The following is a 144,179-nucleotide window of genomic DNA, read 5'->3' as shown; positions in this document are numbered from 1 at the left end:
AATACCAAATTATAAGTTTTGTCAATGAGCATTTCAGACACAAAATGCAAGTTCTAAGTTTATAAAGTGTCTGCTGTACTTTATATATAAAATATATATGTAATATAAATAATTTATATATTTTATATGTTATAGTGTCCTAGTTCAGCACGTGGGACCAGTTAACACTGTGTGGGGGTGATCAAAGCTGTGTATTTTACCCCCTCTATTCATTCCCCAAGGACAACGGACCATTAGCAGCAGCTGCCCAGGAAGTCATTATCACCTTCACACCCAGCCTGGGAGGGCGTGGCTGCTAATGGGCCATCAACAGTTCAGGGATACCCATGACTCCCAGGGTTAATCACCCACTGTGTGAGTCCCCGCCCTGGGGGAGGGACTGGGTGCTCCCTAAGGGTACATAAGTGATGGGTAAGAAGACCTTGGGAACCTCTCCTTGGATCCAGAGGAGCAGTAGGACCTTAATAGGAGGAGACCACCACTCTTGACCAGACTATGACTGCTATTCTCAACCAGACTACAGCCATCATCTGCACCAACAGGTTTTTCACTTCCTTTTGCTTTGGATTTGGGGGAACCACGTGAGTCTTAGCACAAGGGCCAACAAACCCCTTTGGGTTTGTGCCCCAGGACACTGAGTTATACTGCTGGGTTTTGAGTTGAAAACAATTTCTCTTTGTGTCAGTGTACTTATTGAAATATTATTATTAAATTGTAGCTCTGACTGATAATCTCTCTGGTGTTGAGTTCATTTCTTCTACTGGTTTACCTTTAAACCAGCACATCTTTATATTCCTTCATAGTTGTGTAATTTTCAAAGTTCAGCATGTTTTTATTTTCATAATGGAATTGCCAACTGGGATCAGGAAGAAATGTTATCCATATGTCATATAGATATGTACCACTACTGCAAGTGCATTACAGTGTGGATTTGTTTTAGAGGGGTTATTGGGGTTTTTTTGTGGGTTCTGTGGCTTCATAAATAGGTCACTGCTGAAGAAACACAAGACTATTGGCAAATTCTGGTGTCACAGCTTATGCATTCCTGTACAATCTGGGGATCTGATGGGACTGGGGGATTCCCCACTGCAGGGGAGTTGGACCAGGTTACCTTTAGAGGCCCCTTCCAACCCAAACTATTCTATGACTCTATCCTGATCTCTGTCAGTGACATTTGGTCCTTTTTCCCAAATCTGGTATATTTTTCTGAGGGTTAGGATAACAGGCTGGAAAATTTTGCAGAAGTAGGTACATTTGAAGTTATTTCTTGGGTTCACTGCAAAAGAAAAGTCAGCTCTGGTACAGGTTTCGACTGATGGTAATGAAGTATGATGCCACCTAAGAAACAGGGAAAGTGAAGGAAGCCATTCACACGTGAGGTGTTGGCCCCACGTCAGTAAGGCCAGGGCTTTCCTGGAGTGGGGAAGAAGGTGTGCGTCTCCTTGAAGAGAGGGAGAAGGAGAGGGTACTGCAGAGACCAGCACTATGTGTCATATAGGACCAAGATGGGGATTGGAAAAGGACCACCTTCTTGTTGGAGTTATTAATAAATCAGACCTCAGGCAGGGAGATGCATTGCCTGCAATTGCTTGCAGGCCCCTGTGTGTGTGAATTTGTGAAAAGGGAGGAATGATGATCGGGATGACAGGATGCAACAGAGGCTCTTCCAGCCATGCTGGATGTCCTTAGCTTAGGGTCAGCATCCCAGGGCACAGACATGTGGCTGCAAATCCTTGTGTCAAATGCTGGAGGAAAACCTGGTTGCCCAAGCTGGCATGCAGCCCTGGCCATGTGGGCAGCAGGCCATTCTGTGGGAAGAGTGGTGCAGTCAGGGGTCAGTGGGGGATGCACCTCTGGGACATAGGTGAGAGGGTGCTCTGAGGGATCAATACAGGGAAATGTAAGGGCAAAGTGTGAAGAAGGTCCTTTCCCCACCTGAGTGTATCCCTCCCAGCAGCTTACTGCACTTGGTGTGCAGTGTTGCACTCACCGAAGGCTCCTTGTTGCCTTTCAGCTTAAAATGAGCATTACTTAAATACTTTGAAGGTGCCTTGTCATAATTCCCCCAACTCAAAAAGACAGATTCTGAAGAGCACTTTGTAATGAATAAATGATGTGACAAAAAGGAACAAGAGTGAGTACGCAGGCACTTTGCCCCCTCTCACCCATGGGCAAAGCTCTTCCCTGCTACCTCCTCACAACCTCTTTACCCTTTCAATTTTTTATTATACAAATAAACACCCTATACTCTAAATAAAACCTATAGTCTAGCTTTGTGATCATCTTAGCTATTACTTCATCTTCCAGCGCTTGACCAGAGCACACTGCACAGCCTGACCCACCTTTGAGATAACTCCTTTACACTCTCTCTTTGCAGGGCTGAGTCAGCACCTCACAGCTGGCCAGTTGCTCAGTGCCTTTGTGTACCTCTGCACTGCAAAGAAAGCAGGGCACAACATCCAGTGGGCTCTCACCTGCCCCCAAATGCATGACTCCTTGGATGCTTTCATGTAAATGAAAACTACACAATCAGAGCCCTAAGGTCTAGAACAATTCTAGCATTAGTATTTATTCATTCTCCTTTGACAACTCAGCCTGTGCTTCGTTAAGTAACAGCTGAGAAGGAGGCAGCAGACAGGAGTGCTTGGGGAGGGTGAGTGACAGGCCAGAAGTGGGAAGGAAGGGATGGATGGGACTCGCAGTAGGAGCTCATAACTCCAAACCTCGAGCAGCTCAAGCAATACATGCTGCATGTCAGAGGTAAGGAACAGGCAAGGAGACAGGGGTGAGTTTCATTTAATAGGGAAACATAATTTTTGGAAAATGCTGCCTGTAAGGTTTTGCCTCTCTGCATTACCAGTGGTATTTGTGGGAGAGCCCAAGCAAGTCACTGAGCAGGAATAAAACATGTCTCCTGTTTCTCTGAAGTGCCTGACTGCTTGGGGAGCAGCCATACCCTGGACACACTGAGCCAAAGTCAATGTGAATCCAGTGTCATGGGTCTGCTTCTCCAAGGATACCCTGTTTTTCAGGCAGCGTACTCCATTCCTAGCAGCTGGGCATGAGCTGCATGGCTCCCAGAGCAGTGTGGTGGCACCAGGGAAGTGTCAGGACACCCAGCTTGTTAGTTCCGGCTAAGAGCCCTGCTCACCCTGTCAACATCAGAGTCAGTGAACAGGCAGAGCAAGGAAAAGGAGGTGTAGACATCTCCCCACTCTCTATCTGATTTTCCTACTTGGATTGCAAATTTTTTGGGGTAGGGTTCATTACTGGAACTCAACCCAAATACGATTGGGGTTGGAAATAACCCAGTAATAACAGGCCATATTAATTCTCGAAAAAGTTTGCTGCTGGACACTCATCTTGGATGATTCATTAATGATCTCCATGTGACTTTTTCTCAGCAATACCTTTTAAGTTTAGTTACATGTTTTTTCTTTTGTAGAGAAAGAGGACCTGAATGAACTTGTCACCAGCTTGTCACTTTTTCATTCCTCTTTCTGCTGCTGCCCTTCCTTTAATAGTCTGAACCAATTTTAGAAAAGTCTCTGATGCCACTGATGATCTATGGACTCTGAGAAGTGGAGAGCCAGCTAAGCAGTCAGTTTGGGCTTGCTGTCACTACCAAGGAAAGAACAATACTAACATAGGCAGTGTTGGTGCAAAGCTGCTGATGTTCTGTATGATCTTCTGCAGCTGCTTCAAAAATTCCATTTTTAGTCCTTTTATTGATTAAACTGACAGATCCTACAGTTGTTTAAGAGACGTTTTAGGCTGAACTGAATGCAGCTATTAGATATAGAGGTACCAAATATTCTGCAAGAGAAAAGCAATGAATTTTTAAAGTCCTGGTGCCCTGCAAAGACAGAACTTGTGATCTGCCTCAGTGCTCTTCACTTGCACAGTTCTGCACTGTGCTCAGCCCAAGTCTTCAGTCCAGGCATTGGCATACTTCATCCCTAAATGAGGGGTGTGAGCCCAGGCATGCCTCACAGCAGAGCAATGGGTCCTCATTCTAGCCAAACATGTCACTTCATGAATAAATAGGCAAGTCTAGTTCAGCTCTGTCTCAACCTCACTGCTGCAGCCATGAGCCTCAGTGCCACGGGCCCTGCAGATGGATCCTGGAAGAAGCAGCTCCTGGCTAGGCAGCAGAAGCTCCAGATGGTAGACTGGCTCTGTGCCCAGTTTGCCACAGTCAGTGCCAGAACTAATGAAGAAATGCCACCCAAAGCTTTTCTGATTTTTCCTTGAAGTCATCGCTGAATTTCCATAGTTGGGCATGAGCAGTAGGAGCAGGGAAGGACAAACCTAATACCTTTTCCTTCTCCATCAGTGAGAGACAGGAAAAAAGACTAGGGTGGGATCACAAGGGTGAAATCAGCATTCTGCAAAAACACAGTCAGGAGTCCTCTATGGATTTCAGAATCTAACAGAGGGAGAGGAAAAAACAGCACATTAAATCTAACCACACTTGAAAACTATAGCACAAAATCATTCCTCCTCAGATGCTAAACCAAACTGTTGTGAGAGAGAGACTTTGCTTGGCTGAAGGTTGGGCCAGCCACATGCTTGATACCACCTGCTGTGCAAACTGTGGATGTGACTTCTTTCCAAGATACATATTGAAAGATGTTGCTCAAGCCTTGTAACTACAAACTCTTGTTAATTCTGGGCAGAAAAATCACCCAACAAAAGTGTTTCAGCACCATTGCATATTCCATCAGTTAGCAACAGCCTGAAGTAAAATCTCATCTTACTACGAAGACCCTGTTTACAGCCTGACATACAGGAAGGCTGTTGGCAAAGTTGTAGCTCACAAATCCAGCAAAATTCCATGGTGACTACACGTGTCCCTGGGGAAGACCTCATCTTGCAGGAGCAACAGAGGCCTGATGTAAATTACTCTGCACAGTCAACCCTGGAAGCACTGGAGGAGAATTAGCTATAAAACTTTGATGTATGGAGGCCCTGGGCTACTCTCGTGCATGTAGGAGCAAGATGGGCAAAGCCACACTGGCTGCTCTCGCTGGCTGTAGCTGATACAGCAGCCAAGCACCTCAATGCCACAGAGCTGACTCAGCAAAAATGTCTGCGTTTGTCACACTGGTGCCTCCAGGGCCATAGAGCAATGTCTGACCAGCTCAGAAACATGAGGTTGTCAAATCCTAATCTGAATGCTTAGGACACTCTCCCTTGGATGGCCAGAGGTCACTTCAGCACAAACACTGGTGGCACGTCAAAGCCAGGCTGGGGACCAACCTTTGTGGGCTGTCCTGTGTCAGTGATGTGGATCTTCCACAACAAAGGTGGCTTTGACAAAGCAGTGATTGATGTCACTAGGTATCACTGTCTGGGTAGCTGTTACCCCATGCCTGGTGAACAGCAGAGGCCAAATCACATACTAGGCAAATTCTCTAGAAATAGAGTCCTATACTTACACTAAATGGGGTCTTTCCATGTCTATGTTGGGACATTTTTTAAAAACTATCCATATACTCATATTTGCAAGCACCATAAAGCTCTGCTTGAGACACATCCATCATAAATTAGAGCTCTTTATTTTATGGCCAATTCTTGTCATTTTATGACCATGAATGGTAATTTATGCCTTGAAAGATTAATTGCTTTGTTGTCACTTTCCTGCCGTGGTGCCACCCAGTACCCAATGCTGGCACCCAGAGGTGTGTCTTGGCATGCAACGGCATCAGGCAAAACAGGCTGGGCTTGTTTTATTCCTGTGCTCATTAACACTTCAGATTTGTAGGTGGCTTTCATGCTGAAGTTAGAGCAGGGTTCAAGCAACATAAATTTAAACCCCAGCCATGCCAAATGTTTTCTGTGTTCTCTACAGGGAGAAGCAAACTGCCTAAGCTGCAAAATGGAGACTAACCCTCCTAAAATTTTGCTGTCCCTAACGCATTGTCTGGCTGGTCTGCTTAGACTACTTCCTTTGGCTCCTTAGCTGGTTCTGCAGAGATTTTTGCACATCTGGCCCTGAATTTGGCTGAGACTTGCTCTCCACATGTGACAAATCAATGAATAAAGAGTTTACTCCTGGCCTTTAGTAAGGTGAGAGGCTGCATCAAAAGCCTCTGCAGGGCTCAGGATGCAGCAGCCCCTCTGTCAAACAGAACAGAACAGCCAGACACAACAGGCAACAGCACAGTAAAACAGATAAGCCAATGAGTGTATTTCTAGTAAAAATGTGCTTTGGTGTAACTGGAGAAAAAATGGATTGATGCTGGTCTTAGATAGCTGTGAGGAGATGAGATGATCCTGTTGGGAACTTGCCCCTGCTTTGGTCCGTGTTCCTGTCCAATGCTGTTCGAAAACTTCGCTGAGGGGAATTTCCAGCTTGTGCCTATCAACCATCAGCAGCTCATCAGCAGTGACTGTTGCTGAGGAGGCCTGAGTAGATTGTGCCAGCTAAAACTTTGTCCTCCTGTCAAAAGCCACATTAGGCAATTGTGACATCCTACTCCAAGCACAGTGGAAATGGCAAGGCTGTGCTCTTGGAACTAAGAGCAGATGACAGTTCAGGCTTATTTTATTTATTTTAATTTGTGGTATGCAAATGCATGCAGATGCTGCAGCAGATGTTCTGTAGTCTTTAGTCAGAGTCTGTTTTCTGAATGTCACATTTTATGATCTATCCTGCTTTTATTGTCAGGTTGCTGATCCTTTGTATTTTCTCTTTATCACTTCCTTGTTATTTTATTACAAATGCTGCAAAACAAGCATTTATTCTTCTAGAGGTTACTGTATCTGAACATCATCTGGCCCGTTTTATGTATTTGGTGAGAATATCCATAACCTTCTGCAAAGCTGATGTGAAGAGACTTCTGACAGTCACTAAGCTATGCAAAAAATCTTAAATTATTCCATTTGGGGAATTTCAGCTGGAAAGATGACACAGAGTGATGCACTTCACTCAAGTGTCCTTGAAAACATTTTTTATCGCATCACTTTTATGTCAAGAAAGTGCTGAAAGCGCTGCTAGAAAAAAAATCAGTATTCAATGTGCTTTCTGAGAGCTTTCCAGAAAATATACAGGAGTGCAGCAAAAGTCTCTGGTTTTATTTTAATATTTGCATACAACTCCCTATCAGAAATCAGTTCCATGTGTGCTCAGAGGCACTGGTGAGCTCCAGAAAGGCAACGGCCAGCAAGCAAATAGGAAAACATTCCTTGGTGCAGAAAAACACGACTAAATAAATACAGTTTTCCATCTTCCAAAAACACAGTAGGCCCTTTAGCAGCTGGTCAAAAAGCAGGAAGAAGGGAAGAGGGGCTGGGGCACTGTGAGCAACATCTGCATGGGCTGTGGGTTTATGGTGTTGTGGGGAAAATTTTCAGCCAAAGATGAGATTTTCCCCTGTAGCTCTGCAAGAATGCTCCAAAGTTCCTCTGCGAGTGTCTGTTTGAAGATTTTGTTGCTTCAGTCTCTGCTCACCATTGTCTCCCTAAGGCTGCCTCTCTCAACAGGCTGTTTTCCCTCCTTCTGTGCTTCATGTTTCATTTTGTGTAATAATGCTTTAAAACCTGCCTCTGTGTGAATAACTGATAAATGAAGTAACTAGAAACTTTGTTCTAAAACAAAATTTCTGTTTCTCATAGAAGGAGTCAAACATGAGTTGATTTTGTTATATGGTTTTTATTGATGTACAGCCAGAAGAAACCCTTTTAAAATGTATTTATATATCTATGTATATATATATCTATATATGATCTACAGTTATACTTCTGTAGACATATCTTTGTTGTGAGTGGTTGATAGGTATTTTCTCTTAGCAGAGAGACACCACATTCAGTGGTTATTCTTGTCAGCAGTGCCCTGATAGCCAGGAGGGCCAATCATGTCCTGGGGGCATCACACAAAGCATTGCCAGCCAGTCAAGGAAGGGATTGTCCTGCTCTGCTCTGCACTGAGGTGGCCCCACCTTGAATATTGTGTGCAGTTTTGGGCACCACAATTTAAAAAAAGACATTAAGCTTTTAGAGAATGTCCAAAGAAGGATCACAAGGATGGTGAAGGGCCTTGATGAGAAGCTGTATGAGGAGTGGCTGAGGTCTGGAGAAGACTGAATGGAGACCTTATTGTGGTGTTCAACATGCCCAGGAGGTGAAAAAGAGTGGCAGACACTGATCTTTTCTCTGGGATGACCAGTGACAGGATGCATGGGACTGGCCTGAAATTTTGTCAGGTAAGGTTTAGGTTGAATATGAGGAGAAAGTTCCACTCAGAGGGTGGTTGAGCACCAAATAGGCTCCCCAGGGAAGTGGTCACAGCACCAAGCCTGCCAGAATTCAGGACGCATTTGGACAATGGTGTGATTCTTGGAGTTTCCTGCACAGGGCCAGGAGTTGGACTTGATGATCCTGATGGGTCCCTTCCAACTCAGCATGTTCCATGATTCTATGATTCTGAGATTTCTGAGTCTCACCTGAGCAAGAAAAATGTAAAAAATCTTCCTTATCTAGAAAATAATTTTAATTAGCAGTAATTTACTTAATAGTTCTCATGTGAACAATGAGGAAGATTAATGTCACATTGAAAATTCATTCAAGTGACAAACGTTTCTTTTACAAGACATTTGACTCACTTCAATTTCAGCGGGCACTGGGAGATTAGTCTCTAGCAAATACGGTCCCGATTCAAAGCTATCTTACTGAAGGGGGGGAAATGTCTATTCATTCAAGTGAAGTATCAATTACTCTTACAAATGCTTAGCTAACTCAAAATCTCAATCATCTGAACTGATTTCTCCAGCAAAGCTGGGGTGACAAAGGTGTGATGTGTCCAGTCCAAGAGGCCTTCCATACTACATGTTTCTGAAGCCAAGCAACCACACAGAGGCTCTGCATAAGCTACAGTATGGGCATTTTCATCCTGTTTCCTGTGGCAGTGATCAGGAAAATGTGCTTGGAGAAATATCTGGGAGTACCACCTGTAGGAGGGGAAGCACAGAGGCAAAAAATGGGTGTTGATGATTTTGATCAGCATGTAGATCAAAGCAGGTACTCAGGTGGTGTGTACTACAATGTGCATTTGCTATTGTGTGCCCTCAGATATAAAACCTATGGAGGAGTTTGTTTACTTGTAGGAACCATTAGCTGGAGACAGGCTTCAGGAGGCGTTGGGTGGGACAGCAACAAACTGCAGATCAGGGCCACTGACTGCAGTTCGTGCCTACTCACCAGAGCAGCCAGATTTTCCGGGAGAGGTAGCTCACACACCCTGAGAGGAGTGAAGCAGTGACCACAGCAAACTGCTTTGAGTTACAGAGGCTCCTTAAGCATGGCCACCATTGCTCCACAGGGCTGATGATACCCTAAAAAATAAAGGAGGCATGGTAACCCCCACTGATCCCCAGCTCCAGCACCACTCGCCCCTTGCATTCCCACAGGAAGGAGGACAAGCTGGCTTTCGCTATCCTAATGAAACAGGGGCTGTGTTTTCAAAGTGGTTCCTTCCCTATGCAGTTCCCCAGTTCAAGTCGACACCCAGCCCTTGAAACACTGACCTTAAATTCCAATGTCTCACTCTGTCCCTGCCCAGGCTTTGCTGTCCAGTGAGGCCCAGTCACAGGCAGGGGGCCTGAAAAGCCACTAAGAAAAGGAAAGTGGGGATGGAAAGAGAAGGGAAGCTGAAAATGGCGCACATCAGGCTTCATATCTGGAAAGGAACCAACTGTGCCCAGCAAAAGGGGAAAGGTTGCAGTTCCCAGTCTGTGCAAAGAATAAGGTGAAGCAAAAATGCTCCCAATAGCACTCAATATGCCCAACCCACAACCCAATACTTCTGTTTATAGAAGTTTCTGACTTAAAAATACATCTTATTGTCTGATGGTAGCTAGCAAACATTACCTACATGACTTCAAACAACAATATCTGCTTCACAGTTATAGAAGTCAACAAGAACAAAATGCTGTAGTCTTGAATGAGGACATCCCAGTTGTTCAGGCTTAACACTGTATAGTTCAGAACAGGACTGGAATCATCATTATGGACAAAAATAAACCCCAGTTGTTGTTGGAAGCTTTCAGAACAAAAGCAGGCTCAGAGCACAGCCAGTATCCTTCTCTTCAGCTGCCTTTCCTGCAAGAAAGAGTAGGGAAGGCACAAACAAGAGGGATTTTATTATTTTTAATTAGCTGCAATGGTGTTTTCCCTCCATCTCACTTGACCTCTCCAGGGCACTCAGTGGGTGTGTTTGCCCATCATTTTCTTGTTCACTACTGTATTTCTGCGAAGAAGCACACTATGCCAAATAGGTTATTGCCACTGCCATGGTCTAAGGTCAGAGGAGAGGTAAGATTTGCAGGGAGGAGTCATGTCTTTTAGACCAACAATACAGCCAGAAAAAAACAAGAGATGTGCCCCAAAACTTGACAGTTCTTTTCTCCTGTCTATGTCTGATGGTCTAATAAAGATATGAGATCTCCTGACAGCCTGTCTCCTGATGCCAAGGGATGTTCACTTTGCACTGACATTTTTGGTGAGCAGAGACCACAGGGTGTTTTATCCCTGCATTCAGCAGTCCCATGAGAACTTTCCTGCGTTCTCTGGTGGGTGCAGATCCAGAACTCCAAAGTAGGAGAGACCTCCCTGTTGTGCAAAGCAGTTCTTTGCATAGTCAGACACATTATCAGGCTGCACTGAGCTGCCTGGTCTCGTAGTTGCCTCCAAATGCCTTCCAACATGGACAGACAAACTCCAGAGCAAGATAGCACTGTATGTGTTTAGTGATGAGCTGTGAGAAATACACAACCAGCCAGTCGCCTTTGTCCTGACCAGCCAGCCACACTGTCTGAGGGAGCAAAACCAGACAAGTCCTAGGCATGAGACTTGCACTGGAAGAGTGTTCAGTACATGAGCTGGTTTCAGCGCACAGGACAAGCTCTGCAGGGCATTGTGTTTTTAATATCCCAGGGCTATCTTGCAGGCCAAACTGGCCCCTGGTGAACACAGGCTGGGGTGTCCTTGGCCAGTGTCCCTCATCCAGGCAGGGGCTCTGCAAAGCCAGAGAACCCTGGGATGCAGGTGCATGCTTGCTGCCCCAGGGAGCGGGACTGCAGCAGGAGCAGCTGGATGCAGGGGTCATGAGGGATGGGACAGTATCTTACCTTCCTCTTTCAGGGCCCCAGGAGCCAGCTGGGGCCCTGGGAGCCTGGGCTGGTTTCTGAGTACTAAAGTGAGAGTAATTTATCCTTCTGCCCTAAAGGCAAGTGGTTACGGCTTAGCAGGAGGGAAAAGCACATGTTGACACACTGTGGGGCAGACACCGCTGAAAATGCTGGTTTCCTTGAGCAAGGATTAAACAGCACACCAGAATAAGACTGTTGTGTTTTCTGACTGACTTCAGTTTTGCAGAAATATCAAAAGAGGGTAAAAACAGAGAAAGGGTTTGCTTGCTCTTGTATTCAGATTGCTCTTTGGAAACAGTGGCTGCACTGACCTCTCATCCCTCAACTCCCTTTCTTTACTCTGTCTGTGTCCCTTGCATGGGCAGCAAAACAGCTCCTTTTTTGTGTTCAATTTTCACACCCACACGTGAGCAGTGTCCTTTCACCCGTGGTCAGCTATAGCATTATTCAGTTCTAGGACTCTGATCTGGTATTTCATCAAAATTATGCAAATAGATGTCCCTCCTTCCCCAAGTAACCTGAGCTCGGGAAACTCATTTGGTTATTTCTTTTAATGCATGATAACTGTTTCAGTTCTGAATCCCAATAAAGATGAGAAAACTGCAGAGGTCTGCTAAGCAGAAAGAAGTGGATTTATCTTTTTTTCAACCTGAGAGGAAAAAGCCAGAGTAAGCAATCCTGGAGGAGACATGCTCCAAGGACAAGGACAAGAGCTGGCAGAGACAGTGGGTAGCCTTGGTAAACCACCCTGCAGTGAAACCCAATTGAAACCACTGCTCTGCTTTCACCTCAGGACTGTTCACCCTCATGTATTCCCTGGGGAGGAGCCCAGAAAAATCCCACATCCCATCAGCCTCATTCCCATAAGGTTTGATTTTTTCTTTTTCATGTGCTAAAGCAAAACAGGCAGCCAAAAACTCCTGGAGCCTGTCCTATCATGACCAGGGGATATTTTTGGAGGTGGATTAGGTGGACTTGTTTGGTTGGCTTCTGCCTGTCTTGCAGTGGATCAGATACCAGTGGATCATGTTCCTGGTAGCAGAGGGTCTGGCAGAAATCACTGTTGGTAGATGTGGCTTAGGCTGCTTTCCTCTCCAGGGCAAATTGCCTCTTTGCATAATGAAGGCCGTATCTGTGGGGCTGGCTTGTGCCAGGTAATCTGAACTGCAGGATGACTCTGCTCCAGAAGTCCTGAGAATGGCACTGAAACCATCAGTACTTGGGTGGTTAGTCAGGAGATGCAGCTGCCTCAGTAACCTCTGATCCCAGCCAGGAGATGTCCTGTAGAACCCTGCCCTCCAGATACCTTTCCTTTTAGTCTGGACTGAGCTTCAGAAGAGTAAAATGAGAATGACTGTGGGTGACTCACCCTCTCCAAAAGTATGACAACCAGTACCTATGGCCACTGCCCTTTGCTGTGGGTGGTGCTACATGGTGTCCAGAGTGGAACTGAAGCTCCCCTAACCCTGGGCAGGTGGCTGTAAGCCATGCCACCTGCAACACCATGAGTCTCTGGAGCCACTGCTCCAGGTCAGAAGGCTGCATGCTGCAGGAGGTAAGTGCTCACCCTGTTGGTGAGGACTCAGATCATCCAAGGGCTCATACATAGGGTACAACAGCAGAGCTGAGAATTGGGGTTACACACCCCACAACAGGGAAGACACCTCAGTAGGGTCTGATGCTGCATCAACACCATCAGAACACATCACCTAACAACAGGCTGTGATGCCAAAGAATAAGACAGCTGAAGCAGAAGATCCATATTCCTCCTGAAAGCCCAAAAGACGTGACAAGAGCAATGTGACATTCCCCTTTTCAAGCATCTAGACAGTGGAGCTCTTGAGAAGCACTAACAGCCTGGGTGGTTGATTTTGGCTGATAGAGCTGGCACTGAAGGGAAATTGATGTTCTGTAGCCTCTTATTTGAAGCAAATTATGAGGATATTCAAGGTGATTGTGAAGCAGTTGGGCAATAGCAATGGCACAAGGAAAATCTGGCAGTGGCAAACACCACTGGGAGAGCATCTTGTCAAAGCCAAGTACGAGTCAGCTGGGGCTCAGGGCAAATGAGGCAGCTGCTGTCTGTCCTCAGCTGTGACTTTTGTTTTTATGCAGTCTCTGAAGCCAGCCTAGAACACTGGTCTCAGTTGTCAAGGGCCATGAGCCCCACTCTCAGTTTGAACCAGCCATAGAAAACAGAGGCTGAATGTAAAAGGTTCAGAGGAGGCTCTCTCAGGCCAGCACAGGCACTTCCACAACACAAGAGGCAGAGAAGTTTGTGCCCAGAGGCAGAAGACTTTATGCACACAAGCTTCTGGTGTGGATCCTGTCAGACCCAGATGAATGCCAAGGCTTTTCTATGCAAGCAGTGCAGTGCTCCAGTAGTGCAGAGGCAGGGAGAGCTGCACGACCAAGGCACAAGGCAACTGTACCCTGACAAGGTCCCTCTCCATTACTTTGGTAAAACAGGACTGAGTCTGGATGCAGCATCCCTGGGAAGACCAGGTGACATGCCTCTTGTGCCCCATGGCCAAAATATATGAGTTCTCTGCCTAATTTAGCAGTGCTCAGTCAAATTGTGACTGTTCACCCTCATCTGGGCTGCCTTGGGCCTGCTGAGGTGTCCCAGGATGACTGCACTGCCCATGAGTAAGCCTGAGCTGGCCAGCTGCCTGCCAGAGCACAGCGTGTCCTGCCCCTCTGCCAGGCCTGCAGCTCACTCTCGCAGCCAATTCTTCAGCAAAGCTGAGGTGACACAGCAGAAACAGCAGTGTTCACTCAAATGGCTTGAGTTGGAAGGGACCTTAAAGATCATCTTGCTCCAACCTCTCTGTCATGGGAAGAGACACATTCTGCCAGACTAGGTTGCTCAAAGCCCCATTCAGTCCAGCTCAGAGAACTTCCAGGGATGAACCTACTTCCTCTTGTGGAAGGCAGAAGGAAGGACGAGGCTGGATATTCAGCTTTGTGACCAGACACTCCAGATCCCTGCTGAGGGCACTGTGCAGGCAGGACTGGTGAGCAGAAGTTCCCTAGAGTTTGCCTGATACATTCCAGCCAACAGGGCTGTGGCAGAATGCTCTGCCCTGATAAGGCCAAGAATCTGGTCAGAGAATCCAGATATGCAAGCTATCTGTGTGTCTTAGTTTGAGGGAAACCGAAATGTTTACCAAGACAGAGGAGGGGATTCCTCCTCAATAACCATATCACCCCTTATTAAATTTAGGGGAAAAAACCCTTTAATTAGAAAATGTATATAAGAAGGATAACTGTTCTTAACTACTATATATAGATATAACTATAAACAGACCAGAGACAACTACTCCCTCAGCACCACACCATTACCCCCTCCCCAAAAATACCAAACCAAAACACCTGTAGGTTCCTCCTGATGCAATTGTATTTATGGGCAGTGTCTGTGGCTAAGTTTGGATTGAGCTGCACCTCAGTTCCTCTCTGAAAAGGAGTTTAGAAAGCAAAGGAGTCCTTTCTGCACCTCATAGCTCAGCAAGAGGGCTATTCTGATAAACTTTGTCTAAGCCTTCCACTCCCCTGTGACAAGGTCAGTGCTAGGGGAGGAGATCCAGGAGCACACATGGATCAGGCACCTACAGGCTGTGCAGCAATTTCTGGCTTGAGCATCTGCTTGTGCCATCACTTTGGCCTGATTTAGCAAAGGGGAAAGTAACTCTGCTTAGTACATTAAAGCAACTCCCCAAGTCCACATTTCAATGACTTCACACACATTCTTCAGAAATTGTCTCGGGGAACGGATACTTCTATTATGTGCAGACGGGTACAGTTGTTTAAAGTGATATAAGTACAGGGTAGGACAAGTCTGTAGCCATACACAAAGAACAGGGAAATTTGTTGCAAAAGACTACAGCAGGAGATGTTCTTTGCAGTTGTCCTTCCCAGGTGCAAAGAACTAGATTTATTCAAATCCAGCTGAAGCAGATTTCTCAGCAGGTGCAGCAGCCCTTCTCTGGAGATCTGGTGCAAGATGTGCAGGTGGGTTGGGGGAGGCCACCACCAGAGTCCCGAAGCACTCCTTTGAAAGCAAAGCTGTTGCTTTGGACCATGCTGAGCGTGGAAGCATCTTAGGAGGAGATACAAGTGAGCAGGCAGCCTGATCAGACTGCTGGGCAGGTGACCCTGACCAGGCTGTGCTGTCCACTCCAGGCACAACAGCCTCTTGCAAATTTGAAGGTAAGAACTGCCTGGGTAATGTACAGTTGCATTGTTTTTATTACAACCAAAATGTGACAGCAGGCAAGCTGTGACCAAATGGGTTTCCCCATCTAAGCACTGCAAGGTAGAGTCAGAAGCTATTCAGAAGATTTTGGGAAATTGGGTCCTGCTTGAGTTTCTCTCCCTTGGGGCTATCCCTGCGTGGACTCCTCATCTGTGCTCCTTCCTTCCAGATTCTGTTTCATGGGAGCAAAGAATTGTTGCAACAGATGAGCTGACAGTGCAAAACCTATGCTTAATGCATGACATCACCAGAGATGGAGTCAGGGAAGGAGAAAAGAGAGGAAAAGAGTTGCAGGTGCACAAAGCAGAACAAAAAGAAAGAAAAAAAGCAAAAGTAGCCAAGTCGAAAAAACCCCAAACAACTAGACCCTGCAGAATTAAGCCAGTCAATCAATCTGCCATTTCTCTCTCTCACAGCTGAGTTCTTATTTGCCTGCTGCCAATTGCTCATGCAGGAATTAGGTAAGTTACAGGATGTGATTTCCTGGAGTTTGCCTTACTGCTCAGCTTTACATGATTCCCTGACAGCATCTCTGCCAGCAGCTACCTCCATGGCAAAGAAAATGGCTGTGTATTTCCTGCTCTTGTCTGATTTAAGATATTATAAGTCTGCAGTCTTTGGTAAGTCTACTGCTTCTCCGCAGGTGAGACATGTGAAGCTTGCTCCCACTTTTCAGGAAAAGTTTTGGTTGCAGGCCACACATGACCAATAGCTTGTGACTCCTGCCTCTGTCTTACAGTCAGCTGAAAATGGATAGTGAGATTCACTTATTTCACTTCATTTTCTTCATTATTTTCTATTCATTCAACATGGGCAACCTTGTTCATCCTGTAACATTTATTAAAGGCAAGGAAGAAAAAGCATAACAGTGATACATTCATGCAGAGCACATTTTACTTGGAAGGCTTCATTTATTTGTTGAGAAAAGAATTAAATTAAAACATAAAGGGAAAAAAACAAAATGAAGAAAAAAAACTTCACCAGAGACTTTCTCCTCTGGCAGAATGAGTGGCTGTCCTTTCCATTTGCTAATGCAGTCTAATGACTCCAGCAGTTTTGGGCTAGTGTAAGGGAGCTATTAAGTAGCCTCAAAGATTTGTTTTTCTGTGGAATAATCCACTGCTTGGCCTTGTGCAAAAACAGATGGGATGCTTCTCTCTCTGGCACTCAGGAAGAGCCCAAATTCCCCCCCAGGCATCAAACATGCAGCTAGGAAGGATTCATAACTTCACTGGGTTGGTAAAAAAGTGGGACACCTCAAGGAGTAGTTCAGCTCTGAGGGACAAAGCCACCCTTCAGAGGTGTCTCGCTCATCCTGGGAGCTGTTGGAGGGTATCAAGGGCAGCTCAGAACTTCACAGCACAGCCTTTTGGAAATGCTTCAAGTGGCAGCATTTACCAGGAGTCAAGGTGTTCCAAAAATATTCATAGAGGGCTGGGTTGAAGGGTCAGGCTGGGGATAGAGTCTTTTTAAATAAGAATTTTGTACAAGGTGTAATTATCACAGTGAAACAATTGGTCCAGGGGTGCAGAGGCTGGGCAGGCAGGCACCACGCTGGCTGAGCTCCTGTATTACTGGCTCCACACACAAACCTTGGATATTCCTGTGAAACAATCTGCATTGCAAAAGGTTGCCTGACATGTTAATGTTATAGTGATGAGAAATCCTTGTCATGAGCTGATCCTTTTTTTTTCCTGTTAGCTGGTGTATTTGTGCCCCATGGACTTCATGGATCAGGTGGGAAGAAGCCAGGTTGTAAGCACAGCCACAGGTACAGGGGCAGCAGCTGCTGCTTGGGGCTGGGGAACAGTGTTACAGCAGCACAACCCTCCCTGCCAAGCTTGACTGCCCAGTCATGCACCACTCATCAGCAGGTTTTCCTCAACATTGAAATTGTTTCAAGATGTGATTGAAGGGCTGGGCCCAGCAGTACTAGTTGGCTCCAGCCCAGATCATATGTCTCCATTTCCCAGTGAACCAGAGGGACTTCACTATCACGTGACAAGCTCATCTGGGCTGTACTCCTCCCATACAGCACAAGGACAAGGGACCACATACTGTATTTTCATTTCTTCCTCTCTGGACGGTGATAAAACACCTGAGTGCCAGGACTGCCACCCAGTACAGCTGGATAATCTCACATGCTGCTTTCTCAGAGTTCTCCTACCACCCACAGGTGTCTGACCTTGGCAGCCAGATCCCAGCTCGAAGGGCACCACACAGACTAGGTCCTGACAAGGCACTTGCTTAGGGAGAGCAAGGACCACCCACCCTGACACTGCTGCCCGTGGAAAGCTGCAGATCACAGTCCCGTGGTGTCAAGCTGGGGAGTGAAGGAAAGATGAAGTTCAGCCATGCTTGCACCACCACCCCCCACATATGAGCATAGGTCATGGCACTGGCACTGGACCAGCTGTGGGCACTCAGGACAGAGCTCAAGGGCACTGGCAATTACAAAATGCCAGCTCAGATGTTAGTTACAGCCACAAGGGAAGCAATGTTAGGGGCAAGGAGAAGTGGAAATACCATTCTGTGACTTTAACAATCCCAGGCATGTGCACACCTTACGTATCATGCACTGTTCCTGTCAGTTCTTTTAAAAGTATACATATAGCAGGGATAGAAAACATAAAGAAAAGGGTTGAACATAGACATGTAGAAAAGCTTTGTATGAGAAAGACTAGACTATTCTGCTTGGAAATAAGAAATGAAGGAGAGGAAAGACTATATAACATCTATAAAATCCCTTGTGACTCTAGAAGGGACATGCAGAAAGTGACCTACCACCCAGGTTAATGTAAACCAGAGGAACTGAGTTCTCACTCAACCCACCACTGCACTATAAATGCATTGCCTTAGGTGGCAAAGCCCAAAGATTTTGATCTTGGTTCAAAATTCAAGAAGACAGATTAACATAGCATAAGGCAAGGCCAGTGGTGGCAATCAAAAATAACGTAAAAAGGACAAACCCTTCTTTAGACATGGTGAGGAAGTCTTTCATTAGAAGATGGGGAGGAAAATAAGTGCCTGAAATGTCAGGAGACAGAGAACTGGGTGGGAAGGTGAGGCACAGGGAGGCATCTGCCATCAAAAATACAGTTGGAATCCGCTCTCCACTGATTACATCATTCACACATACCTGAGGAGGCTCCTGCTGCTTTATTGGAAACGCTGGGGATTTCAGCAGCAAACCTATCCTTGTACTTTTCTTAATGCCAGGGGTTGCTGTGGCACAGCAACAAGCCAAATGCCTGTAATACCAGCTGCTTTCTCACCAACCCAGACAGTGAAGCACAGGCAAAAGCAGGGTCAGCATTCAATCAGCTGTGCCAGCAGGGCCCAGTGACTGGGTTAGCAGCCAAACTCCTCCTTCAGGACCATCCTCCTGGTGGCAGCTGAGCCCAGGTGAGGTTTTAATCCTGTGCTACTTCGCTCAGTGGGGCTTACATACACAGGGGTTATTAGCAGATTCCTGCACAAGTACTGTAAAGATTTCTTCTTAATAAATAAAAAACAAACAAAAAAACAAAAAAACCCAAAAAAACCTCAAAATGAAAAGATGGCTTTAGGATTCTCCAAAGATAAAGCTGCTGCACTGGGTCCACCAACCCCAAAACTTTTCATGGGAAAAGATGCTTTTTTCATTCTTACTAGCATCACAGGAGCTGGCAGATTAAAAAGCTACAATAAATAAGCAAATAAATTTTAATATGTTTGTGGCTTGGATCTCTAACAGACATTAGGAACATACCTTTTTGCAGTGAAGAAAAGGCCAGAGAGAGAAATATTTACAGTAATAACTTGTTTTATGTGCTTGGATTGAGTAAAGAAAAGCCTAGCTTGTATACCCTGCTGTTCAGTAACAGCCAATTTCTAGGTATGACTCACTCGGAGCACAACAGCCATGGACGTTGCTTACTGAACAGCAGCAGAATTGTGTGCAGTGCTTACAGATAATGTTTGATGCTTTGTAGTGCAGCAGGCATCAAATGCCCACTGTGGTTGATTTATACCTGAAATACAACAAAGGTGCACAACAAAACTCAAAGTTGCAAGAAGGACCTCAATTATTTCCGTAAGGGGAGAGAAAGCAGCAAACATGCATAACCTTCTCCTATCTATCTGGAGTTACAGCTGAACCAACTTCATCTTTTCCAGAAGCATGACATTAGAAAATTACTAGATTGAAGTCATGCATGGAGACAGGCTTAAATAGCAGGTTGTGCTCCAAGAAGCCAGCTGGGGAGACTGGAGCGGAGCAGTGATAAGGGCCAGTTCTGAGGATACAACATGCAATACTTTAAGACCATGAGTAGGAGTGTTTTTTGGATAATTCATGTTACCTCCACTGAGAAGAACAGCAACTTCTGTTCAATCTACTGCATTACCTTGTGACAACATAGCAAAAACCATGCCTGCACATGCCTGTGTCTCAAAAACTGGAAATATGCCAATCATTTAAAGGTTATTTGATCCCATAGCTTACCCAATAATTTCAGGACATTTGAGGCTTGCCGCTCCTTTGTTGGTGCTGCAGAAGTACTATACAAACAACAAGGTGTTTGCAGCACTTGAGTGCTACGTGCCGTGGTGGCATTTGCCTGGTGTCACATCCCTTCACAGGGACTTCGAGTGTGCTCTGCCATCCCGGCTCAGAGCCACTGCCATCACCTCAATGGCCTGGAACCCTCCAGCAGCTTCTTCTACCACTAACACGTGGGATGCAGTCAGCTTGCTTGGGAGTGTTGCTCGGCTCTGCTTTCCACACCTGCCCAGGGCATCAAGCATAAAATATTCCCTTCCTAAATGGGTCATGAGGAACTGAGGCCCCTATGACCCAGTCCTGAGATCTATTTTAACAGAAAACTATGTGAGAATTATTAACTGCTAATAAACACCATAGTCTTGAAGGGTTGCTTGTAGTCACAGAGTAGCACCTCTCAGAATGGGCTGGCAGGGATTTAAAACACTGACAGTCATTCCATGGGTTTCAGTAGGATTCTTGAAAAGTTTTCTTTGAGCAAAGCCTTGTGACAGAACACAGCTTCATTTTCAACTACAACTTTTAATACTTTCAGGATTTTATTAATTTTTCCCTGCCCTTAAAAATTCGTTTTTCACCTTATTTTTTTGCTATTATTCAATGTTTTCATTAGTATTAACTAAATCCAGGGAGCATTTGCAGGTTTAGTCTGAATTAAGCCTTTATTCCTCATTGTTTTAAATGCATGGAAGTCAACAGAGTTGTTTTGTTTGATGTTCTCCATGCCACGTGAATTCTGTGCTGGTAGGACTGTAAATGGGCCATGTTGCTCATGAATTACTAATCCCTGTCACTCACATTTTCTGGGGAAGACATGCTATATTTAGTCTTTATGTGTGGAAAAACAAAGCTGGAGAACTTTGAGGCTATTTTTCTCATTAGGAGTCTTTAGAATATTCCCTAAAAATGATAATTCAAGTCAGATAATTCAGTCACCAAGTAAGTGCTATTCATTAACTATGGTGGAAATTAGACCCTTGAATTGAGAGGCTAATTAGAATAATTATATCTAAAGCCTGAAAGGAAACCATAGACATTTCTTAAAATCTCATTTGTACTTATGTAAATCTGGACCAACTCCACTGTCATGTTCTGGATTTATATCCAAGTAATTGAAATCACTATTGAGCCCTTCTAAGCTCTCAATATCAGCAAAAGGCATTGAAGTAAAACAATTAACAGTCAGGCTGTGTTTTTCTCTGTAGCTTCTAAATGAACTTCATATCATAGTGCTCTTCTTTTCTTACTTTGCCATTCTGATGGATTACTTATTTAAAAACAAAACAAAACAAAACAAAAACCATGATGGATTTAGAGGGCTGTCATCAATTTAAGGAGCTGCCAACTTTTGCCACATTAGCAAATGAAGAGAGTTGAAACGTTCCAGTGTCAATTACTGCCCCTTCCAGAGGTGACATTATTTTTAATCTGTGTCTTTCCTATGAAAAGAACTTTCTCTTCTGCTGTTTCTTGTGACTGCCAACTGCACTGAAACCACCATTAAGTAAAGACATAAATAAATGCTGTAGATGAACCAAGTAGAAAAATGGACAAAGTCAGTGAGGAACATCATTCAACCATACACAGATAGGAATTTTAACAGCGTGCATTCATGTGCAATCACCTGCAATGTAGTCATCAGGAAGGTGAGCCTTTCTTGGCTTGTGTTTAGTAGGGAGGGTTGGGCAGATTTCTGACACGTTCCTCTCCCTCCCACCCCATCCCAGCAGTGATACAGCTGTAGCCAGAGCTGCCAGTCTGTCCTACAGGGAGCTAATGTGAACTGAAAGGCAGATTGCCTGGACTGCTATGAAATACTGAGCCCTGCAGTCTGCTTATCTCTTACATCTCTCATGAGAAATGAGGAGAGCTCATGGCTCCTTCTGACCCAGATCGACTAAGGCAATTCCAGGGGTCACAGACTATCACACCTAAAATCTGCAGACAGGCAGGCATTAAAAATCTGATGATACAAACCCTGTCCATCACCAAAAATACCATGTTATTCTATACTTTGGAGCTGGTTTTCCTCTCAACCTCAAAGAACTGAAGGAACCAAGAACAAGAAGAAGCTTGGATGAAACCTGATGCTTCAGTGAGAGCTGCAGGCAAACAGTTTACAAAAATATATTAATAGTAAATTTAAAAAAGGGATGGAAAGAAGGGCACCATAAAATAACAGCAGGACCACTAGCTCAGCCAAAGGGTCTCTCCAGTCTTCTAACCTGTAGGTTGACACTTTCCAAACAAATACATGCAAAGGTTCTTGGGAGTCCTGGTTCCTCCATCATCACTTGGTGACATTTCAAGCAGACTAACGATGGTGGGAGCGCACACAACTTTTACAGGGTTTCACATGCAGTGTCTGGGATAGGAAGAATGGCCTCCAATGAAAGAGAAAAGGAGGCTTCCAAAAAGGAAGCAGATGTAGAGGGAAGCCAGGTTCATTTGGTATATAAGTGTCTAAGCTGCTTTTGCATAAGGCTCTGAAGAGCATCCAGGATTCCTGAAGCAGATGTGGCATCCAAGGCCATCATCTGTTCTCATTATTGATATGAAGCATTGTTTCTTTTTTAAAAATTCTCTTCTTTGGAAGGTTTACTAGCGCTGCACACAGCAGTCAGAGAGAGATCACCGGCCTTGAAATGGGAGGCTGCTCTGTCATGGGGAATGTTACATCGTCTCTGGAAGATGGCCAGTTCTGTCTCCTGCAGCTCTGCAGACAGCAGATATAGTTGGTTTGATAAACAAGCACGGTGCACTCAATGAAACCAGAGATAAATGCAAATAGGCCCTTTTAGTCCAATCCCTGACTCCCATCCCTGCTTCACAGCACTTACAGTCTGAATTCAAATTTGTGGAGTCAATGCAAGAATTTCATCAGCTCTCCTGAGTTCAGGATCAGCCCTTCCCAAATGTCATTTGCCTCGCAAACCTAAAACTTCTAAGTTGCCATGCTGTAGGAACCCACATTCTGCAGAGTATCTTGAATTTAGGAAATAAATGAGGTCTTCATTTCACTAAATGTAAAGGGAAGTTCAAGTTCCAGGACTGCACACTCAGTATCTTTTCCATTTGTACTCTGGAATTTGATTTTTATTTACTGGGACAAATCACTGCAAGTGATTTCTTTTAGCAGGCAGTAAGGCAAGGCAGTTTTCCAGCTATGCACAGCCCAGGGCATGAGACAAATCTGCCTCTCCTGGACATGGCAAAGCCAAAAAAAGAGCTTCCCCTGCTTCCCAGTTCCATCAGTTCTCTGACATTTAATGTCACCTGTGCACTGGTGTGGTTGGGGTTCTCCAGTCAACCACCAGCAGCAGATTTTAATCAAAATTGTTGCTTCTTTTATGAGCAACAATAGGCATCAATCCTTTTTTTAAGATAAAATTGGAGTTTCAGTTCCTAACAGTGTATGATTCGTTTCTCTCTGACTTTCCTATGTAACCTTTTGTTGCTACAGTAAAATCACAAGTGAGCAATTCAGATCTATAGAAGACCCTGTGAGACTGGAGGCAGCTAAGAATAAACAAGTCACAGCTGCTTGGAGGAGTTAGCTGTTCCCTAGAGGTTTCTCATCGGAGAGGTTCTTGAAAACATCTAGGATAAGTTCTCCAAAACACTGGACTTGTGAGATATGGGTTCTAACCAAGTGAAGTTTCCACCGTGGTGGTGTGTAACTCTTTTAGCCAATAAGCTGTAGTTCTAACCTTATACAAACCGTGTGCTATGTGTAATAAAATGTCTTCACTATGAATCTCATAGGTTTGTTGTGTGTAGTCCTTTCTCTCCACAGTATATTATTTACTTTAACCTTCAAAGTAATTAGTCAGCTTTTTTAATGTAGTCATGCCTCTCTGTCCTTTTCCTTGATGCTACGATGCTCTGTCAAGATACCTGTGGAAGCTGAAGTTCAAAGTCAGGGCATAATAACAACCAGACCACAACTAACACATGTGACTCTATGAATACACACCTAATACTCTACACATTCAGAATACAAGAATTGCTATAGAAATGGCATCCTGTGAATTAGGTATTAAATAAACAATTGACTCCCAAGCAACCAATACCATCTCTTATAGCCCCACAAAAATGTTGCTTTTGGCCCATTGGGACAAAATCTGAGCAAGATTACTTCTTTCTCCTTAGTAGATTAAGGCTGAAGCATTGAAATGTTGATTAGGATCCCAGATAAGTATTTTATTTTGACCTAGAGGTTCGTGTTGGACCTGTTTTAGTGTAAACACAAAATTTCTAATATTTGTTTAAAAAAAAAGTAATCTCCAATAGCTATGGAGAAAGAAGCAAAATTCCACAGATAAATATAAACATGTAGGCATTGGACTCATTATTTTAATGGCCATAGTAAATCTTCAAAAATGTGGACTATTTCATAAAGATTGTTAAAGTTTAGCAGTCAAAGGAGAATTGCAAGACATTTTTACTTGTGCTGGCGATTCACAGAAGCAAATATTGGAATTCTGTGACAAGTACAACCTACTAAATAGTCTCTGTCTCTACATGTTTCATTCTAATGTAATCATCCAATGTTACATGATAGTCTGATGCACAATTAACTCAAACTCCTGGCAAACCAAACGACACACTAGGTAACAATTTGGCATGTGTTGTTCCCTGGAAAATTAGACCTGGACTTGGATTAAGGAGCTAATAAATCAAAACTCGAGCTGCATAGGAAGAAGAGAGAGCTTCCTAGGCAGTGCTTTTCCACACACTTTGCCTTTGTTGCTTTTAGGAGACAAAGCCAGTGCCAGGCATTATGGCAATACTCCCAGTTGGCTGACTATGTGAGAAGGTCACATAATTGACCTAGACACCACTACACCACACACAGGCCATGCCAGCTCCAGGAGTGAGGCAGCTTGCCTTTGAAGGCTGGCTCAGCCAGGGATACAACAGCTTCTCTTCACACTTTTTGGAAGTCACTGATACGTGTCCTATCTGGTCTATGCCATATATCCTGATTATCACTTGTTCCAAGCTGCGTGGAGTTCAAGTCATGTGCTATGGGTCAGGAAAACACAGAACAAATACAGGGCTCCAGCAAGGGAAAGGGACAGGCTCATTAAAACCATTACATTGTAAACACTTCACTTTAATGCATGCAGAAATCCTTAGTATGTGAGGGAGTTAGTTCTGTATTAGAAGGGAAAAGAACATAGGAATGGTGCCCTGCTTCCTCATTAACAACTCAGTTTTCCTAGAGTAGTAGAATAAAGGAATAAAATACACAGTATCTGCTATCCTGATAGAAATATTTTCCCACACTTTATAAAAAGATAATTGAGAGATTGAGGGAACGTCCAATATGTTACATTATTTTTTTTTTTTTACAGACAATGTTCGCACCAGCATCTGTCCTTGAATTCCCAAAGACTTAAAGCATGGCCTGAAACCTTCATGAATACAAAGTCCACTAATATATCATGATGAAAAATTAATCACATGGGCATTAACTGACTTACTCCGGGCTTTGCAGTAAATCAGTGACAGCAATGATAAAACCCTGGGATCTTAAACTCTGCCTCCTCCTTCAGCTGACGTCTTCACTCCATGGTATTTAACAGTTATTCCTACAGAAGACCAACAGTTGGTTAGTTATTTCTACAAAAATGCCTGTTACTGTGAAAAGTTTGAAAACTTCTCAGCATTTGTTTTCTTTAAACTGAATATTCATATCTACTGTTCTCTACTGAATCATTCAATGACTCTTAAACATCATTTTTGAATAGGGCGATTAAAAAATATGTAAATAGATAAGTAGTAAGCCAAGAGAATTTCTTGCATCTAAGATTTTAACAGAACATGACCACCTTCTACCTTGAGGCAAAAATATGGATAAGTAATGGCCAGAGTCACAAGGCCCTTCAAAATGGTGCAAAGGAGGAAAACTAGTGTGGAAAAACATGTCACATTGCAGAAACTAAGGAAAGGTACACACACACACACACACACACACACATTTTTTCCTACAGATCTGTGTGGTTTTACGAGTGGAACAAATTTATTCCAAGTTCAAAACTGGAGCATTTAGAAACTTATGATGACAATAGCAACAGCATGAGGAGCTGTAGAGTCAGCATTTTAAGGCACTAGCATTTATCCTACCTTCTGATGTGAACACCCACTCATTCTGACAACAGGAATCCAGAGGGAACAATGATGAGAAATTTATTTCTCTGCATTTCACCATAGATTCAGACTTTGTTATAAAGCTGATCAGTGTCAAAATGTGAAGGTACAATTGTTAAAAAGCTGCACAGTTTAGGAAATACTAAACACAGTTTGCAGGTGCTGCTGGTTCAGGACCCAATCCTAATCTCAGACACACATTGTTATAGACTCTGGAAGAGAAAATTCCCTGGTTTTCTCCAGTGGCTCATGGTATCAAATTTCCAAGATATTCAGAAATGTTTGCCACGTTTTTAGTATAATTTGATCTTTGCAGTTAAAATGTTACAGCCAAAGTCAGGCAGTTACTGAATCAATAAAGAGCTTTTAAAAACAGATATTAATCATTTTTACAAAGCCCTGGAGGTAGCACAGAAAAAATGGTTAAAACTCAAATATGTTAAATACAATAGCAAGAAAATGATTTATGATCTTGTTAATGCATTTTATTTCAACCATTTTTTTCAGCAGGAAAAACAAAGAGAATTATTATTATTAACAAAAAATCTAGTATCAATCATTTTCTGCTCCAAAGTACTAGGGAATTAATTTTACTGGTCTGGTGCCCTGTCAATTCAGTATCTTCTGTTTATAATCCCTTGAGTACATATGGGTTAGAGGTTTGGCATCTGAATATGCAGAGGCAGAACTGTGCTGTTTTCAGTGGGGATAGAACTTTTTCATGGTCATAAATGCTAGCTACTAAACAAACAAGATAATGTCAATAACAGAGTGGTATTGGAGATGCTGGAAACCTATGATTTTTAGAATAATTATTTATCTTGAAACTGTTCAGTCTTACAAGAAAACAGAACTACACAAGAAAATTATTTTTTCCCCTACAATTCAATAAGAAGGATAAAAGCATTGAACTCCTGTTATATTTCACCATGACAAATAAGCTTCAAGGTCCTAGACAGGCTTTCTAAGCTCTAACACAAGTAAATTTAGATTAATTATCTAAGGCCTAGCAGATGGCAAATTTATCAGCTGATGATTTATAACTTCAATAACAGTTCATACAATTATTTTCAAAACAGTAAATCCAGCAGCTTCCCATTACAATCCTGTGGTGTTCACCGTGTGACCTGTAGGGTGAACCTGCACAGTGCTCCGCAGGCAGAAGAAACCACCCAAGCTCAAGCCCAGAACCTCTCATCACCAAACACTGCAGTACTGATGACTTCTGCCCGTATTTTGGAAATACCTAAGGATCAAAGCACATTCCAGAGGCTCAGGACAGTGAGGACAAGATGAGCTATCTAAACAAATGTAATCCACACCCAGTGATTCCTCACCCGCTCCTGGACTCTGAGCTTCAGGGACAGAGATGTGAACTGTCATCTCAGGCTTTCAAAAGTTTACAGCCTAGGACTCCTTGAGATATGCAGACAGGCTGTCTCCACAGTTCCTAATGCTTTTCAAGGTAGCTATTCTCCTGCACCAGCACAGAAGAAAATTAGTTTCATGGATTTTATTTTTTTCTGTTTGGCAAACATCTTCTGCCAGTCTTCCAAGGGGAGAGCACAACTTGGTGTCATTCCTTTGCTACTGCATCTCCAGGGAGGGAGGTGTGAAAGCTGGGGCTGCTTCTTCCCATTCATGTATCTGAGACGCTGTATTCTTCCTTCCACATGACAGCCCCTTTCTATGCTCTATTAGTCATTCAACCTTCATGTTTCTTCCACTCTTCCTTTTGAACTGGGTCTTCTTATCTCGTCTCCTCTTATTCTTGTCCCTCCTTCTATCCACCCACACGCTGCTGGAGTTATTACTGTATTACACTGTCTCATGAGCTCTACAGTCAAGCAGAGAGCAGAAGTAATGAAACAGGAGAAAATTTCCTGCTTTCTGCATGATTACAAATTGGCTCCTCTTCACAGATTCAAGCCATGTAATTTCTGCAACAATTAGGATTATAGCCAAGGTGGCAAACTTTTGAAATAGAGGGGAGTCCTAGAACAAAATGATGGTGATAATAACCACCAAGGCTTAAAAAGTGTCGCCCTGAAAAATTCTGCAAGGGGACAAAAAGCTTACGGATTATAGGGAACGTAATTTCCAATACTTGCTGTATTCTAAGCGCCGGCAGCTTGGAAATCCAAAACCCCCTCCACTTAACTACACCGCAGCTTGCAAGATTTACTGAGCTGCTGAAATTCATTAATAAACACTCTGGTAATGTGAACTGTACAGCATCTAAGCTTGGCACAGTAGGACCCCTCTTATGTGTGACTGCTGCAGCGAAAGGACAGAACTATCCCCAGTCCTATAAAAAGGAATGGCAGCAGCAGCCCTGTTGTGGGGCAGTGGGCCTCAGGATTATACACCTAACACCAAAAACACTCATGACAACAAGCATCTCCAGTACAGTCAACACTGACAACAGATTTTTTTTCAGCACTGTATTTTGTACTTTTTTCAGTATTACATCAGTAACCAAAAGCCTCAGAGTATTTCTGATTTTAGGAAACAGCTCCCAAGCAGTTTATTTGCTCTATGAATATAGTCCAGCAGTTTTTACGATGACTTTCATTGCTTCGAAAGCAATGGCATATATATATATAATTCTTATAAATAACAGACACGTATCAAGGCTAATGTTAAAATCTCGGCAGACATTACTCTCATCTGGAGCTGTCTGTTCCCTCACACACAGAGAGAAATCCCTGCCATGTGTTCCCTCTCTGCATTCCCATTTTAAGGTAATATTTAATCAGATGCTTAGCCAGTAAAATGAAGAAGCCCACTAAAAGTAGGTCATGATTATTATCAAAAGCAAGATCACCATTCTGGATTATTTTACTGGGAATCTCAAAATAAGAACAGATTAGAGATTCTGTTTAGTAAAACAGTATCTTTTTTGAAATACCTTAAATGGAAATTTTATCTTTTATAGTGATTTTTGCTGTAGGGGGTTTAGGACACAGCCATGCAGGAAGCAGTATTACTGATGTGCCCTTAATCCCACACTAAACCAAAGCCTCAGTGTAACAGTTCTTTTATCTGCTGGTGACTTTGTGAGAAATAAACTGTCTGCTGAACTAGCACAAATGGTGTTCTGATGGAAAACTATATTGTGTTCTTTTTGCCAGGACTATTTTCAGAGAGTGGACTGCTTGATCTGTCACAGCAATAAACACTGCTCACCAAGTCTAGTCTTTTACTGAATCATATAATAAAGGAGCTACTATATATTGCATCTATTGCATTTTTGCTATCGTTATTTTTAGTTTTGAAATGCAAAAATTAAAATTTCTATTCCTGGATGTAATTATTATCTTAATATTCTCAGAGGGATATAATTTGCATAATCCTAGATCCAAACATCTATATCTAGTCTCATTAACGGAGTATGTGACATCTTGCATGAAGTGATGCTGTGAAATTATAATTGTGTTAATTACAGCCAATGGATTTCCAGAACAACTGGTAATAAATTCAGACATTACTCCCTTGATTTGTTCAGTCTTAGGAGCAATAATGTGATAAACACTATAGTAAATATTTGGGTTTACTGGAGACAAAACCACACAGTTTCTTATATTTCAAGATCAAAATTGAACTAAACAGAATTTTGCAACTGAACATTGAAATAGTTTCTCTTTTAGCACGAGGTTTAAAAGAACATCACTAAAAAAATATGCAAGGGGACAGATTAACCTAAACAAGCATAAAAATAATTTAGCAATCAAAACAGAAGTCTGTACCACTAATAGCAGATTTCCCATGTAACAGAAAGCAAATTTAGAACAGATGAATGAAACTCTAGTAAAGTCTAGGAGATATATGCAACTGAAGAATTTAATCTTCCTAAATCTTCTTGCATGGTGTGATTAATCTCCTACCTTTGGACTCTGGAAGGTGATTTATAAAGATAACAACAGAAAAAATACACATTTTTCTGCATATAAAATACTCAGAAAAATATAAAATATGCCACTATGCAGTTATGCTCCTAAACAAAATGTTGCTGTTCCCTATTCCCTTTTACAAATGTGATTCAGCAGCGTGAGATTTGAGACATAACAGAATAATATTCTTTGTTGTGCCTCGTTCCTATTAACGATGCTCTCTGTATAGCTGCCAAAAATGCTAAAGGTCAGCAATCAGCTAAGCATGGATGAAAATGTAAGACCATACTTAGGCTGCATAACCCCCACTGCTGAAGTTAGGCAATACCTGTTTGGTAGACAGGGAGCTGGTGCCCTGGAGATCAACAAGAAGGACCAGGGAAGGCGCTGAGCAGGAGCCAGCAAGGTCATCAACAGGGACTCGGCTGTGGGAGAGCTGGGGAATGAAGGCTGTCTCCATGTGGCCCCTGCACCTGCAAAAGTCTGTTCAGGCTTGACCTCCACACAAATCAACAAATAAAACCAGTGTATCCTTACCGTGTAAACTGAATATTCCCATTCTCGAGTGCTGCATGTAGGATGCAGTTTCAATCTAGTCTCCCTGTAGGTTACTATATGCGCATCTTAAAAACCGTTGGATATTGTTGGCTTTTCTTTTTAATTTATAAAAAAGAAACTCCCTGCCTGTATATGTGAATCTGCTACCTGACAAATACGATTATCTTGCTTAAAATGCACTTATACTCCTTGCGTCTGGTGTGAGTACCTTCAAAATATTGTGGTGAATTTCATGTGGGGCAGATTGTAAGTTTGCTAAGGGCTACAGAAAGGAGAGTTAAACATCAAGATTTTTTAAAAAAATAATCTTTTAATCATCTGTTAACACCTGTATCCCTGCACTTTACATTGTATTTTGAGCTTGGATCTGAGTTGAAAACACATGTCCATGTGTACCCGACTTTCACTTTGCATGGAGAACAATCCATATTTAGAAATATAATAGAATAATAGAACAAAATAGAAATAATCTCTGGGAAACGGTGCATGAAGAAAGACCTGTAGGCTGTTACAACCTCAATGCGTGCCCAAACACACCACTCCCTGTGGTTTTGAGTGAGTAAACACATTTTCCCAAGCTGTCCCAGATAACCCCTTTGTCCCTGCCAGTGTGTCAGGGGATCACTTGTCCCCATGTCACCGGCTACAGTTAAAAAGAGCTTTAAAATCTGGGATAGTTGCAAGATGTCATGAATAATTTCATACCTAAGGTTTAGGTGCCTCGACCAGTAACAGCCCAAGTAGCTTCTGCAATGGGGGACGCTGCTGAAGCAGGTCAGAAATGCCAGCACTGACAGAACCTGAGCCACAGCCCAGAACAGACCACGCCACTTCTCAGGGTTACAAGCAGCCTTTCTCTTAAAAGGGTAGATGGGAAAGCAGTGAACCCAAAATATTTTCTAAGATTAGGTCATGTTTACACTTCCAGTCTAATTACTGGAGAAGACTCTTAAGGATAAGAGTGAGCTGAATCCTGCAGTAAATCTGATCTTCTCTCCAAAGACTAAGTTAATGCCCTTTTTCTTCTTCCTTTTTTTTTTTCCCTTGAGCTGGTGCACATCTTGTAATGAGCTTAGACTCCAGCACTGGAAACCAAGCAGTCACATCCTGAAAAAGTACCCTGCCCCGCAGTCCAGGACAAAGAAGGGACATTCCTCTCCAAGGGAAAGGACTGCCATGTTTCCAACTCCGTAGACAAAACAGTAGTTCAAAACAGAAAACTGATCGTTCACAAAACATAGAGGACAGAGAAGTCAAAGAAATACAATCCCTGAATCAATGAATCTTCAGACTCAAGAGGTTTCATGAGAAATAGGACCAAAAAAAAGAGAAGTTTTATATTACTGCATTTTTAAAATCTCCCTTGTATCTCTGGCATACAAAAATAAGAGTTTTATATATGATAAAATATTTGTACTTTCTTCTTCTCAGTAAGAATGACATAATTTAAATCAGAGGACCAGCAGGCCCTTCACAGAACAAAATATTTCTGTTTTAACCTTTTAAAGAAACTGCAGTAGACCTGAAAGCGACCAGATGTGCAAATGGTATAAAGAAACATGAAACTATGCAGTATTTTCTTTATTTATACAGCATTTTGATTAGGAATACAAAAGAAGTATCTGCAGACAACCCTTGTTGCTGCCAGGCTTCACATATTCTGTGCCACAGTTGTTAGACTACCACAAAGCAAATCATTAATCTTTGGCTAGCAGGTTGGTCAGTGGTTAGCAGAAGGTATGCAGAAACTCGTACAAGAGCAAAACTGCCTCATCAGCTCATTACAACATTAAAATGCAGAGTCCAAGTGCCTGCTGAAGCACCAGGGCTGTGAAAGCTCCCAAAGCTGCCTGGGACCCTTCCCATTAAGTAGCTTCCACGAGCACATTGTAATAGCAAGAATATGATTCTCTTTCCTCTCCTCTGTATTTAATTCTCTCCCACCTTTGCACCTACTGAAAGGTTCTTACAAAAGGAATTACTAGTCCTCAGTTAAAGAAGTCACTCTAGCGAGCCCTGAGTTTCACTGTTATTCATACTCAGATGTCTTTAAGTGTGCACTAGTCAGGGGAAAAAATTATTACGATATTTTATAATACCAAGAATATATGCAAAATTTCAACATAAAGTTGTAGTCAAACAAAGCACTGCTGCCAAAACACCTGAAAGAACTTTGGTAGTTTGAGTCTTCTGAAGAAAATGAAAAACAAAAGCAACAGCATAAATTAATGGGTTGGAGAAGAAATATGTTTTCTAGTTGTAATCATTTCAGGTATAGCAGATAAATATGCCTTATGCCTACAGTTTTAAATAGTCCCACTAAATTTTATTTAATGGCAGCTTAAAGAAAAAAGCTATTACTCTCAGTATTACACAATACTGGCAATGGCACAGAGAAGCAAAGTGATACCATTTTCAGCTGCAGCTGTTCAAGTTACTCAAAAACTTCCCACATCAAACCTGTAAGACCCAACAGAAAGGAAGGTATATTGACATACTACTGACATACATAAGCAGATGATACTGGGCTTAAAGCAAATATTATTAGGGTGAAAACTGTGGGGAAAAGAACTGGGAAAATCAGAAAAAGTAAAAAACCAAACCCAGAATAAATTCCTGAATGATCAAATTCTGAACTGAGAAATTGTCTCAGGTTTTTCACATGAAACTGCATTAGTGTCTGGGTAAACTTTTCCCATGAGTATGCAGCCTTTTATAGCAGGACCACAACTCAAACCAGAATAGTTAAAATTAATAGTTGTACTAAGTAATAGCACATAAATTAATTTGACAGCACAACTGCCAGACAATCATGGCACAAAACTATTCTTAACTCTTCTAGTTCAACTGAGGTGAACTCAATGGAAGACAAAAATGCTGCATCTCCTATCAGAAGAGGAATTTCCTCATCAGGATATACCACAGTGGCTTACTGCTGCCTGCCCCAACCCTGAACAGGCTAACAACAGTTGTATTTTCCCCTTTATATTCAAACCCTATATATATATATAAAATATTTTTATTTAAAGTATCACTTAATCCAGCTAATTATGAAGGCTGAAACATCCACCCCTTGTCTGTAACCTGCAAATTCAGTGGCTCATGTCATACCAACAGCTTTTAACCTGCTAAGAAAACTAATCTCATCTAGGGTGTAAAGACACAATCAAAAGTGGCAAAGCTGCCCCTTGCCTTGAATGTACACAGGACTCTCTGCACGTGCATAGAGACTGCACTGTGCATCTTCTGCAGTGGAAGTCAGCTACACTGCCTCTTGTCTGACTAGTCTGTGCTGTTCATAACCCAGGTTTCCACAATCTCAGTTGGTTTGCCTTTTTCTTCCTTTTCTCCTAAGAGAAGCAGCACTTTAGGTCTCTAGGCATACGGTTTTAGTCTCTAGTACTGAATTTTGAGACGCATCCATTTGACAAGAAGACACAAGGAAACAACACATAATCAAAAACATATTTTATTAATGATTTCAAAAGTCATCTTCTGAGTCATGGTCCTCAATTTTTTGCAGTGGCCGCTTAATACCAATTATTAAGTCTATAGAGAGAAGCTCTGTAACACAATGAAGAACTGAAATGACTAACTTGTATTTGCAATACACGGACTCTAAGCCTTCCTCATTCCCTGGCAGGGGCTCATTTTTTCCAAGTGAATTAATGGTTTTGAGATACAATTTGGTAAAGCTGTCTTGTTCTGTTGTCCTGTACAAGGCCTTGGGGATACTTAGCAAAGCATCAGCAACCACATTAGACACAACAGCTACCTCTGACTGCTGACACTGTTTTGCATAGTACTGAATATAATAATGTAACAGGATTTCAAAGTAACCTCCTACTGGCAAAACTGATCCTGCTTCTATGAGGGAGTTGGAATGATCCGGTGCAAAACCTACACAACTCTCTTCAAGTGGAACTGTATTGCAACATGTTTTCTCTAGACGTTTGCCAGCATCCAGGAGCTCACATGCAGTGACTGTATCAGCATTATATGCTGCTAACACAGCAGTGCTGTAGCTCTTTTGCTTGTCCACCAGTGAATCCCTTTTATCACGGTCTAAAATTTTTGTCTCTGTTTCATCACCAAGTGCTTTCAGCTGACATTCAGAAACCTGGTTACCACTACATGAAATATTTTCTACTACAAGTTGTTTCTGAGTAGACGAAGAATGCCAACAGCAAATATCTGAGGCTGGGTTCTGGCTTTCACCTTCCATCTTGCATTTCTCCCTCTGATCAACTGTTTCAAACAGCTGCTGCAGCATTGTGAACGCCTCTTGTAAAGCAGCAGCGTGCTGCTCACTGACCCCATGGACGGGCCCACAGAGGATCAGGCAGTGGGGCTGGAAGGCACACACACTGCTAAAGCCAATGTGGGCGCATCTCCTGGAGCCAAGCAGCAAGGGCTGGCAAAACGTTGCCACTGCAGTTTCAGTTATTTCTCTGTACATGTTATCACCAAAAGGTGCATAAGGCAAGACACCGGTGATTTCACTGATAAGGGCCATTTCTTCCGACAATAAGCACTCTACAACAGAGACACCATACAGTTTGGCATAGTAGATGACTGCGTCGTCTTGCTTCACGCTGGACAGCAACAGCTTAACGTTGTTACTCTGCAAGTGTTTCACTAAGTCTTCAGTCCTCCTTGTGATCCAGCGCAGGGAAGCCTGATACTGACCCTCGGAGTCGACAACGAACTCGACGCCGGGGGCGGTCAGGGCGGGCCGGAGGGGCTCTGTGACGAGCACAGCCCGCAGTGGCCCCTGCGCAGGGCAGTAGGCAGCGAAGTCCCTGTGGAGGACGATGCCGGGCACGACCGAGGAGCTGGCGAGGGGCAGGCCGGCCACGGCGGCGTGCAGGGCAGCGAAGCGCCGCGCCAGGACCCGCAGTGCCTGCGGGCGGGCGGCCGGCGCGCAGCGGCGGCACAGCTCCGCACACAGCCGCGCCAGGCGCCGGCGCTCGCCGGGGCCCACCCGGCCGGCCAGGTACGGCTCCAGCAGCGCCTCCAGCAGCGGCCCCGGCAGCCCGGGCGGCACTGGCCGCGAGTGCCGCCGCAGCCCCCGCGCCGCCGCCCTTGGCAGCACCTGCGCCTCGAAGGCCCGCAGCGCCCGCCGCAGCCCGGCGGCGCCGCCCGCCGCCCGCAGCCCGCCCAGCACGGCCGCCAGCAGCACCACGAAGCTCTTGGCGCCGTCCCCCGTCGCGGCGCGGTGGCTGCAGGCGCGGGCCGCCATTACCCTGCGGGCACACGGCAGCGTTACGTTAGAGAGCCGCTCCCGCCGCGGTGCTTGGTCCCGGTGCCCTGGCCGCGCTACCTGGCCGCGGGCGGCTCCGGCCGCAGCGCTTCCAGCAGCTGCCGCCCGTCCCGCGTCGACACCGCCTCTCCCGTGGGCCGCAGCAGCAGCGCCCGCCCGCCCCGTGGCCCCAGCGCGCCCCGCACGGCCCCCGCCAGCGCCGCCGCCTCCTGCCACAGCCGCGGCACCTCCGGCCCCGCCGCCGCCATCACCGCCCCCGCGCACCGCCCCTTCCGCCCTCGCGTCACGGCCGCGCCCGAGGGCGGTACGGGGAGAGCGGAGCAGGCCCGGGGACAGGGAGAGCCGGAACCAGTTCGGGGATAGGGAGAATCGGAACCGGTTCGGGGGCAGGGAGAGGGGGGACGGGAGCTGGTTCGGGGAACGGTGCACAGAACTGAGAGGCCGAGCAGAGGTGCGACACATCTTTATTGGGGGCGGCGGCCCCGGTCCATTCGGATCCCTCTCACAGCGGCGATCCCGGTGACACAGCGCGGGACGGGACAAGCGGGCGCTGTGTCCTGAGGGCTGATTTTCCCGCTTGGCAGAGAGAAAGGCCGGGGCAGGGCAGAAAGAAAAATCCCAAATAATCTCTCCGTGAAGTTCTTAGTATGGCTATTTCTGTATTGCTACGGAGGAGTGCAGCTTCACTGTAAACCCCAAATCCTCCACTCTCGGCTCACTAGCCAGAGAAACGGAATAATGTTATGCTTTAATAGTTCTCCCTCCTCTCCCCGAGTCAGACTAAGCAGGAAAATCAGTTCACAAACACAAAAGCCCTCACGAAAGATCAGATGTCACATATGGCACAAATTCGATAAAACTTTACATGTCTCAGGACAGCAAGAAACCCATGAAGAAGGCACTGCTTACAATACTTGAACTGCTCAATTTTCTGTGATTTGAAGGTACTCTTGGAAATAAAAATAATTAAAACACAGATGTACAGAATTCTTGTTATATATTATTACACAAACCGTGGTAATAACCAAAGTAATAACCTTTAAGAAACTATAGGAAACAAATCCCAAGTCTGTTTCATAAACATCAGTCTAGCAATAAAAAAAAATTGCCAAAGGCACAGGAGGGCAGCAAACAACAACCAAACCAACCAAAAAAATCCCAACAGAAAACCCTACCAACATTACATCTTATGGGACAACATTTCAAATAATTTTACATTTAAGGTGGTGTGAAGGGGGACATGACAACCAGGCTATATACCCGCATTGTGTAATGTCAACTATTTAAAAGGAATCAACATGTGAAATGGAAAAAACAAAAACATCACCTACTGCTGAAAATGACAGTTGTTGCACTTCACATGGCATATTTACTTTTTCTTAGCTTAGGTCATCTGTAAGCCAACTAGGCAATCCGTACCCAAATGGCAAATTAAAGGCATAGAGTGCATTTGAAAAGAAACAAACCAACCCAAGAAAACCACATGGCAAGAAATTCTGAAAATACTTGTATAAGAAAAAACCCCAAACAAAACAAGATTTGTAAATCAAATGTGAAAACAAGTCCTGTTTTAAACTTTAAAAACTAGTAGGACATCTCCAACATCTGCAAACTACAATCTGTAACTACGAAGAGCTCAGTCTTAAGCAGGTGGAAGTCAAGATCTGCTATACATCAGGGGTAAACAGGACAATGGTGATGCACCGAAAGAAAAGGCTCCATAGATGCCTGTGACCAGCTCTACTGTAAAAATTTGGGAAGAAGTTTCTTTGTTATATTCAAATGAGGGAACATCATACAAAACCCTACAGAATAGGAATTACAGGTTTTCACTGTACAGAATTTATCTGTTCATGTAGTCAAGGAGAAGTGTGCAATTTTACTTTACAAAAAGTTTCATCACATATCCTTCACCTTTCCAGATCATCACTAAAACCAATTTTACAACAGAATTCAACTCTCAAAAATAAGCTGAAAAGGAAAGTAAGCATAGGGATTTTGTCTCACTGCGTTTAAGTCCTTTACTTATCTTGAGCTGAGCATGAATTGCAGATATGGAGTACCTGTTCAGTCTGACACTGTCCAACACCAAGCTGCCAGTCACCTTGCTGGGTCAGATCCAGGCACTACCATGCAGTCCATGTACACATACATGCAGACTGTGTTATTTACTGTTCTTGAATAGAAGTGATTGAAAAAAACAACAGGAAAAGGCAGAAGGACGTTTCTATTTACAAGAGAGATAAAAGCTTGTAACTATCAGTCAAGAGTTTCAGCACCATTAATTTAGCAGAGTATTATTTTAGGGGATTGAAGTCATTGCCCAAATCTCACTTACTGGATTATTCTCATGTACAGAGTATGTTTAAAGGCTCGTAGTGGATCTTAAGACAGGTGAAGCTTTGACATCTGAATGTGATAATAAATGGCCAAATTCCAGGCTGAGAACATTAAGTGAATGCCATAATATTCTGCTTTCTTAATGCTATTTTTTACATGACTAACAACTTCAATTTCCATTTGAAGACTTACGAATTTGCAATTTTTTTTGTTTGTTTGTTTACAAAGGGACTTTCTACATTCACAAATTTTACCTCGTCCACTGGAGATATAATAGAAGTCCAGCGAGGTTTGATCTTGCCCACAGATGCAAGATCTGGTAAGGTATCACATTCCAGAAAAACTATTCAGGACCAAACCATGCTAATGTGAAGCTGTAAGATATATGCTGAAATTGACTGCTTACACAACAAACTTCTACACAGCTAAGGCCCAAAGAAGGGGAAAGGTAAAAGAGAAGGGGAGGTGTGTGAAGGCATCAGCCACAGAAATACATAAGCTAGAAAGGTAAACAACGAGTAAACAGTATTTTCACTAAATACTAGTGAGACTGATGCAGAAGAGAAAGGCAGATCATCTGGAGAGTCAAGGAGGCTGCCCAAGGCAGAGGGTAACTTGGCCATGGCAAAATGCCAAATGTACCCTTTGAACTGTTCCACTGCCCAGGACGGATCTGATTCCTGAGAGGATCCTCTGAAAACAAACTTGTCTGCCCTTCACATTGTGCCACTCACCCTCCTGTTTTTTCATTTGGGTTACTGGCAGTATCTTTACAATACTACAGCCCCTTCTTGACTTGGTGCGCTTGAGTGGCACAAGGGATTCACCAGATAAACACCAGCACTAATTTTTTTGCTGAAATTTTACAAATTCTATACATGCATATATTTGTTCAAATAAAAAACATTAGAAACCCTGTATTTGAATTGAAACTTAACCTTCACATTATGGCTACAGCATACTAAGTAGATGCATCTGTGTATTCTGGTAGGTAGTATATACTTGCAGTAAAGAGGGATTTCACAAACACTCAGGGTCTCCCTCTCATTTGTTTTGATACACATGGCATTAGCTGTCACACAATTTCTGAACTTTCCCCTTGTAAACACACTCTTTCATTTGGAAGTGAACTCATGACAGTGCCCAGATCCTGTTGTAGATTGTCTGCCTTTTGTGAGGTTCAGCTCAAGCTACACACTAAATACACCTCTTCATCTTCACATTTTGTTTCAAAAATAAGCAAGAGTCCTGGCATCAGCAGTCTGTCTGCTCACCCTGACATGGCCACACATAAATGTAAATTCAAAGCTGTAGATTTATCAAGACTTACAAACATATCAGAGATTCTTGACATTTGCAATTCAAGAGAGAGTATACCAAGACAGTACCTTCCTGGCTGCTGTACTGTTAAAAATGTGCTCTGTACATGCAGGTGCAGGAATGTTTCTGTGAAGAATCTGAAGTTTTAAAACTATAAAAATAAAACAGCTGGCTACCAACCCTATAGTAATTCAGGATAAAAACCTCATACTTCCAAAGCAAATCAAGAACATTATGTTGCGAATTTCCCAAAGACTTTGGCTTTTTACTTGCCAGTTCCTAACACTCATGATTTTTTGTGTAATAATGCATTTGTTTGACCTTAAGCAAAAGCTTACTTCCAAATGCCCAACAACATTTATAAAAGCTGTTGGCTACTTTGAAAGTTCCTTTGTTACAAAAATGATAACTTTATATATAATGAAGTATGCTTGTTTATCATTCTGTAATAACAGGAATCACATCCTATCTACAGGGTCTGACCTCTGAGTTTGTAACTTTATCTACTCTGTGGTGAAAATTCATCAGTACAGCATATGACATAATATAAACACAAGGCTGATGCCATATGACTATGAGACAGAGGCACATACCAGGAGCAAGAGTGTACTGGCACTTACACAATTCTTACTTCAACTGGGTAGACAGGAGTATGATTCTGAATCATGAACGCTGAGGCAAAGTTCTGTGAGTTGTTGCTACACGGTTCTTTTAGATAATATTGCATCATTTAAAGTCCAGCTTAAAATTTGGTCCCCAGTAACAGTTCAATCATTCCAGTTCGAAAAGGCCCTTGTTCACACTTTCTATTTGAACAAGAAATTAATGATAAGCTGTAGTAGAACCACGAGTAAAATGAAGACATAGTGCTTAAACTGCAGGAAAGGGTAGTCCATGGGTGGTGAATTAGAAGTGACTCTATTTCGTAGAGCCATAATGTCCCTGTAAGAGAGAAAACAGTATCATGTGAAATACAAACTAAACAATTGGGCCTTTCCTACTATGTTAAGACAGCTTTTGAGGAAAATTATGAAACATCAATGAGCAATCAGTATTTTGGAAGAAGAGTAAAGACATCAAGACTGAAGGAGAAAGATACATACCAGCTTCTAAGGAAAGAAGAAGCTATTAAATGACTGTTCTCTACACCATTTTAAAGCATTTTGATTAGTACTACCTCTTAATGTCTTCTTGTGTTTCCTTTATAGATTCAATGGCACTCTGCAGTTCACCAAGGTCTGCCCCTTTTTTCCTTGTTCTTGTATTATGCTGCAGAAGTTGCGCTAGAAGGACACAAAAGGCAGACGTAATTTAAGTGACTGTTTCGTAAATGGAATAAAGTACAAACGACAAACTAAACCAGCTGCAATAATGAGCAGAGTTTTCTAACTGGCTTCTGTTGAAAACTTTATTTTGGAGTCACCTATAGCACAGAAGGACAGCAGCTTAAGCACTTGAAATATCTTAAAACACTCACCATGCTGTTTAATTTCTGCAAGCATTATCAACAACAAAAATCTGCCCTCTAGCCACATACTAATCTACAAATTAAAACAACTCATCTTGTTTTAAGAAAGAAAAGAGTTTACAAACACCATTCCTTTTCCCTAGGTATTAAATATGTGTAGCACTTAAGCCTGCCTATGCTGCATTTAAAAGGACAGAAAAGTTTGCAATTAAAACCATGAGCTGTTCTGCTCCTTTTGTTTTCTAGAACTTGCTTCATGTTGTATCCAATGTGATCTAAAGCATAATACAATTACTGAGATAAGAGTATTTGTGACTCTGAACTCTTTAGGTGTCAAATAAATTTATTATTTCTGTATGCAAATATAACTTTTCATACCTTCACTTCCAGAAGAATCCTGGTTATCAGGCTCTGGGGATGAGAAACCACACTCTCCTTTCTTCTGACTGGCTGTGGCTGACTGTCGTTTGATTTTTGGAACACTAACCTAAAAATTAGACACTTACGTGTTATTTACAGAGAACCAGAACTTCACCAAAGCAGGACATTCTAATAGTAACAGTTAAAAGGACAATATCCAACAGAAGTCCAAGTTATAATTTATGAGGTGTAAGCAGTCTGAAGTTGGTGCATCTTCCCATTTAAGGGATAATAGGATAATACACATTAAACTGCTGAGTTTAAGTTTGCATATTTTATATTGCCACCCATTCAAGTCGTCTTTACGCCTTAGGATGCAACACAGAAGTGAAAGACTATGGACTGGGTAAACAACATTTTTGTAGGATAACAGCATTTCCAAATCCCAATGCTTTGATGACCTTTATACACACAATGCATAATAAATACAAGTCCCTGGAGATTGCTGCAAATGCTATCAAAACTCAAACATACCATTGGTGTCCGATGTCGAACTTTTGTTTGGATTGTGCCATCCTTTTCAAACTGGATCATATCATTCAAAGGGTCCCAAGGTCTGGTACTAGACAGGGAGAATATTATTAACACTACAGCAATTTAAGTAAGAAATATTTCCCTGCTCAGAAACTACTCAGTATAAAGAGGCTGAAAGTCTCTCTATACAGAACTCAGACATAGAATATGTGATCTTATCTTCCACTTATAGCCCAGTCCTAACCTAAATGGCCAAGAGAGACAATAAATAAACTTCATGTCCAGATCAAACGCTCAGCCAGCTGGTAAGAGTACAAGCTATTGTATTAACCAACAATATCATTATGAATTTATTTGGCCAGTGATATATTTGTCAAACATTAAGAAATTTCCTGCTTAAGATACAGCTATTATTTTAGAACTACAGGGAAATTAGGGGAATTTTAAAATTATTTTAGTTTTGGACTTCTTTTTGTTGGGGTTTCTCTTTTTTCTTCTGAAAGATGCCTAGGAAGGAGAGGTTAAGAATCAGTTAGTTGAAACCTGCTTTCCTCCTAAAGTGGGTAATGGTTTCATCAGGCAATAATGAGCTATGCAGTTCTCTTGTTCTGATTTTTTAAGAGTGCTTTTCCAAGTACAGCCTTATATAGAACTAAAAATAAAAAGGCGTAAGACACACAGCTCAGTGGAGAGTAACAAGCAGCCAAAAGCAAAGACCAACGTCCCCACTGATTACAGCTGTTTGAGGATAGAAACTGCAAGTGAGCTGCACCAGGGTCATTCTGACACACAGCTTTAGGGAGAGTGGATTAACCTGGATTTCCTTTCATGTATTCCTGTAGGCCTTTTAAATAGTCTGTAGCTGTTTCATATGTGGTGAATATAGCCCTGCACTTACATCTTAACCTGACTTGAATTAAATGTCATCTGAGGTAACTGGGTTAAGAACTAGGCATTGCTCTCTTCTGTATTTGTAATCCAGATGCCTAAATCCATAATCCAGATACCTTAACAAATGCCACGGCTCACTGAACACATCCTTCACAGTAACCATAAAAGGCTGCTCTCTACATGGACCAGGTGGTGAGCCAGCATTATATGCTTAAAAGGAGATAGAAGCTTCTTCTAGGGAACGCTGACAGTGCAGTCTGCTTTCTAGCACGTAGCAAAATTTCTGTGGCACATCCATGAACCACAAGGCCTCAAGGACACAAGAAATAATGCAGATTAGCAAGACAGGTATTAAAGCTGTAGGGGATAGTTAACAGATTTGAAGTACAGTACTTTTGCTAATGGTTTTACACGGGATTCAAGAGTATGGACAGTCAATTCAGCAGGATTGTTCCAACAGGAAGAGGCAAAAACAGCACTAGCAGGTTCAAAACAAGAGAGAGTGTGTCACAGAGCATTTAGTCTAATTGGGGAATTTCCCTGGATTGGATGTTTTTGGTGGTGAAGAGTCTGTACCAACTTCCTAGGAAACCAAGGAAATTAATGGAAAATAAATTTACTAAGAGTTGCTAAATACACAGATTCCCTGTTTGGTTCCAAGAAACCTCTAAGTTGCAAATTTGCTAGAGACATGAAGAGTACTCAGGATTTTTGTAGTCTACTCTATACATACAGTTAGTGCACTGCCCCAGTATTGCCATTCTTCTACAAAAATGTGAAGGCCTCCCAGTTTAGCCACAGGAATATACTTCCAGCATCCACAGCTTCAGAGCTACTTAATGTGGCATGTATCATCATTGGGTATTTTACTTGCACAGTCCCTACAATATAGAAGGATGCTGGATACTGAAAAACAATCAGTAGAACGTGGATAGTCTGTGAAAACCATCACTTAGTGAAGGCCTCAGCTTCAAGCTGACTTTTGCAACATTGGTGAGACCACAGACTACATCCCAGCAGTCAGGGAGACAGCTACATCATCTTCTGATCCAGTTCATTACACAAATTGATTCACACACACTCACATGCACAGGGCATATCTGACAGCCAGGCAGAGCCACCTGGTCCCAGCATTAACCATTGTAAACCTGTTATTCTCAGAGTTATTCTAATATATAACAAATTAAATAGCTCAATTTAACTAACCAGAGGCTTCTCTGACTTTCAGACACTGGATTTTCTGATTTCCAGTTTGTATGGGAAAACGTTACCAAGCACTTGTTACAAGCACTCCAAGACTCACTCAGCATATTTGTAGTGCCATTCTCCTGTGACTGAATCCTGATCAAACAGCTTGCATGTCCACTCTTCACCCTTAAGTTTCCTCTCTTTGGCACTCTTTCTTTGAGCTTCTTCCAGAACATATTTCTCATGAGTAGCTTCTGTTTGGTCTTTATTATTTATTGCTTTTGTCACTTGTTGCCAAAGCCTGATAAATGAACAATATACAGAGATACAATCTGGTTGAGAAAAATAATTGCAAACTATTTCCTTAATTACAGGCTAAGTAAATGGACCACCCTCCAAACAGAGTATTACTATTTGTAATACATTTCTATCAAGACTTTACATGATTGTAAGGTTTATAAATAATGATCTCATATTTAACAGTGTTATTTTTTTTTTGTTTTACAGGCCAGTATCATTAAACGGAAAGAAATGATAACTTGCTTATAATTGGTAGAAGATGATGAGTTTTATTTTGTCAAAATAAATAAATGGTTCTAAACAGAACTTACTTCTCTGACTCAAAGTCACCTTGCTCTTCAAACTTCACTGTGTATCTAGGTAATCTGCGCTGTTTGATATCAGATGTTGGGTTCCAGAATGTCTCTGAAACATCTGTCTTCTTGTCACTGATAGTAACTTCACTGTCCTGTAACAGATATAATTATTACCTTAACTGTAATTATCTCAAAGAGTGCCAAAGTAACAAAAACGGGAGGAATAAGCCTTTTTTTTGTAATGAGAAAGAATTAGTGTAAATTAATGTAGAAGAATTCCCTTTAAATGCAGACAGTTAGGAAAATTTAGAAAGGCTAACTTTAAAATTCTATTTCTGCCTTCTGGGCTAGGTTCTAACTTGGAGCAGAGATGCAATGAAATGATTACCACGTTCAAAAACCAGTGATGCCATGTCATCTCATCAGAAATGCAATAAGCTTAAATATTTCATGCTGTGCCATAACAATTCTGCATAGTACTAACGCGTATACCAAAACATTTCACAACCTTCACTGTGAAGAAATGTTTTACTTTCTTCATGGACTACTCAAACATTCACAACTTCTCCATCTTTTAACAGCTGCAAATAGCACTATATTGATTCTATACTTTGTTGAATACTTTCTATAAAAGTGGTACTCTTCTTTTTTTTGAAGTTGACTCTTTTTTGTAATTAAGTGCTATTTTCACCTGTCTCAACTGTCAGCCAGAATTTAAAAAAGACCATCACTCACTACTTACCCAGTGACCCTCTAAAATAGCCAGAACTTCTTTGCCAAGCTTAATTTTCCCTGATATTTGGTTAACACTGTCATTGTTACCCAAAAAAGGCTGCAAAACAAAAAGAAATTGTTTCATGTTTATTTTGATAACATTTTTGTTTCTATGTTTAATTTTAAGGAAAAAAGTGAATTTATGAAATGTGCTGTAAACAGCCGTGATGGCTTTTAGTATTAGATCTTCTGCCTATTTAAGCCCCAAAAGAAGTCTAAAATGATAGCAAGTGGTTTCTTAACGCTGTATTTTCTCAAGAGATTTGATGAACAAAAATATTGTCTAAGAAATGTGTAAAGAAAATAGTAAATAATGCAGAAAACAGTGACATGATCTCCTAAAGGACACAGTAATTTGCTACACTAATTTCACCAATTTGCCAAGTCCACTTGTTACTAGAGAGTCACTCTTGCAGAAGCAAAGGGCCAGGGATTTTCTTTGGACTTTGACAGACTGCCCATGTATCCTATGGATTGACAAGGCAAAATCAGTTAACACAGCCTGCCAACTTTTACGTTTCCCCGGTAATTTCAACAGGAGACAGTTTCCCTTTCCATGTGCACACTTCTTGATAACTTTTTGTTCAGCTGGAAATCAGTTTCTGCCTCAAAGGTGGAAAATATACTTTTCATAAGTGCAAGCCATCTAGAAGTAGTTTAGAAACCTTTGCTTAGCCTGCATAAGTGAAGAGATGCTCCTACTGCAAGCACAGCTGCCAAAAATAGTCCATGTTAACTGTTGCTTAGCACTGGGCACTAGGCTGACAAATGCAGGCCAACTGTTAGCCTTTCATTCATTTTTATTCAAGGTGTCATGAGCAACTTAGATTCATCCAGGATTAAAGAGGAGAATGTGGGTAGGAGTTTTCCTCCACAGGTTCTCCAGGAGTTTAAAAAGACTCTGAACATTTTTAGAGCAATAAAAATCACCAAGGTGTATTAGCAACATGCAAAATGCCTGAAACACTGATCAGATGACTAAACTCTTCCCCTGTTTCTGCACTTTCCTAGACACACACTGTTGTCACTGCTGAGGATGAGACAGACCACTGCTTTTTTCCTCATTAGAGCTATTCTTAAGAGTCATACAACTAATGACATATTTGCATCCTTATCACCAGACATGAAGACGGCACTGTAAATTGCAGTCAAAACCTTTGGACCCAGAAGAATACGCTAAGAATTACAATATAACTCCTTTGGTTAAAAAAAAAATCATAGTTTGATAGGTTTACATAGCTGGAAACACAGCAGTTAAAACAAAAATTCCTCCATTTCCCAAAAGATAATTCCATATTAAATCAGACCATATCTAAGGAGTGACCTAATGATTTTTTTTTTCATTACGTTCATTCTCCTTGTGCCCACTCTCACACCTTTTACTAACCTTGAGTTTGAATTCGATTGTTGCACTGTAGCCAGTTTTCTCACAAGTGATGTTGACTGTTCCTCCAAGCTCTAAGGTCATTGTGCCATAAAGAATTCCTGCAAGAGGAAAAAAACCCCAAGAGCTAAAATGAATGTTTTGAACTGAACCAAACAAAAAACGTAAGCTACTTGGGTACAGTTCCTAGCAATGTGCTTGTGCCAGAGGAAAAGTTGTATTTTCAGATGACCTTTCCTACTGATAATCATGATCTTTCTGCCAAGTAAGATAACCCAAACAGAAACAAAGAAATCTAAGTGAATTACAGACAAGCAGGAAAACAGCTTATGAAGACATATCTTTGGCAGTGTATGCTGCTGGTCCTAGCAAGGGTGATGTTTAGTCTTACTGAAGATGACCGGAGGAGGGAAGCTTCTGAGGTTAAGGTAATAAAATAATCTAAAACAAAGAGAGCAAACTAAAACTTTGCTCAACAGAAGCAGTGTGTACAATGAGATCACAGATGAAGACAATCATCAACAACCGATACAAGACAGCACTGATCACCTCCTTGAAGACTTTTGGAAGTACAAGGCTGGCAATGCTGAGTACACTTTCCTTCCCATGATCACTGTCATTCCCTTGCAATCCAGTGCTTGAAACACTGAATATATTTTACATACAGTGGGTGCATGTGCAAATATGCTTTTTTCACCATGCACATTTTCCTTCTCTGCATATTCTTCTACCTTTCTCTCTATATATCAGCTTTACTAGTCACACTAGTCCTCCTTATTCCACTATGTTATGTGCTTTAATTGTTTAATATTATTTTTGTTACCAAAGCCATAAAAAATTTCAACACAGTATTAAAAACATTCAAAAACAATGGAAAAAGAAAAGCCTAATAAGCTCACATCAAATTTTGTAATTCTGCTAACTGATCTTCATATAACTCAAATGAAGAAAATATTGTATTTGCTGTATTTATAGTCAGGCTTCTGAAAGAGAATTCTACCTATTCTAATTGGGAATTTTGGAATACATGGGTAGACAATGCTGAATAAGTTACAGCTTAAAAATGAGCAATTCTGCAATTTATTTTGTACTACTACTGACCTTTCAGGAAGCTTTACAAACTACTGACAGGTTTCCATAATGACAAATGTTTAGGATTTACACTTGAATTACACAGTGTGATGCAGATACTACACTGCATTTTATGTTTAGAGAAGGAAAATATTGGAAAAGCTCAAAATTACTCTAAAGAAAAAGCAACTCAAACAGTAAATTAGTGTCATGTAGTGACAGCTATATATATGCTCTTACTATTTCTTAGTAGTTATGAAAAAAAAATTCTATGCACCCCCCCCCCCCCCCCCATGGCTTAGATGTATTTTTCTTCTGATAAAGTATGTGGAAGCCTAGATCCACCAATGTTGCCAATGTGCAAAAGATTCTTCTCAGATGACATACTTGAATCCAGCAGAGTATGTTATTTAGAATAATGAACTATTTAAAATAACAAACTTCTATTCTCATAACTTTATCATCTAGAGAATGAAAAAAACCCCACGCTACCTTTACAATGAGCATATGGCATTGTCATTACGTAATCTTCGCCCCTATTTAGAAATGTTAGCCGTCCTTCTCCATCTAGTATGGCAGATAATGAATTCCCTGAAATTCAAAGACAGAATATCACATTTCTCACCCTGAAAGATAACAGCCAACATTTCCTAATAAATGAGCATTAACATTAAGAACATCAGTATATGTAGCAGTGCAATCTATCCTGTCTAGCAAAGCCACTACGATACAGTGTTTCCAATTAAAAAATAAATACTCCAAAACTAAAAATTAGAAAGGATAATACAACAATCAAACATTGACTCTTCTAACAGCCTTCTTTCATCCACAAAACACAGGTCACATGCACCAATTTTACATTCCTCAGTAAAAGTACAACCAAAAAACCCCCGTTATTTACCATAGAATTTTGATTTGGCCAAAATGCTACCACTAAGGCAAAAACCATCCTTGCGGTTGCTAACATAGAAGGCAGATATTGGAGGATGATGTGACACCTGTTGAAAAAACCATACATTTGAAAAAAAAAAAAGAGAAAGAGAGGGGAAAAAAAGAAAAACAAGAACATGCAATATAGTATAAACCCTGAATATATATAATGACAGAATGCAAACTTCAGGCTGCACACACTAGAATACAGTTAATAAATGTAAAATGTGACTATAATCTTTAAAGATCAAGCAAACACCTACTGAATTTCAAGAGTTAAGAACATTAGCACCTGAGTCTCCTGAAGGAAGAGGGAACAGAAATTATGGAAACACCTTTCTCTTTGTCTCTCTAGGAAGGGACACTTAAAGGAGGTATCTGTAGAGAAAACTACACTCACCAGGAGATCTTTTAGGATACTATTGATATATTTCAATACATTTCCTCAAGCTACCATGTCATTTAGCTAGCACAAATATACGAGACATTTATTTTACTTCAAAACATTTGTTCCAGTTATTGCAGCTACCTGTTCAGCAATATAAAAGGTCTTGCTATTTGTCCTTGGATGAATCCACATGCAGCGGAAAGTCTCTCCAAGTATAGGATTATACGGCTTTTTTAGTCCCTAAACAGAATAGAGAGTAACCATACTATGCAAGTACACAAGTCAAAAAATATGTCAGTCTATCACAGAAGATAAGACACACACAAAAAATAATCACAATATATATGCTAAAAGTACATAGTACTTGATTTCATCATTTGAATATTGTGCTCAGTTACTCTGTTCTTCATTCTAAGGAAACTGTCATACTATTCCAGGCTACATGTAAGGACAAACAGAATATAAGATTTTTGTGGTAGAATTATTGCAGAGCTTTTATCTGAACTTATGTAGTAAGTACTTTCTTTCAATACAATTTCCCACCAACATGACTTTAAAGAGTATTTAGTGAAAAGCCAAACGAAGCAGTGGAAACATTAGTCCTCCAATTGCAGAATGTTATCACTGAAGAATGGTAAATATAAAACTGTTTCAACTTTATAAAAAATATTTAGTTCAGCTTCTACTCCAAGGGCCAAAAAAAATTTAATGGAGTCTACTTTAAGCATGGCGAAGGACCAGAATGTTCCATGATGTATTTGTGTAAGAAACAAAAACAAAAACTTAGATCTTGCTTTTTAAAAAAATGCATAACAATGTAATTTAAAAGAAAAAATTTACTCCATCCCTAAGCCCTCAAACTAGACACAATGACTAAAGACAAAATAATACATGAAAGTACACCTTTGGCTTTTTGTAGAATCCTGACAAATACCACTTCACTACTTTTTTCATGCGGTTGTAAGCATTCTCTTCAAGAGCAGCTCTGTGAAACAGACAGAACACACAGATCAAATATCAGTACTGTCTCAGCTATAACAATCATTATGACATATCTTGAATCTATGAACTAAAACAACAGGTTTGTGATTTGTAGTACTGTCAACTTTCAGCCTAATCTCACCAAAGTCAAGTAATTGTCAGAAAATGGAAATCAAACAAAAAAAATCAGAAATGGTATTTCCATATGTGAGTCCGTTCTTTGTAAAATTAAATTCTGTTCCACCTGCACTCAAGTTCTTCCACTTATAAGATACTACTCCAGAGAACGAGTCTACTCACATGCAGAGCTGAGTAATATTTCAATTTACAGTCTTGGCTACATTTGAACAGGCAACTATAAATCTGGACAGAACTTAACACTGTATTGAAAAGTTTAACTGGTACTGGATTACCATTCTATATATGCTTCTTTGACAAAAAAACCCCCCAAACTAATTTTGAGACGTCTTCTAACCAGTTTTCAGAAGCTAAACCAGAAATGCCTGCAATATGATTGCTATTAAATTACAAAGAGAGGCCAGAGTTCAAGATGTACCATATGAACTCTCAGGCAGATAGTTTTCAGAAAACAAGGGTATCTGACACTGTTGCCCTATTTCAATTTTAAAAAAATGAAAAAGAATGAAAAGCAGAGATAGAACTGACTTACTCAGACAGAAAGTCTGCATGGTAGTAGTAATCAGACAGCTTGTCCAGGAAAGAGCGAGGTTCCAAGATAAATGTAGGCAGTACAACCTTGGACAAATCCATTCCTGGCCGGACTTGCTTTAACAGTGTCCAGATCAAACTTTTGTTTTCTTCTGACACTACTTCTGTCTGAGCAGCCTCCCCTGCCTAGGATGAACAAAAAAACTGCTTTTATAGAAAGGAGAAAGAAAATAATCCTCCAGGAGACAGGTCAACATTTTCTAAGGTTGCAGTGAGAATGGAAAATGGATATTTAAAATGAACCACTCACAGATGATGAAGCAACTATGGATGAAAGATCAGGTCTCTATAAATACACTTATGATATGTTTTTAAAAAAAGGCATGATATACTATTCAGCATTAAAAATTACATTTGTTTTTATCAGCCTTAGACGAGAAAAATTTGAGGTAGAATATTGCTCAGAAATCCTTCCTTAGTCCTTTCCGAAGCATCAAGTACATTACTCTGTTCTCATGCAGGACTTATACACTAAAAAGGCTGTTCATTCTACCAGCTTTTCCCAGCCATGAAAGCTGATACATTTATGCTTTTCACTGCCTTGACCAATCAGCACTATCAGTGGTTTTCCTTAAAAAAACCTATGACTTAAGGGTAAGTGAGCAAAACCAGCAGCCACACTCCAGTATGCTCCCTTCAGTCCGAGGGGAGATATTCTTCCTTACAGTTTCTGAAATCAAAAGCAAGGGTTGTAGTAAAAGCACGGAAAAGCATCCCTCTTTCCAGAGCAGTTCTAAAATGCATCTTCAAGAATTTATGGTTGACTTAAACTCCTCAGCTTTCCTAAAATATTGCTTTGTCCAAACACAATAATAGAAAACATTAAAGCATAAAGTATTCATGTCCCATAGGTATGAAAAAAACCAAATAGTTAGCACTTGAGGAGAAAGGAGAGATTTGAGAAAAACCTTATTTCAAATTCTGTTACCAAGTTTTTTGTTTTACAAATCCCTGTTGCATTTGTCTGTGTAGATAAATAAAACAACCTGTAGAAGTGGAATGGCAGCTCTGAAGCGTGAATGTAAGGTGCTGTCAGAAATACAGCAAGCTTTCCACTAAATTCTGCAGACCCCACAGCTGCTTAACTTCTTTCTTACAATATTAAAAAATAAGTGTCAACTTGCACTCAAACCTTCAACTTGAAGATCTTTACTTGAAGAAAAAAACCTAAGTTAATAAAAAGCAAATAGAAGTAACAAGAAAAGAACAAGTAGTCATGGTCAGCTTCTGCTGCAGGTGGCCCTTTCAAATAGTGTCTTTTGTCTAAGCAATATTCCAGATAATTTCATTATCTCTGTTAAAATCTCACACATTAGCAAAAGAGTGGCAAAGCAGAGCACAATATGGGTGAACAGAAACTTTTCCACCCGTTATTGCAGAAAAATATGAAAAGCCAATCCTGCAAGTCAGCTTTTAAGTGTATTCTGACCCCTGTAATACCAGTTTTCTATTTGGAGACGCTGCTTGCTCACTATATGAACAGCACTTTTACCTCCCCAAGTTCTTCAGGACTCTGTTCTAAGTAAGTAGTTTCCGTGATATCAATTGGTTCTGGATCAACAAAAGAATCATCCTGTCGTTCTGATGTGTCGCTGTCACTTTCTTCGCTTTTCCCCAATCCATCATTATCAGATTCCTCATGGTCATGGTCATGGTCATTTTCCTTATCAGATTTGTCAGAGTACGTATCTTGATCTTTAAAATGATGCCTTTCAATTTCACTGTCATTTAACCTATTAAAAAAAAAGGCTAAATGAATCTTTAACTTCACACAATAATTTCATTGTCTCCAAACCAGGATCTTAATAAAATATACACTAAATTTGCCAGTATTAAGCCTGATCTGGCAGCTGTGTCAAACCAGCTTTGCTGAAAACATACAGGATGTACTCTTCTCAAACTGTCAAACACACCAAATTTACAACAGTTACACTGGAAGGGACCTGCATATCTTACTCTGGCATGAACCACATCAGGCCCAAGGACTTACAAACATTCAGCTGATACAACTGGTCTCTTACAATTTTGGTGTCCACAAATTCACTGGTCCTGCCCTCATGGGCTTCAACTTAAAAGGATCAGGCAGCCCAAGGTCTATTAGTATTATTAATGACTGAGGCCAAAAGAAAAGCATTGAATGTGCCCGCTTTTTCTTCATCCCTGTTTCTCAGGCAACCATCTTCAACAAGTACTGGTCCACTGTTTTCCTTGGACCTCCTCCTGGTATTAATATACTTAAAAAGGTCACTCTCAGTCGATGTTAAAATTGCTGTCACCTTTCTTCTCCCTCTTCTGCCAACCCCATTAAAGCTAGACCTGCCAGTTTTTTTGCTTAGGTAGTTAAACACATTGAGTACTCTTAGAATATGCTATATCAAAAGACCTACTTAATCAAAGCATTAGTCTTAATTAGACTTAACAGCTGTAACTAATTGCTGTGACTGTAATCTGGGCCAGCAGCTGATATTAAACTACTATTCAAGAGTACAGATCTGCAGCTGAATTGTACACAGCAGTTATATTGCTTCTATGAGACAACAGAAAGAGCAAAACTGTAGCTGAGCCAAGCTTGGTCATCTGTATAGGGTCTTGAATTGTTGTTGGAGACAACAGTTTGCCTTTTCTGAGCTTTTCTCAGATCATCTATGCCAAAAAAAAGTACATTTTCCCCAGTTCAGGTCTCTGTCTCAAATACAGGAGCATGCTCTCAAAAGCAATACAAAATTCCTGCCCTCACAGAGAAGACAGATGGACAGCTAAGTCTTCATAGGAGGGAGGGATTATTTGAAATAAATTTATGTCCACCTGAAAGTGCATTGAATTGGTGGAAGATTACTATTCATAGCACAAGATTCAGACCCAATGATTTCAAATAAAGGACTAAATCTTTTACATTTTCAAATGTACTTTGGTACCACAATTGAAGGTGTTTGAAAACACCATTCGTTCACTACACTTGTTTATAATGTATTTCCACACAAACTTATGTTCACAAAAACCTGGCTGAAAACATTTATTGAAATAAGTAGCGAGTCAGCAAAGGGCACTCAGACTTCAGATAACAGGTGGTACTAGACAATTTTAACTTTTATACATTTAATCATAAGGTGACTGAATTATTTTTCATCTGATGATTCAAAGATAAAACATGCTGAAATAATTTAAGAGGATCATTAATTTCTTTAACCAAAGAACAGCAACTTAAACTCACATGTACCAATGTCTGCCACATGTACTAAGCTTCTGATTTTCTGGTGAAGCTAACAAGAGACACCAACAGAAAATTCCAGTTTTTTCTATCTGGAACAGCTTAACTGAATAGTTAAACTTACTGGTGTGATACTCAGCTTTGAGTTCCTTGAGCCAAACTTTCCTCTGGATCAATTTTGCTTGAAATAAGATTTGTTTTATGTGCAGGGTATAAAACATTGTGCAAGTAAGGCATATAAAGAGAACTCAAGAGCAAAATTAACTGCAGCCTTAATCTCCCTTGGAGAAATTATCACTACTAGGTTCTGCCAAAAAGACAATTAGGTTTAGTAATTAATTCACTTACGGTAGGTTTTCTCCACTGTGCATGTTGTTAGCACGAAGCAGACCATAGAAAGAGACATGACTACTGTCTGCTGAAGAGTTCAAATCGTGTTCTTTACCTTCCCTAATCATTGTACGTTTAAGCAGACTTGAACATTTCAGTGCCAGCTCCAACGCATCCATCCAACACCTGCCTAAAGACAAATTTAGTATTAGACTAAAAATCAAGAATTTAACAGAACTAAACTACTTCCATTGCCTAAGTGGAAAAATTAATCCTTCGGGACTGCTTACATTGCCTTTGAGAACACACTTCAGAGTTGTTCCATGTTATATACATTGTATTTTATAATCTGGTGGGGATATAAAAACTCACAACTACACACCTCTAGTACAAGGGATGCTTCAGGGCAGGACAAGCAAGGTAAAATGTGATTCCATTAGAGCATATGCCAGCATTTTTCCCTTAATACAAGCCTGATTCCACCCAGGCCCTGACTGTTAAATGCCTTCAAAGTTGCCTGCAGCCCTGCTCTAGTTTTGAAGCCTAAGTAACTGCATCAACCAGAAAAATTTGCCTGACATGATAATAATGTGGAAAAAGATAGCATATAATTTTGAAATATAAAAAGCAGATATTATAATTTTCTTTGGGGAAAAGTAGCTAAACAAATTCATGCATTCTTTCTACTTCTTACTTCTTCATTTCCATGTATGTTTCCGTTTCTTAAAACATAAGGCAAACAGAGTCCTGTTTTTAAATTTGCAGGGGTTTGCTTAATTAACCCTGCTAGAAGGGCTACTCAACAGTCTTAAATTTTGCTTTCACGTTGCAACCGTGCAAGACATTTGCACTGACCACCACCTTCCCAATGAAGGGTGATACAAAACTGCATTTTGAGGGAATTTTTACTACTAGAACTCTATGCAACTGCTGCACTTAACATGCAAATACTTTCATGAGAATACGTCCACATTAGCATTTTAGAAAGGCACTAGCTTGATATTTAGACGTATGTTAATATAGGTAAAGCATAAAATCCCTTCCCTCTCCTCTACCCAATCAACACAAGGCAACTGCAAGGAGTTCAATGACACTTTCTTCAGGTCAATATTCTCCTTTAATAATGACGAAAAACTGCTAGTACCAAAACAACCAAATGTATTAAATTAAGGGAGAAGTTCAACAATTAAACTGCAATCAAAGTGCTGTAACAGACACAATGAGACAACTCAAACCATCTCTAATAACTAACTGTTGTCACTGCTAAAAACAATGAAATATCTATTCACCATCTGATTCTGAAGCGGCTCGGATGATCAAATAACTGCTGGGCAATGGCTGAGTTATAGAACCAACTGCTTCACCTTTGGGACCCTTGAAATAGACAAAACAAGGAAAACCATCAGATATTTTATTTCGGTTTTGCAGTTTATCATTCAATGTAATAACAGACTGACACACTGCAGGGCTATTTACCATCACTCAGCATTCATCTAACAAAGACATGAAGGGAAAGATGAACAGCCCTCTTTTAATGTATTTCTTCTTCAAAGACTTAATTCTAAATATAGGACCCAATTCAAGCCCACTTTAAAAAGAATGGTCTTTGGGATTCAAAAAAATTTTTGGTGGGTTTTTTTTGTTTGTTTGTTTGGTTGTTTTTTTTTGTGTGTGTGTGTGTGTGTGTGTGTGTGTAAATCAGACTTGGCATAGTAGTTGGAAAGGCTCTGCTGATGCTACTTATAGCAAGACGACAAAAGCATCAAAAGGAACGCCATGGGGGAGTCACCCTCACTGTACAGGGATTCCTGCAGATGGGTGTAGAGAGATGACAGGGACAGGCTATTCCTCTTCCACTCAGTATTTCAGCTGAAGAGGTAAGACTGAAAACAAGCAAACCAAAAGATGTGTCTATGGGCTGGTGTAAGTGAGTTGATTTACAACAAATGCTGCCTAGTAGAAGATCCCACATCTGTACAGCAACTGCCTTTTCTCCTCCCCAGTCTTATTTGCTCTGGATGAGAGCAAAGATTCCTCTCAATCTGTAGAAGGATGGTACGGTTCATAGAATGGGAGGTCTTATTCAGTGATCTACTTCATGCTTATTTTATATGCCAATGTGTTTGGTGTCTCAACAGCACCCTATGCTTCAGAACTACACAATTTTTGTCTGTCTTCAGAAGACAGATGAGCCAACTGTTTAAAGAGAAATAACCACTATGTATTGCTATTGAAACCCACTAATCCTTTCTCCCTCCCTCCTTCCCCTTAAACTTCTCTACCTACGCAGTAGTCAGTTGCACAAAATACTTAGGTACCTAACGGTAGGCTTATCATTTTCTCAATAAAAAACCCCAAGATGCTGCCTGGGTCCACAAAAGACATTTAGATGCTTAAGTCTCTCTCTATAAAGAGCATCAGCAACCATGACATTAAGTTCAACAGAAAAATACACAGTGGATATCAAATGCCAAAGTTTTATAAGTTCTTCACTTTTCACATTAAAAAAAAACCACCAAAAGACCTTTACATTACTGTCAAGTTTCATTTTCGAATAAAATGTTAAATAACCATTTTAAAGTTTCTTCTCAGAAACATTTACCTATGGTAATTGTACAACAATTGATAGGCAAAGAGGGCTGTATTAAACATACTTGAAGCTATCGTTGAAAGCTGGGTTAAGCCTGCCTAACTGATGAGTTAACACACTTTGGTCTTCACTGATTTTCCCTGGAGAAGCCTAATGAAAAGTCAGTACAAGGCTTAAAAGAGGGAACTGGAAAGCCAGCAGAAGTTTTGAGCAAAAGCAGATAAAGGCAGATTCTTTTAGAAGCAAGCAAATGAAACAGCCAGAACATTTCTGAAGGCAAGAAGTGGATAACCAAGTAGTCTTGGTGGCCCTTAATACCAGTACACACAAGCTAGTGCGGGTGTAAATGATGTTCAGAAACTCTCAAATAGTCAGCATAGACTAACAGCAATTGGGTGTTAGAAACAAGATTCTAAACCTCAGTCTCCCTCTGAGTGAGTAGAAAGGTGTGCCTAACAAAAAAAGGTCTTTGGTAAAGCAGCAAAACTGGGCCTAGGAGTTAGTTGGCACCAAGAACCAGAAGGGACAATCCCATGCATGACTACTGCTCACCCCAAGGGCGTGGTGGCAGGGAAGAAGCCAACCCTCCTCACCTGAGGAGGAGAGAGCACCATGGTGCCAGACAGGGGTGGGAGAAGTGCTGGGGTGCTGCATGGAGGGGACCACGGCACCAGCACAGTGCACAGGCCTCAGCCATCACAAGTCCTTGAAACTCCTGGGTCACAGGACATGGACTAAGGGCAGACTTCTCATGAGATCTGCCCATTAGGTTTATACTGCAGTCACTTTAGGGTGCGCTATTTACTTTGTACTAAGCAACTATAATTTAGAGATGAAGTGTGGTTTTGGTGTCTGGTCTTGTTTTTTTAATGCAAAAAAATTATACTCCCTTAGGTGTTTTAACAATACATTGATTAAAACCAAATGAGTAATTTTCAGTGAACATTTACGTACGTTGACTTAATTTAAGTAACAGCTCATGGATCTTGATTTCCTCTAATGGATTACTGATCCAAAGGCAATGGATACTTCTCTTTGATATCACCCATTATGGCTTCAAAATCAGTTTTCAGTATGTTAGTGTTCTGTACAAGAGGTACATTAGTTTCCATTTTGCTAGGTGACTTTATTTGAATTGACTCTGCTCCTGATGGATGATGCTACAACTACTACAAGGCAATAGTCAAGCCAACAGTTCCATTGGATTAAAAAAAATTCAATGTTTACTTCCTACAGAATATTCATGACAATAAAACTCAAATGCCATGAACATTCATTCAAAAACAGCAATGAAAACTGATAAGCAGCTACCCCTGACTACATTTACTCAGAAAAAATTATTTGCATTAATTTTCCTAGTTTTTCATTTTAGCAAACTGAAATGGCATCAGGACCAGGCGCATGAGGAAGACAAAACAAGGTACAATGCATCAGCTACCTCAGAGTGCAGGAGGAACATCAAAGATCACAGCAACAGGCTTAAGGGAGCATGTGAAGTGACTGGTCACAAACTACTGCAGAAGAGAATTTGCAGTCTGACAGAAGGACACACCAGGTGTGTTCAGGTGAGAAAACCTCCTGCACTACATAACCTCTGTACATATTTCTTGCAATGCCGTCTTCCTCCACTGACTGCTAACAAGGCTTATTTGCCTTAGACTTGAGGCTCGTTCTGTAAAATCTACTCTAGATCAGTCAATTGCTATTACACTTATGCAAGTTTGCCTCATGATAATAAATCTGCAACTAGGACATTATGGTGGACTAGGTAAACAAGGCAGAAAAAGGTTTCAAACTTCAAGGCCTTTTGTCTAATTAAATCCAGTAATTCTCAACTGCAAATAGCCATACCAAAATGAACAAATGCCACTCCAGCTCTCAGCACATTTAGAATGGACAATATCAACTGGTTCAGGTTTAAAATTTGACCTACCTTAAAAAAGTAAAAATCTGGTGGGGTATGTCCTCTAAATTCTAAATATCTAGTTAAAAAAACAAACAAATCCATTTCTCATTGCCAAGCAATAAAGAAATACAAGACTGATTTCTGATCTTCTGCAGACAGGCCACCACTTTGCAATGTATGTATACATGTCATAAATAAAGACATTAACACCAAACATTATAGCTTTGGAAAAGGATATGAAGTTTGTGATCTGCAAATGTGAGATCACTACTGAAAAGTCCTCCTAAGCAATAATAAAATATGATTACTCAAAAGCAACTACAAATGATTTGATCTAAGTTTGGTAAATTTAGATAGCATTGATAACAAATCAGAACGATCACAAGCTGACTGACCTTCCTGTCTAAGGAAAGGATGACAAAATCAATTCAGCATATTCTACAAATGTGACAGTACGTCCCTAACAATTTAAGATTTAGAAGATATGACAGCTACTAATTGTGAGATTGTAAGATGTTGCAGAGTGCATAATTAATTAATTTTGACACAGTTCCTACTATTGTTCTGTAATTTCATCTAAGGCAAGATGTCATTACAGGAGGAAAACATCTTCACTTGTGCTGTGCTTCCACACCCCCTCTCCACATGTAAACACAAAACAAGGACTACAATAGTTTATCAGATTATAAGCAATGAGTAACAGCAAGCATTAAAGATTCTTACAAGAAATTAAAATAAACCCATGCTGTGTAGAACACATTGTGCTTTTCAATACAGATAAGAGTTGCCCACAATATTATGCCATGTATGAGAGGGCAAACAGACATCAGAACTGGATGAAAACATTTATCTTCCTAACATTGTAGCCAAAACCAAGCAGATTTATCAAACAAGTTACAATATAAGCTATTACTGAATAAGGAACTAATTTGAATTTCTACTCTTTCAAAAAAATTGAACTAGGGTGACATTTTATTACAAGAATATAGTTTTGGACACCAAGAAACGTTTATAACACAAGTCTTTCATTTTGGCAAATCCCACCTTATTTTCTCAGATTTGGCTGATGTAAAATACAATGTTAAATATTCACTCCTTCATGTGATTGCCAGTGATGGCATTAACCTCTTCAATGCCATCCCTTTGCACGTCAGATTTATGAATCGCTTTGAGTATACAGAGCAGCATAAATCAAATAGTTTTTCTGATTAACAGGACTAGATGTTGAAGGCTCACATTCAGAATAAATAAACCAATAAAGTTGTAACAAAAAATGCATTTCAGCTTTTCATTCAGGTCTCTTTACTCATGGCTGGCTAATGCCAGTCATCCCTTAAGAATTATGCATGCTACCACTAACCTTTATAGCCCAAATGGACTGCTCCAAAGGATGAAAAAGTTTGAAACAAAAGCCATCTTTTTTAGAAGGCCTCTCGATGAGTTCACAAGCGTTCAGGAGCACTGTTCCTACCCACTGTCCATTTTTGGGTGTTTTGTAAATAAGCAACACTCCCGGTTTCAGTACACACCACAGTTTGGTCCAGCTTTTCAAGGTACCACGAATCTAGAAGAGAAATAGTTGTATCTCAGTGAAGGCAGTATCAAAACCATCCCCCTTAACAAAAGTAAAATTGGAATTATTTAATTAGGTTTTATTTCAAAGCAGAGTTTATAAGGTATATCAAAAGTTTATCCAGGTTTATCGAGGAATACAAAGGTACAATTTCAATGCTCACTCTTCTATTCTCTCGTGATGAATACTGAATTCTACAAATGGGTATACACACATCCAGATATGGGAAGTATGACAATTCATCTGAAACCTTAATGAATTTTCGTATCTGAACATATTTTATCAATAGCGTGAAGACAGGATGATCTTTGGAGACAGAGCTCCTCTGAATGCAGAGCAGACATCTGATAAGAAAAACAAGATATTCAAAACTACATCATATATATTTGAATTTCTTAGATACAACCTTTCAGAACAGCTGTTAACATCAACACATATGCAAAATAAAAGAACCTTCCAATTCTCCAAATTTCCACATCTCATTAGATTGTTTGCATCAACTCTCTTAGTTCTGGATTGTAGTCGCTTCTGTGTCTGTAGGACTGAACGGCAACTTGACCTCTGAGCAATATTTTAGCTTGATTTCATTGGTTTTTGAAAAACTGGAGAAACCTTTTCCTGGCAAGTTATTTTTCAGAGTAGACAATAAAAACAGGTGAAAGGTCTTTCTTCTTGCACTATTAGACAGTACTACTGTACTATATCTATCAAAATAATATATTTATAAATATAAGAAATATGTAAAAATATATCAACTGCACTACTGTTCATAACATTGACTGCAATCTTTGAGAAATTAATTTCTCACCTTTGGTACCAGTTAGTTTTTAACAAAGGAAAAAGGAAAATCAGCAGAAATGCACAAAGAAGCGTGTATTCAAGAATCTGAATATTTTTCACTACTGTTGCAGATGTAACAGAGCTTCACTTTAAAGTGTAAAATGAGAAGGACAAAATAAGAATTGCAAAGCCAACTCATCCAGAGTTAACAGCTATACACACAAGATGCATGTGACTAGAGTGACTGCAGTTAAGTGGGAGCTAGGTTCCTCTATTGCTCCCCTAAGGATCTGAGCACAGAGACCTTGGGATGCAATTAGTGGCTGCTGTGCCTGTAGAAAAACATTAACAGCAAGTAAAAGATTGAGCCTTTTCTGTTCTGGTCAGAAAGCAGCAAGCAACTGCTACATGTTCAACTCAGGTTTCACACTTGGATTCTGACCTTCAGCCAGTCAGCCATAACAATAACTGATGGGTCTGTGATTGTGCTAAGTAATTCTTTTGTGGCTCTCTTCTTTTCTTCTCTGTAATTTTTCTTTTGAACCTGTAAATAAAAATATTTAAAAGCATAAAAAGGTGAGCAAAAACCTGCTAAATGCAATTTGCAATACAGATACAGAGAAGTAGCTTTAAAACACAGTATTTGACTTCAAGGTAGGAATAACTATTTCATGCTCTGTTTCAAGAGCAGCTATGACGTAGTTAATTTCAGATTCTGCTGCAATTTGCTTTTAAAACTGAGGACTTTTAAACTCCTGCTAGAATCACCATGAAGAAAAACCAACAAAACCAACCTCCATCCCCTTTTCCTTTCCTGGTGTTAAGTACAAAGCCAGAGTTGGGCTAGGTTCAGATTTATGGGTACACTATCTGATCAGGAGTCTTTACCCATCAAATATGTTCCCTTCCCAGTAGAAAATTGCAGCAATGTATCTCCCTCTTTCAAAGCTGAATAATTTTATGTTTCTCCTGACATGGTATCTGCCAAACAGTGGAGTATGGTCCTATTACAACACTGGGAGAAGAAGGTACTAGACTACAAGTACTGCATTCAAACTGTAATTTTGATAATTCCATTTGTCATTTCATTGTATAGCAGATATTCTGAGGTCTCTGCCAACCTGAATTACCCTATAATCTTCTGAGTTATCTATAATCTTGCACCATCCTAAAGACTGCAGTACAGTAAAGTTTAAAGAGATTCAACAGCACAACTTCTCACAATACTTAAATATTCCATAGGTCTCGTCATTATTTGGCATTTTTGTCTTCTCATTAGCGAATAAGGTAAAACTATGTGCATGCATTTGTAGTTCATGAGGAGTTACTAGGAAATTAATTCACCTTAAGAGATTCTTTTTTTGTAAGTTTGCTTGAAGATGAAGAGATGTCCTTCTCAGAGCCATTGAAAAGCTTGGATTCAGACTGAAATTCACAAAATGCATAATAAATAAATGACAGTGATAAATACAAGGATATATTACTGATGCAGGCACTTCAGAAAGTGTTTGAAGTGCAGTTACATTTGTAAGGTCCCCATTCCCGCTCACTTCTGTACTGTTTCTTTCACTTTTAAAAAAACCCCAAAGCAACAAACTACAACTTTTAACATGAGCTGTTCACTACCTATTTATGGAGTCTCTTTTTATAAGAGTTTTAGGGGAAAGAAGTCTGCGATTTCTCCAAAAGCAGCTGAACTACATACAGTAAATATTTAGCTCATGTAGCCTCTTACTTGTTAGAGTGGGCTTGAATAGTTAGGCATTACTTTAACAAAGAGAGAATATTTTAGGATAATCCTGGTGTTTAAACACAAGTCTTTCCCATGATATATGAATCCAAATGTCTTCTCCATTACTTGACAGCTCCTCCAAATGAACTGCCATACAGACACTTACCCTGTGACTCATGAAGGAAAATACAGACTCTTCAATCTAGGATTCAGTGCTTTATAAATCATCAGAGTAGAACTATTCACTAATGGCACTTGTTCTGCTGCCTAATCCCACACTCTGATCGCTTTGCAAGTCGTCTTCAAGAAGCTCACAGTTGGCAGCAGACAGGGGAATGAGACTCAGGTTTGTTTATGACACCCAAGTCCTTGTTCAGGCAGGACAATGAGCTGCCTCAGCACCACATGATTTCTCCGCCCTGCCTCTCCCCACATCTTTTAAGGTTCAAAGTTTACTCCTTGGCATTTGCTGAAAGGGGACTCAAGCCAAATACTCACTGTGGGATACATCCCTTGTTGAAAAAAAAAAAGGGTGGAAAAAGAGTCTATCACAGAGTTCTCATATAATTCCAGCTAGAGATTAGAGAACACTGACTACAGGTATCCACCATATACAAATTCAGATAAATTACAAAGAGTTCTATTTCTTTGTGAACTGAAACATAAACTGAAATAAACTTTGGTGGACCCAAAGTTTCTGCCTTGTCAAAGAAATAAAAACCAGAAAAATCAATGCAACATTCTAAACTGTGTATTCAATTCAAGGGCAGTTTATGAAAATTGTTTCTCAAGCTGTTCAACACTTCAAATCCCAGACTACAGTGCTAAGTCTATTCACAGAATTTGTTTGGAATGCTATAAAATGACAGTCAAAAATACGCAAACTTTGAGGAAACCTTACTGCAATAATAAAACCAATGCACTTGAGCACTCTCGAGCTGATCAAAGAAAAGAAACAAAAATTAAAGATTTACAAGCAGGACAAAGCAATTTAACTTTATTCTACTTTGATGCCTTTAATTCTAAGAACTAAGACTTTACAGGAGTCTACTTAGCTACTGTAAAAGATGTGTGCAGTAACTGGTAAAAAGGAATTTTAGCTCAACATTATTTCAATGGTAAGTAATTGTTCTTTAACTTCCATATATGTATTAGAAAATGAAGGAAACCTCTTTTTTTATAATAAAGGTATGGTCTTGACACTCAGAATTTAGCTTTAAGATGAGCGTGCACCTGGAAATTAAATTCCTCTCTCTAGATGCTAAAGGAAATACAGTACTTTAAATGTAGTAACAGAAGAGGGGAAAAATACTTATCACTGTCACATAAGAAGAGGTAATGAACTCATTATGCAAGCTATAATGGAGCAACTTAAGCAAAACATTCATAAATATTCTAGTTGCTCGCTAAGAGAAAGCTAAGGCAATCTAAAGGTCATGCATATAAAAAGCCCCAAATCAGTAAGTATCACAGGCTACAAAAACTCACTTTCTCATTGTCTCAGTTTTAAAGCTCACTATTATGACACTGAGTAGAATTCTACATTTACCTGTCCAATGGATTATGAGACAGGCTGTGACCTGTGTATGTTTAAGGAAGTAACTTCCTCAGTGTTACACCTACACAAAGAGGAAGGGATAAAAAATTTTGAAGAAAACCTCCTGCAACTCCCAGCAAGGTACATTCAGTACCAGATTCCAGGCAAGTCTCATCAGTGCTTTTCCATTTTCACTTAGAAAGAATGGCTGCTACTTCACCTCCACCAGTCTAATCAAGCCTCACATGCAGTAATTGCAAAAAGACAGATGAAGAAAAACATGTATTAGCAGAAGTAGAAATATTGGTCTCATCTTTGAGAGCAGAAAGACACAAACAAAAGTAACAGCAAAGAACACAAAGTTAAGATCCTGGAAACACAAGAACCAAGAAAAATAAATATAAGAAAGAGAAAAAAGGAATTGGATAGTCAAAGAGAAGTGATTAAGAGACTCTGGAATAAATCCAAGTTGGAAGAGACCATAATAACTTGATTTCTAAGTAAAAAATTATTTAGAGGTTCTGGACCAAAATAAGTATTTTGATCAGAAGCAAGCTGGATGGTAAAGCACACTTGCTTGATATTCCTGACAAATGAGGCTATAGGATGCAGTAAAGCTAAAAAACACAAAGTTTAGTGATTCCAAGTCACATGTAAGCCACCAACAGCTTGAAATGCTTAGCTACACATCCCAAAATGCACAACCTGCTGCAGAAACTAACCTGCTCACCCCAATGCAATTCCAATTACACTATTTCAGCCAGGATATGCTACTATAATTTTTAAGTCTCTTTGTTTTCCTTCAGTATCACAGAAAAAATTGTGTCGAGACCTCAAATGCAATCCCTCTGCCTTGGCCAGCACCACCGCCAAGAGCTGCAGAGCCCACCTCACACCAAAGCATGCGTGGCAACATGCAGGCATCTCCCCCATTCCCCCTGGGAGCTACCTGTGTTCAGGGTCGGGTCCTCACCTGCCAGAGCAGCTCACACTTGCTGTGCCCTGACAATCTGTTTAACTGTCTGTAACCATATTTGTCTTTGTAACAAGACAGCAGACATCCCAGCAGAAAACAGAAAACCACAGAAGAGAAACACAGCTGGGTAAGTTAGAACTTTTAAACTCTATGGCAAGGTAACATCCCACCACAAGATGACAGGAAGAAGACTGACTCCATGTTTCATTTTCACTACTTTGAACCATAGATCTTCATGTGACATCATCCTGGGAACTATATTAAGAAATTCCCTTTAATCTTTATCTATTGCTGATTCTCAAGTGTCACCTTCAAGATTATCCACAACAAAAGTTAAATACATTTGCCTTTAATTAAAAATGCATAACTCCTTTACACACCAACATTTTAAAACCAGATTAAGAGGTTGCTTTCCTTACCTTGCTTTTTGACATAGAACATGCTGCATCCTCTTTACTCTGTGACACATCATCCTTGCCTTTGTCAAAACCTTCAAGAAAAGACAGCATTGTTGCAAATTATTTGAAGACATTAACAATTTGTAGGAGCTAACCTTTGAAATAAATTTGCAAATTATGTTTAGCATAAAGTGCAAGTAGATCAGATTTTCAAATAATACATAAACACCAGTCCACCTCACCAGCTGAAAATGTATCAGCTACTACAATATAAAATACTTTAATACCCATTAAGAGGCAAGAACAGTCCAGTGTATTTGAATAATGCTGCACCCAATCCAATAACCTGATGAATTGTAAATATAATGTGCCAACTTTCATCCTTTTATCTTCTCACTCTTTCCTACCTGCATATATGCAGACCCAGAGCAGAATACTAAATAAAGCCTTTTTTGATTTGTTAATTTCTGTAGCTAAAACTAATTGTTACATACCACCTACATGAAAAGCATATCTGATTAAGATTACCAGTCAGGTTTTTTTGGTAAGAAAATGGAAAAGGTTCCTTACATTAGCCTTCAATTTACACTTTCAATTTGACACTGAATAAGCCTAAGTACAAGGTTTTGTATTAAAACAGTTGTAGAAATCCCACATTTATCTTCTGTGACTTCCGGTACAAATCCCACACTTCCCAGTATCCAAAAAGCAACGGAAATTGGTGTATGTGTGACTATGGAAAAGAGGGCTACAACTGGCATGGGTGCTGCCACATGCCACAGAACATACACTGAGAACATAGCATTCTCTTGCAGAAAAATCATCTACTCTGGTTACAAGACACAACATCTCTGTGACCCATTTTATTTGAAGAGAGTGGTGTAGCCTAAAGCTTTTATAAACAGGAATAAAACAAATTGCACAATGCATTTATGTGACTAAGTAAACATGCCATAATTTGCACACTCTCCAGAAAGAAGGCAGATAACTGTGAAGTCATCCATGGATTTCGGGAACAGCCCAGGCAGCTGAGGAGCCTGGCACAGCTGTGGCCCACGAGAGGGCACTGCACCAGCAGGCAAACTGCACCCACAAGCGCTTCAAAGCATCCCTCTGAATGTGGCCTGAACTTTGACACAGAAATTGGTACTCAGAGCTCTGAAATGAGATTTATGAGAAACTCCTTGATTTCACATTCTTCAGGGGAACGTATGTATGTGCAGGCAAACTGCGAGCTTCAAAAGAATTGTTATTAACTCTGTAGCAGTGTTGAGTAGTTAATTGTAAGATTTTTTTTAAAATTAATATCTTCACTCTGTCACAGCTTATAATACCTAGAAACTCTAAGACAGAACTGATTCATTTATTGCAATTAAATACATTATTACAATAATACACATCTTGGGAAATTTCATGGAGTTAAACAGGCATTAGGTTAATCTTCAAGCTACATAAGAAAGCTGAGATTCCTCTTGGTTTTGGTCTGGTAATCAGTCTTTTTGTTTTGTTTTTTTTCATTACATTTATTTCCTTTTGTATAAATTCTTTAGTGAGGCTAGATTTTTTAAAATTATAAGCTGCAATACAGTATTTCATTTTATGCTCACACAAACCAAACCCTACACGCCTTAAAAAACCAAAAATCAAACAACTCTTGCACATCTTTACAGAAAAGCCCTCCTGAGCACAGTTTATTAAACCCTTCATTTTGAAATTCTTCCAACACATCTGCAATAGGCTGTTCAGCTAATCAAAACCTTTAATGCAGAAGAGCATTTGATCACAGTGAAGAAATACCTAGAGAGGCAGAAAATTTGCAGTACTAGGGAATCCACAAAAAGGCATGTAATGATCCAGAGACCATAAGCTGCATTTCATATATAACACCAAATACAAAAGCATAACTTCCTTACAGCACAAGTTACCCCATGTTGAAACAAAACCAAGGTTGCTTCAAGCCTCAGGACAGACCTGCCTTAGTTCCCTGAGAAGTTACCAGATTCGATGCCAGTCTTAGGCAGTCAAACACACACCAGAACCATAGCAAAGAGGCTTTCTCCTTACCCCAAAGAAATACATCAATAGGAACCAAGTCACACTGAAAATGCAATACAGGCATTTTCCAGTTTTACTGATTTATTTAATGGCATGAGAAAGAAGACAGTAGTTGGAATCAACGGGAAGTGCTAAGTCAGGATTGTTCTTACAGAAGATAAGCTGTAATTTACAGAGTGCTTTCTAAAGCATAACAGCTTTAAAGACTTTATACATCCTTATGTAACAGACATACATTTTTATTTTCACAAACTTTTCATCAGTACCACCAAGCAGAAATGAAAACATGAAGAGCTCTTCTTTCCCAGAGAACTAGACATGAAGGCCAAAGTTCAGTTGCATTTCCATAAATTTCACCTCCTTGTTTTCAGTGTCTTAAACCCAAGGGGTATGTGCTGATTCATAAACATGTCACAACACTCACTGTTCCCTTCCTCACTCACATGCACAGAAAAGGGCTGTCTCAGGGGTTCTTTAGCAAAGCCAATGCAGGGTGCTGTACCTACTGGTGCAACTTGCACTGTTCCATCTCAGTCTGTGAGGAAACCCAGACAGGCAGCTTCACATCCCACACCATCCTACTTATAACATCCTCCAGACAGAAGAGATAAGCTCACTCACAATTATAGATGTTTTTTCTCCTCATGTTCTAAAATGTATGTTAAAAGAATTTATCCTAACCTGGGTGCTAATCCAGACACAGCCTCACTCACTCTAAAGACATATTTTTCAGAGAGCCTCTATTGAGATGGAGACACCTAAACATCAGAAAGAAATCTAACTTATCTAGCAAGAACAGTTTGACACTAATACCTGCAGGGAAATTTGTACTGAAACATCACAAAAAGCTATACATAGGCCAAAGCTGGGGACAATACACACTTTGCCATGGAAAACACTTGGTCAAGGAAACAATTAAATTCACAGAAGCAACAATAAAAACTACTGTTTCCACTCTTCCTTCTACCATTTACGAAGAATAAATTTATCTACAGATTTCTGACAAATACAACAGCAAAGCCAAGAAAGGTGCACCTCCAAATGATGGTTCATGTTACAGGGGTTTTTGTAGTTTTGTTCATCCCAACAGTACTGAAAATTGCACCCCAAAGAGCCACTGAATCAGCATGTGGAGCTGAGTATGAGAGGCTAGAGGCAGGGTCTAATAAAGTGTTCCAAGCTTTTCAACCCACCCAGAAGTGGTTTTGGGCTTAAATGTTTTAGTTTACTTGCTCTTTCCCATCTTGTAATTCAAACAAACTTTTCAGCAAAATAACCTGAGCACACATTTCACAATGTAGAAATTCGAGTGTTGAAATTCTGCAATTTCTTCTCTATTAAATCTCTTCAATTTGTGTATGATTTTCTAGCATTCTTCAGAGTCAAGAGCTCCACTACTGTACTCTTTAAAGCAGATCTGAACACCAGGGATTGTGTCCAAAGCACCACTACGTCTTAAACAGACTTTCTCCCAGTGTGACCTTCCTTATCTGAACGGATCCCAATGCCAGTGCAGTCAGCCACAGCTCATGGTGTGACCTTACAAGCCAAGGGAATCTCTCCATTAGTGTGTTCCTACCATGAGCACTCAGCAAGCCCTTCCAAAACTTGCAGGCCAAAACCTACATAAAAATTCATGATGAGCTCAGACAGATCAAAGAGCCTGACAACTGCTTGCAGCTGAAGAAACCAGAACCCTCTGCACACAAGATGCCAATTAAACAAAAAAAAAATCAAACAGCTTCTTTAGAGGCTGAGACAGAATATGTAGTCAATACCAAAAGAAAAAAATTCTTCAAAACATATTCTCTGACAAAAAATGAAGATACATACACTGTAAGACTAAAGACTGTTTATGAAAAAGTCTGTAGGAGGGTACATTTTCAAGCAAAACTGTCCAGTTAATAGATTTCAAATTTCAAGTGTAACACAGGGGTTATTCTTTAAAGTTGCACCAACAATCTGCCCCTTAAGTCAATTCTGAGGGAAGGGCAAAGCCAAAACTGGCCACATAGCAATTCCTACTTCTCAAATACCAGTTTTGTACCTCTCAGCAAATGTCATCTGCAATTAGGATACATGAAAAAAACACGCTACTTTTGTCAAATCTATTTTATCCATAAAAGAAGTAATAACTATGCACTGGCAAACCTTTTCCAACATATAGAAGAACCAGTAAGAAGAAAGTAATGCCATGCATGAAAAGATCACAAACAGCAAACCAAGACACGGTATTACTGACTTCAAAATCAAACTGAAGGAACAGACTGATTTGATTACTAGTTTGTATATGTAGTTGTGAAGAACAAATAATTAAGCTGAAAAACTATATGCTTCTGGAAGAAGTATGAGCTACATTTAGTGTTAATTATCAATACTGGTGCTGTATAAAAACAGGTCAAAAAAAACCCTGAAAAATCTTTTTAAAGAATTGAACTCAAGGAAAAGTAAGTCTTTTTAACTGACTGATTTTCAAAGCTTACTAACAACCAGTTTTAAGAACACAGTCCTATACTAACTAATTCAGAGTCCCCTATGGATTTTGAAACCAAAGTAATCAGAAAAATAAGTAAAATCCTTCTATTTTCTCACAGTTGTGGGTTTTTTTGTAAAGCCTATATAAAATAAACAATAATAACCATAAACCATTATTGCTGTAACTACATATGAGCATCTTTTAGACAGGTCACAACTACTCTTTTTTAAACCAATCTGAAAGAGTATACCTTTCAGCATACTAAGAATGTTTAAATTCTTTAGAGATATATGAGAAATTCCAAAAGTGAAAACATATTTTAGTTATATATTTAGACTTGATTTTTTTCATTAAAAATGCAGAACAAATGGAAAACATTTAAGAAGTTATTCATTGTCTACTTATGGATAGCGATCAGCTTTAATTGCAGAATTCTATACAGGAAGGAAAGTACAAAATGAAACTGGTTTTTTTCATTACCACACTACACACATTTATTTCAAAGGTAAGAAAGATCTGTCTAGTTGCCAGCCCCATGCTTTCAAGTTTTGAGATTTTTATTTCCTCAGTAGCTTGAATAAAACAGTGTTAGATTCTTGGTAGAAGGCTAATTGTTTCCTGAAGCAGAGGAGAAGGAACTATTACACAGTAAAACATGAAGTTTTATAAAATGTCATATTTCAAACAACTTCTCCCACCCATCTGAGGCTAAACATCCCATCCAATGATACTGCAAGCCAGGACTCGCCACCGACGCAGAGACACCCTAATTGCCAGTCTGCAACCTCTCCTATGCTCTGCACCCAACTCTTCTCCATGTCTCCTGAGTCAGGGCTCACAAATGCCGTGAGCTCTACTGCAGGAGCTGTGCGACAACGCAAAAACTGTGTCAGTTCCCCCTCCCACTCACACGACTACGCACCAAAGTGGGCATGTGCACAAGATAAATCACACGCATAGAGTAATTCTGGTAAGAATGCACAATTTCCCTTTCAGGAAGAGGTGACCTTGTAACACACTTTCAAGCACTGAAGCTTCCTGAAATAAACTGCTGAAATTTAGCTCACTATATCAGAAGGACACATTATGGACAATGAAACTAAAAATTAATTTCAAAACTCCAGTACTGATTTTCAGGACACAACAAATCTGAGCAAAAGAAGACTCAAGCTCTTTCAGGGGTTATGACTCTTAAAAAATCTTGCACTGATGAGTTCAGCAAGGCTATGTTTTAGCCCTCATTCTCTACCTTGTCATTTTATGTCAAACCACTGATGACACGCGTGCAGATTCTCCAGCAGTTAGAGATAAATAAAAACCTTCTGCCACAGTTTACTATTTTAAATCAAATCCATTGTGTGTGTGGGTAGGGTGGGGTGGGGGTGGGTAGTGGAAAGTACAAGGGAGGAAGACATTTATAAACCACATCAGTCACAGAAGTCCAAGCAAACAAAACAAACATTATAGTCAGTCTCAAATACATCAGTGCATTTTAAAGTGAGATTTGCAGCAGTGTAAAAGCTAACTTACTCATTTGCCTGTCTGCAAATCTTGCCATTATGAAGAGCTGTTATCTAAATGCATACAAATAATATTCTTTCTGATTTCTACCAACATCTCAGTACATTACTTTCATTCAAGCTTAAAAATTTGAGGTGGAAATTATATTCTCTTCTGTGCATTCTAAGAAACGCAAGACCAAAACAAACCTGGCAAAGCAGGAGAGAGCTCGTTATATCCTCCAAATGAAGCATTCCGGACAAGCTTTCGGCCATCAGCTCTTGGAGAAAACACAGATGAAATCCCAGCACATGAAGAAAACCTACGTCGCACTGGACCCTCTTCCTTCATGAGTTAAGGTGTTTGTGTAAGGATTATGTTCTCTGTGAAAGCTGGTTAGCATGAGCTGCTTGGAACAAGTGTTGCAATAACAGCCTTTTACCTCACATTCTGATGAGTAAGACACAAAAGGGAAAAAAAAACAAATGAAGGGCACACATGAAAAATGCAGTGAAGAGACAGAGGCTGCCAAATCAGCAGCAAGCCAAGCAACACTACACTCCTCTCTCATCAAAGCCATTAGGATGCTTAAAGTGGAATGGCTTTGCTTCAGCTCCTCCTTCCCAGAAATACACTGCATCTCATTTTTTACATCGCAGTTTTGGCCCTACTCATTTCTAAGCACACAAAAATGGTGTTTATTTAGGTTTTAAGAATTCCTTAAATCAAGTTCCTGTTAGTCTTCCAAGTCCAAAATTTCTATTGCAGAAAGCACAACTCATGAGCTATGTGGCTTCCCCATCTCCATAGTACGCTATGGAAATCTGAAAAGGGAGTCAGTTGTTTGCATGATGCAGTCATGTTGAACCTGTTCAGGCACTCACATAACTAGTTTTTATCAAGTGAGTGTGATAGCCTAAACATCTTAATTTCTTACTTTAGAGGTGAGATGATTGCTTTTTCTTCTCTAAAACTCTCCCATATTTGTATACCTACAAACCAGCCCAACTCCTGGAAGAGTTGTTTTAAATCATCTCCACAAATAAAACACTCAAACAGACCATCTTAAATGTTTCTGTAAATTGTGCTTCAAGACTACAAATCTCCTGATCCAAACTCTTCTTGCTGGCAGCTACCAGAATAAAGTCAAATAAGCTCTCCCTAACGTGTTTCATCCACTGCTCATTAGATCAGCTGCTTCTTTGCTCTTATGACTAGCTTACATGGATACCTTCTCCCATATGTGGAATTTGCTTCCCATTTCGTGTTTCTCTGCTGATCCCATTTTCCCCATCACACCTAATTTCTGTAAAAATAGGTTTTGAAACCTTCTATTTGCTAGAAAGCGGAAAAATATGACACTAAGAATTAGCTTGAAAATAAGAACTTGTCTTCTTCCTTACTCCACACTAGAGATCTTTTTTTCTTACAAAGTGAAACACAGCCCACAAATTAAAACAGCAGTAGCATGAATGTGATTAATTCTCAAATAATACTGTTTAGTCCATCTGCTTATGCAAAAAATTGTCCTTAATATTTGTCGTTCAGTAATTTCAGTTCACATTGGCTCAAAGATAATACAGTAGACTGAAGTATTTTATAACTCCTGTGAAAGCTTTTAATTGTGAAAAGTGTTTGTGCATTATTACCTAGAGAGACACACACTAAGACATATACAGAAAACACTGAAAATAATTCTTTTAATTATGAAACATTGTAGCTTCCAGGATCCTACAAATCACTAGAATTTCTTCATGCCTCATAACAGACTAATGTCCCAATATGTCACAAGGAGAAAAGATGTACCAGAAAAAAACAAATATGAGGCATCAATTAGGCATCAACAGAAACCATTATATGAGATATGTAAAACACCATTCATTGAGCACAGGGAGTGCGGAAACCCCAAATGAGCATGTCATGTATTTAGTCCGGTCTTCATTTATCCATTACTGTGTCTCTCTCACACCTCTCAGCTGAAGCAGTCCTTGTCCAGATGTCCCAGATGGAACAGGAAAAGTAGCTGAAAAACTAGAGAAGCAAAATGGTGGTGCAATGAGGAAGAAATGCAGGAAGGAGAACACAACTCTTTTGTTTTTTCTTTTTTTGATAAAGACAAGCTCCACACCACTTCTCATCTATCTTCTTAACTACAAAACAGAGCAACTACGTTGCCCAAATCTATTCAGAATATGCATCTTCTTTTATTTTTTCTAATCAAGATCAAAAGAAAGCTGCAGTAGAACTCCCTTGACCCACAGAAGGAACTGTATACTCTCATTACAGACCTATCTTGGCCAGTTAACGGGACTGTTATCTCCTCTTTCAGAGTCAGGGCTATGACCTTGCCCAGAAAGCTCTGCTGACACTGATATCAGGATGTTTCCAGGTCTTGTACTGGAATGGCTGGGTCACACAGACTAATGGGAAGGGAGGCTCCACCATCAGCCACCCGCACACCACTTGGTTTGCATATGCCTCTAGATGCTGGGCCAGTTCTGGAACCCGACTGACCATGACTCTGGTAGGCTGGAACAACAAGCCTACCTGGTTCTTCCACAACTTAGTCTTCTCTCCCACATTATATTCACATTGCTAAAAAGTGGATAGACTTCGAGGGGTTTGAGTAAACAACATAATCCTGAAGGCCTTCACCTTATTTCTCTCCATGCCCTTTCAGTTCCCTTGACACTGTTCATGTAGCCAAACTGTAAATAGGAACAGATTAAAATACCTCTTTCTCCTTCCTACGCCCTTTTCTTCATTTAGAAGTTAAACTGAAATCTATGGGTAGATAAAATTAGGAATTTTAATATGGGTAATGTTACATTTCCTCCCTGTGAAGCTCTCTTCAATCCAAGAAGCTGTTATCCAGGTATTCTAAGAACCTTCCGCTTTAACTAAACAGCAACATAGGAGAGGCAGGCTCTGTGCCTTTTGCCAAAGTAAGACTGTCTCATCACCACAACAGAGTGTGAAAAGCAAATTAGGCTTCCTGGAACAGGGACAAAATAATGAGGCATGAAAGTTTAACTGTGTTACTATTACCTTTTGAACTTACTGTGACTTTGCAAAAATGTAACTGTTTGTACAAGAGACTTGCCCAAAACTGGCCAGCAGACACAATAAAAGACAATTAGGCTTGCCTAAGTGTGGGCAGTTGAGATAAAGGGGAATTAGGGGCTTGCTTGAATAAAGGCTGGTAAGAGAAGTGCTTTCACCACTTCTCAGCACAGCAGGAGGGCGGAAAGCTGGGTGGTGAAGGGTGGAGAAAAGAAGTGTTTAAAATTATGTTATATAACATCCTTATAGTAGAAAACATAGAGAATAAGCAACAGAATGTAGAATCAAATTGACGTAAACCCAAGGAGTGTCTGTAATAGATAATATCCAAAGCTACCTGTATAAAAATTGCTGAATTTTGTGTATCCAGTGGATATGTACTTTGGAGGCATGATTCCCTCTGTGTGTGTGACCCTGGCCATGGCCAGGCCATAATAAATTGTGCTTTAATATCAATATCTAGATTTCTTTAAATGATTCCTTCTTCATCTTCCCCTTCACCCCCTTCAGTCACCTTTGTATTCATTTAAATCTGAAGCAGTAAAACAGTTAATTATAGTCAAACCATGTAAAAATTCACTAGTTCTTTAACTTTTCAACAGCTTGCCATTTATTATGCCTGCTATACCTGTATACACATGCTCATTTGCTTCAACTACTTCAAAGTACATTGCTGTAGAGACACCTGACACAACTGAAAGGCTGTTAGAGCAAAAGGAATCTGTAACTTTTAATAAAAGTCAGGATTCTTCTACATGGTGAAATTCTAAGCTTAATTTTATTTTGAACTCTTCAGCATCAGCCTGTGATATTAGAGGGGTTTCTGCTCACCACACACTCAGTGCTCAAGCTCTTAGAAACCCTTTTAATTCCTTGCAATAAACTGGATTCCTGAAATGAAGAAGAGGTACTTTTAAGGAGCTAAAAATGCTTTTACTTGCATGTTCTGTACATGATACTGGAACGATGCACTTCTTTAGCCATCATATATAAGACAAAAAAAGCATCAATCCCTTTTTCACTTCTCCCGTCCCTGAAAATAAATTCAGATGGAACTGATCAATCTACTGATGAAATGAGACTTAGTATCATTCCTTCAGTGACCTCAGACAAATGTCCCAGGAAGCTGCCTATCCTTTGATATCAGTTCCCAGTGCCTTAATAATTGATAAACTTAGAAAATGCGCTAATATACACAGCTCAGAAGTTTACACAGTTTCAGAATACTCACAAACACAATTACAGCCAAGTCCAACTGCAGAAGTAAGACATATCTGAAAAGCCTGCATAAAAGGAAAGCATCTGCACTTCAGCCTAAATTCATCAGGTGTGTGCCACACTCTCTGTACATGAAAATATAAGTTTTCTCATAACAAAAGTTTATCTCATGAAAGCAGGCACTAGACTAAGTACGAAACTGAAAGGGAGAAAAAATGTCCTGTTTCTTCTCTTTTATGTAACATCCAAATCAGTAGAAAGACAAAAAAACCCAGATGACTGAAATATTTAGTTCATGTATCTTAGGCTGGGGGGAGCACGAGGGGAAGAAACCATTCTCAGTCAATCTGTTGAACATCTCTTTAGAGGAGGAAAATTAACTGTTGTATAAATTTTTCTAAACAGTAGAATGCAGTTCTTATATCAGCTATTCACTTAGGGCTTTTTCAGTAGTAAATGCTGGCTGAAAAAAACATCATAATCCTGTGCCTAAAACATTCTTCCAGGACATTGCTTGGAGCAAAATGTGTACAAAACAAACAGAAGACACACGCAATTCCAACAGCTCATGAACACTTTTAACAAAGCCTGGTTTAGCTTTAAAACATTTCTCCAACTGAAAAATATTTACAGCTGAAAAAAACAAAGGCTTATGAAAAAAGACACCTCTGATTTGTATAGGTATGAGTTTCAAGCATGAAAACCGAACTGAAATCAAATCTAATTGGATTTTCCAGTTGAGGAATTTTAAATGTAACAATCCTATTAATATAGATTTTAGAAGTTTAAAGTAACAAACACATTATACAAACTGATATTGATGCAGTAATATAACTAAGAGTGTATCTAGTGATGCAAGTTAAAAAAAAATCCTTTTCCCCTTGGAGGTGAACAAGGAAAAGCCAAAATCTATTTAAAGTGAAACCCCATGAAAGCTAAAGGGAAAAGAAGGAGGAAGGAAAACTGCTGGTATAGCAGAAGGTAGAAGCATTTTAGACTTGCACTTCAATTCTGGCAGTAACTTGCCCTAACATCGCGACACTGCTACCTTTTCCAGTAGAATTCTTCCTCCCCTCCAAGAAAAGGAAAGGTCATAAATAATATTCTACAGGCAGCATAAGCACTCTTTGCAGTATGCAGAAAACAGGAAATGGAAAAACAGCTACACTATCATATCTATAAAAGTTTTATCTAACACTTGATTTTTTTAAGTGAACTTAAAGTGAAAGGGTTTTCTCCTATTTAACAAAAAGAATATTAAAGATATACTTGCCTTCAGCACTGATATTGACTCAGAAAAAAGATATCTAACCCATGAGGCTACAAGTCAGGAGAGCAAGTTTCTTGCACCAAATATTCCTCTGTTCTCTGATATTTCCAAGTCCAGTGAGGAGTAATTCCAGAGGCAAGTCTGAGAGTGGTTTTGAATCAACACCAAGGCTCCCCAAGCACTGCTGGCAACTGTCCTTGGCTGCACCTCCTCCCTTGCTAACAGCCTGCTCAGCTCCTCCCACAGGGAGTAAACACGCTTGCTCGCTGCTTAGGTCCCAAGTTTGCCGTATCAGCCCTTACGACATTCTCAAAGTCTTAGCTCAGGCTCAAGCAGGCCAGCTCTGGTGAGATTGTTATGGAGAGGGACAACTTGCTTGAGAAGTTTCACAGCAATCAGCCCTGCTGTGCCCTTGAAACCCAGTACCACACTTTCATAAAGCTATAACCTACACAGAAGGGAGTACATGCAATTTACTCGAGCCACAAATACTGGGTGGAGTAGCACTGCAAAAATGGTTAAGTTTTAATGAACACACAATGACTCGCAGAGAGGAAAATGTGTCAGATTATGCATTATAGCCAGAAAGCAGGAGGTCAAGATAATATATTAGGAGACTAACCAGGCACAGCAGAATTTAAACCATTTTACAAGAAATTCAGTCTGATAACACAGACTAAAATCAGATTATTTAGGGCTCAAACTCCTTCCTTGATTATTGTGACCAGAACCCCATTCACATCCAATTTGAGACAAGCATCACTAAAGATATTTGAAGTAAATTACACAATTTTATGGAACTGGGATTTCCGCTCCATGATGTACACTCTGTCAAAACATTAAAAGTGACCACCCATGTCACTGGGGTCAGGTCCCTGTAAAAGTACAACAGATATTAATCTAGAACTACCTAAAGTACAACCAGTGCACGTGGCCCCTGTACACTGCTGATTACAAGATACTTCCTCATCATCAAAAGACAAGGCAAGGCAAATTAAAACACCTCCCAATGTAACACTAAGAAAGACCAAGAGTCTCCAAGCATGAGGGCTTTCAGGGTTTTAGAAAGAATTCCTATGCAGTAGGAGAAAGCAAGTGTTAACTTCTTTCTAAGACATTAAGCCCACTTACCCTGAAGAAAGGTGCCTTACTGCAGAAGTAATATGTACTGTTAATACAGAAGTATTAAAAAAGAAAAAGCTTTCTGGAAGGTCTGTTGTAGTTTGGGATTATTATGTAAATTCTCTCCCCTGCCACTTAACTGCCCAGGCCAGCGGTTAACAAAAGAAGTAGTTAACTGTGATCGCTGGGGTGGGGGCAGGTTTGTCTCTTTTGGTTTTTTTTTGGATATTCTCCTCAGTCTTGGCTCGGCGGAACGGGGGAGTGGGGGCTCCAAGGAGGCAGGCTGCCCTGCTGGTTACTGCTGGGGTTTTCCCTGGCTGTCTTGCCGCTGCCTACTTCGGATTACTTTTTCCTGCCGTGCTGCTACCTGCCTTGGATTTGCTGCTGGTTGCTCGTACCTGTCTGCTTCTTGGACGGGGAACACAGGGGAAAGAGACTGAGTCCATCTGAAAGCCCACTGCTCGTCTGTTTCGCTGGAGAGGGACTGAAACTCACTCTGCAGCCAGCGGGCTGTGACAAGGACACTTAAGTATAACCTTTTCTCCCGGAGGAAAACCTGCTGGGTTTTGTTGTTGTTGTTTTTTTTTTTCCTCTTATGGTGTTGGGGAAGTGGGTTGCACTAGTCTGTTTACATATATATATATATATATATATAGCAGTTATCCTTCTTGTATTAAAATTCCTTTTCTTAAATTTGATAAAGAGTGGGGTGATTATTGTGGAGGAGGCCCCTCCCCTGCTTGTGGGTAAAACATTTTGGTTTTTCCCCTCAAACCGAGACAAGGTCTCAAGAAGGTCTTTAACAGTTTCTTCTCTTAGACAATGAGACAAACTTATGCGAAGATGAAGTAACAAAGAATGACATGCTTAGTGATAAATTGTTCTTAGTGTATCAAGATAATAAATTATTTAGCTATTCTTCAGCTTCTCTGTTCAAAGAACAGATAGAGTGAAGAGAAACAGGAGACTGCATGAAGCTACCTCCATGACTAAGTCCATCTAGATGTGCAGAGTAAACTCAAAGGAAACATGAAAAGAAAAACAGAAATAACTATCAAAGTTTAAATATAACCCAAATACCCAGGAAATGGATAGATTGGCAAGATTTTGCCATCTGCAAGACAAATACTATTATCAAAAAGAATTATTAACACACTGAGAGCAGTAGTTAAAAAAAAGCAGTAACTAGCATTTAAGCAGTGATCAACCCCCAATAATGAAGTCAGTCTCCCCCATGCTTTAACTCTATGCAGAGGGATTTCTCTCTCCAGCTCCAAGGCAGTTCCTCTGCTGTGGTGCCCATCTCATGCACCCACATGAAAGAACAGGTTCTTTTGACCTCTTGACAAACAATGCCTGGAGCATCAAAGCCAGGTGCCCATCTCAGGCAGAGCTGCCAATACTTTGAAAAGGCTTCAAGTTCACTAACACGGGGCTTTATCTTTCCTTCCACTGGTTCATGGTAAGCTGTCTTCCACTGACAGCAGGTTAGGAGTAGATGAGTGCCATACCTTCAGGGCTTCTTGCACGCTGACCACCAGTGAAAGAACAGGGAAGATGGACCAGGAGCCCTACACATTTCTTACTGCACAGTGAAACAAAATATGCCATTGCTGTCATGTGAGCCAAACAACCCAAACAAACATTTTTTAAAAGTTGCAAGTTGCACAGGTCAGCAACAAAACAGCCTTAACTTGTTTGCTGCCTCAGGCAGACAGTCAAGAACATCTGTGTCTTGCATTTTGTTGGTCATTATGGATCCAAAGGCATCTCATCCCTTCAATGGCTAATATGTGTTCTTTAGGCCCTTCCATTTGAAAACATCTATTCTTTACTTTCCACCTTCTCTCACATACAAAAGTAGTTAAATTTGTATTATTCTCCCTAAATGCAGCATGCTATAGATGAAAATCCTAGCACTAGCACATCCTTCAAATACTTACTATGGAGCTGTTTAAAGTATAAGCCAAAAATGCCCTCACTATCCCCCCAGATCAGCTTTACCTCCTCCTTCCAACTCATGGTGATCATCACCACTGGCTGATCTATAATTTTATTTCCACTGTTAACCCACCACCCTGCACCTAAGCCACTCCCGTTTCTCAGACACGTAACGCAAACTATGCTTTTATCCTATTACAAAATGAATTAACAACTACTCCTCTACTGAAAAAGAGGGGCAGTTTCTTATCTCAAGTTGTGCTCCTTCTGGGCACACACTTCCTTACACACACTGCTTACCCTTATTTGACAAAATGACTATAAGAAATTAAAAAAAAAAAATAAATACCAAACCCACCAAACCCCAAGCCCAACAGCAAGAAGCTCTTAATTTAGCTGAAAGATTTACATCCTTCATCATGCTTGTCCCAGATACTACTCACATTTTCACCCCATCTGCATCTTATTAATGGTTTAATAAAGACAGGAAAAAAACAGAGAAGTCTGACATTTTCAAACATCCTTTTAGTAATACTATCTTAACTAAATTTCTCTCTACCACCAATTTAAACATCTATGCTGTCTTCATAAAAAGTTTGAAATATGTTTTAGAACATATTTGTAAGTGAAAAATATTAAAAACCATTTATGAGGAGACTTCTGATTTTTCTATAAATTTTAATTGATCACTCTTTCTATATTCCATTTTGTCTAAGAAATAAATTAGTATACCTGAATTAAACAGACTTAGAAGAATCCAATTTACCAGAGATAATTTGACATAATCAGATTACGTAAGGAACCAGAGTTCTGCTTTACAACTTTTGAAAATGCAGTCTTGTACTTGATACTTTTCATGTAAATTTTTTAAATGCAATAAAATAATTTTTTCAATTATTCCTTTGGATCACACAGTACATTAAAAAAGAAAAATTCCAAAACAAAACTTGATAAAACTTTAGTTGTTTATCTATTAATAGTTAATAACATTTTCCACCACAGAATGCAAACACAGAAAATGAGCTAAATTGGCATTACACAGTCTGTGTGTCATGTACTAGCACTGAAAGATGATTTTGCAGTACTAACACCTACATGCACTACACTTTAAAAAACGTGGTCTTGGTGAGTTGGCAAGGCCACACTGCTCACTAGGACCTAAAAAGAGAGACCATCCCACAAACATAAGCTAAGCTTTACAGATAAAGGCAACTTCCCAAGCTCATTAAAGTTTCTATCCAAAGGGTACTGAATTATTTAGGTTCAATTCCAAGTCTGACAATTCTAAGTAAAATATTTAGCAAAAAACTTAATATGATAATTTAGTATGTTCAAGACACGTTAATTGCAGCATTATGATCAGGACTAGGTTATTCTGACACTCCAGTTACTACTTGCTGGGAAAGGCAGAAATAAATTAAACCCACAACAATTAGAAGTCCATCTCAGGCTCAATGCTATATATGGCTGAGTTTGCATTTCACCAGTAAAATGCTGAACTTTCTACACAAACAGGTTAAGATTAGACATGAAAAATCCCCACCACTGTTTTTTTAAACAACCTTGCTAAACCTTTCTGTGAAAGCGAGTCTGACCTTCCTACCTACACACGCCAGTCTGTACCCTCAAACATAAGCTACTTCAACCTCAGAATAAAGGACAGGGTAACTTCGAGGATCTGAAAAAATATTCCATAAAATAAGAAGTTGCAACTTTTTCACACAAAGACTATACAGAACAATGATATTGTAAACAGACTTTTGTTGAATAATCACAAGACAATGCCACCAGATCAAAAACTGTACTCTACCTTCTACCCTATAGAAGCTTTCTGAAATCCAGAGCTATGGTCACATAAATTAAAATACAGTATTTATACACAGGAGTACCTAAAATGATAAAATACACACCACTTACAACTTTAATCGACACATTACATGCTTCTTTATGTTCTAAATAAGGAAGTCAATGGACCAAATTGACATTAAACGTTTACCTCCACTCCTGCACACTCATTTAGTTTCAACCATCCTTGTAATATTTGCCATTAGGATCTTACTTAAAATACACGCAGAAGACACAAATGATGCTTGTTCCAGTAGATGTTCCATGAGATGGTCACTGAGCCTCTCCCAGGACAGCTGCTGGCCAGACAAAGAATTCAGCACACATGGTGATGTTTCTCTGCTAACACCAAAGTTAGTGCTGGATGCTCCAGAGATTGCCTCTTGACAGGTTATGTTTCATTCCAAGTCACCTGGTTTTGAGCTACAAGCTCTATACAAAACTGGCCCTGCCACACAGGTGCTTTTATTCAGGCAGCAGGAACCAACCCAGGTAGCAGCAGCCAAACAGCCTTCAGCAATATCCAACTGTTCAGCAGCAAAAGCAAAGTATCCATGTCCCTGCTCTCCTTTATATACCTATAATCAGTCCTTTGTAGATGTATCATACATTTTTCTGTTTTGATTCTCTTTTATCCTGTGCCTAGCATGATTTTGAATAGCATATTTTCATTACCAATCTCATAAGGATGAATTCAGGTGCCAGTGACTAAAAGTATTTCCACTTACTTCACAGTAAATGTCTTTAAATTCTGTATTTAAACACTTCCAATCTCATCATACCAGTTTATTTTAAATACTTTTGTTAATTGGATTTCAGCTACAGCAGTCAACCTCAAATTTTCCGTCACTTTAAACTCTGTTCTGTTTCATATTTTTCAGGCTTCCACAGCACCTCTTTTCCCCATATGTAATAAGCTCACATTTTCTCTAGCACTGCAATTTTGCCATAGGAATAACTACCATAAAATGTTCAACCAATTTTTAAATGTCGGTCATGCCCCTCCATAAAAATCAAAGCTACACCCCTAGTTGCAGATACGCTACAAGTCAGTAACTGTGGATTGCTGAAGTCCAGCCCACATTGTACCTTTCCATTACTCAAATAGAATGCAAGGCAAATTTCTTGTTTTCTGAAAGAACAGCTTAATTTCTAGTAGTGCTCCTGGAAGACTGTGACGACTGATGCTAAAAAAGGCACAAATACATGTAACCAGCTTAAATTCACTTATATAAGCACTGAAATAATCAGAGGGGGAAAAAATTCAGGAGAGAAGACAATCTCTGCAAAGAGACTGATGTAGCACAATCAAGTCTCAGGGCTTTTCAAGCCCTTTTTAGTCATTTCCTATGAGTGAAAGCCTTGGAAAAAATGCAACAGTTTGATTTTATAGATTAGTGGGAATAGCAACATTAAAAGGAAGAATTTAATGGAACACTTAAGTATACACGTAACTACTTTTGTGTAATAAGGGATACAACACAGTAAGTGGAGAGAATAACAAAGAAAATTCTTTAAACATAATAAAAAATACAAACGATATGTATGTATATTATACAGAAAATATTTCCAGATTAAGCATAACATAAACCAGAGAACATCAAGAGCTGCTCCAGTGAGATAACAGCAGCTATTAGAAAATACATCAGAGAAAATACTACCATAATAACTCTTAAAATACACTAAATGACTACCTCATTCAGCATGGTAACAACTATTATTGGTTTAAAAGTTTTTTCTTATCTAAATAGTACTGAATGGGAAAACAGGAAAATGATTTGAAGTTACCTGCCCTTTTTATGCTGACACACTGATATCATTAGTTTGCCAAAGCAAGCTATAGGAGTTAGGGAGGTTCATACCACAAAAGTCAAAAATAAAAAGCCGTGTCAGGAACACTACTCATGGGAAGAACTAAAGGAAGCACAGATGACCAGCATGGCTGCCAGGAGTAAAAGGGGAGAGAGGATTAATTTTGAAAGCCTGAGGTTTTCACTAACAATTTCACAGACCATAACAAACATGTCTAATGATATCCTATGCAGTCAGATGATGCAAGCAGCAACAAACGCAAATAAACACAAGGACAGTTTGGTTTTTGCTTTTTTTTTGTTTCTTGAACATACTATCAACATGACAGGTCTACTAATGAGTTTCATTTTGCCTACAGTCAGTTCACATGGATCCACAGATGTTTTGTTTTCAAGAGGTTTAGCAAGGCAGAGAGACTGAAAGCTGGTAAAAAGTATGTTGAGGCTTTTCTCTTTTTTCCTTTTCTAAAGACAAGGATCTTTCAGTAGAAGTAATTTTAAAAGGTATTTACACAAAGGTTACAGGCTTAGGTGGTACATCCTCACACTTCTGCATAAAGGCACAACTTAAATACTGAGAAAAGAATGTTACCGTTGGTTACACAGCAATAATGATCTGCCATCATGTGGACTGTTGTCCCATCCCCACAAATCACAGCATGCTTTAATAAAGCAGTGCACCACATAATACATTTTTTTCCTGTTTCAGATTAACACATAAGGATACAAATGATTACATACAACATTTCAATATGCTTTTTTTCTTACCTCTTACTTGCAAAAGACAGTGTTTTTGAACCCATTTTTGAACAGATAACTAAAGTCAGAATTTAAGTTCTTGAAAACCTCTGTAAAAACCAGCTTTCTCTTACCATGGCTATGGGAAGTTCCTGGGCTGAGACATGGCTGGAGTAACTCTTTGGTTGGGGTAAAATAGGCTTCTTTCCCCTGTTGCTGGTTCATTTTTCCTGGAGTTAGAACCTGTGATTCTTCGCCGTTTGTTACCACTGCTGAAATAAAAAATGATTCTCAGTCAATGATGTTACATGCTTGTGCATAGATTTCTGTTAAGACCTTCACTGCTATTTATGAAACTGGTACTCATTCAACTGCTGGCCTATGAAAGATTTCATTTTAGGAGATGAGGTTTTCAAACCAGAGATTTGCTTTGAAGAGGATGGCAGAAAGGAGCCAATAAGACTGGTCTAAGACATGAGAAAGAAGATGAAAACAAAAACTTTGAGGAGATGAAAAGGCTGCTCTACTGAATACAAATACAGCATTAAGCTGTTACTTAACTTCTGAAATACTTCTTTCTTTGCCACGTTTGTCATAACCAGAACTCAGTCAACTCAGGAAACAGCTTTGCAGTGAAATCAAAACCTCTAAGTCTCAAAACCCACACTCAGTTTCTGCCTAATCTTCGAAGCACTCACACTTCTAATGAGTTTAGGTGAGAACGAAAATATCAGTTTTATGGGTTTTTTTAAATGTTCCTAGTGAAAGCCTCGTCCACTGAAATTATCAGAGGGAAAAAACACGTCCTACAAAGAAAGTTTTAAACTCGGAGAAGGCAGGTTTAGATTAGCTATTAGTAGGAAATTCTTTACTGTGATGGTGACGAGCTACCGGAACAGGTTGCCCAGAGAGTGGTGGATGCTTCATGCCTGGAAGTGCTCAAGGCTGAGCTGGACAGGGCTCTGAGCAACCTGATCTAGTAGAGGATGTTCCTCCATACAGCAAGGGGGTGGATCTAGATGATCTTTTGTGTTCTTTCTATTCTATTATTCTAATTCTCCTTAGGTTTCACATGCCATTTCTGCCATTTGAAAGACAGATTTGATGCACTTATGCTCAATGTGTCTGAGAAGACACACAATGGCATTGCCAATCATTCCTTCCACTCAAAGGCCTCAAAGCGGTAACTGATTTTTAAACCTTCACTCAGGTTTCAGGGCACCCATCCAGGAGAAAGACAACCTTTGTTCATTCCTTCCTTCACCTGAGTTTAAACCCATACCATCTACCTCCTTGAAGACAAGCAGAGGGTTATTTTAGAGAAGAAACGTCAGTTAGTAAATGCCAAAGCCTCCTCATGACTCTTTAGAGGGCACAATTCAATACCAACAGAACTGTTAGTGTTGAGAATACACACTTTACTCATTTTCATCATACTGGCCATCAAATTACCAATACATAGTTTTTCAGTACAATTCATGCATCAGAAGAAATACAAATCAGGCTCTTTACAGCCAATTTATTTCATGTAAGGATATGAAAAAAAAAGCCAAAGTGTCAGATTACCACTTCTTCCATTTCTGTAACAAGCATATGAAAGTGCCTACACCCTTGAAAATACTCCAATGACATCAGATATAGGAAAACATTTATTATGATTCAATTCAACCCTGGGTTTTTATGTCTACAGTAAGCTGTATCATCTAAGACCACAGCTTCTGCACAGATTTCTCATCAAAAAGAAACAATTTGTGCCTGCACATTTCTCTTCCCCACATACACATACTCTTAATCTCAGGCAAAATTGTACCATCCCCATATATGCCAATCACGCTATCACCCTAACGCCCAACAACCAGTAAGGCCTTGGCTCAATGCAAGCACATATACACATGTCTGAAGTTTTCCATATCGTTTCACCAGATCCAATTCTGGAGTATTACAGTATATACACCTGGTCAGTTCTGAATATGTAAAATTACTGAAATAAAGTGAACTATATAACACTATAAACAGCTCAAAAACAAAAGCATTTCTGAACCATTATTTCCATGTTTTTACTATCTGTACTACAATAGCATTTGAAGGTTTCATTTCAAACTGACAAAAATAGATTTTTCTCTTCCAGATAATATAAAAGACGTATTTTTTGTAGCCATGACTGGGAGATGTGAAGAATAAACTTTTCCTACTAAAAAAAGATAAAAATTAAGGTAGGGAAACATTTAGATGAGTGGCATGCCAGGTAAAATATTTTTCCAACAGGAAATTTTCATCATACTTCATTTTCCCAATTATGATACAGAAGAAAACCTCGTATTTAGCACAGCACCCCATATGCAAAATATACACTCACTATTATGAACATATGTGCAGCAAACATACTGTAGGAGAGAGGAGTCACTTACTTGATGGTCCATGAGAATCTCTGTTCTCACCATGTTGCTGTGTACACATACAATTGAAGAACGAAGAACAGTAAACATAAAAGTCCAGGCCAGGAAGAAGCAAGTGCACAAAAAGCAGCAGCAGCATGAAAGAAGAAGGACAATGAAAACAGTGTTAGTTCATAACTAAAATACAACATGCACCTTGATGCCAAAGGCAAGACCTCAAGAGACTTAGCAGTTCAGAAAAGTTGAAGCAACAAAACTGACAAATATGCTCATAGAAAAGCCATTATTAGAAGCCATCATTAGTAAACAGCAACTGCCTCAACTGATTGTTCTGAGTGGAACTTCACCAGCAATTTAGTGCTCATATGACTTGATACACAACATTTTGTAAGAAATTTTGAGCTGGAATGTTTTCAAAAGACTGAAGCTCTGAAGAAAGCTGAAATAACACAGAATTTGTTTCCAAAAGCACTCCACTTTCAGAAAAGTGTTTTAGAAAGAAAAAACCTTTAAAGCCATCAGAAATGTACAAGCACCCACTAATGCCAGATCCAAGCCTAACTGCTTTTGCACACAAACATGAATTTAGAAGTCACAGATTCAGCTTATCTACAAACACAGGCAACATTTTAAATTGCTTTGGATGCAAGACAAGCAGTGCATTTTTAAATTTAAGAGGACATTTTACATCAAAGTACTTCTAAAGAATCAAGTTGTATAAAAATTCATTTCTGTCCCACTGAATGCATCAAATATAGGCACTAGAGGAGGGTAACTACATAGTAATAGCCTGCACTCCTTTCTGATATTTGATCTGGAATCTTTTTTAAATCATTGCTAAGCAAGACCAAAACCAAGGCTAAGATCCCACTGTCCTCAGCTGTGTACAGATGCAAGGCAAGTTCCACCTGTCTTAAAGGATTTACTACATTTGAAATCTGTGAATAATAGAAATGGAGAAAACAAGTATACTGATCAGCATGATCATTTCCTCTTTAGAAATAAAATAAATCCAAACACGATATGTCTTCTATACCCAAAAAAAATCCTTGCCTTGCTTTAAAGAGGATCCAATCTTGCCTCTCTTATCAAGACTAAACAGCAGGAAACTTAAAAAAAAATCATAATCAAAATCTTTGCAAGCAGGAGTCTTGGCTTACACTCCTGATCTCAAAACACAGGGTTTTAATTTTTTTTTTAACCTGCACATCTCCCTAGGGGTGTTAAATTGACAGTGCAATGTGCAAATGTAAAGTACTGCAGTGAAAATACAGCAATTGAAGTACACATCATTAGAGAGGTGAGGCAACCCTTCTTTCATAATTCTGCACTTTCTGGAACAGGATTTGATTAAACAAGAAAAGTTGAAATAAAATATAAGCACACTTGGTAAATAGCCTTCGATTCCGGTCAAACACTAAATTTAGATCAAAGAGTAAAATGCTGCTAAGGGAACTCATGAACTTACCAGACAGGTTTAGGTATCAGTACATGAAAAGTATTCAAGAATTCAATGGCTTTCAAGGCTAAGTGTTTCTTTTAATGTACAGATAACATATCACAGACGAGGAAACAATTTATGTTCGTACTGGATCTGTACTACCTTACGCTGATTTTAGAATGAAGAGAATAGTGACTGACAAGAGAGCAAGAAGCCTGCAGTGACTGTACAGAGATCCAGCAACCGATGGAGGGGCTGCAGCACCGCTGCTATTCAGAGCTGGTCTGCTTTACTGCACAGTAGCAGCTGGAGAGCAAGAGAACAGACCTGGGAAAATGCACTATAAACAGACATGTAGGATCAGAAGTATAGAAGACTCAGGCAGCACGTTCACTCACACTGAGTACTTACATGTTGAAGAAATAAGAGTGAAAAAGCACCACGGCAGATCCTGTCTCACTGCCTGTCTCAAGCAGCCCTGGCCAAGATACAACATGACACCACAGAGCTGGGCAACCCGTCACCAGAGACAATGATCCAGGGGCTTTTCATGTAAATATTTTAGCATTGCATGGTTAATCCTGTGAACTGGTACAAACAGCTCCTACGCCAGAGGCTGAAACACAAGCCTGTCTAACTCTGTCCTTGATCTTCTCCAACAGACATTCTGTTTACACACCAAACTACCTCCATTCCTGCTCAACCTCCTCTCTTCATTACAGGTATTTGGGCCTGTGTATTTACCTAAAACCTGCAGAATATATATTTCTAAACATTAATGCAAGATGTTAAGGTACTGAAATGAGACTATTTGGGGCAAAAAGATCTCTTCATTTTTCCAGTGGCTTTACTGCACCTCTATCATCTGCAATTCATATCACTGCGGATTTGGGATCCACACCACTAAGGGAACAAAACATGACAGTTTTACTACTTCAGTGTTTGCACTGAAAAGAATGTTCTCAGAACATTCCTGTCCATCACCTCCCACAACTCCTATTCTAAGTATACAAAATTAAGAGAAACATCCACATATTTCCAGAGACACAGCCTACCCTTATTTTCACATTATATAATTGATGACTTTGATTACAGACCAAGTCCTTGGGCAGGTTCTCAACACTACATGTTTGATTTAGCTTCCACTGAGGCACAATTACTTTAAAATGTTGCTACTAAAATATATAAAACCTAGTTCCCCTCACACTAAAGTTTTTTACCAAGACTTAGGAATAGAATCAGCAATATAAAGCATCACATGAGACAGCAGCCATAATTCTGGTTTCATACAAAGGCAGCTGATGTGCTTCAGAAAAGCATTTTCTTAGACATTCATTTCTCAGAAATAAAGCTAATAACAACTGCTACTAAACTTTAAGTTATATCTGCCTAGTGATCCTAAAAAAAATAAAAATCCTTTTCCTGTTGAATATTAGGGTAAAAGAAAAAGCAAATGTCATGCTAGCACATCTGAGTCTCATACTACAAAAGAAGCTTTTTAAATATACTTACTAGTGTTACAATCAAAACCTACAGCTACATTTTTAATAGATATGAAATGCACATTCTAAAGGCAAGTTAGAGTTTTCACCCTGCTTAAGACAGACTTCTCCTGAAGGCAGTCTCTGGTATGTGTGAATCATTAAGATTAGCCCAGTTACATTTAAATTCAGGACCACTAAGCCAACCTGAAATCTGATCAGTAAAGAGGACCTGTATTCTGTACTTCAAGGAAAAAATGACACTTTTATGTCTATTGATGCATTTAAATAGCAAAGATTGATTGTACAATCTATATTACAGGCAATTTATTAAATATATTTTTTGGTAAAAATTAAAGGACACTAAAAATTACTAAAAAAATAATTCTGAAAAAGAATGGTTTTTACTAAACATTATCATGTAATGTTCTGAGTAAGGCTTGTTGAAATTAAATTATTATTTAATAGAAAAATAGGCAAAAACTGTTCTCAAACAAGAAATCAAACCAAAGCTTCTAGTATTTTGCATTGTTTTAATAATGTCAGACTACAAAAATAGATGACCGAGCTGTTGCAGCCTTTGTGTTCAGATTTATATGCAGAATGTATCAACCTAATTGTTAGACACAAAAATCATTTAATGTAAAACTATTTTCCCTATACTGATTCTGGAAAGAAAAGACTACAGTATTAAGTTCTGTGATCTCCTCCTCTGTTTTTCTTTTACACACAATCCAAAAAAGCCGATGCCTATAAAAAGGGCTTTTTCAAGTACCTCCTAGAAACATTCCCAAAATACGTTCATCAGGATTTCTTACATGTGTTGCGCCTCATGTATTTCATGAATTTTAATCAGACAAATGGAACTTAAGAAAACCTCAACCTACTGCAGCTAAAAGTCTGGATATTGAAAAATTTTAAACACTTTTTCAAAAAATTTATAATTCTGTGAAGTATCAGGGTTTGCACTGATTCGTCTTCAAAATTACTGGGTCAGTCTCTCTTAAAATTTAAGTGATGGTTTTAATATTTAATTTTCACTTTTTTTACTATGAGGTACACGAGACCATGTAAGTTTCCTAAAATGCTTTTAACACCTGCAGTGCAACACACAAAACTTGACACTGTAACTGCTATTAAGACAGACCATTACCCCATTAGCTGATATTTTGGTAAGAAATGCTTAGAGTAGCCTACAACAGTATACCATCAGTTAAAAAAATTATTCTGAGACTACACTTTAGGTGCCTAAGTACACAGGCAATTATCCCTACACTTAACACTCTTACACTTAGTGCTCTTCTGAAGGAGACTTGGTAAGACAGAGAGACTCATTTCAAGATACCTTTTTAAGACCATGCTATCCTGAATGCATGTCACAAAAAGAAAACTAGCATATTTTGTGTTATTTTGAAACTTCTTGTAAACTAGTACTTTTAAAAAAAAATTTTAGGAAAAAAGGAGCACAGCAACTGAACAGACAGGATTTTTGAAAAAAATAAAGATATCTTACTCCACAGTCAACAGTTGATACTCATAGTATGTTGCATCTAGGATGTGTAGGCCATGGTAAAAAACCAATTTCTTTATTGCAGTAAAAAGTCAAGTGTTTTCTTAATGCACTGCAAAATAGTTTGTCTCCAAATTAATCATTTAAGATAAAAACATTTAATAAAACATTTCATCAAATTAATAGCTCCACATAGTAGTTGAATGTCACAAAGTTTGCCACTAATGAAGTGTTAAACTTGACCTTCACTTCAGTTACAGAAAATATATCCTATATCCTATTTTGCCATTGGGAGGCAGTGCTTTATATCAGAAAGCAACTTTGGAAACTGAAAAACATTTCCTACTTCAGCTATTAGAGTGCTTCTACATAACACAGTTTGTGGAAAATTAAATTCTTAAAAAATTTCAACATCATGATGATGATGAAGTGATAGTACTCACTAGCCTTTCCTGTTTTTAAACTGCACTTTGAAAGAGCTTCGCTACCTCAGAAATTTTATAATCAGTACAGATTATCAACTCTTATACCTCATATTACTCTGACAACATATAATTATCACTCCTCTTGCTTTTTCTGTTCCTCATTCCACTGAGATGAATAACATTTTCTTTGGGATTCAGAGATACAATCCAAAAATCAAATAAATCCAAAATCCAAATGTTTTTGGACATTCATCCCTCTTGTCATGAGAATATAGGAAATTATACATGATACTACAAAGTATCAATGCAAACCAAAACTGATCAGATTCACGCCATTTTACCCTCTCCCTGCAAAAGCATCCTCACATTCATCTCATTACACAAAGGTACATTTAAGTTACTCACTGAATTTCTATCAAGTTCCCCATCAGCCGGAGTCGTCTCCATGCTGTAAGGGCCTGTTGTCTGTCTCTGTATCAGTTAGAGTTCTTCCATCCTGCTACTCGAGATCCTAGAGAAGAAAAACATAATAATTCAATTCCAAGGGCTGCAATCTGTTCAAGAACTACCCTTTATCTCCCATAAATTTTAAGAGGATAAATAGTCTTATACTGAAAATTCTGCATTTTACAGTTGCTTGCAAAAACATGGATATTTACCCAGAGAAATTGCCTGTTAAGGAATGAAGAGGACAGTTTCAAACAAAATGGCCAAAACAAAAACTACTCACAAAGGCAAGCATTCACTTTTACAAATGAGGAAGAGTTATGTAAAAAAAAGAAACCCAAAGGTTTTGCTCGGCATTTCCCCTTGCACCAGAGGTTCCAGCAGCACAACACTCCCACCCTACAGACATGTGCATGCAAGCTGTGCAGGTTCAAAAAAAAAGGTATTCTGGGGCAGTCAGAGTTAAGGACTTTCCAGCATAATTCCAAAAAACAGCCACATATCTTTGTGGAGCCAAGACACAGAAATGAAATAATTTGCGCAAGGCTGCACCCTCTGTGTCAGAGCGGGCACTCAGCTGGGGGTCACCACACACAGACAGAAAGCAATGCCTCATCCTTTAAGCATTTCCTATTTACTTTTTTTGTAAGAGAACGAAACCTACGATGAATCTTCATATTCAAAACACATTAGAAGTCACAAGTAAGACCAGAAAACACTCTGGAATCAAGCAAAACTTGGTGGAAAAAACAAGCTTTAACCACTCATTTGTTTAGTGGGTTTCAAGAGAGAAGCAGATCAAATTGTGATGCCTACTGAGATGTCCATCACTCTGCTGTCCTCTACAAGGCCTCCGTCAGCAGGACATAAGCAGATGACAAAGCTGTACACTGACCTGTTTGAAACAGTACTGTCAGTGTTCTGTAAGAAACCCCTCTGGTCCCCCTTTCAGTGAAGTCATGCTCCGCTCATTCTGCACTTCCCCCCACCCACAGCAAATGTTTGATCAGAAAATTAGCCCAAGGGCATTTTTTTCTTTCATTTTGCCTTGGGTGGAGTGAGGGGACATGAAGTAGCAAAATTACAAACTAGATTGCTAAACCAACACTTGTGCAACAGCAGCGGTACCATGGAGATGGTGGTTTTTATTTTTAAGATAGGATGTTAGCATATCATGTTTAATGTATATATGCAGCTATGGCAAGATTTAGTTTAAATGAGGACAGAAGGGTGAGGTGGGAGGAGATATCCCCCTCCAGGGAACCTGATGAGCATCCTAGGTGCAGGGATGGGAGAAAGGCAAATAGATGACCAGAATACACAAGGTCTTGTGTTTCAAGGCCTGCCTCAAGAAACAGACACTTATGAAAACTAATCTCACTATAAAGAATAACCCTTTATTCAACAGCTCTTAATGTTTTTATTATCTTTTTTATTTGTTTGTTTTGTAATTATGTAAAGCACATTAGAATTAGAATTTTTCCTCAGGAAAAACATACAGTGTTAATACACTATAGCAAGTTACCATTTGTCCCTAAAATACAAAAAAAAAGCATCAAAAAAGAGTTGAATAGAACAACTGAGTGCTAACAAAATTGCAGAGTTAATGGTTCCCTATGACTTAGTCCAAAGAACTGATGAAGACCTTACTCAAGCACCGGAGCAATTAACTGAGGGGGCCTGCAACTGGAAAGCATAACTGGGAATTGTATGGCTACATGTTCTCATGTAAATTAGAAACAGCAGACATCTGAAAGCAGATTACTACAAGTAATTAATTTGCATTAATAAAAGGAATTACCGCAGAAAGAGGAACTGGCCCCAGAAGCTGTGTCTCCTGGAGCTACCAGCACTGCGACTCACACCTTCCACACCCCAACGCGAGGATACAGAACTGGGTAATGACTCATGATGTTTGTTCCCTGTCATCTCTTCCCTACACGCCCATTTTAGGTTCTTCTATTAGCAGGAAATTCAGCAACACCAGACTGTATACATCTTCAATTTACGGAAACACTAAACTCTTTTAAACAGGATGAAAAATGAGTGGCGTTGCAAACAGACGTATGCACTGATATTTAAAGCAACTTGTCAGCCTCTTTTAGTTATACAAACTTCCAACCACACTCAAGTTATCTGAATAAACAGATCTTTCCTGACACAGGAACATTCACCCTCAAACACTTTTAACCCATCTCTATATTTAACATTTTTATTGTCAGTGCTCTGCTCCTGGTGTATTCTGCTCCGTCATTTCTTCACATGACCACAGCCACTATATCCCTTCCTTATCCCAGTCTCAAGGGCAGCATCATCACACAGGTGCCCTAATGTCTAATTCCCAGCATCAGTGGTCACTTGTGGTGCTCGAGACACTCATAATCCATCAGGGTCCCACAGGCTGCAGTGAAGTTTTCTGGGAGAGGGAAGGAAAAAATTCTGCCAGCTCATATTTGAACAGTGAAGTGGGTGCTGAAATGGTTAAGGACTACCTTGCCCCACACTGTTTAGCTTATGAGTACACAGCCAGCTTGGCTTATTTTTCTTGGCAAAATGAAGTCTAAAAGTGAACAATATTGCTTCTGAAATATGCCAAAATAAATACCACAGAAGGAAAAGGTCTCTCTCAGCAAAAGGATATTGCCAAAGAGTCAAATACGTATGAAATTGGAGAATAGGTTTATTTTGAAAATTACAGAGTGCTTCTAACCATCCGAGCCCCAAGGCTTTGAAACAACTTTCTAATCAATGTAAGGAAGGGGAATTTACTTGTAAATGAAGCCAGGTTACAATGAGGGGGTGCTTCCACAAGCAAGCAAGCTCCTTTCTACTTCAGCTAACCCAACCATTAGACTTGAAGATACAATCACAAATGTATAATTTTGTTGTTTGTTTTTTCAGATTTTTTTTTAGCTTTTAGGGGACATTTATGACATGTCTTTGCTGCTCTCTCCACATTTGCAAATGGAGTTTGCAGCTTGGCTGGTTTGAGGTTTTAGTTAACAAATCTTCCTTCACAAGCAGAATTCTTAAAAGCATTAACTGTTCAGGAGGACACACACAAGCTGAAATGAGTTGAAAATTACTGCATGACGGCATCCAGTGAGTCCCTACTTTCCTCTAATAGACAGAGGATACAATCTGGCACTTACATAGGTATTGCTTATTTTTAAGCACCTGTACTAATCAGACAAATCATGCCATAAAAAAAAGCTATTTTTCTCCAACTGTGAAGGAAGTTTGACAGGTCATAAACCTATTATTTAAAGCAGAAGGGAAACATATCCTTCTTATCACATGATCCATAACCTGTTCTGTTAACACCTCTATTCCATCTTATTTTTGCTAATGATTCCAAATTGTGTGGTGCAGCTGACACACTGGAAGGAAGGGATGCCATCCAGAGGGACCGTGACACACTTGACAGGTGGGTCTGTGCAAACCTCAGAAGTACGACAAGGCCAAGTACAAGGTCCTGCACCTGGGTTGAGGCAATCCCAAGCACAAATACAGGTTGTGTGAAGAACAGGTTGCCCAGAGGAGGTGTGTATACTCCATTCCTGAAAGTATTCAAGGTCATATTGGATCAGGCTTTGAGCAACCTGGTCTGGTGGGAGGTATCCCTGCAGAGGGGTTGGAGCCAGATGGTCTTTAAGGTCTCTTCCAACCCAAACCATTCTGTTGGTTCTGTGATTTTAACAGATTGCTTCAGCCACTGGTAGTTTTGGTAGCAATTTGGTTTTCAGTTAGTTCCACACTGAGAATAGGAAAATCCTCCTTGGGTTTCCCACAGAATGAAAGGAAAGCATATATATCAAGGAAAGCTGCTACTCTGCATGAGCAGGATCTTATTTACCTATCTACATAGATGCATGCTCAAATGTCCAGACAACTCCCACCAATTTAAAAAAAAAACCCAAACTCAAAAGCCATAAAATTTATGTCTCAATACTATAATGATACATGATATTCTTTTAGATATAGTTACACAGATCACAGAGCAAAAGCAGCACAAGACAGGTGCCTTGGCCATGAGAAAAGACTGTGGCAGCAAATCCTCATTCAGCCCTTTAAAGATCAGTGAAATGGATTTGACAGTGCTCTGCACTGACTTACAAATTCCCTATGTTAACCAGATTACATGAAGGCATGTTTCTTTAACCAAATAAAGGTGTTAGTAGGAAATACAAGCCCCTTTTTCTGCCAGCATAACAAAAGCTCCTCACCAAACATGATACTTGTTCCAGGCACATTAGAGAATTTAGCCCTGACAGTCTGGCAGTAATACCTTATTGGAGGTACTTTTCTAACATTAAATCATAATTCAATTCACAGAAGGCCTCTTCTTCCCCTTCTCCCACAGAAGATTAGTTTCAGTTCAAACACTTCACTAAATTTGAAGAGTTTCATTAAGAGGCTTTGCCCAATCTCATGGCTGACACTGGTTTTAGCTTTCTCCCTAAGTAGGATCATCTACGATCATAAAATAGGGCACATGCACTTCGATACTGTTTTGTGCTCTGTTATAGTATCAAAGTACCCTCTTGCACTCGAGCATGACACCCCAACGGCGAGGCACAGCCTGGCCTGTGATCTGTCACTGGGCTGCACCAAGTCCACGGTGACATGGCTACTGCATACTGATCTGGCCTTTCCAAAGGGGAAGTGTTCTCCAGGGCTCTGACCTCCAAACCGACCTAAGTTCTGATGGATGCCTGCCTTCTTTCCTTAAAGCCTAAAATAAGTAAAAGCACTTAAATTGCCTACAATGGGTATCAGATAAGAATATACTGTAATATTTTTTAAGATGATACAGGCATAATACCACATTGACTTCAAAGATCAATGTGGCAACAAGCACAAGCAACACATGCTAGGAGAAAACTAGTTGTTTAGGTTCATGTAAAGAAGGATGAAAATTCACCCAAGTCCTTGGCTTGGTCACCCTCACAGTCAAAAAGTATTTCCTGATGTTGTGACAGAATCTCCTGTGTTCCTGTTTGTGGCCATTGCCTCCTGTCCTGTTGCTGGGCACCACTGGAAAGAACCTGGCTGTCACCTTGGTACCCTCCCTTCACCTGCTTACATGCTTTGATGAGATCCCCCACAAGCCTTCTCTTCCCCAGACTAAACAGTCCCAGCTCTTCCAGCCTTTTCTCATACAAGAGATGATCCAGGCCTTTAATCATCTTCATGGCCTTTCACTGGACCCTCTTCAGTATGTCCACATCTCTGTTATACTGTCTAGCCCTGAACTGGAGCCAACACTCCCGATGTGGAGTCACCAGTAGTAAGTAGAAAGGAAGGATCAATATTCTTGATCTGCTGGCAGTGATTCGCCTAATGCATCCAAGGGCACCATTCACCTTCTCTATGGTGAAGATATGTTGACTCCTGTTTAACCTCCTGTCAGGATATGAGGTGAATCCGAGGTAATCTGTTCTGAGGTGTGGTTATCAGTTCTGTAAGGTCCATAAGGAAGTTTAAGGTAACATTCTTGAGAAAGGTATTTAAGTGCTAAAACAAACAAATAAAAAAGAACAAGTTGCATAGACATTAAAAGCTAAAAGTTATAGTATCAGTTTTAAGAGATTAAAGGAAATTACATCCTAAATCTAACCAGGGAGACCAAATCAAGGCTCTCAAATAATCCAAGTGTCATTCATGCTGCCACAGAACTGCTGAAGGCATTTTTGTTTTGCTCCATGCAGTGGAGGAGCAGCAATAGTACAGAAGGTCATAAAAGTACGTCTTGCTTTCAAGGCTCTTTGAACTCAGTGCACCAGAGGAAGTGCAGCCTCCTGGTTGTAGTGTGAGCCCACAGATATCATCTCTCAGCTAACAAGTCCACACACCAAGCACACTTCATTAACAAGCTACAGATCAGGCCAGCTTCTTGCACACGATACAGTGCTACTGCATGCCAAGCACTCTGTGTTTGTTGAGATCAGTTCTGAGAAAGCAGGAACTGAAGCTCAGTTACTGGCAAACATGGAGGAGGGGCAACAGGGTAAAACAATTCAGCAAAATATCTGGTAAACAAAGAAATCACAACTTTTCCTCATCTCTCAAACTAAGCATCCTTACACCTAACAAGATCTTGGAAGAACTAGGAAGATGTGTATTCTGCAATTCTACAAGAGAAATTTGAGAGTTGACTAAATCTTTAGGTTCAATTCCTTCTACTGTCAAGGCAGTCCAAACAGGAGAGCTTGACAAAACCAGAGAAGTCATAGCTGACAAACTGCATAGTACATTAATTCTGAATTGCAATGTTCAAGTGCCCAAAAGTCTGCTATAAATGTAAGCACACCAGACTCAACTGCCTCAAGTCCCCCAAGTATACTGGGATCACTTAATGCTATCAGCCACCAAATGTACCCTTTCAAAACACTTCCTTTCATAAAGTTTCATCACCTGCCTTTTCATTTCCCAAATAAACAGTCTGTGTGCAAAGCAAGCTGTTTCCTCTATTTCTGAAGTGCTGCTTTCAGAAGGGAAAAAACACTCAAATACCAAAACAGCAAAAACCAGGAAAAGTTGAAGTGCTTAAGAAAAAGACTTGAAAACACCTCTCACCTAGAAAAAACTTGGGAAGTAGAAGCATAGTCCAGATACTTCAGCTATCTTTTGAAAGTGTTATAGATGCCAGTAAACATCAAGGAGAGTATAACAAACTTCTGAATATCCACTGCAACTTTAATAATTACTACCTTAAACAGGTGTCCCACAGAAACTTCTCCTGATAAAAATGAAGAAGTACAGAAGAGATTTTAAGAGTTACACCCAGGTAATAAAAACCAACATCTCCTCTAAAAGCTGAAGTACCAAGGTTTCAGGAGCCCTTTGGCCATTGAAACAACTTTCAAAGCTCCCCAACCTGTCCCAGTCTCCATGATATGTATTTTGCAAGACTGCTCCCATGACTCAAATAGGTAGTTAGTCCTAATGGTAAAAATGTCTTACAGGTGTCTACTTACCTGGAGCATTAAACACTTTGCCCCCACAAGACATTTTTACCTAAGGCTCAGTCTAACTTTTAAGCGTAAAAGAGGCAATAAATCATTGGTTTTGTTCATTGAGCTAGAATCGGGTAGAACCTATGAAGTTTCATAGATTTGCTTCATTGCGAAGTAGGGAAAGAAGATTTAATGTAACCTTGCAACACCAATTCTAGCATTTTATTTTTAAATACGTTTTATTTTGTACATTATTTTGCTGCAGTACCAACCAGTAAAATAATTAATACAAGGTTAAATTGCCCAATAACAGTCTTGGTCTTGAAGAAAAAAGGATGCACTCAATGGTTTACATTGCAAACCGTATTCCTTTCAGAACTCTACCCTGTGACTTAAGGGTACATTCAACATTTGGGCCTTGCATTTTTCCTGCACAAAGATAACAAGCTGAAAAAGGGTTTAAGAAAGCAATATGATAAATTTAGTAATTTAAAGTCAAGGAATCTTGCCTTTCTTCTAACAGCATTAGAAGTTTTCTTTCACCTTTGTAAAGGTACTACTAATACTCTCTCACGCACCCACATCGCCCCAGATACCTAGTGAATTCATGTTCATCTAGAAGTTTGCATCAGAAACAAAGATGCCTCTAATAATAGCTCAGAGTATATTAAAAAAAGGTTGTTCTGCACTGTGGTAAGAGGCCAGATGGTACTCTGACATTTCTTCTCTCATTTTTGCAGCTGTAAGAAGATGCAGTGTGATAAACTCTTCTAGAGATAGCTGAAAGGGATCAGTAGATGACTAGTCCCCAACACCTGCTCCTTACACCTATTTCCCCAGTGTGGCTGTTGCCTTTCTGAACTGCCTGCAGACCTGTCCCTATAGGTGTTCCCTAACCCTCTTCTGTCAGAGGAACTCCCCCATTGCAAATTATTTTAAACAGACACTCACAGAATTTAAACTGAGCTAGGTCACAGGCAGTGGCAAAGAACAGCTGAGGGACACCTTTTAACTCACCTCCATTCCAATCATAACAGCCCTGTGTAAGCAGGGACTGTGTTTGCAACTACAGACTCCCCAACACCAAGTGGAAACTACTGCAGGAAATGAAGGGAACCAAGCCAAGACAAAAGGGAAAGCAATGTTGTTGTTAAAGGTTTGTCTGAAATGAAAAAGTAAGTTAAGTCAGCAGTTGGAGAGGTGGCAGAACAAATGCTACCATTTCTGATGCCAAAGTGGAATCAGTTGCTGTTCTGAGACAGGAGATAGATCTGGATTTCCTCTGCATGGAACTTTACAAAACAAAACCCAACACTGCTTTCCTAAAAGAAATACTTCCCCTTGGCAAACATTACCATCAAATACAGAATCATGGCCTTAAAAAGAAAGAAAAAAAGACACTATTTCAAGATATGAAAAACATTTTAAGAATATAAGAATTAATTTATTGTGCTGAAAAAAATCAATAGGAGGATAAGTCTACGTTAATACATCGAATGATGTATCAAAGCATCATAGTTACAATGAGATCACAGATAAAGAAATATTTTAAGTCATACATGCAGGTCAAGAATACAATCAACTTCATAACAAATAAAGTTTCAGAAAGCTATTCTGAGAGTATATATAAACAATTGCCAGTAATCATACTATTACAGATTAATGAATTATCAACTGCTAGATAAATTATATGTGACTAGGTGAGCGCTCTTTACCTACTGCAAATGAAGTAAAAACTTAGCTTAATCTACTATGAAGTTCATGTATTTTAGAAGCTGCAATGTGCTTGAAGTTCAGTTTTGCCCAAATGTGACTGGAATCCTCAGGTTCAAACCAATACAAACAGGTACTGTTGAGTTGAAGGGGAAGAGAATCATCTTAATGCCAAGATTACCTCTCTGGGTCCTGCTAATGAGCATCCTGAATACATTTCACAGGAGCTCAGGTAAGACAGTAACCACAGTCCTAATTTCTGCTCTAAACTGAAACACATAAAATAGAAAAATCAATTCAAGTTCTAAGATTAAAAGTGTGAAAGAAGACAACACAGACAAAAATGTCTCAGCTGAGCTGTGCTTAGCAGCAATACATTTCTCATGTGTTTGAGAGGTTTTTAAGAAATGGACATTCTGCAGGATTAAATCTGTATATTTCCAACAGGAATCTAATGTTTACTCTCATGTACAATTTAATTTCCCTATCTTGGCAGCAGTGCCTCTTCTTGATATTAAAATAGAGTGGATGACATAAGAGATGGCCTTCAGTTGGATTTCTTTTGGCTAGTGCTGGAAGGTAGTTACCACAATATCAAGATACAGGATATCTGTAGGAAAATTTAAGAACAAAAGGTCAGAGTAGCCCACTGCAGTAGGAAAAACCCTAGAAATCCTAACTTAAAGTAGCAGCAGGTTCAAACAGGCAGCGATACCATCTGGCTTACACGTCATGGTTTATTAAAAAGATTTAGAATGTCTAATTTAGATTTCCACTGTTTATGCCAAGTTTATATTTTTTTCACTCTAACACTAAATTAAAATGAGCTGATGAACCTAAGCTTGCTTTTTAGCTGTCAGTGTTATTCTACACGTTCACAATTCAGAAACTTTCATACGTTTTTGGCGTTTTTTTTTTTATTGGGTCAGGGTTTTTTGTAGGGGGGGGGGTTCTGTGTGTGTTTGGTTTTAGTTTGAGGAGGTTTGGGGGTTTGGGGAGCAGGAATACTCGGAAGTGGGGTTTTTTATGGGAGTTTTTACTTGTTGTTTTTCTGTTGTTTTTTTTTAAGACAGGAAAACAGTATTACAAATAGACTCTGCACAGGCTTAACAAGGACTAGTGCTTTTAGCACCAAATGCCCAAGCTTGTCTTCTGAAGCTACTGAGTAACTGCTCATCAACATGGATTTGGAACTGCTGCAAGAATCTCACATGGCTTTTAGTTTAACAGAACACCAATAACATTTAAACAATATAGTCTGATCCACTAGAACTGTAAAATATTGTTGCACTGCAGACTTGGCAAGTGACCCAGCACTAAACCTTATTTGCCCACCATTTACCCATTTCTATTTAACAAATTACACATTCATGCTCGACATTGCTTTGGGCAATGAGAAGCACCCAGCCTGCGACATCAAGCAGCTATGGAAGAATTACAAGCAACATCAAGTGACAACTTACCTGCAATTCACACCCGCAGAAATCTGGTCAATAGCACTGCCTAATGTGAGTCAGACAACTGCTCACAGTCTTTGAAACAAACAAACAAGCAACTTATATAAAAATAACTTTTAGCCAGAGCTGAAAATAGAAGCCAAGCCTTTCACAGATGAAAGCCAGCCATCAGTACAGGAGTCAAACATTTTTTCCCAAAGCTGTCCCAGTTCTGAAGAGTAGAATGCTTTTTGCTCACAGTACTGAGAAGGGACACCAAGATTCTCCATAGCTAGAAACACGTACACAGGGCACTTCTAACATTCTGGTTCAGAGACTAGTAGATATTTTTTTTCTCCCTGCATGAATTTAGTACGTGCCATGGATGGGATAAAGGGTTCTGTTCCTTGACAACCAGGAGTAGTTGTAAGCATGTACACGAAAACAGTCTTGACACTTCCTTGAAAGTTCTTTGAAATGCTTCAGGGAAGAAAACAAAGAGAGAAAAAAACAGCATCCTGGACCACGAATTATTCCATTCAAGGTCAAACAAATATTTAATGGACAAGGCACCTCCTGCTGTCCTTCCACCTACTCTACTCAAGTACTGGGATTCACCTTTCCATAAAATGGTTTAAGAGGGCCATCAGGTAGCTTGAGCACCTGATTTAAAGGGAACACAATCCTCTCTGCTGTGCAATATCATAGAATTGTGTGATATGAGGTTTTGAATCCTGCTTTCCCACCATTCTCTATCCAGCCACTCAACATTCATCTAGTCAGAGAAGTCAGAACAGCACGGTACAGGTTGTGAGAGACATCACAGAATTTGGGAACACAGCATCAGACAGAAGACAGGCACAAGCACCTGGAAGGAAGGATACATCGCCTGTGAGCTCCAACAAATTTGGTTGCTGTTCTTACAACAAATAAAGAATAATTCCAAGAGAAAATTTATTTATCTTTTAGAAGTAAAAACCTACATCCTTCCCTTTCACAGCATTACCTCATTTCAATATTGTCATCAAAACTGACAAGCATTATCAGTTAATAGCATTTCATAATTTACTTTCATATTTAAAAATCACACACAATACCACGATAACACGAGCTTAACTACCAAGATAATATTAGCATAAAGCAATTCAATACCCTGTATCTCTGCCACAGCAGTTAACTACACCTCTGCATATAATGTTACACATTTTATTCCCTTGGAAATACCTGTGCAAACTGCCTTCAAGTCCAGTGTGTAGGAAAGAATTAAACACTCACTGCCATACCCCGCAATGCGTATGAAGCCAGGCAGCAATAGCTCAAAAACTGTAACTGAACAAAAATGTACATCCCAACTTACACATAGAGTAAGAGTCTGTTCCTGGGGCACATCCCATCTCTGACACTCACACACGGCACGGAGATGTCAGAAGGAGAAAACATGCAGATACCCATTTAGACTTCCTGCAGGAGTGGCTGTAAGAGTAACCAGCACTACACACTTCAGCTATGTGCGATGCTACAAGGGGCAACTGGAGAAACCTTGTGCCCTGCATTTTCCATCTGTTGTTAACTAAGTGCCCAGACTGAACATCCAAAACCAGCTGGTACAAACCAGTCAACTTCAGCAGGACATTGTAGCTACAACTAGAGATTTGAACTTGTAAAAGTTCTGATTTATCCAAGAAATCGTCACATTAACATGTGGAAGAGTTGAAGTTTCTTGGTTTGTTTTTTTTGCCAAAATTGTCAAAAAGCATATGTAATACCGATTTCAGTAACATCAACAGGCATGCAGAGCCTCTAACCTCAAAAACACCAAGATATACATAATCTTTCCCATACATAATCTTTGTTCTGTAGCCCTCAACATAATTCAGAGAGGGATGAGCTGTTCTCCCCCTGACAATCACAATTTGAGAAAAAAATACCATAAGCCAGTAGTTATTAATACAATGGCACACTTTAAACTCTCATGATGGCTTCTAGAAAGTCTGTGACACTCACAACTTCAACTTTTTCAGATCCAAATTGTCTGAAACAGACATGGAATATGAAATTAAGGCCTGGTAACTCCAGGAGTGCTACTAATTTAATAAAACCAAAATTGAAAATGAAAAGCCAGTTGGATATTTCAAAGTCATTTATAAGAACCAAGCTGTAAACCAACTGAGACGCTTACCTATCAAAATGACCTAACCAAGACAAGCACACAAGAATTCCAGATACATCATGAAGTAATAAGTAATTTTGCACCCCCGGAGAAAAGCACTACGCCAACACTTCACACACAGTGAGAATTGCCTGTTCCCAGATGTTGGTAAGTATAATTAACCTTCATAACCTTGTCTTTGGCCTTGAGCATTAAAGCTGAATCCATCTTAGAAACCAATTAAAATGCTAAGCAGTCTATCTACTCTGGGACTGGAGAACACCATACTACATTCAATCAAAAAACAATGCATAGCACAGTTGTCTCCTTAGAGACCTTCAAGGATCTGTGAGCTGTTTTAGTCAAAATTGCATTTCATAAATAAATCACATTTTAACAAGAACTGAAAAATTCTTCAATTCTTCATGAAGATCCTGAAACATTTAAGGTATATGAAAGCAAAACTGAAGGTTTAACAGGGAAAAAACAGGTATAGAAACAGGGGAAAATGATGAGCTAGGTGGGCCATGAAGTTTGATTTTGCCCTTTCATGCTTATCTTTAACAGACAGTAATTGCACAGTACAGTTCACACTGACAGTGTTTAACCTCATTCTCTCCAGAAAGGTACTTTCATTCATTCTGCCTTTTAGATTGCCTATCAAGGAAATATATTTAAAATTTATGTCACCCAACCTGCTTTTTCTGTGGTTGCCATTTTTAAATTAGTAGAACAACCAGACAGGCAGGAGATAGAATTCTAATTTTTCTTTCTAACTTTTTCTTTCCTAAATGATAGTTATTTCCTCTTATAGAAAAAATATAGTGAACAGAAGACTAGTAAGCATATGCCCAGTCATTTACAAGAGTCTTTCAGAGTACCCAGACTCTGAATCAAAGAGCTATTCTACATGACAAATGCTGTCACAGGTGCAGAGCAAAAGCACTCTCTAGGTTTGCTTTAAAGTAAATGAATACCATCCCTGGTTTCACAACTTTCCCAGCTGAGGATGAAATTCGTATTATACTAAAAGATTTTAAGGCAGGTATGAAATTCTGTTCTTTTAGTGGCAATACAGTTTCTCTGTGCTACCCTGTATAGGAGGCTATTGCTTCATAACAACATAAAAAAAAATCTGTGTCTCTCAGTACTTTCTTGTTACATCTATTCCTTCACATTAATCATCATTGTTAGTGTCACGTTCTTTTTTCCAATTAAGACCACTAGGTAGAAACACAACTTTACTTTTTCAACAAAATTAGGTAGAGTGATTTCTGGTTCTCTAGTGATTCTGAGCTGATTAGCACCATTTTATATTTACAACTCAGTTTTAACATCAGGGTTATGTTTTCAGTGATATACATGTTATATCTTAGTATAACGTCATTCACTACTGGAGTTGAGTGTTGGGTTTTTTCCATTTTTAAAATTTATTTTCAAACATAAAAAAATATATCTGCTTAACAAGCATTTGTTTGGGTATTTAAACAAGCTTGAATTAGCTCTTTATTTTGAAAACAGGTCCTTTATGAGGTGGCTGAAAGTCAGAATCATCTTCATGTTCACTTAGGGTGTATTTCAAGCCTTGTAACTTCCAAGGAGTTCTCTTGGTCGCTGTTCAGCTTCCTGTAACAGCGCTGTAGATGGCAGCATTTCACAGAGATCACCTCCCTGCCTTAACCTGGGGCAAGGACTGCAATACAGGAATACACTGTAAGGTGCTGCAAGAATCTTCAGTTCAGGCATTTCCAGAATGTACCACACATAGTAAGAAAGTATGCAAGATGCAGTAATTTGAAAAACAACCTTCTCAGCTGACTAAAGAAATAATAATAAATAATGCCAGTTACATAAAAAATTTAAGGAGAGATCATCCTTAAAACAAAGATCTACAATAAAACGTTCCTGTGTATGGAATTCGAGCACACTCAGACATTTCATTTCAGCTGACCAAAATAAAATTAAGTTTTCTGTAGTAACCTCAAATTCCTGACTAGAAAGTGCTGTTCTAGTGTAGGTGGGCACATCTGGATCCTCTGGCCTTCCAACTGACCTGAAATGAATGAACTCTCCAGGAAATAATGGCCTGCACAGCAAACATCTCAGTTTCACACTAAAAGATGGTTCTATTCTGTCAGCAACACATTTTCCACACAGAATCTCCCAGAAGCAGTCACCTTTGTCTTAAGGTTGACTGTCCACATCATAACACACACACAGTATGAGCTGCACAAGAATGAACTACTTCTCACTCCTGGAAAATATGACTAACATGAATCCAGGTATATTGCTTTGCCCCATACTTCCCTTTCTTCCTAAAATTTTAACTGCAGTTGACAAAAGCCAAGTATGCGATATCCCACTGCTAAAACTCTTACACGTTCTGCTGTACCTGTCAGAAGCAGGTTGAATCAAGAGCAAACCATGCAAATCCCATACCACCATCATGGTGGGTTCACATTTCACAACAGGTAGAAAGATGGCTCAATCACTAGCCAAGCAAGCAGCTTTAGGAATCACCTCACCAGAAACTTCAATGCTTCCCCAGATAAAAACCTCCTCCTAGTTGTCAGCCTCATTAGGCATCTCAAGCAAAGTACACAAACACTGGTTCCCAAGACAAAGAGCATGCAAGGTTCTCTTTGCAATGCTCACAAATCAGAATTCATATGGTATTCATTTACATTCTTTATGAGAAAGGATGGCCTGATAAAGATCAAAACTACTTTCTTTGTTACTCAGCAAAACTTTTGCTGGGCACTAGAAGATGCACGAGATACCAGAACAGCGATGAAGGAGGAGCAGAAGCCAAGTCACAATAAAATGCCATCTTTGTTAACTCTACAAAGTCCAGGGATGTAACAGTGAGCAGACTGATACCACTGCGCTCCACCACCACAGTATCAGCAGAAGGGCTCCCACAAGTGTTGCTCCTGGCAAATAAATGTATGCTCATACAACCTCCCTGGATGCAGCACTGGGAGGAGTGGAGTGTTACTATTTTTGCTTCTACAGCTTAGGCTTGCAGCAATTTGAGGAGGGAGGAGACACTTGCTGACAGAAGCACCTGCACTGCAGCTTCTCCCACACTGTTACACGAACTTTGCGAGTTAAGCAGCAAAGATTGCCATGCGTAGGATTCAAGCAGAGACATCTAAAATTTCACAACTGCAAAACAGGCATGCATCATGCAAGCTTACACCTGTATTTTTCTCCAGAGAAAGTAAAGCAAAGAACAAAAACACAGAACACTACTAAGTTTTTGAATTGTTAGGACAAGTAGGACAGCAGCAAAAAAGAAAAAAAGTATGTTCCTATGTGCTTAAGTGAAAGAAGAGAGGCATGTGGGGCTCAAGATAAAACTATTACAGACATGGAATAAATCTGGGATGGAAAAATGACATTTAGAAGCGTCAGACAATTATAACCAAAACAGTTAATGATGCAGAGCCATCATCAAAACGATAGCTACAGGAGGACAAACATGGAAATAAATTTTTTAAAATAAATCTATTTTTAAAAAAAACACAGAAAAAATTTCAAGCAAACATGACTCCGTAATAGATGACTAAGGCCACCAGAGCTCAAGGGGGCTTTCAGTCAGTCCCGATGGCAGCAGCAACACAATGGCACAACAAGAGGACAGATACTAACTGAAGCTGGAAAATTTGCACGTACTTCAAATGTAAGTCGTAACAGAAGAGCTCCATTATTTCTTGTCTCTTCCTTAAAGACTCAACTCTTGGGACCCTTAACACTGGAGAAGGGGGTGAGGATTCAGCGAGAGCTTTCCTATTGCAAGTTAAAACCCCAATAATATGCACACACCTTCTTTTACTCACGTCTTTTTCCAAGTCTTCATCAACATGAAAGTTGTTTAGAAATTACTTTTTGCTATTCTACAACTTCCCCTGTCTGGGCTGCCCTACTGCAGAACACACAGTGCAGGCTGCAGAAGGTCAGCTATAGCAAGTTACAAGTCATAAAAACACCAGCTACTCCCTAACAAAACAAAAACAAACAACAAAACCACAAACCACCAACACATCCCTCTTTTCCTTCCCTCCATCCAAGAGTTTACAATCAGAGGTGAAAATGTAAACATCATCCTATCAAGGCACTAATATCCAGGAAATCATTCTACCAGCCAATTGCTCCTTCCTACAACACTTCCCACAACACCTTAAAGCCAAATGAATCACAACATGTGGCAAGGAAGACAACTTGAGCTTCTTAAGTCTGACTTTTACGACATAAATATCCACTAAACAAACAGTCTACATTCTAATCACCTCCTAGAAACTAACGGGGGAAGGGGGGGGGGGGGGGAAGGGGGGGGGGAGGGAAGGGGGGGGGGAGGGAAGGGGGGAACAAACAAAAAACTATACCACAAGCCCCCACCAAACTGTTTACATGAAATTGTTTGTTAGCACTGGAAATTGAAGGAATTTTTAAACCCACAGAAGTGTCTACAAAATGCCTAAAATGAATCACACTCCAAACCTATGTGCAATACCTCAGACATGTTTCAGCTCTCACTTCTGGACACTTGTTGAGAGTAAGGTCAGGTCTCTGTCACTCTAATTTCCCCTTCCTCTACAATGCCTGCCGGCACAAATGCTTTTAGACATACTAAATTCACAAAAGGTCAAGTGCCATTCAATGTTCTGTATACAGAGCTAAGAGAAAAAAAATTAAAAATCACTGACTTTAGTTCTTAGGAACAACAGACAATCAATTTACCCTTAACCCTGTTTTCTTAAGATGCAGCAAGCCTTAGCTTACTGAAGTTGAAAATTAAAACTGGAAACACCAGTGGTTTGAGAAGCCTGAGCCTCCTGTACTACACAGCAACCAAGTGACCACTGTGTTACAGAAGCATCATTGGTCTCTTTCACCAAAAGCAGACTAAGCCATGCATGAATCTAATACTTCTGCTGGATCTTCATCAGCCTGATGCATAAGATATTGTCACAAGTTCTGATGAAGAAGACAGCAGAATATGATTTTAACTATTAACAGCATGAGAACTGTCATGCTGGTACGTATTTCCGAGGCATAATGAATTCCTGTAGCTGTAGTAAGAGAAAGAGGAGTCCACAAATTATTATGCAGAATAATAAAGGAACAGAGTTCAGAAATAAATCATGTAAGGGAACAAAAAACTACAATTCAGGAAGATAGGCAGAGCGACATCTGCAATATATTTGACTGAGATTCCTGTTGGCAAATACTTAATTTGTATAGGATGTAAAGATAAATAATTTTGTCTCTTTTTGAATGAAAGACTATAGGTGATACTAAGAAGCATTCACAGAATACAGGAACTGAAACAGTACAGCTCAGTGTTGACTTTTGTCTCACTCTATTCATGCCTCAGTTCCATCCGTGCTGCTTATATGAAAATTAATAAAATGAAGGTTATTTCAGTATATTTACATAAAGAGACAACACAAGTCCTGTTCACAAGTGGATTATATTTACAAAAACAATCTGTCAATCACAGAGGAAAGTGACCTAAGACAAGCAAAAAACGACCAGTTTTCTTCATTTCATAAAGTGGGATGAAATATAAATTGATAATTGATAAAATAAATATTAAAAAGTGTATTAAAGTTCTTTTCTGATCAATTAGTAACAAAAAAATATTTATACTCAATAAATGATACAATATGTAATCAGTGATTTGTTATGCTTGAAAACAACCACCACCTATCAGACTTTTAATCTTCATTTTGACATAAATCAAGCTCTATGTAGGAAGAATGGAGAAATCAACAATAAGATATCCAAGGACAAAATTTTAAAGTTCTCTGAAGACAAAAATTGCTTATAAGCCAAAACATGGGGAAAACTGTTAAAGCTTGTTTTAATTGAACAAGAATGTGCCACTGAACACCAAAGTAATACAATTTGTGACGTGTGATCTGACAGTGACCAGAGCAGAGGTCTTCTCCAAATTTAAAAAGAACACAAAGCAAACTACCAAAACCCAAGCCCTCTCACAGCACAGGCCTCATTTCCTTACACTGGTTCTTAGCTTACACAGAACTAAAGCACGTTTCCCTGCTCCAAGCTGAGAACCAAATGGAGGATTATGACACCGAAAGAAACTGATTAGTAAACTTCAAAGAAAATATTATTGGAAACACATGGAGAGGAATACTGAGGGCTGTTCTTTGAAGCACTGACAGTAAGTGGGGATAGTTAATATTTAATTAAAGTAGCTGACATGGTACAGACCCATCTGAACACTCTCTCAGGTTTATTTTTCACCATTTTCCCACATTTTATAGGGCAGCTCATTGTTCTCTATTCTGCATTGTACCTTGAATAGCAGGTATAAGCTTTCTGCTTGGTGCTTCTTTGCCTTAGCAGACTTGCTTTTTTAATCAAAGGAGACCTTTTTCAATCAAGGTAGAATATTCATTTTTATTGAAGATTTCAAAATTCTGCCTTAATACCTCTCCTCACAGTCAGCAACTTTGTGTGCTACCTAAATACATGTAACCTCCCCTTCAGGAATGATGGTGCCTCAGCTCAGTGGGTTAGAACACGGTGTCTGTAATGCCACAATTGTGGATTCAACTCCTGTGTGGGCCATGCAATTACAAGCTGGATTAGACGATCCGTCAGTCCCTTCCAACTTGGAATATTCTGTGATTCTGCTTATAAGTATCACAAGCTTAAAGTCCATGGTTTCCCCTGATGATTGTCTATTCCAGGTATTTTAATATAGGTTTTTGCATTAAGGTTCATCCTGACCCTTTTCAGGGCAGCACAGGTTAGTGACAATGAAGTGACAGTGACTGTCCTCTTTGCAAGCTGCAATCAAGGTTCTACTTGTAAAAACAGCAAGCAGTAAATCTTTATATGTAGGTTAGCATGGGGCCCTTAATTCTGTGTACAAAAAAAGATTCAAACATTATCTTATTGGCTTCTCTCTACAATCACTAAGATTACATTTTAATACCAATGAGATTTTTCATTTGATAACAAAAGAAGCATTACAAAATTGCCGTTTCAATACAGGAAATCTTTCAGCCTCCAACAGATCATAACAGACAGAGCAGCAAGATCTTTAGTGTCAGGATTTCAACTTTTTATGTATTGTGCAGACTCTAAAACTTTAGAGTTGTTTCTTTTTTAGACATTGAGTGAAGCAAAGATATACCTACAAAGTCTACAATTTGCATTATACAGATTAATTAGTTTCTTTACTTACCCATACAAAATGCTTTGTTTTCCTAAAGGAGACGGCAAATAATGAAGTTATTTTATATTTATATATATATAAAACTTTATTTTAAATAATATTTATATAGTATATATTATATAATTTATAATATATATTATTAAGTATATTATTAAATAATATTTATTAGTATATAAATAATGAAGCAAAAAACATTAAAGTACTCCAAGTCACAGCTACCCTGACTTGTGTGAGCCTGAAGACGTAGCTGAGAGCCCTGCACTGAGGATTGCCAGCTGGTAGTTCACAGAAGGACATCTCCTTCTAAGGCATTACTAGTACACTTGTTTCTATGCAAAAATATACATCCACACACGCAAATCATGTTCTACAGGTTCAGCAAGTCCTTGCAGCAGAGCTGATACTACATGGGCACCGTGTGCATCACACACAGACAGCACACACGACTGTCTAAATACCACCAGCAGGTTCACCACTTAAGGAAAAACAAACAAACAAACCCCCACTCCACAAAAAAACCACACTGAAAAATAATGCCCTACCCCAGCTAGTAGTCCTCCACAGTGTCTGAGCTATCTGGAGAGAATCTAAGGTTACAATCATGCCCTCTTCTAAAACTATAATCTCCTGAAAACAGCTAAAGCCACAGTTAGTCAGATGGTGCCTACAGTTACAAGAAATGAGACAGAAAATTCCCTGCAGCACTTTAAAGGTGGTTTTTGTAGGAAACCAAGAAGAAAGATGTTAAGCATCCAGCAAAATTGGAACAGGTAATGTAGCTGGAATTGCGGGATAAAATAGACAGGTCATATCTCACAAGAAAATGCAGTAATCCCAAATATGTTTTCCTCAGTAAAACTTCCAAGAAGGCAGGCCTCACCATCCCACTTACCAGAAAAAATGGATGAAAGAGAAGCAAAAATGCCACCTCAACTTTAGCAGAGTACATGCCATTAGGTGAGGAAAGTGATGGAAGTTGTCTTCATTCACAAAAAATACTGCTCCATTAGTGATGTGCACTTTACATTCACCTTAAGTATGTTAAACATCAGCTATAAGAACGACACCAGATGTTCAGTCACACTAAATTAACCCTATCTGTTAGTTCAGGTAAGAAACTAAGTCTTCCATGATCCTCCTGGCTCTCCCCACACTACCATAACTTCCATGGCATTGTCTTCATTGGAAAAGACTATGATCAAGGATAGAAACCAGAAGGCCATACTACACAAAAGCACAAAGAATTGTACAGTCTCTCCATATGAAATGGAAAGACGAGAGGAGCAGGTATCTCATTCAGAGAATTACTAACAGTCCTGGAGAGCTAGAAAATACACAAGTCTAAACACTATTATTATTGTTGCTGAAATTTCCTCTTGTAGATCTCGTATTTTGGCTCCACAATACAAGACCTAAATGACTTCTCTTTGCCTTCTGAAGGGGAAAGACAGCATTAAGAATAACAAGCATTAAGGGAAGAGAGTATTTCTGCATTAACTTCTGCTGCAGTATGATCAGTTATTCATCTGTACAACTCACACTAGCAAAATTTAACCTGTTTTCCAAAATTATATTGTCTGGCATATTATACTCTGAAAAAATGTATGGCGGCTGTATAGTCTGTATAGCAAACCCACTGAGATTAGTCACAGACAAATTTTTACTGCGTTTGCCCCAGGTTTATAGTGCAGGCTATTAACAAAGTTTAGCCAGTGTACAGTTGTACCGCCATGTGCCAATGTTGTCCAGAAAGACAGCAAGCAGCTGACACCAAGTTGATGCATATTTCTGGACCAAGTCTACAGAACTTTTCTTGGCAGTTTTTCCTCCCAATCACACTAGCTATTATTTGAAGTCTTGAAAACTTAAAAAAGCCAAACAAATAATTAAGCAGATGACCTACCATGTTTTCATATTACGTATGTTAGGGTGGGGATGAAGGAGAAGAAAAAGCTAAATGGTACACTCTCAAGGGTCAGGCCCAAGTAACATAGTCTGCATTCTATGCATTAAGTCGTAATACATTTGTTTCAAACAAAACATTTCCCAAGCATTATGCAATCAATTGCACTACTCTAAATAGACATCTAAACTGGTTCAGTGACATAAACTCGTTCTTGTGACTGCTTTCCACTGGGAAAAAAAATATCATGAGAGCTTTGCTCACATCAAAAGCCTTATAACAGAGCTCTTATCAAGACATAGGTAGAGTGAAAGGAGGGAGATTGGTGATCTTCTACAGCCACATTAAATGTTTGTTTTCAGGCTGCTACATATTCAGTGTTTCAGACAAACTCTAGTATATTTCAGTCCTTCTCTTAGACTACATCTCCAGCGACAAACAATGGTAAACCCACTGTCCTGGTACAGGATGGTGCTGCTGGATGCAACTCCCACAGTTGCAAAACAACGAACTGCAGTTTATGCAGACTCACTGGTTTAATGTCTAAACAATATCCTAGCTATCCTTCTGTGTTAAAAAACAGTATTTGGTTTATGCAGCATAAAGGTTCACAAGTTGTACCAAAAGCTCCACTGCAAATAAACTGCCTCCTCCTCCTCCTCCTGGCAGCACCAGCATCCCACCACTCAAAGAACAAAACTCCCTCTCTGCTCCTCTTCACCACCCGTCCGTCTGCACGCACGGGAGGAGCACGTCACAGCAGGTCCCTCGGGCAGCCACCTCTGAGATGAGTCTGGGAAGGACAAGTTGGCAGGGGGTGACAAATTCGTGGGGATTTATTTTGAAAGCTTCATATGGCTGTGAACAGTATTCTTCCCTAACTCCAGTCATACACTCCACAGTATTTACATCCCCTGCAGAAACAAATCATGCCATGGCGGCTTCAAAGAAAAAAGTGACCCATAAACAGCTATTTACATTGGAACTAAATGTACAAGAATAAAAAATTTTAAAAAATGCATTTAGTCCTGAAAAAGGGCTTATATCCATTGCCACGCATCCTCATACCAAGTGATCTTTCCTGTCACTAGACGAGGGAAGATGAGGTTTCAGGTTTCTTAATTCAGTGCCACTTAAGGAGTGGCATCTTCACACTTCTTAAAACCTGCAAAGACCGCAAGACATGAAATATGAATTTAGTCACTAAAAAATTAGATCAATGTAATATTTAAGCAAACATCACCCATATTACCTAGAAAAAGTATTCACCTTGCCCATGAAAGCAAGCTTTTTATTACATATCTTAGAAGCTATTAGAAAAAAAAATCCATGAAATTTCAAGCAAAGGGACTTGCTGTGTACCTGGCCAAAAGTATTTCATGAATCTTAGTATGTCACATTTTGCCTTTAGAATAAATTCAGGAATCTTTTATAATTCATGAAATAGAAACCAACTGAATCTGTAGTTTACCACACAAATCTTGGATCAACAATACAACATTGTTTTTAATTATCACCATCTAGTTCCAAGTAATAAATTGTTTGCCTTAACTCTCCAAGTCATCTGTAAGAATACAGCACCTAAAGAACAGTTTGAGGAAAAATATGCCAATCCCTGACATGTGGCCCCTTAGGCACTTAGAAAAAGACCCACTGTACATGAGGCAAAGCCAGGTTTGGAATGATACTCCTGCTACTTGAAGAGTCAAGGAAATCATTTACAAGTGTATTTAATTACTCTACAGCAGAAGGAGAGGTGAAAAGTATCCATCATTTTATTAAACCTTGGTAATGCTTTATTTATCTTAGGAATAGATAAATAATGCCTAAGCCACAGTCAAGCACCCAACCTGGTTTACTAACCCACATGCTTCCTACCAGCTTTAAACATGTGAATTCGAAAAAAACCCACATATTTTCTGATGCATAATTCCTTAAATGGCTAAAACTGTCAATCAAAAGAAGTTTCCTACAACACACATGCTTTCCTAAGTTGTGCAAGAACACTAAATTCAATAAAAATATGTTTTCACACGTTTAAATGACCAGTATTTTATAGCTGCACTTCCAAGTTCAAGCCTTTTCAAAAGCAACCCACTGGTCTTTTGAAATAACCTTCAAAGTACCATGGCTTCTGTTTGCAGGTAAGCAAAAGATAACTGAAAAGAAACATGCTGGTTTTCCTTATCTCAACTGAGTAGTCCTATCAACAGCTTCTGCAGTGCTACAACACAAACACTGGGTGAGAGGATTAATGCACTGGAAAATGTATGAACGTACAGACAGCACATGAACCAGCTCAAGCTTCAATGCAATGAGAACAGTTATAAATGGATGAATGAATGTTTGAATGAAAAAAGAGGAAGATCACATACACACATTCCCCTCTGTGGCAGAGTCACTGCAACCTTAAGAACCTCCAGACAGACATATGTAGCATTTTTAGTGGATGAATGATCAGTGCTGTACCCTGCACTGAGGGAACAAGCAGAGTTAAAACCTCACACCCACAATTAAGAGTGTGAAAAAATGACATTTATTTATTTCTCTCCTAACCAGAAGTCCAAGCTATTTCCTCAAAATTAAAATCTCACTTCCCAAATGCCTCTTACCATCTGTCAAACAGTTTTAGCTGTTCTCAAGAGGCTTCTTAAGCTACTTCTGCAACAGATTTTCTTCTTGTAGAGTACAGATGGAATAAAACACTGTTTTATAACAAATACAGCAAAATACTGAACCGGATTTCAACTGTGTACAATTCAGAACCAATTATGCTGAATAAAACACTTCTAACATATCTGCTGCTAATCAGTGGCCTATTATGAGCACTGTTTCCCAAACTTCACTTGATCCATTTATGGGATTCAACACTGCACACAGGCCTTTTTTCTAAAAGTCAGTGTCAGTCGTCAAAACATCCATCAAATCTCTCTACTACAGTATGACATTACAAAAATGAGACAAATCACCGGAAAAGCAACTTGTTGTTCCCACCAGCTGGCCAAATGTGTGTTCTAAGATAGATACACAGAGCTGCTTCTACTGTGCTTAAATTGATGGAGTTTCTTAGGCGGAGAAACCACATCCTTTATCAGAAGCTAATTTATAAAAACATCCTCAAAACTATGCAGATTCTTCAAGTCCAGGGCTCCAATTAGTCCAAGAGGCAGCAACAACATATTCCCTCAACTAATTATCAAAACCATGAAGTAAGTATTAATTGTTCAAAGTCATTAACTTATTTTTTTCTACTTTCTGGTTACAATTAAACCTTCTAAGATCTAGAAAACTTGCAAAAGTCACACTTGTCTCAGTATTTACTCACACATTCTCAACAGATGCAAGAGCTTTACAAACCCTTTACACTGCTCCATCTTTAAACTCAGAGGATGACTCTCCACTCTACACTAGTGGGAGAGCCGTAGGCAGCAGATGGGAGGCAGGAAACTATTGACAGCCTGAAGCTAAACAGAGAGGTTTTCAACTTAACCCAAACCACAAAGGAACAGCAAAAGAAATCTCTCAGGCAAAATCCAGAAGCAGTCCTCTAAAATGAATCAAAGCCTTTGGAAAAAAAACATTTTTTGTTGCTGTGGGGCTTTTTGTTGGGTTGTTTTTTAAAAAAACAAAAACCACAAACCAAACCACCAAGACTGCCTTTCACCTCTTCTATCTTAAAGGATATTTTTGGATTATAGTATCATCAACTACCTGTTATAATAAAAGTTAATACTAAATATTGTTTAACAAAACAGAAAAGAATAATGAATTCAACACCATTATGACCACATCAGAATAAGGAGGAAAAAAACAGTAAGACAGTTCACTCAGGAAAGAACCTAAAGAATCATTTGACATTAAGAAGTACTACTTTTTACTTCCTCACCAATTCACTGAAACAGCCTAGGTGAAGAACTTCGCTGCTTCACTTCCTGTAAAAACAGTGACTGTACAAATACCTGCCTCAAAAAGCTTTCTGCTGCGGCTCCTCTCCAACAGTACATCTGCTGTAGAAGCAAGACCTTCATTAACAGGATACTGTGCTATAAACCACAATTTACCCAACCAAGATGTCCACATTACAATTTGGGGAATAGGACCCTCAACTTCTGTGTTTGTACTACTTCTATCACAGTGCACGGGCGGTCCCGTGGTGTAATCGTGAGCACTCCGGACTCTGATCACAAGGTCGTGAGTTCGAGTCTCAGTGGAGACCGTACCGGGCAGTTAAATGCCTCCCTGCCATCCGATCCCGTCAGATCTTGGATGCTCAGCAGGGTCAGCCCCGGTTAGTACCTGGGGCTGTGACAGTCCTGAGGACTTCACTGTCACTGTCCAAGCTCGCTCGGCCGTGGCAGATGGACCTTGGGACTTAAACGGTGGGGCCAGTTCTGCGCACGCTGTGCCTCACCTAAAAAATCCACTGCGCAGCCTCGAAGGGCACACCCCCACATGGGTAAAGCCCTTCCCAAATCTTCATTCGCGAAATTTGGCCATACACACACATCACAGTGCACAGACTGAAGCAAACCCCACACCTGTAGGTACTAAGATTATGTTATCACTATTTCTTCACAAGGTCTTCTGTCTTCCTTCATAATCCTCCATTTTGTTCAACAATGAAAGTTGTTTTCTGTTTAATTATAAATTTGAGTAATGCAGAGCTTGATGCATGTTCATTAAAAAGAAGCCAAACTAAAACAAACCACATTGCTTCACCCACTGGAAAGTTTTATGTGTATGACATCATGTAGTCTCTCCAAAAAAATTCATTTCTGTTCTGAAACAGAAGATCAAGAGAAAAAACCCTTAGAAAATTCTCTGGCATGCTTCAGGGAACAGAATTTGTGGGAAATGCAGGGGAGGGGACGTGGTAAAACAGTAATCAGTGAAGAGATGAACGCCTAATAACTGACTTGACACAGTTCATTAAAACTTGGCTGAGTGCTCTATGCAAAGACTTACTGGATGGAGAGGAGGCTGGAACGCAGCTTCACAGAATACAAAGTATGCATTTTCTTGTACTAGGTAATTGCACAACCATTTCTTTGAAAGACTAACAGCAGACAAAAGAAAATGTATAACTGCTACATCACCTCAGACCCTTTTTGATCACTGCAATAGAATTTTAAAAACGGCAACCTAAAAATGAGCAGCCTTCAATAAACTTCCTTCACCCAAAAACTGCTTTTCAATAATTTTTGCATTTTATTCCCCTCTTGAGCAAAACTGAGATTATACAGCAAGCACTATTAAAAGAACAGAAGTCTGACTTTCTGTCCCAATTCAGTTCCCTGCAGAAAATGCACAAGTCCAACATTTTTTCCTGCAAATCAGAAAATTCCTCCTGATGTTGGAAAAGCTAACAAACTTTAACAAGCATTTATAGAACAGAGTTTGGAGTGTCCCAGAAGTTTACATATGTGGCAGAAATATGAGCTCGATGGCCCTTGACAGAAAAGTCAGTTTTTAACTAATTTGACAGAGCAGCTTGCTTAAAAGGAGGTCTTTCCCTGCCCCATGAGTAAAGGAGAAAAAAAAAAATCTATTCAATGCTAGGTCTAAGCTGTATCAAACTCGACAAACTCAATTTACTTAAACATGACTTTTAGGGTCTTTTCCAAGCTAAATGATTTTATGATCTTTGTAACTCTACAACAATTAAAAAAAAAAAGGAAGCAGAGAGCCCACAAGAGACCACAATCACACACCTCTCTTTTCCCAACTCGTTTCACTTCTCAAGCAGGCATACTAAATCAGCATCTGGAAAGGAGGGCTCTATGGCCAAGTTTCAGAAAGTTGTATAATTACAAAAAAAATACTTCAAAGCTCAGGAGTTTTGATTAAAAAGCAGTAAATGACTAAAACACTTCAGAAGTTTGCAAGGAACACTAAAAACAGCACACAGAAAATTTCATCAGTCTCCTCTACAGCTACTTGATAGCAGGCAAGAAATGCAATTATATTCTTCTCCTTTGTTCCCCATCGTTTCAAAGCAGAATTGTATCAACTCTCAATTCTCACTTGCTGAAGAACAGCTCTGACAAAGACAAGTGGAAAACACCACTTCATACACTACTGTCCATCATGTTCACTGCCGAGGTACAACTACGCATCAAATCTTGTCTCTTTAAAACTTTGAAAATAAGTTGATAATTAACAAGCATTGGCAGGGCCTCAAATGCATTAAAACTTAACGGATCAAACAGATTTCTATTTCTTATGATTAAGTTGAAATTATTGACGTTATGAGAACAGCCAGACGAAAATCAGCTGCTTTTAACAGGTTTCCTGTCCTCAGTCCCAAACCCCCTGTTTTGTTTCGACAGTAGCAGCATGAAATTGGTTAGAAACATCTTCAGCGATACACTGAACTAAAGGCTTTTCTCTTTCAGAAGAGGAATTCTATGGTGCTTTGCTATAAGACACAATTTATTAAGACTTCTATTTCAAACAAACGTCTGAAGCTCCTCGGAGCGATCAGCGGGCACGGTAAGCAAAAAGGCTTAGCCAGGAGGGGAAGGCACTCTTTGGGAAGTGAGCCCTTTGTCAGGCCTGCTGATGGGCACAAAGCGCGGCTGGCAGCAGCGAGGGACCAGGGACACTGACAGGGGCTTCGGCTCACTCCCTGCGGCACTGCCGCATGGGATTATTTCCCCAGTGCGAGGGGCAGGAGGCTGCCGACAGCCCAAGGAGCTCAATTTTACCTGCATTCGGTGCCTAACGCGGCCGGTTTGCCCCCGCGGATCGCGGACCCCGGTGGACTCGGGCGGGGTGCGAGCGCGGCCGGCGGGAGCAGCCGGAGAGTGGCGAGGCGGCCCCGCATCCCCGGCCGAGCTGCGCCGCCCCACCGGGGCAAGCTGCGGTCCGGCTGGGCACCGAGCTGCCGGACCCCGCTCAGCGTCTCCCGCGGGACCCGGCCCGGCCGGCAGCATCCTGCCCGGGGGCAGCGCCAGGCCCGGCGCTGCCGGAGCCCCCGAGGGCTCCCGGAGCCCCCTCCAGCCCCGCAGCGGGGGCGACACACCGGCCACCAGCCCCGGCCACCGCCGACAGCGCAGCGCCGGCACGGACCTGGGTGGCATCACGACACACCGCCAGCTGATTCCCGTCCGCAGCCGCTGTCGCTGCGGCGCTGCCCCGAACCCCTCGCTGCTCTCACCTCTGCCCGCAGCCGGGTCCTGCGGGAGGCGCGGAGGCGCACCCAGCTGGTGCGGGAGGGCGGCAGCCGGGACCCCTCCCCGCCGCGGGCTCCGCCTGCCCCGCGCGGCACCAACCGCTCCTGCCGCCGTCCCGCTCCCGTCCCGCTGCCACTCCCCCCCCCCCCCCCCCGCGCGGCACCGCCCGGTCGCCGCTTGATCCGCTCATCCGCCGCGGCGGGAGCGCGCGCGCGCAGGCGCGGGCTCAGCGGCCCCGCCCCGCGGGCGGTGAAGGGGCGCTAGGCGGGTGCGGGACGCGGCCTCGATGCGGGGGGCGATCTCGCCGCGCTGGGCGTTCCCCTGGGAGCGGCGAGCAGCGGAGTACGGGCCGTATAAGGGATAACTTGGGCAGCCGAAAGGGAGTAACAATGGAAATAACACGCCGTCTGAAGGATGCCCGTAAATCAGCGAGAGATGCGGTCTCGGAGGAACATCCCAACAGGAACCCCGCATTGCTTTTTTTTTTCTTCTTTCCATCCCAATATCTGACTTCTCAGATTGACAGAGTCGATTAGGTTGGAAAGGACCTCTGAGAGCATCCAGTCCAAACTGCGACCTATCACCATGTCAACTAGACCATGGCACTAAGTGCCACATCCAGTGTTTCCTTAAACATCTCCAAAGACGGAGTCTCCACCACCTCCGTGGACAGCCCATTCCAATGTCTAATGACCCTTCCTGTGAAAAAATTCTTCCTGATACCCAACCTAAACCTTCCCTGGTGCAGTTTAAGACTGTACTGTTGCTAGTTGGCCGGGAGAAGCGCCCGCCCCCCACCTGCCTACAACCTCCTTCCAGGTAGTTGTAAAGAGTGAGGTATAAGGTTTCCCCTTCAGCCTCCTATTCTCCCAGCAGTTCTAAACACATCCTTGGTAATAAAAACCACCCACCGTGAGCAACTTACGTCTGTTACTGTATTTAAAATACCATTAGTGTGTACCTCAGGTTTTCATCAGCTGTCTGTTGACAATACTGAAAACAGTTGTAAAATATGCATAACTTTTGGAAATGCTGAACATCTTCTGTCCACTTATTTCAAGGAAAAATACTGTCAGTACATTCAAGAGGTATCTGGCAACTTCAGCACTGACCTGCCAACTAATGACGCAGAAAAGTTGACACAGGATTAATGTTTCGAACTCCAAAAATAAGCCTTCTAGATCAATCTATTTTTCATAGAATTATCTGCTGTACCTCAATTATGTAGCAGTGTCACTAGGAGCCCATTATCGTGGGCTAATGTTCCACTCAGAATCTTTTATTTCTGTTCTTTGAATAATCAGAGTCAATTAAAAGGCTAAGTATTCTCTCCTCAATACTTTTTAGTACTACTGTAGAAAGATACATATATATGCCTGTCTGCAGAAGATTGCTTTGACTTCTCAGCAATGAGGTTTAAAATGTTGAATAATTACAGAGAACAATTTTGTTTTCATCATAAGATAAAAAATTTCATTGTACAAAGCTTTTTATAATGAAACAATACTTCTCCCCAAAGGAGGGCCCTGGAATGAGATAATTCACAAGAGCTACTCAGAGAGGCTTTCTGACTGTCGAGCTTTAATTCACAAGGCTGATCTTGGTCTAGGGAATGGACTGAGTCGAGCTTTGAAAAGCAGTCCTGTGCATATGTGCAGTGGGTGACACATTTTTGTCTTGCCTGGTGACAGAGCCATGCTTTAAAAGCTATTTTCAAGCACACCATATTTCACACTTTCACACTTTGAAAGTTCCATAAAAAAACATGGAGTTCTTCAAGTGAAGCTAAGCAACCATGGAGAGGGTCACAGTTTCAGATGTACCAAGTATGTGATACCAGGTTGTTGTGTGCAGCTGGGGATTGGATCTCTGAGTATGTCAGATGAATCCACATGTTATAGTTACAAGCCAGGAGAGAGAGCTATAGCGATGAATATTCATACCATTACATCATCTGAAGGGCGGTCCCAGGGTGTAATAGAGAGCACTCTGGACTCTGAATCCCAAGGACCTGAGTTCCAGTCTCAGTGGGGACCATCCCCTGGCAGTTCAAGCCTCCCTGCTATCCAATCCCATCAGATCTCGGATGCTCAGCAGGGTCAGCCTCAGTCAGTACCGGGTGCTGTGACAGTCCCGAGGACTTCACTGTCACTGTCCAAGCTCGCTCGGCTATGGCAAATGGACCTTAGGACTTAAAAGGTGGGGCCAGTTCTGCGCGCACTGAACCTCACCTAAAAAATCCACTGTGCAGGCTGGAAGGGCACACCCACATGGGGAGAGCCCTTCCCAAATCTTCATTTGCGAAGTCTGGCCATCCTGTGAAGGGGCCGATCCGCCCAGCCAGCATGGAGAGTTTGAGAGAGTGTTTACCATGGGGTTGGACTTGCTCCGGGGTCCCTTCATCACCAGTAACCACCATTCCTGCCTCGCCGGGACACCAGCAAAGCCGGAAGCCACTGCCTCACAGTGCCGTGCTGGGATTGAAGCAGCCCTGGGCTACTGGCACCACTCACCCTCCATCGCGGCCAGGGACAGAATGAGAGTGAACTGATTGCTGCCACCGCGGCAGCCCATGTAGGGAACTCCAGACATGTGTCCACACCACTGTTGCACGGACCCCGCTCATGCCCCACGAATCGCTGCTCACCCTGCTCGCCTGTGCCGGGATGGCCCCTGCGGCCGCTCTGCAGCCAACTAAGCCAAGCCAAGCCAGACCAGGCCAACACACCATGTGGGAGGCAATGTGTGGTAAGGAACAAAGAAACTCAGAACGAATACCACCACTATGGCTGATCTAAACCTGACTGGGTGGCGTGGAGTAGTCAGTTGAATAGTGTAGCTCCTTGTGAGCAACACAGTTTTCTCGGATTTTTGCTTTTGCCCCTGTTCTCCCATTGTTTCTTTTGTTTAGTTGGGCGGATGGAAATGGTTGGCAGGGAGGACCCCTCACCATTCTCTTTCCCCTTTGTTCCTGGGGGACCATGTGACATGGTGAATCCCCTCTTATTTTTTATTTGTAAGCTATTTCCTTTGTATCTTTGTGGTGCTGCTGTTTTCCCTATCATAAATTGTTATTTTTTCACTTACACCTCCTCACATTTTTATCTCTCTATATTAGGGGTGAGAGTTCATTTTATTGGAATTCCCACCCCAATATCTGTCTTTAAACCAAGGCACCACACTATGCTTTTTGCTTCTCTTGGAGGTCACCAGTAAACTCTTGTTACTTACTCCTTGGAGTGCCTTCATAGCTCACAGGGTTCTTAAGTTCCTGTCTGTGACAGAAGGGGAGGCTGGCAGCACACCAAAAAAGCAACAGTTTATGGACAGGCTCAGGCGTCTGCTCACATTGCTTATACACACATCATACACATGCCGATGTTTTCATAGGTTGCAAAAAATTGAATTATGCCGCAGATAGTTTGCATTGAAGGACCTCATATCGGGAAAATGGGGGGGAGATGAACACAAAGTATCATATTTTCAGATTTGAGAACACAGAGAACTGATCAGTATTGGGAGTTTGTACCTCACCTGTCAGGTGGGAGGAACACTCAACTATCATCACAAATACATAGAATCATAGAATGATTTGGGTTGGAAGGGACCTTAAAGACCTTGTAGCTCCAACCCCCCTGTCATGGGCAGGATGATCGTCCACTAGACCAAACTGTTCAAAGCCCAAACCAACCTGGCCTTGAACACTTCCACAGATGGGACATCCACAGCTTCTCTGGGCAACCTGTTCCAGTACCTCACTATCCTCATAGTAAAGAATTTCTTCCTAGTATTTAATCTGAATTTCTCCTGTTTCAGTTTGAAGCTATTACTCCTTGTCCTACAATTACAGTCATAGAATGGTTTGGATAGAAAGGGACCTTTAAAGGTCATGTAGTCCAACCATTCCTTCAAAGTGCAGGGATATATTCACTTAGGTTGCTCAGAGCCCCGTCCAACCCAGCCTTGACTGTTTCCAAAGATAAGACATCAATCTCCTCTCTAGAGAACCTGTTCCAGTGTTTTACCACCCTTCACTATAAGAAATTTCTTCTTTACATCTAGTCTGGATCTGCCCTCTTTCTCTTTGAAGCCATTCCCCTTGTCCCCTTTAGGTACTGGGAGGTGCTATAAGATCACCCTGAAGCCTTCTTCTCTCCAGGTTGAACAGCCTCAACTCTCTCAGCTTGTCATCAGAGGAGAGATGCTCCATCCCTCTGGTCATCTTGATAACCTTCCTCTGGACTTGCTTCAGCAGCTCCACATTCTTATGTTGGGGATCCCAGAGTCAGATGTTCTGGACTAGGGAAAGCATTTGCAGGTGTCTGTGACCAGCTATAAATCAGCAGGAAGCCCACTGGGAAAGAATGATCTGTTTTTTTCCTGTAGGAACACCACAATTACCAATCCTGTTAGTACGAGGATCAGAGAAAGGATATGAAAACTGCTTCATGAAAGGGGAGAAGCTCTGTTCCATCTTTGACATAGGTTTTTAATTAGGGTGTATTTCCAACACATTTAAACAGCAGGGATTCAAGTAACTTAAAGGTGGACCTGATGTTTGAGGTTGTCAGGGAACAGTCAAAATGGGATTGTTCCCTGTGGGAAAGGCGAGCTAGGAGCCATAAAGGGTAACAATAGCTGCCCATACTGTCAGGGCAGGACCTCACCCTCCAGGACCCGCTCTCACAGCAGTTGAGCCAGATAGACCTAGAGACAGAAGTCACATTCAGCCAAGAGTCCAAATCACAAGGCAATATCATAAAGAAGAGAGAGATCCAAGGTGGAAGCCAGAAGCAGCACCCCTCAGTCATAGTTAGGATGAGGTCCAGCAACCACCAAGACAGTGAGACCAACCTGATGTCAAACCAGGAAGTCAGCCCACAGACTGAGGCTTGGATCAAGAATTACCATGGCACAGACTTACTACTCATCTAACATAGCTTAGGTAAGGACTGAAGGCCCAAGGCTCAACTTAAATAGAACTCCTGGGCCTATAGGTGAAAGTAGGAGCTGCAGATTAGGCTGCTCATAGACATTACGGGCTATTAGTACACTCAGGATCACAAAGAATTCACCTACTTCCTTTTTTCCTTACAGAATAAAATTTGCAAGAACATATTGAACTAAGCCTTTCACATCAGCTACCTACAGCTGCTCTCTTCTGACTCAGCTCTTGCAAAAGGAGGAGTGAAATGGTGAGCAGGAGAGCTGTGTGCTAGACGTAAGGCTCAGGTGTAGGCAATAACAACTTCCACCTGGAGTGTGGGAGCTTCTGACAGTGCTGCCATCTCATAGTTAGTTCCTAAGTTCTTCTGTGTTTGTTCCAAAGTTCATCTGTACTTTGGAGTTGAAGATGAACAACAACAAAAAAACCCCACAGTGTTTTGTTTTGTGGTTGCACATATCTTTGATTATGATATGCACATGATTAGGGCTGGTAGATGCTATAAGAACAGAAACAAGCTCTGTTCAGAGAGAAGATAAGAAAATTCACATTATTGTCAGATAACATACTTGCAGAGTCACTAGAGCAATACGCATTGTAATCCTGCTGGGTATTATCATATAATCTAGTGGTAACACCACATGGGGTTTTACTGGTAAAGGAAAACAGAGAAAAACTAAAAGCAACAGCAGAGTCTAAAGTAAAGTGAGAATTCTGCAGTCCTGACATGGGAGACTTCTGCACACACTTGCTTTATTTTATGGTTTCTCTGAAGTGGACAGTAGTTTCCTGCTCCATCTGTAGGCACAGAGAGCCCTGATAATTAGGGAAAAATATAACAAAACCAGAAATGAACTATAAATATTGTATTAAAAACATTAAGAGGAAAGATATAGCAGTTTTGTATTTTCAGGGAAGCTGTCCTTTCCTTGCTTTTCCTGGAAGTTTTGGCTTTCAACACCTGTCAAAGCAGGTTTTTTTGACAAAGGTTTTTGTTCTCACTTGAAAAAAACCCAACATTTTTAGTAAAAGTTAAAATTGAGATCTTAGTTCTAATTAACAAAACTTGGTTTTAATTAAAAAGCTGCTGGGTTAGGGCAGAATAACAAAAGACTTCTTAGGTAAATGCTCATCTAAAGTGGTTTTAGCCTGTTCTGATGGAAAGAAGCATAGTTTCATGTCCCTCTGTGGGAGCCCCTCAGTGCTGCTCACACTGCCTTCAGCTCTGCACTGCTGAGCGTTTCTGGCTTCTCTGCATACCATTGTGTTTTGGAGAAATTATATGCATTCTGACATTACTGAAATTAGACTTTTAATTAAAATTAGAGAGGATTATTATTTGGTGGTAAATACATTGTTATAGCAGCCAGGACCAGCTTATCACTGTGTATTCTACACCTTCTATATCATTTCTCATGAACTGTTAATAATGGATCATTTGCAGTTGTTGCCCAGGACACACCTGACACCTCAGGCTACAAGCTGGGTGTTCAAGGACCCCATGAGACAGGGAAATGTTCCTGTCTTCACACCAGTGACTCAGGCTCATATCTGCTAATAGGCCATCAAAGACTCAAAAAGTATCCCATGACTCACAGAGTTAGATCACCCATTGCGAAACTCCCTGACCTGGGGGAGGTACTGGACATTCCCATCTGAACCTGAGCATATGTAATATTTGGGTTTGGGGACTTCGGGTACCACTCGTCAGATCCAGAGGAGGACCAGAACGTTGACAAGACTGCGAGTGCCACTCTTGACCAGACTGCCACCATCATCCTCACCAACAGGTTTTCTTTTCCTTTACTTTGTACTCAGGGGGACCACATGGCATTCAGCACAGGGGCTAACGAACACCACTCTGTTTATGACCCAGGGTTATAGGTTATACATCTGTTCTTTTGTGGTTAAAATAATTTTTTTCCTCTGTATCATTGTATTTATTGTAATCTTTTCAGTATATTGTAACTCTGACTTGTAATCTCTTTTGAGTTGTCCCACTGGTTTACCTTTAAACCAGCACAACATGGTATTAAACAATGCTTAGTAGTAGCCTTTTTATCATGTGGTGTGGTAATGCACAGCTGTTTAGATGTAATATTTTGAAGCTCTAACACTACTGACATTGCTAATTATTTGAGTCTCTAATTTGAAGTCAGCATGTTTATGCTAATTAAAAATGAGATGACAATATTTCCACTTTGATTCTAAAAGTTGTGTGGCAGGTGTCTGAAGTAGTCTTAATTTACAGTATAGCAATTCTCATTGTCTTTTGTTTCTTCACAGTTATTAATGCTATCCTTATGAAATTACTTCTGTTGCAGTAATCCATCACTTACTCCAGTCATTCATAGGACTAACATAAAAAAAAATCAAACTTAGTTTTCCAGATCACATTTTTATTTTATAAGATGTAGAACTACTCATTCTGTCACAGACACTGGCACTACAGAATGTTCCTCCTTCCTTTAGATCTAAGCTTGTCTCTATGAGATATATTGGTCCTGATCTTCTGCATTATATTTAGTTATTTAGGACACGATGTTACAGGATTTTTAATTCAACTCAGGCATTTTTCAAGTACAAGCATATTTTTATTCTGTTGCATCACCAGTTCAAGTATTCTTAGCCCTGATCTGGTTTATCATTTTTGCACTTTTCAGTATGCTTTTGTCTGATAAGTCCTCTTTAAATATCTGCTTTGTCAGCTCCTTTTCTGTCTTGAAGAAGCTCTTTTCCCCATGTTTCTCTTTTCAGCCTCCAACTTCCATGTTGACAGGTTCACATTTCTCATGTATAGAGAACTGAGCTTGATAAGATTATATTCAGCTGTATCAGTAGGATTTTAATCCAATAATCCTGCTGAGAGGTACTTCTTTCAGCAAGGAGACCTAATGCACCTGTTTCACCTGCCACTTACCTTGCACATCTTTGCAGTCAGTTTTCTTAGAACTCTTTGTATTAGTGTTTGGTATTGTGAGGAAATATAAATAGAAAACAAAAATGTGTCCACTCTGGCACTAAAAGATAAATGTACATGAAGGATGTAAAACATTCACATATCATACAGAATGTCGATTCTTTTTGCCTGCCTGTGGGAAGCTGTAACTGAATTCCATATTTTGCTTTGCTTGCAGACATGGCTTTTGTTTTCCCTATTAAACTGTCTTTATGTCAGCCCACAAGTTTTCTCATTTTTACCTTTCAGATTCTCTCCCCATCCCACAAATGAGGAGTGGGTGAGGGAGGAGCTGCATGGGACTAAGATGCTGGCTGGGGCTAACCCATTGGCACAATTCCTTTACCACATGTCTTTTTCAGGAAGGAAGAAAGACATGCACACATCAAAGTCAGGATGCTCCAGGCTGAACCTTCTTTTCCAGAATTTTTGGCTGACATGCTGTGTTTTCCTCAGTGTACAAAATGGGAGAAAATATATTCAAAGTTATAAGCCTGCCTTTCAAAATGATAACCTACTTGTGGATGGAGGAAGGGACCTTCATAGTTGTGAGGTTTCTTTCTGGTCCCTTGTCAAGTCACTGGGCAGTATCTACTGGTCCCTCTATAAGAGGCTTTTTATCAAGTCTCCTTTTCTGAGTCCTTTTGTTCCCTTGATGATTCTTTCACCCTTTTCTTTTTCAATAACTGTCTACTATATTAAATGCAATACCATTCCATAGCGTAAATTTGGAAAAAGGAAGTTTATTTAATTCAGAATGAGTGTCCAGGCCCTCCCTTTTCTCAGACCTATTTTCAGTTGTTGCCTAAGCAAGACCATTCGGCTAAGACATGATAGCTATGAATACAGCCCCCTTGTGACTAGCTGTTGAGATCAGTGCTTCAGCTGAAGCAGCAACTGCAATTGGTCCTTAGCAGACTGCAAATTAAAGCTGGTGTATTGCTGTAAGCCTCCCTCCTGACCCTTGATTGCCAGCTTGATTAATGTATGTAGGTTTCATGTCTTTGTATTGTGTGTCCTTAACGCATAAGCCACAAAGCATATTCTATTCCCAGGCCTCATCTTAACCTTAAGCAAGTGTCAACCATGTATCAGTTCCTTCATTTTCTTGGCATATAGCTAAGTTCACTTACCTTATAAATGGTTGTTCTCTGGCACATCATTACTGAAAAAAACCCATATATTCACTGTTCAGGGTGGTTATATAGTCAGTGCTTGGGGGATTTTGTCAAAGTCTACTGTCACAGTTGTTTTCCTCTCACAGACGAATATGCATTAGTTCAGTGTAAAATGCAGGCATCTCTCAGAGTGTTATTAATGTTTTTATTAAGCAGTAGGGCAATTAAATCAAGACTCCATCCACCTCTGCAAATGTCTGTTGTGATTACAAGATCTCCAGCGTGTCAGAAGCTTATGAAATAGTTTCTAATCAGGGAAAGGCAACTCAGGCAATTTTTACTATTTCAAGTCTTGTACCACACAGCTCCTGTATTATCTGACACTTTGTTTATGTCATAAGAAAGCCTCATGCAGAGAAAACTATGTAAAAGCAATGCATCCCATGTGTTTTAGGTCTATTTTTCATTCTTTATCATGTTTTTGTTACCTTCTTAATATGTTAAAGGCCAGTGTCTCACATCTGGACCTTAACAGGCTGATCTTGATGTGCTGAGAGCTATGTTTATAACCATAAACATCACAAATGAAATATGATGTGTATGCTCACCATTGCCCCAGCTACAGAAGAATTTTTGTCATTCCTCTCTGCTTGTAACCTTGCTGTCTGCAAATCTAGTTGGAAGTTGCCTAAATGGCTCTGCATTTCTGTTTTCAAGAAATGTCTGAGCTGTCTTTTCCTTTTAGGTTTTATATTCATAGGTGCAGTTGCCATGAAACTTGTCCATGAGCAAGTGCCCAGGAGTCCTGAGCCCTTTATTTATTTGCAGAAGATAATATACGTTATCAAGGATGAAGAAAATTCTAGAGGCCTGTGCAATGGTTATCACAGTGGCCACCTTTGAAATGATGGAAGGGGAGAAGAAAACAAAGAATGAAAATGCACTTAGCCCACTTTCACTGCCTAGAAATAGCCCAGGCTAAGTTATCTGTGTGTAAGCCCTAGAAAATAACAAGTTAATGAGCAACAGCTGGCATTAATAAATCAGAACTAATCACGTTGAGTTTCCCCTTTTCTTCTGCCTGGGGAAGTTTCTGAATAGGAGGAAGTCAATGTGATATGTTTTAAATTTAGTAATACCTTAGTACATACAAAGGTGCAGTCTAAACACAACATCTGTAAAGTGGGAATATAAGCTACTCCTGATTTTAATTTTCTGGTTTGAAAGACAGAAAAGTTGCCAGTGACTCTAGTGGGTTTTAGAAAAGGGTTAAAGGTAATATAATAGTATCCTTAATTCCATGTACTCTATTGAAATAAATGTGAAAGTTCTATGGTAGTGATAGTTATGCTGCTTTTTTCTCTATTTTTGCTTGTGTAAAGTCCAACCAGTGAACAGTGTTTGTTTGCTGAAGGAACGCTCTTGCATAGTTCAAGTTGTCTTCAATAGGCATGAACACATAGGTCTGAAAAAACCACTGTAGTTGAACAGTTCATTATATTATTCTCCAGTGTGTATTTCTGACCTGATTCTGCACTTTTTATGCTACAGAAATGAACCCACCTCTTCCAAGTGAGCTGCACCAGTGGGAGTAGGTACAGATTCAAGTTTATTGCATTCTGAAACCTGAAAACCAGAATTTCAGGGGCTAATGTTTTTCATGAACGTTTTAACTTGGCAAGTAGCTCCATTAAATAATGCTTTTCATAACTGAAAATGAGTGAATCTGAACCTAAATGATTACTTCTAATAAATTGTAGCAATTCCAAATTCAATTCTGCCTTCTTAGGTAGGGTTCTAGTAAGTCAGTGGAGTGATCATTACAGTATAACCATGAGCAGGACTGAACTCACCTGCTTGCTCCCCCGTACCCCTCAGAAAAACACTGCTTGCTAGGACAATGTGTTTTGAGCTGCTGTGCTTCATACAAATGATACAGCTGTGAAGTCTAGGAAAAAAAACAACAAAACAACAGCAGAGGGAGGCATACAAATAGGCATAGGAGAAAAAACATGAAGGTGAGACCTGAAAGGAAATGAGATGAAAACAGAGAGAGTGCTGGACAGCAGGACAGTGAAGGACATGGCTGTACAAGTGTGAAGTGGGGAGAGTAACTGTGGATAAGTACACAGTCTGTGAACCTCTGCAAAACCAGCCCATTGCTAGGATTAATTAAAAAAGTGGGGGCAGGCAAATTTAAATTTCCTGGAATTGCATGGAGACAAGATAACTGGATTTGGGGTTTTTCTCTTGGTCCTGTTACAGATGAAACACTCTTAACCGAGGCAATTTTTACTTTATTTACTCCCAGTTAGCCTCAACTGCTGATCACTGATTCATATATTGGGTGGGGGAAAAGAGAGAACATAATTAAGCACTTTAAGAAACACCTTTCCTTCTTCAGGCTCTGCTTTGGCCCAACATCTCTCCTGCTGCCCTGCCAGTCCGCTGTTTTACTGCAGGTCACACACAGTCATCCCATGGGGAGGTAGTGGTTGATTGTGTGATGGCTGCTCTCTGTCACTCTTTCCTTCTCACTCCTTCCCCCCAGGCCTCCCTGGGGCTTCATGTTCCCAAACAGCATCTTCCATGATGTCCCCAGCTGTAACAAAGGTCTTAAATACCTTTTCCTTCTGGTAAATTCATGGTTTCCTATGGTACTGCAAAAACAGCTAGGCAGGCCATTGGTAGAATTGTTAATACACTAGTCATATACATGCCAAAAATATAAAAATAAAATGTTGCTTTTAAACAATTTTGAACTGTAGTTCACAATTGCTTGTGTACTGAACTTTCCTTGCTGGTGTCAACTGCAAATATAATGAATGGACTGTAGGATTAGTGTTTAAAGCTGCAGATGGCTCCTATAAGCACTCTTCCTTATCCTCTGTGCCTGGCAATGCATAAATCACTAGCTCCATCTGCCTGCTATTTCTTTCAGCATCTTGGGTGTTATAACTCATTAGGAGGTGGCAGGGAAACTCCTCCCAAACAGCAAGGGTTTTGCCAAAAAGCACAATATTTTTAGCCTTCAGGAAAACCCATGCCTCAGAATTTGCTAGAACTCTGTTGCAGGAAGAAATGCCTGCTTTATTTTGTACTTTTATCAAGGTAGAAGCCAGACTATTTGAAAACCTGGGATATCAGGCAGGTAATCCTCATTCCCTGTTTTTTAATGTGCTTTGCAGTGAGAGAGAGTGATAATGAGTTCATACTCTGTCAAATCTTGCCATCGTTCTGGTTGGCCTGGAGTCACTTGCAGTCACCCCTATGCTTGCCTACTTATTATAAATAACTTAGTCAGCAACAAAGAATTCACAGCTTTTTCTCTGTTGCTGGTAATAGGAAGCTGTTTTCATGCTGCTTTTTAAGTATTTTGGGCTTGGATTTCTGTAATCATGTCTAGAATAAATCACATTAAAAGCAGATTAGTTATGCTACATGTTGAGTTTTGTTCAAGGAAATTTTCACCAGTGGATGAGTAGGGGGGCAAGACACCAGATGAAAGAAATACTTAAAATTGTCTCAGCTACAGAGAGTGGGCTTTGTGGGATGATGTGGTCCGAGGGAGAAAAGGCTATAGGAAAACCATAGGGCAAACAGGAATGCTTGAGTTTTGTAGGAAAAAGACCTTGTAGATGAGAGGAAGACAACTGTAGCTGGAGCAAGGCTAAGCTCAGTGGCTGTGGGAGGCAGGGACTCTAAATTGCTGATTTGGTAAGGGCGGGCTTAAGTGAGAAGTCTCATTTCTACTGATGGGTGCAGCTTTTTTCCTAATTAAAAATATTTGAAAATTTTTAATGGTGATGACCTTGTTAACATGATTTGGAAACTGAATGAACGATTTCAGTGTCTGAATGTTCTTCTTAGCATCTATTACCTTTAAAAATATCCCTGTTTTGATCTCTGAAGGCACTTATTGTTTACCTACTATTGCTCACTGCTTATCCCTCGCACAGGTAAGTTCTCTGCACTGTGTTCAGGCAGGAGTTCTGATTCAAATGAATAATGGAACTGGGTGAGGACTGCATCTTGCCAGACACTGAAACAAACCAGCAAAGGCACCCTTCTCTTGACCATTTCCTTGATCTGACTGCATTGCTCAAACACTGATGTTCTTCTAATACCAGTTTTTGGGCATGTGTGGCATGCATGCATAAACCTGAGTGGTGTTGAGATTCCTGGGTGACTAAGGAGGAAGATCAATCAAACAGCTATAAAACAAGGATCTACTTACAGTCTTTTCACTCACAGAGAATGCATTTTTTTCTAACCTTGGTTTCCAGAATGATGGAAGCATTATCAGTGGATTCTCCAGAAGATGTCTTTTGCTGTTTTGAGCAATATCCAGTGAGATATTTGAAGCCTTATCCATATGCAGAATTAAATGACATTTTTAGAAATTGTTTAATTATACCAGTGCAGGCCAATATGTAGGTAGGCCTAAGTGGTTTTATGTTGATTTTTATCAAGCTGATTGTCCAAACGAGTAACTGATAAAATAATGTGGGTATATGCATAGGGGTGTTACATAGGCAAACCAATTTAAGTCATAGTTTAGCTGAAGTAATAGAGGTGTGTCTGCAAGCAAGATTCCAGTGTGTATTTCCTATCCTCACTTAAACATCATAAGAATTACCTATTTTAACTTTCCCAGGTTTTTTAGTTTTACATCTTTCCTGCATCTCCTTGCATTTTCTGCCTCCCCTTGCATATATACATTTTAAATTTTTTACAACACTGCTTTCTGACACTCCCTGAGAAAATCTATGATGTTCTTGTTTAGAATACCTTATGCACACCAAGGAATTGATTTCTTTGCAAACTCTTTTTGTAGCTTTTCCCGCCCAACTTTGTATGTGGCTTTATATCAGAAGAACCTATTCCTGTTAAAATGTAAAGCATCAAAGGATTCCAGCATTATATTCTTTTCTAGTTGTACAATGAAAATAAATTGTAATCTACAGCAGTAGCTAATAACAAGGAAAATATCCTGCCTAATGCCCAATGCATTTTAGTCAGGCTGAAGTTTATGGCAACTGCCGGATTGCTGCAAATGCACAAATAGAAATCAGTGGAGGCACATCTTTCACTTACTCTTCCAGGCTGTAGCTTGTCAATGAAATCACCTGAGGCCCTCATTCCCTGTCAGCACGTGCTTGACTTCCTTTATGTAGAAAATTCCCTAGAACTCAGTGATGTGCCAAAGGTAGATGATTCCATCTTTGGATACCCTGCAGAATGCATATTTAATTTTCCTTTTTTTCTGCAATTGTCTGGGAGGGAACAAGTCGTGGGCTGGATGGATTTTCACCTTTTCAAAAAAAGAATTTTGGATGGTTAGACAAAGGTTCTTTTTCATGATTCTGTGTATTATTCTAGGTATGAAATGCACAGAATGCAGAGTGAAACCTACTGTTTCCATTTATGTACTTGAAGAGTGAAATAATATGTAAAATCAAAGATACCTTAGCTACCTTTCTGCATTTTCATCTGCTCCTTTTTGTTTTACTGTTTCATAATGCAGGCAGCTATATATTGGGCCATAAATCGTTCTGTTTCTTCTTATGGGTCACATTGCTTTTGGTTTCCTTGCTTTACACATGATAGAAAGAAGAAAATAATATTTTTTTAGATCTGTGACTTGCAGAGTTATGGAAGAGTTTGACACTTAGCTTGTATGGCCTTATAAAAATGTTTAAAAACTGGTACTCTAGATAGATATATGTTAAACATTGCGGTTACATTATGGTAGTAAAAGTAAAGAATGGAGGAAAAAACCTCTCTCTCTGCCTGGCTTCCTGCTGGTTTTTGTTACACTCCATTGTAGCACAAAAACCAGGTTAGCTGGAAGAGAAATACCACTAGTGTTTACATGGGTAAAGGGGTAGATAGAGTTGTGATACACGTCTGTGATACAGCCAAGCTCTGTGTGACCCCAGCAGACCCCTTCAAGAACGCATTCCTGATGTCTTTGCTCTTGGGCTTGCTGCAGGAGTTAGGATGGTGCTAATGGAGAAGTAGCATAGAAGAGGTCCTTACCTATTGCTCTGGCTTCAACAATTGTATCCATCAGAGCCTTGCCAGATGAAGCCAGGATGCATGATCAAGCTTGTGGGCATGTATGTGTGCTTGCATCTGAGAGCTGGTGTCCTGTGTTTAATATAGGACACTAAACACCATTTGGTAGGGATGGCAAATACGCCAACCTTCTGTCTTCTTTGATCAAGGTCTGGAATTAAAGGCACTAACGGAGACAGGGCTGTCCCCATAATGTGTTCTTCCTTCAGGTAACTTGAACTACATTGAAACTGATACCAGGCTGTCAGGATGGACAAAAAGAAACTGTTACCATGCTTTAATTATATAATGGACATATGTTTGGTACTGGGTTGGGGTCTTGAAGAAAGCTGGCTGTGAAAAGGGTCTCAAAGAACTGCCAGCCCAGTATTTCACCACATTCCTGTTGCTGCAAGGGTCTGGTAGTGCATGGGTCAGTGCTGTATTTCCAGTGTGCTTTAAAAAAAAAATTGTGGTCAAACCTTGCAGCAAGTAAAGTAGTTCAGGGACTTTATTTTAATCATTAGATGGCCTCTAAAGTCTGAAAAAGGATCTGTGTGATGAGTGCTTTGCTTGAGTGGCTCAGTCCACCTGCAATACTGACTAGGATTTGAAGAGCTGACTTAGGCCATTTCTGTTCCCATTCAAAGGCACAGGTAGAATTGTTGGTCTTCCTTCCTAGGAATAACCTAGGGGAAATTGCAAAGTGATAAATAAAGAAGTGGACTGGATTGGAGAGATGCTATTGGGTTAATTTGCTTATATTCTGTTATAGTCAGCATGAAAAGTCGGCTTTTCAGAAACATACTAGATCGCGTAACCTTATACTTCAAGAAGTAATAAGCTATGCTGAAGTAAGCTTTTTTCCTCACATACAGCTTCTAATTGCTACAAGTGAAGTGAGGCTGTGTTTGACTCACTGTGAAACAGCAGTGGGAATTAAAAAATAGAGCTAACATCCAAGATATCAACATGTGTATGCACACAAATGACTTGGAGAAATCTTTGTGCATAATTCAACCATCTTAAACTTTTAAATAAATAAAAAAATACTGAAACAGTAATGAGACAAGAGCACATGAGGTACAGGAAGAGTAAGTTACAGCTGAAGGAACCAGAGCAGGTTTTCTTCTCTCCAGCAGATGGTAGAATTTTCTCAGCTACGAACAGGTAACAACAAGCTGAATCATCCAAAACATAATCTCTATAGAAGCAAACTCCAGCCTTTTTTGACTTGCAGATCCCTAAAAATTTGGTGGAGTTAGGAGTTCAATAGATGACAAAATAGATAATCACTTGTGATGGAAGAGATTTGGAAGTTACCTGATAGGACTTCTAGCAGTAGTCCATGTAGTTCAAATGTCCATAATGCATATGAAAGCCCACAGAGTTTTGCCACATAGCTTTGACATGCAGTTTAGGAAGATCAGACATGCAAATGTGCTGTGTAGAAGGTTAGTATAAGGATATTTCAGCTTTTGTGACAGCTCTCAACATCTGTTTTTAGCCACTGGTGAAGGTAGGATACTGGGCCAGACAGACTTTTCATTTGACATCATACAGCTGCTCTTGTGATACTTTGCTATGTTATTTACTCTAGTAAATTATTTTAATAATATGAGGAAATAAATTTTGCTACAGGTGTTATTTTAGTCTTTATTCACCACTGTGTGGTGAATGAACTGCTGTATAAGGCCGCAAAATTTAAACTCCAGATATTGGAAATATCTGTAGCCCAGCTGTGAAACCCTGCAATGAAATATAATTCTTCCACTTGTGCTCTCTTAATACAAGCAGAATTTAAAATAGATGAGGATTCAAGAACTTTTTCACCTTCTTTTTGGGCAAGTAGTAGGAGAGGATTCAATGCAGTGAGATTCTGCATTAATTCACACATTCTATTCAAAATCAAGGTCAGTAGAACAAGGTCACTTAAAAAATCAGCTGTCATATATTTCTTGTTCTTCCAATAAACCATATTAAATAAGGGAGTACTAATTCATCTCCACAGATGAGTACGTTTTATTTATGCCCTTTGGTTTCTGAGTGAACCTTACTGTGTATCTTTTGTACAGGTTTAGAATTTGTGGATTAGCAGAATTCAAGGTTTGCCATGATACTTTCCTGTATTAACATCTTCTGAATAGATAGATATTCAACCATCTGTCATGGACATTGTTTACAAGGTGGCCAAGTTGGTCCTTCAGCTTGTAAGGGAAGAGACTGAATAATTTTGCTCTGGCTTTTACTGTGTTCATTCCCAGCCATCTGTAGTCCCTGGAGCATCATGGATGTCCCCAGAGCTTCTGAACCTATTTTCCATCTGTTGCTTTCTCACCTGTCAGCAGTATTAATATGCCCCAGAAGATTTTTCTGCTTTCACTGACAGCAAGAGCAACATTTGGAGCCTTCTGTTGTGTGCTGGTGCTGCTGGGAGCTGGCAGGCAAGAAGCAGGAATTAATGGCTTCAGAGCCCTGCAGATTAGGGTTAGACTCAGAGTTAGACTGTGGTTGAAGCCATGTGCTAGTCCTGGGTATTGAGAAGCTGACCTACAACCTTAAGGGTGCTACCAGGACCTGACACCAGAATGTTCAGTGCTGTTAATACAATTCCCCTTACCACAAGCAGCTGGGCAGAGCCTTGATTTGATTTTGGTGTGCTTGCTGATCAGACCAGTTGACCCAGCAAATAAAAAGCAATTTATTGCTCTGCAACTTGGGAGTAAGGAGAAAAGGTGAATTGGACGTGTGTTCTGGGCAGAACATCTGCAAGATGACCTATTATCCCTTCTGGTGCTCAAACTAAAGGTAGAAGCACAGCTTCCCTGCATGGTACAGGGTGGGTGAAGAGTGGAGGCAAGTAGTTTCTGGTGCTTTGGGGGATGGGATAATATTGGAGACAGGAGAAAGCTTTCAGAACTAGTAGAGCAAGTGACTTGGGAATAATACTTAAAAAAATGAAATAATATCTATTGATTTAGTGATCTTACTGAAACAAGAACAAGGCCTTAAAAAGTTATAATGTTAGTGCCTTGATCTGCAAAGTGTGAACCTTTGGTAACTTGTTCTGTCCTTCTGACTAAATAGATGATGTTAGGAATGTACTTCAAGCACCCTTCCTTGCTGGTCACAAGGAAGTTCCCCATCCCAGCAGCCTCACTTGGCTCTATGGCATGAGTGAGTGCTGCTCCATATTAAAACAAGTTCTCTGGTGCTTTCGTGGTTTAGAGATGGAAGTTGATATTTGGCAGGGGAATGCCCTCATGTAATAAATTTGCTATTTTCTTGTCTCCAGACAGAAGACCATTTTTGAAAAGGTTATAAAGCATTCTGGTAGCTCATTTAACTTCATAAGGACTTGTCAGAGCTTGGTATGCATTTTCCCAGGAAATCTGTTCTGCAGTAAGCACACTTCTTGCCCAAGTTGAGATGTGGGGAGTGAGAGCCCTGCAGCAGCTGCTTCTGGGTGATGAAAACTTTGTAGTCCTTGACAAAACAGCTGAGAGCAATGAGCCCAACCCCTAGAGAATTTTCAGTGTTCCTTCCACTGCACCAATCCTGCAGGACAAGAGTCTGGAGTACAGCAGGGGGTGATGGGGAGGTGGAGTAGAGTGGTGAAAAGGGGCCAAGTCCCTAGAAAGAAGACAGGAGCAGAGACTTGTTGGAAGAAGACAAACACTGGAACCTGTATAAAACTGGATAACAGATTTGACTGTTTCAGGTACTTTGAGAAAAGAGTCTGGAACGCAATAAAAATTAGTTTCTCCTAAGGAAAAGAAACCACATTGTGACAGTATCAACAGATCAAAAATCTATTTCCAAACAGAATGGAAACAAAATTCACAATAATTAGCTAGTAATAGAAATTAGAAAGTAGAGAAGACAGGAAACAGAAGAGGGAGTGGCAATAAAATAGACCTGCAAAGATATTGCTTGAAACGTTTGGATACTGAAGAGGCAGAGGGAAGAGAATAGGAAAGTGATTTAAAATACAAACTGATAATAGATAAACAAAATAAACATGAACATGACAACAGCTGTCATGAAGCTTTATAGACCAGCTTTAAAACCAGAAACAGCAATTTCCTATACATCTAGGTATGTTATCCACATACCTATCTTACACAACTCTTCTTTCTAGAAGAACTTGCCCTCCAGCTTCCTACACTAATTGTTGAAGGACTTTTATGCCTGTGATTTCTTTTATAGTGCTCGTAATTTAGGGGAACCAATAATGTTCAGTCATGAACAGAATCACCAAAATTCTCCCTTCGCTTCTGAGTGTTGCAGGAGCAATAAATAAGGGAAGGGAGTTTAACAGGATACTGGTAGCTTCATTATTCTTTCTCTGTAGAGCTCCTGCAGAAAGACTGAACAAGATTAACTTCAGATGTGGAAAAGAGAATTAAAGAAGAATAAACAGAGAAATGAAAATGGACCCTCTAGCAAATAGCTATCTGATTAGGCACCCTTGTGCACTGTAAATTAGACCAAGAGAAATTTCATCCTTGCTGAGCACTGGAGACAGAGCAGTACTGAAGAAAGTCTTGGCATTCTCAAAGATATGTTTTCTTTGTAATGAACATCTAAATTAATCATGTCTATGTAGGGAAGATGAGATTTCTAGTTTTGCCACTGACTTGCCAAAACAATACTGTTTATGCGGTTCACTTCTCTGTAGGATTACCTTTCCTGCTGCCCAGAAGCAGTGCAGGCTTTATTCCTTTGGCCGGGCCAAACTCTTTGGTCAAAAATGTGTACTTCAGGACTCGAGGAGCACAACTTTGCCTGGGATTGAGGAGAATGGGGGTGGACAGTGCTGTCCATACAGCCTGAAATTGACTGAGGTTTAAAAAATAGTCATTCCTGTTGTGAAAAGATACCAAAGATATCAGAGTACACCACCTTCTTCTGCAGCCATTGTGTTTTGTTTGCTGTTGTTAAAAGTTTCTGTGAGAAACCACAAATGGACACACAGCTCCACCATACTTCTCAAAGCAAGCAGAAGCTCTGGGAGTCCTTTTCATTGCTGCTTCTGTATTTCATCTCTATAAAGCTTGTTTCAGTGAAATACTGTATGGTCTCATTTACTAATGACTCTGAAGCTCTATTATCTTATGAGGAAAGTCTTTACAATGACAACTATAATGCTGCAGTCCTATATTAATCTCTGGGTGTCAGGTAGAGATGGGACTAGAATATGTGTATGTTATCCAATTCAGTAAAGAGCAATGTAGTGTTCTCAGCAGATCCCTGATTGGCCTTTCTAGATTATAGAAAATGACATGCTGGTTTGTTATGCTTAAGCAGCACCATCTTCTGCCAATATTTCTCCCTTGACTAGAAACCAATACCAAATTATCAAGTAAAGGAAATTGTATGTGTTTAACAACCCTGGTCATCCCTGTCTACCCCACTACCCTGTAATCTTATTTCAGATTGTAGAACTATGTCAAAATGTGCCCCCTTTTTAAAGTGCTTTTTAGTTTGGTTTTTATTATGGCTAGATATGTTCACTTGGTTCTGAATGTTTTGTGTCCATTACAGCATCTACTTGTGGACCTAATAGCATAGAAACCATTTTAAGTCAACAGTCTACTGGATGATGTTGTTATGCTGCTCTCTAAACAGAGAGGGTCCCTTTGGTCTTTTTTTCAAATCTGCACAAATCTAAAAATTTACTGATAAACCCCCATAGGTTTCCAGGAAGTAGAAAAAAAGGTAATACCTTAGAAAACTAAGCAAGAGACATGCATGTCTGGAAAGAACAATTATTGCAAAATCAGCAGTAATTGTCTGCAAGGAGTAGTCAATAAAGAAAGGCCACATATCTCAAAAGGATACCTCACACAAGTTTGGATGGGTGATAACCAGACCAGAATAGCTGCTACCTTGCTGACAGAGCTAAAGAGAAATATCATGTATGCTCATTTCAACTTACAGACACATGACTGAAACTGAGATGTTCCAGAGAGTCTAATGTAAGTACAGAAAATCAATGAAAGAATTAATTATGGTCTACGAAAGTGTCTGTCTCAGTAATGTTTAACCCTTCCTGATTTTTTTTTGTTTCCCATAGACAGATCAAAGATTTAGAGATGGAAGGTTGAATTAGAAGATATTTCAAGTTTTAGTCTAACAGAAGGACCTGTACTTTTCATTCTTTTCTTTCCCTGACATTTGTGATTCTTAATTTGTGGGAGAGGTTATCACCTCCAATTCTCTCACTGTGCTTCAGAGTTAATTTTTTGAGCTTTGCAGTCAGCAAATGTGTGTCTGAACTGTGCCATAGGAACCTGCACTTCCCTAAAACAGAGCAAGGGAAGCATGTCCCCTGGAGTGCACTGTCATATCTGTGTGATGGGGAAAGAGATTGACTACATTACATGGTGCAGGAAGCTCAAGAATGGTTGGGTAATATAATGAAGACATTTGAATTCTCCTAAAGAGGAAGGCACATTTGGGTCAAAACTGCTGAATAGAGATATATTAGTAGAAACGGTAAGAATCCATCAGGCAGTGAGACACTGACACTGGTAAGGAAAAGAATATTAGAAGGATGTAAGCGATACCAGTTAAAGTATCAAGGGTTGAAGTTACAGATAGTCAGACCAGCTACTGGAGTGAATTTATGCTGGTAATTTGACCCTTTCTGCTCATTAAGAAACAAAACACAAGGCAGAGAGCAGCCAATATGTTGAATAAAACTGCTTATTACTCCAGTCATTTCAAGCAGTGTGAGGAACTGGAATGTATTCCAGAGAAGTGACAAAGAAAAAGGAAGAAGCATGAGAGCAAATGTGCTAAGCTCTTGCCTCTCATAGTCTGTATATATTCATATAAAGGAAATGTTGTAAATAGAACAGACTGAAAAGGTCTGAGATGATTCTCTGCTCTGTGGTGGGCAAGAGTCACTGTCATCAATTGGTGTATGTTATGAGGTCCTTGATGCAGAGTTGCCTATGACAGATGACCAAAGGGTGTGAAGACAGCCCCTGATACCCCAGTAACTAAAGCAGCATATCCTCTTTGATGTACTACTTCTTAGTGGTTTGGATCCACAAAATTTTATTGTTGGAGTCAGATTCTCAAATCCATGCACAGAAGTTATGAGCCTCTTTTCTCTCTGTGGCGAGTCAGAAATGGGATGAAAACAAGCCTGTCTGCTGATCAGATAGGCTAAGGAAAATGGCCATGAAGAAAGCAAATTGCAGAGGATGTTCTTGAATTCAGTCCTCTCCTAATGCCAGGATAGACACGTTTTTGTCTTAGGCACCTAGTCTGACTTTCATTTGGCCTCCCTCCTCATTCTTTCAGAGGGTCACAGCATAGAAGGAAATTGGACATTTTCAGGACAAGAAAGCTTGTGAGGAGAGAAAGGCAGGGTTCCCACCCTTTTTCCAAATCAAATCAAATCCTCTTTTCACTGGGCTGCAGGTTCATGTTGCCTCTTGCTTTCGGATTTCCCTTCCTTGGAAATCTTGATCTTTTTTGTATGCTGGTCCAGCTTTAACAGGCAGGTGTAGTAACCTTTTTTTTTCTTCTATGTTGTCAGTATCCTGGTAGATTCTAGAAAAAAAAAGTTCATTTTTGGAGTGTTCAGGCATTGGAATAAGTTGCCCGGGGGGTGATGGAGTCACCACCCATGAAGGTGTTTAATAGGCATCTGGATCTGGTGCTGGGTGATGTGGTTTAGGGATTACAGTGGCAGTGATGGGTTAATGGTTGAACTTGATGATCTTAAAGGTCTCTTCTAGCCTTGATGGTTCTATTATTCTGTATGTGAGCACAGCTACAGAAGGGCTGTTGACTCAGGACAACTTATCCAACACAGGGACTTGAATCAATTGCATGCATCCTACTCCACTGCCCCAGCAGCTCAATTGCAAAACCCGCTTCTCTAGACACAATCTAAACATCTGAGAAGCTGACCTTGCTCTATCAAAACTTCTGCTGACTCCAGTGCACCACTTGTACAAAGACACAACTTTAATACACTAGATTG

The 144,179-nt window shown here is 40.2% G+C and overlaps 2 protein-coding genes and 1 non-coding gene across 10 annotated transcripts; all 3 read right to left on the bottom strand.

The window, feature by feature from the left end:
* Positions 1 to 34,006: 34,006 nt before the first annotated feature.
* On the bottom strand, positions 34,007 to 36,069 carry BBS10 (Bardet-Biedl syndrome 10). 2 transcript variants are annotated; one of them, XM_071549950.1, is made up of 2 exons: positions 35,879 to 36,069; positions 34,007 to 35,801 (listed from the first exon to the last, which is right to left on the bottom strand). In XM_071549950.1, exons 1-2 carry the CDS (start codon positions 36,064 to 36,066, stop codon positions 34,037 to 34,039), a joined length of 1,953 nt encoding a protein of 650 aa, XP_071406051.1. In that variant the 5' UTR covers positions 36,067 to 36,069; the 3' UTR covers positions 34,007 to 34,036. The 2 variants fall into 2 exon arrangements, with proteins under 2 accessions (XP_071406051.1, XP_071406053.1); XM_071549952.1 differs by having other exon boundaries at positions 35,876 to 35,965.
* Positions 36,070 to 36,264: 195 nt separating this feature from the next.
* On the bottom strand, positions 36,265 to 121,225 carry OSBPL8 (oxysterol binding protein like 8). 7 transcript variants are annotated; one of them, XM_071552183.1, is made up of 24 exons: positions 121,077 to 121,225; positions 92,500 to 92,605; positions 87,250 to 87,286; positions 84,976 to 85,113; positions 65,824 to 65,894; positions 62,504 to 62,584; positions 61,602 to 61,703; positions 60,167 to 60,370; positions 55,600 to 55,684; positions 54,329 to 54,500; positions 52,265 to 52,505; positions 50,714 to 50,898; positions 49,966 to 50,047; positions 49,204 to 49,302; positions 48,646 to 48,742; positions 48,237 to 48,335; positions 46,677 to 46,774; positions 45,258 to 45,347; positions 44,531 to 44,667; positions 44,035 to 44,220; positions 41,841 to 41,928; positions 41,325 to 41,433; positions 40,656 to 40,761; positions 36,265 to 40,420 (listed from the first exon to the last, which is right to left on the bottom strand). In XM_071552183.1, the coding sequence occupies exons 2-24, from the start codon at positions 92,539 to 92,541 to the stop codon at positions 40,285 to 40,287; spliced, it is 2,685 nt and encodes an 894-aa protein (XP_071408284.1). In that variant the 5' UTR covers positions 92,542 to 92,605; positions 121,077 to 121,225; the 3' UTR covers positions 36,265 to 40,284. The 7 variants fall into 7 exon arrangements, with proteins under 7 accessions (XP_071408284.1, XP_071408285.1, XP_071408288.1 ...); XM_071552184.1 differs by having other exon boundaries at positions 84,976 to 85,110; XM_071552187.1 differs by lacking the exons at positions 87,250 to 87,286; positions 121,077 to 121,225 and adding an exon at positions 94,343 to 94,427.
* Positions 53,142 to 53,290, bottom strand: LOC139670774 (small nucleolar RNA SNORA5). The gene has a single exon (XR_011697549.1). It is a non-coding gene; the product is annotated as a small nucleolar RNA SNORA5 (small nucleolar RNA).
* Positions 121,226 to 144,179: the final 22,954 nt, after the last annotated feature.

Source organism: Pithys albifrons, chromosome 3 (genome assembly GCF_047495875.1).
Source record: "Pithys albifrons albifrons isolate INPA30051 chromosome 3, PitAlb_v1, whole genome shotgun sequence".
In the NCBI taxonomy this organism is placed as follows: Eukaryota; Metazoa; Chordata; class Aves; order Passeriformes; family Thamnophilidae; genus Pithys; species Pithys albifrons.
The sequence above is the reverse complement of the archived record's forward strand: the minus strand, read 5'-3'. Positions and strand labels throughout refer to the sequence as shown.

What these genes read in the sequence shown, in the direction of transcription:
- BBS10 (XM_071549950.1), bottom strand. Translation starts at nt 36,066, where the DNA reads ATGGCGGCGGCGGGGCCGGAGGTGCCGCGGCTGTGGCAGGAGGCGGCG. An exon ending in CCGGAGCCGCCCGCGGCCAG is followed by an intron (nt 35,802 to 35,878) that starts GTAGCGCGGCCA and finishes GTGTGCCCGCAG; the next exon opens with GGTAATGGCGGCCCGCGCCT.
- OSBPL8 (XM_071552183.1), bottom strand. Translation starts at nt 92,541, where the DNA reads ATGGAGACGACTCCGGCTGATGGGGAACTTGATAGAAATTCA. An exon ending in CAAAAAAAGAATCTCTTAAG is followed by an intron (nt 61,704 to 62,503) that starts GTGAATTAATTT and finishes TTTTATTTACAG; the next exon opens with GTTCAAAAGAAAAATTACAG. An exon ending in TTCGACATCGGACACCAATG is followed by an intron (nt 41,434 to 41,840) that starts GTATGTTTGAGT and finishes TCTAATTTTTAG; the next exon opens with GTTAGTGTTCCAAAAATCAA.